Below are 144,179 nucleotides of genomic sequence, written 5' to 3'. Positions count from 1 at the left end.
GAGGTTCTAGTTTGCTCAGGGCACATCTCCCCTGTTTTTCGTCCGGGTCGTCTAGGGCAGCCGGGGGCAGGGGGCGGGCTGGTTATTTATCGCGAGAGCGCGGCCTGGTCGACCGAGTACTTCCGGGAGGACGGAGACGTGTTTGTTCCGGAACTGCAGCGGGCTGCCAAGCCTCTTCCGGGAGCCAGGTTTCTGAGGGATTCGTCCCTGGCTCCACGGTCTCTAAACCCTCCACCCGCTGGACACCGAGCCTGACCTAGGGGGACCTTAATGTGGTTTGGCTTCGGGTTTGGGTGATCCGGATGCTTTCAAGGACATTCTGGAATAGGAGGCGTTAAACGTGCTGCCTCCACTCTAAGCCCCAAAGCCAGATAAATAGCAGAGAAACCAGGGTGCCCTGCTGGGCGCTGACTCGGGGGGTGGATTTCTCATTTCTGAGCGCCCCCCTCCCACCCCCGCCCCCTTCCCGAAGCCATCTGTGCCAGAAGCAGCTGTAGGCCCCGCAGTTCAAGCGTTAACCGGAGCACCTTGGACTCTCAAGTGTGTTTTTCCCGATTGTGCGGGTGGGTCGGGTCAGCCCGGTGTCGACCACGGGGGCTGGACGTCTCCGCCCAGGGGCCCAACTCGCCGCCGGTCTTCATCTCTCTGGGCTCAACTTTCTTCCCGGGATTTAGGTTTCCTCCTTGGGGCAGCCGACCACTCAGATCTTCCTCCCCTGTTGGGTTCTAAAATAGAGATGGGCCGAGAACGTTCCAGAAGGACCTCTCGGAAGCTGAATCTCCGTACCGTAAAGAGATGAAGGAAGGTGGAGGAGAGCCAGGGGCAAATTCTCCTTCGATCATGGTTTAACTAATAGCGTGTCTTCTCGGAATATGTCTTCTCTCGGTTGTTGCTGGGAGAGCAGGATGCAGTTGTCAAGAAATGGCAAAAAAAAATATATATGTATACATAGATATACACGTACATATGTAGGTGTGTATACATATATGTGTGTGTGTGTATGAAAAAACGTTCTAACTGTGGTCACCAGCAACTCTCACCCACGGGGAGGAATGCTGTACTTGAATAATTTAAGCTATGCAGATATAGTCCCGGACGGCTGTGTTATTTCAGTTCTTGGGAGAAGATGTTTCTCCTCCAAATTCTTCAGTCATTTGCAATTAAAACAAAAGCAAACCTCAAAAAAAATTCTAATTTTCGGAGCACTGTAAGTAGACGAATGATGGTACAATGTGTCGTTCAGTAAGAGGGAATTAATGGATCCAATATTGTTGGTTACAGTTCTAAGTTATGGGTGTGACTGTATCTTAGGTTGTGGAAGATGTTTGATTTTTTGTAGAATTTTTTTTATCATTTCTTTTGCTATGACCTCTACCGTTTTGTTTTTGTTTCATTTCTCATCATCTGTCGACCCATTCTTGAGCAGAGGGAGATGAAGAATGGCATCCAGGCAGAATCTGAGAATTATACTAAAATTCCCCACTGAGGGCTCGGGGGATTTTTTTAATTTTACAGTGGTCTCTTTGGGCTTACAGATGGGCGACACAGTTTGGATGCACGATCTTGAATTTTAGGGAGGAGAAAAACCAAGTTGGGAGCCTTGTGGGTTTTGCTTTTGCCGGGTTAAAATCCTGAACTATTAAAAATGACTCTTTGATACAGTTTAATTTTTGATACATCTCAAAATCAACCATGTGGATTTTTCTGTTTCCCTCACCTCTTTGCCTGCCTCTCATTCCTAGGCTGGGTTTCAACTCCTCAGTTAACGTTTCTCGTCGGAAAATGTGTCTGCTCCTTTTTCTCTTCAGTCCATTAGAGATCCTAGGCGAGGGGAGGAAGGAAGATGGCTGTGTCCCTCAATTCACTGGCCAGTTTTTCCTCCCGACCTGATTTTTCAATCCGCAAAGTGGCTTTTCCCAGATTCGTTCCGATTCCTTCTTACCAGATCAACTTCTAAAGCATCATCCTGTCTCCAAAAGTATGTGCACTGCGCCACTTGGCTCTAGGACTGGAGCGTCCAATGATGATGATGAAGATGGTATTTGTTAAGCGCTTAGTATGTGCCAAGCATTTTTCTGAGTGCTGGAGTAGATGCAAGCTGATCAGGTTGGACACAATCCCTGACCCACAAGAGGCTTACAGTATTAATCCCCATTTGTGGGCAGGGAATGGGTCTCTCTGTTGTTCTTTTGTACTCTCCCAAGTGCTTAGTACAGTGCTCCGCACACAGTAAATGCTCAATAAATATGATTGAGTGAATACGGATGAGTTAACTGAAGCGCAGAGAAGTGAAGTGACTTGCCCGAGGTCACGGAGCAGACAAGAGGCGGAGCTGGGATTTGAACCCAGGTCCTTCTGACTCCCAGGTCCAAACTCTATCCACTAGGCCACGCTGCTTCCAAGGAGTGATTTTGGCAATTTCGGCGTTTCCTCTGAGGAACCCGGGTTCAAAGGCAGGCCTTGAGGCTTGGGGACTGAGAGTCCCGTCCTGCGGGAAGCTGTACGGTCATGGAAGAGGAAGTGCCGTCCTCTGAGCTTTGGTCTTGGTAGGAGAGTCTGGGTGAAGGAGTCATCCCTGGGCCCGTGTGCCCTGAAGAGGAATTAGCGGGGAAGAGGTGAAAGAAGACCACATCTTCTCCCGAAGCTGTGGCGGTTTGGGGGCCTGAGGTTATGGAAACGGAATAATCCCGAAGGTCTCCATTTCGGGATGCAAGCCAGTGGGAATTCTAGTTACCCCGCAGCTGTCGCGATCCCCTGCCACAACCTAGTGCCTTTCGCCATCTCTGGGGAGGTTTGCCGAGTCATTTTTTCTCCAGTGAATTTTTAGCTCGTGGTAGTGCTGTGGCCTCTGGAACCGGGCCGCTGATTTACAGCTGGGTTTTGACAGACCCTTGGAACGTGTGGCAGGTGGGGGAGATGGGGAGACAGAGCCCCCGCGACGTGGGTCAGTTGGGGGAGAAGGGGAATAGACGCCCCCGGCATGGAGTCGGACGGGAACTCACCCCCTAGACGGGCCTGGGCAGGACCAGCTGGCGGGAGAATGTGAGGGGTTGGGGGGGGCGACGCTAAAGCTGCGTGGACCAGGCAGTGTCGAGCCCGGCCGGGCATGGTGGAGCCTGGTCCGAGGAGGCCCGCGGGTCCAGTGGCCCTGAAAGTGTTTGGAATAGCAGGTCTACCCGGCCAGGCTCCCAGCATTAAAGATTATCCCAGCGGTACTCACCTGCCTCAGACCTCCTTTCCTCTCCCACCCAGGGCTGGTTGTGTGTAAGCGTGCGCGTATGTGTGTGTCGCGCTTGTATGGACTGCAGTGGCTGCCGTGTTTCGTAGTTCTTCCGGGGCCCACGCTTGTCCGCGTATTGAGTGAGAAATGTGAGCCCTTTGCTCTGCTTTGGGGCCTGTGCCGGATGCCATGGTGGCCAGACAGGACGGACTTGTGGATGCCCTGGCCCTCCCCTCCCCCCGGGTGGCTCAGATGGCCACTGGTCTTCCTGGCGCCGAGGGACATGAGGCCGGATGACCGGATTGTTCACGCCGGCTACTGCCTAACGCTGAGGAAGAGGGGGTGGTTTGGGAAGACAGAGGGGGCGGGAGACCTTTAAATACTCAATACAGCGGAGGTACGGAAACCTGGCCGATCCAGCAGGGCCTGTTGGGATCGGGGAAGGATCCGTGACGCCGGGGGAGATTTTGAGAAAAAGAGGGAGGGTGGGAGACACTGTTGTGTACACGTTGTTGCAAAACCAGTCAACGGTCTACCCATAACCCACAGCTTATTTGGAGCTTGGGCAAACCTGGGGGCCTGTGTGTGTGTGTGCCTGAGTGTGCACACACAACCTATCAACTGTCTTCCCATAAGTCACAGCTTATTTGGGACTTGAGCAAACCGGGGGTGTCTGTGTGTATGTGTGCGTGTACGCGTACACACACGTCTTAAGACCGGTCAACTGTCTTCCCATAACTCACAGGTTATTCGGGGCTTGGGCAGACCGATGTAGGCCTGCTTCCCTGCCAATAAATGTCACGTCCTTCCTCCCTCCCTCTCTCCTTCCCTCCCGTCCTCTCCCCCGGCCAAACTACTGTCAGATTCGGCCACAGAGGAGCCGCTCGCTCTAGAGAGGAGGGGCCGGGTTGAGCCTGCAGGTGCCTTTCCAGAACCCAGTTGGACCCGCAGCAGGGAATCGGACCCCGCGGCAGGTTTTCTCAGTCGGTGCGGCCGTGTTCTGCCTGGGATTACCGGGCCCGGGCTGGGAGACCTAGGGCGGAACTTGGAGACCCAGACCAGAGCGAACTTCTCCGGCCGGAGCTTTCCTGGCAAGGTTCAGCTGTGCTCCGCAGCTCTATCTCTCACCTGTTCTCCATTAGATAGAGCATTCCTTTCTCTGATTGAATTTGTTGTTGCTGTTGTTGCCTGCGCTGGAAGATGTTATCTTTCATTTTGCCCTGCAATTGGAAACAATACTGCCTCGTTAACTGAACATTTTTGTGTGCCTTTTCCCTGCATCCAGACCCGTGTGTTAGCTTTCGGCTCTCGGCATTTGGTTTCAAGTAGTCATTTCACTCACCACATGGTAAATGTTACCGGTGCCCATTTGGCTCGATGGAAGGAAACGCACGTGTAAACAGACTTTTGAGCTGCGTCGTCCCGATATCTGTTAAGGCGCGACTCGGTTCCGGGAGCGTCCGGGGAATTTCGTTTTTCCACGGAGGCGCGGGTCGATTGGGCTCCTGGCGACGTTTTAAATCAATGTTATCTACCCTATTAAACTCTCAGGTCAAATGGTCGATAACGTAGCCTGAATTTGGCAGGGTTTCATGCATTCATTCATCCAGTCGTATTTATTGAGCGCTTACTGTGTGCAAAGCACTGTACTAAGTGCTTGAAAGAGTCCAATATAACATCAGACACGTTCCCTGCTCACAACGAGCTGACGCTCTAAAGGGTGGTTTCCCCATCGCGCTGCTGGAATAGAAAAATGCAGAAGTTTCTTCACGGCGACTTTCACTTTGATCCGAAGTAAAGAAGAAAGGGCATCTTGTTTGAGTTAGTCATGGTGGTGTTTAACAAATTCTGTACAGTTCTTAATCTAAAATATTGACATCAAAGAAAAGGAGGGTCTCGGCTTGATTGGTAGAAACGCTCCAGAAGTTGGGTTGGGGGATGCAAACCATGAATAAGGGTTTTAAAAAAAAAAAAAAAAATGAAATGAAAATTGGAAAATGTAAATGGAGCACTGGCAACAGGCTACTCTTAAGTCCTCTATTCCTGAGGAAACCAAGTTCTGAAGCTGTAAAGAATAGAACTTTTCAAGTCCTTTGAAGAACTATGGGGAGGCTTGAAAAGGAGTGAGCGTTTTCTATTTTAAATCCTCTGAACGATATGAAAGTACAGAACTACGGTTGATTACGTTTTGAGCTTTGGTGAAATTCTGAGCTTGTACAGTACCTTGCCTTTAGTTGGGAGACATTTGAAAATAGTGTGTATATATATATATGATACTGTATATGCGAAGGTGATGCGTTTCACCTTTTAAAGGAGCAAAGGCTTATTTTCTTTACACTGAACTGCTGAAGAATGGTTTGGCAGGTAACTCGCACTGACTGAAAGGCATGTGTAACTGCAGTCACTGTTGCTTTTTTTTTTTTTTGTGAAATGGAAATAAAATATTTAAATACAGCAGTCGTGTGAGCTGCTGAGTGTGGCTGCTTCCTGCCTGGAAGGTCTGTCTTTCTGAAAGAGCCTTGGGGGCCATTTGAGGGGAAGCAGCTTGGCCCAGTGGAAAGAGCTCAGGACGAGGAGTCAGGAGACCTTGGTTCTAATCCTGGTTCTTCCACGTGCCTGCTTTGTGATCTTGGTAAAGTCACCTCTCTGTGCCTCTGTTTCCTCATCGGTAAAACGGGGATTCAGTATGTGTTCTCCTTCCTACTTGGGCTGTGAGTTCCATGTGGGACAGGGATTGGGTCCACCCTGGTTACTTTGTCCCTAGCCTAGTATTTAGTACAGTGCTGAACACATAGTAAGTGCTCAAATTCCACCCTTACTATAATTATTAATAATATTGTTGTTCATAATTTTGGCTACACCAGTGGCTTGGTGTGTGACCTTGAGCAAGTCAGTTTTTTTGTACCTCAGCTTCCTCATTTGTAAAATGGGGATTAAGTACCTGTTCTCGATCTCCCTTAGTCTGTGAACGTGTGGGACGGAGACTGTTTCCAATCTACTTCTATTTTTATGGTTATTAATAATAATATTAAGCTCTTACTATGTGCTAGGGTTGATTCCAGACAATCAGGTTGGACACATTTCATGCCCCACATGGGGCTCAAAGTTTTATTCCACATTTTGCTGATAAGATAGTGGAGGCCCAGAGAAGTGAAGTGATTTGTCCAAGGACAGGCAGCAGACAGGTAGCGGAGGTGGGATTAGAACCCAGATCCTCTGACTCCCGGGCCCTTTCCACTAGGCTGGTTGGTCGGTGTTCCCCCAGGGGAGGGTTGTGTGCCCAATGGAAGGTGTCCCAGCCTGAAAACGGGCCTGTGGCCTCTCGATTTTGCCCCCGTCCCCATCACCCACCTGGACCGAAATCCTTCTTGCCCGTGCGCCCCGCAAGCTGGGAGCAGCTCAGGTCGAGGAGATCGTTGGGTGTGTCGGATTCCAGGCGGGCCCCTCTCGCCCTCGATTTTGGAAGCGTCGAGGATGCCAGAAGAATTAGTTTCAATCCAGAGCGCAGGAGGAGCGGGCCACTGATTGACCCATGAAAATCCCTGGGCAGGGAAGTCAGGGCAGACTCCTCTTCCCTGGGAATCCAACAGCTCCAGAGCAACCCAGGCGGCCTCCGCTCCCGGCACCCTACACGGGAAGAATCCTGGCCAGTCGTGTTCCAGCAGTCGATCGATCGTATTTATCAATCAACCAAACGTATGTACATATCTAACACATAATTGTACGTATCTCCAAATCATGTACAACTTTAAATTCTATATCATAAATTATAGTAATGTCCGTCCCTCTTCGCTGTGAGCTCATGATGGACAGGGAGCATGTCTGCTAATTCTGTTGTAATAATAATAATTATGGTATTTAAGTGCTTACTTGGTGCCAGGCACCTACTTAGCGCTAGGGTGGATACAAGCAAATTTGGTTGGACTCAGTCCCAAGCGCTTAGTACAGTGCTTTAAACATAGTAAGCGCTCAATTAGTACGATTGATTCATCGAGCGCTTGTTACGTGCAGAGCTCTGTATTAAGTCAGTCCTCTGTCCTGTGCCGAGGGCTGTGGACTTCTGGGAAACTACATCATCATCATCCTCACAGGACGTGATGGAATCCAGCCAATGCCGTGGAGCTCCCAGGGCCTGATGTTGACCAGCCCGCCTCCCGCTCCCCACAGCCCCGCTCCCGCTCAAGGGGTTCACAGTCTAAGTAGGAGGGAGAACAGGTATTTAATCCCAGTTTTACAGTCGAGGAATCTGAGGCCCAGAGAAGTGAAGTGACTCCCCATGGTCACAGAGCAAGCTATTGGCAGAGTCAGGAATAGAACCCAGGACCTTCTGACTCCCAGGCCCGGGCTCTGTCCACTAATCATAATGTTGGCATTTGTTAAGCGCTTACGATGTGCAAAGCACTGTTCTAAGCGCCGGGGGGTTACAAGGTGATCAGGTTGTCCCACGTGGGGCTCACAGTCTTCATCCCCATTTTGCAAATGAGGTAACCGGCACAGAGAAGTTAAGTGACTTGCCCAAAGTCACACAGCTGACAAGCGGCAGAGCCGGGATTTGAACCCGTGATCTCTGACTCCCTAGCCCGTGCTCTTTCCACTGAACCAAGCTGCTCATCATTACAATATAACTCCGTTACATTGTCCTCTCCCGACAATCCTCTGCAAACAGTAAGTGCTCAGTAAATATGATTTATTGAGTAATTACTTCCAGGGGAGCCTGAGACCAAAGGTAAGTGCTGCTCTGGCCTCCGGGACATCGGGAAACCGACATTTCCAGCAAAAAGCTCCACTTTACCAAGACCGAGAGGGTGGCCTGGGGAATGAATGTTTCGTCTCTAGACTCTGAGCTCCTTGTGGGCAGAGGACGTATCTATCAAATCCGTTACGTTGCCCTCTCCCAAATGCTGAGTACGGTGCTCTGCCCACAGTAAGCGCTCACTAAATGCCGTTGATTGGCTGGTACCCGTGGAAATTTCCCCCTCCTTTGGCCCTGGATTGCTGGCCCCCGGAGGACCATTTCCCCCCACCCCAAACCATTGGCTTCAAGACAACTGTGGTTGCTGCCGCTACTGAAAATGCCCCTCTTCCGGAGACATAATAATAATAATAATAATGTTGGTATTTGTTAAGCGCTTACTATGTGCAGAGCACTGTTCTAAGCGCTGGGGCAGATACAGGGTAATCAGGTTGTCCCACGTGAGGCACACAGTCTTGATCCCCATTTTACAGATGAGGTAACTGAGACACAGAGAAGTTATGTGACTTGCCCACAGTCACACAGCTGATAAGTGGCAGAGCCAGGATTTGAACCCATGACCTCTGACTCCCAGGCCCGTGCTGTTTCCACTGAGTCACGCCGCATTTCCTCCAGGAGGCTTTTTTTTTTTTTAATTTGTTAAGTAGTTGCTATGTGTCAGGCATTTTACCAGTCGCTGAGGTAGATATAAGTGAATCAGGTTGGACACAGTCCCTGTCCCATGTGGGGCTCACGGTCTTAATCCCCGTTTGACAGATGAAGTAACTGAGGCCCAGAGAAGTTAAGTGACTCAGGCAAGGCCATACAGTAGACAAGAGATGGAGTCAGGATTAGAACCCGTGTCCTCCGACTCCCAGACCTGTGCTCTTTCCAGTCAGCCGATCTACTTTTCGACTTAATTCCTCCTTCCTTCCCCAATTAATTTCTCATCTCCCATTGCCTCTTAGCAATTGCCTCTAGACTGTAAGCTCATGTGGGCAGGGAATGTGTCTGCCAACTCTATTGTACTGTACTCCCCGAAGTGCTTAGTACAGTGCTCTGCACATACTAAGTGCTCAATAAATACCATTGGCGGCTAGGGGGCGGGTCCAGTGAGGAAAGAACAGCATGGCGTAGTGGCTAGAGCGTGGGCCTGGGAGTCAGTTCATGGGTTCTGGTCCCAGATCCTCCACTTGACTTCTCTGTGCCTCAGTTACCTCATCTGTAAAATGGGATTGAGACTGGGAGCCCCACATGGGACAGGGACAGTGTCCAACCCAATTAGCTTGTGTCCACCCCAGCGCTTAGTACAGTGCCTGGCGCATAGTAAGCGCATTACTAATGCCATTATCCTTATTACGACGGACCACCTAAGCAGTTGGTACTGACTTAACCCCGCGACAATTATGTACCCAGCTTTGTATTTTATTACTTCCTCCTCCTGTCGTTTACTTTAATGTCTTTCTCCCCAGGTTGATTGTAAATTCCCTGAGGGCAGGAATCCTGTCTGCTAATTGGACTCTCTCCAGCACTTCTTGGGGGAAGGGAATGTATCTTGTTTGTTGTTATATTGTATTCTCCCAAGTGCTTAGGACACTAGTTTTGCAGACACTAAGCATTCAATAAATACGATCAAATAAATGAATTAGTCCAGCACAACTACTGACCAGTCCAGCCTAATGGTGTCTCTCTACAGAATGGAAGGCCAACTGCCTTTGGCCAACTCTGTGGGGTGGTCACTGAATCGAGTCAGTCGTATTTATTGATCAAGTCAGTCAATAGTATTTATTGAGCACTTGCTGTGTGCAGAGCACTGTACTAAGCGCTTGGGAGAGGACAATATAACAGACACATTCCCTGTCCGCAAGGAACTTAAGGGCCTTGATTTCTCTATCTCTCCAAGTTTCCCTTCCTGTCTTCTCCCTGTCTATCTTTGGGTCTTCCCTGCTGACTTCCCTCTCCTTGGGGAGATCCATTCATTCAATTCAATAGTATTTACTGAGCGCTTACTATGTGCAGAGCACTGTACTAAACGCTTGGAACGTACAAATCGGTAACAGATAGAGACAGTCCCTGCCCTTTGACGGGTTTGCGGTCTAATCGGGGGAGACGGACAGACGAGAACAATAGCAATAAATAGGATCGAGGGGATGAGCATCTTATTAAAACAATAGCAAATAAATAGAATCAGGTTCCCCAGGGAGAGATGCCCCACCCACTCTGCCCTCTACCTCGGCCCATTTTGGACTCAGTAAAATCTGTCCGGAAATCAGGACAGCTAACTGCCCCATTAAATCTGCTTCCTAAGTCAAGCAACAACCCTGAGCCAAGACTACCTCAGCCTCATCGCACAGAAAGAAACTCTTTCTAGCAACTAGCTTTGAATCAAAACGACACTTTTCGGGAAACACAGAGAAACTGTCACTCGTGAGGGTTTCTCTCTGGTTTGGGGGCTCAATAAAAGGTTCCTGGTTAAAAAAAAAAATAAACAGCCGATGAAACTCAGAGCTCCCTAGAGGAAAACAATTCCTGAATAATGGTTTGAATAATTAGCACAGGTGCAAGTCAGCCCTCGGGACACATTATGGCTTGGAGAACATTCGGGGGCCTGATGATAAATCAGCAGAAGTTGGGTGAGCCGGGGCCCCCCACGGAAAGAAGTTCAGTATGACGTTTTATTTCGAGGGTTTAAGCTTTCTTCGATGAGTGGGTGGGTGGAGAAGCAGCGTGGCTTAGTGGAAAGAGCACGGGCTTGGGAGTCAGAGGTCGTGGGTTTTAATCCTGGCTCCGCCAATTGTCTGCTGTGTGACCTTGGGCGAGTCACTTAACTTCCCTGTGCCTCAGTTACCTCATCTGTAAAAATGGGGGTTAAAAAATGTGAGCCCCACGTGGGACAATCTGATTACCCTGTATCTACCCCAGCGTTTGGAACAGTGCTCAGCACATAGTAAGCGCTTAACAAATGCCATAATTATTATTGAATTATTACGAAGGAAACGGACCAAAAACCTTTGCGGGACTCTCAAACTTCGGAGCATCAAATTCAGCCCTGACCAATGGTGTCCGCTCAGCCCTCTGAGAACTTTGATAACTCTCTAAACTGTAAACTCCCTGGGGGCAAGGGAACAGGCCTTATCAACTCTGTGATGATAATAATAATAAATGTGCTATTTTTTAAGAATTTACTATGTGCTAAGTGCTGGGGTGGACACAGCCCCTATCTCACATGGGGCTCACAGTCTTACAGTGACTCACAACTCATAATGAGCTACAATGGCTCAGCTAGCCCGCAAAGAGTTGAAAAGGAGGCGGGAGCAAGATGAAGACGTGACGCTTCCACAGACGTTCTGCTTCCTGGGTTAATCTGGCTATGATGAGTTCAGAAGCCGTGGTGAGTTCAGACCGCTACTCTCCACTGCTTCGGTCATTTTTCTAAAAATTCATTCTGTGTGCATCTCCCCACTCCCTTTAGACTGTACGTTCATTGTGGGCGGGGAATGTGCCTAGTATTGTACTCTCCCAAGTGCTTAGTACAGTGCTCTGCACACTGTAGGTGCTCAATAAATACCATTGACTGGTTATATTGTAATTATGTTGTAATCCCACTCCCTCTAGACTCTAAGCTCACCGTGGGCAGGGAATGAGACCACCAACTCTGTTATACTCTCCAAAGTGCTTAGCTTGGTGTTCCGCACACAGTAAGTGCTCGATAAATATGATGGATTGATTGATTTAATAATTGTGGTTGTCAGTCATTTACCACTGGGTTAAGTAGTGGGGTAGATACAATGCACTGAGAGTAGACACAGTCCCTGACCTACATGTTGTTCACAGTCTAAGGGGGTGAGAGAACATGCGTCCAATTCCATTTTCAAGTGAGGAAACTGAGGTTCAGATAAATTAAGTGACCTGCCCAAGGTCACACCCCAGGTCAGTGATAGAGTTATAACTTCCTCCTGGAGAAACACCCTAGGAAAATCCTGAAGGGCTGAGACTGTAAGAAGGAAGCATTTCTGCTCCTCCTGTGTAACTCTGGACATCAGCCATTCAATCAGTGGTATTGATTGAGCACTTGCTGTGTACAGAGCACTGTACTAAATGCTTGGGAGAGGATAACGTAACAGAGTTGGGAGACATGTTCCCTAACCGCAACGAGGAGCAGCGTGGCCTCGTGGATAGAGCCTGGGCCTGGGAGTCAGAGGACCGGGGTTCTAATTCCAGCTCCATCACTTACCTGCTAGATGACCTTGGACAAGTCATTTCACATCTCTGTGCCTCAGGTATCTCATCGGTAAAATGGGGATTAAGACCGTGGGATATGGACTGTGTCCAACCTGGTTAGCTCGTATCAATATCGGCGCAGGTGCCTGGCACAAAGTAAGTGCTTAACCAGTACCATAAAAAACAAAAAATAAGAAAACAATGTGTTTACAGTCTAGAGCCATCAGAGCTTTTTCATTTCTAGTTGTCAGTGCTGGGCGTGGAGATTTTATGTTGGAAAAATCCAACAAATTCTATTTTAAAAGAGGTACAGGGAAGATGTCATTAAATTTAATAGCAACGTCAAGCATTAAAAGGGACAGAGGGGTTCTCTGATGCCCGACTAGGAAGGCAGCTTGGCCTAGTGGAAGGACTGTGGGCATGGAAGTCGAGATTTGAGTGCTAGTCCCAGCTTTAATAATAATAATGTTGGTATTTGTTAAGCGCTTACTATGTGCCGAGCACTGTTCTAAGCGCTGGGGTAGACATAGGGGAATCGGGTTGTCCCACGTGGGGCTCACAGTCTTAATCCCCATTTTACAGATGAGGGAACTGAGGCACAGAGAAGTTAAGTGACTTGCCCACAGTCACACAGCCGACAAGTGGCAGAGCTGGGATTCGAACTCATGAGCCCTGACTCCAAAGCCCGTGCTCTTTCCACTGCGCCACGCTGCTTTGACATTTGCCTGTTGCCTGACGTTGGGAAAGTCATTTAATCTCCACGGACCTCAGTTTAATCATCTGGAAAATGGCTATAACATAGATGGTGAGCCCAGTGTGGCACAGGCACCGTGCCCAATCTGATAGCTTTGTATTTACTGTAGCACTTAGAACATAATGAGGGCTTAATAGATAACACTGCTACTATTATAACTTGATTTACTTTGTTCAGTGAAGATGGCTGGCAATTATTTGTTCATCCAAAAGTATTTTGGGGCCTCTACCCTTTGCAGAACACCATAATAGATCATTGAGAGACTATGATGACAGAAAAAAAAAATCACTCTCCTTGCTCTTGGCAAGTTCAGAGTTTAATGACGGAGGCAGGCAGACATCGACTGCATACACAGAGTGCGAACAGAGGAAGAAGCTACATCTCGGAACAGCAAGTGTTTGGAAACGTGAAGAAATAAATGTCTTCTTAGGTAATTTGATACACTGTATTCCTCAGTGCTGGGGTTATTTGTGGGGATGATATGACTGGGATGGTGGAAATTATATGGAGAAAATGGGCTCCCCGCCCCCCTCACAGCCCCACAGCGTTCATGTAAATATCCCACCGTATGGACCTGGGAGGACCTGGGTTCTAATCCCTACTTCCTAACTCTTTTACCTTGGAGAAATCACTTGACTTCTCTGTGCCTCAGTTTCCTCATCTGTAAAATGGGGATTCGGTCCTATTCCCAGTAGTTAGACTGAGCCTCATGTGGGACAGGGATTGTGTCCAACCCGATTATTTTGTACCTGAGCCAGCACTTAATTACAGTGTTTGGAACGTAGTGCTTATCAAGCACCATCATCCTCAAAATAAAAATGTAGTTTATTTTCTGCCCTCCCTCTCTAGAATGTAAACTCCTTGTAGGCCGGGAACGTGTCTACCAATTCTACGGTATTGTCCTCTCCCGAGTGCTTAGTACAGTGCTTTATGCATAGTAAGCGCTCAATGATACCACCGACTGATTGATAAGCGAATGACGGCGAGGACTGTAAGTGGGTCCGGTACTCAGCCGACCTCCATCATTTAGACTAACTGCCTCCTGTTTTCTGTAATTGGTAAATTAGTGTGGCCTAGTGGAAAGACCACAGCCCTGGGAGTCAGGAGACCTGTGTCTAATCCCGGATGCGCCACTTACCTATTGTGTGACCTTGGGCAAGTCACTTCACTTCTCTGTGCCTCAGTTGCCTCATCGGTAAAATGGAGATTAAGACCGGGAGCCCCACATCCTCATGGGCTGTCCAGCCTCGGTGCCTCAAGTTTCCTCACCTGTGTGAAACGGGGATGAAATACCTGCCCTCCCTCCCCCATAGACTGTGACAGGTGAGACAGAGACCGTGTCTGATCTGATGGTCTTGTGTACCCCAGTGCTTAGCTGTGTGACTGTGGGCAAGTCACTTCACTTCTCTGTGCCTCAGTTACCTCATCTGTAAAATGGGGATTAACTGTGAGCCTCACGTGGGACAAACCGATTATCCTGTATCTACCCCAGCGCTTAGAACAGCGCTCTGCACATAGTAAGCGCTTAACAAATACCAACATTATTATAATTTTGGCACATTAGTAAGCGCTTAACAAAACCCTGGTTATAAATTGCCTGGGCATTTCCTATAATATCGTATCTCTGGAGACCCACATTAGGTGATCAATTCATTCATTCAATCAATCGTATTTATTGAGTGCTTACTGTGTGCAAAGCACCGTACTAAGCGCTAGATCACCTCCTTGGAGACCTCGGGCCCGAGGGGTGCTCCGGCTAACGGTCTGGGGCACGGAATATTCTGGGTCCCCGTTCAAAGCCTCCAACAGAGCCGCAAGGAAGGAATGGAGCGGAGGATTCACTGATGGCTTCTCTTTCGATCCATCGGTGTTATTTGTCGAGCGTCCGTCTACCGTGTGCAGAGCAGTGTACTGAGCTCTTGGAAAACCACAATCCCTCGATCCAAACCCCACCGTGGGTGGGTGAGTTCCCGGCCAAGCAGAGAAACAGACTCTCTGTGCAAATTCACTTGACTGAAACAGTTCGGAAAGCCTCCGCCGTTCATTCTTTGAAAGTTTTGGAAAGCGGTATCTTTCCCGCCGCAACTTGGGGCCCGAACTGCAGATGCCAAAAGGGAGACTGCGTTTTCCCAGTTCGAAAGATTTCTTGAAAAATTTGGCCACTGCTCTGCCACTGACTCGGTCTTGAAAATGTGAGCCGGGCGTTGAGGGAGACCAGACGTCTGTCTTTGGCGATGCTGTTTCGGCAGAAAATACTCTCCCCATGATCACCCACCGTGACAGTCGGGATAAGGAGGATCGATTTGCCCGCAGAACGAGAGGGAGGTCTTGGCAGATATCTGTGTTTGTGGGGGGTTGTGATGGCACGTCGATCTTCTCTGGGGTCCGCAAGGATGTCTCCTGGACAGTCACTGACCGGAAGGCTGGAAGAGGCAAACCCTCAAGGCCTGCCCGGTTTTGAAGACTGAAAGTTTCCTCTGGCCCTGGGCTTGCTGGGCATGCTCCCTCAGGCAGAGGTTGGCCAAACGTCTATTGACTCTCAAGATTTCCAGTCTTGGGGACCATGGAGAGGTGCCTAGGGTGTGATCTACCACACTCCCTCCCTTCTTCCTTCCGCCTTCCCCTCTCTTTTTCTTTACCTCCTTCCCTCCCTCCCTCTCTGTTTCTTTCCCTCCTTCCTTGTCTTTTTCCTTCCCTTCCTCTCTTCCCCTTCTTCCTCTCTCCCTTTCTCCCCCCCCTTCTCCCTCCCTTCTTCCCTCACTTTCTCCTTCCCTTCTTTCTTCTTCCCTCCTTTTCTTTCTCCTTACCTTCCTCTCCCCCTCCCTCTTTCCTTCACTCCGTCCTTCCCTATCTCTCTTCCTCCTGTGCCTCTTTTTCTTCCTCCCTTCCACCCTCCTCCCCTCCCTCTTTCTCTCCCTCCTTCCCTCTCTTTTTCTCCCTCCCTCCTCCCTTCTCTCATCCCCTCCTCTCTCTCTTTCTCCCCCTTCCTCCTCCTTTCCCGCCCTCTCTCTTTCTCTCCTTCCCTGTTTCTTTCCTTCTCCCTTCCTCCTTCCCTGTTTCTTTCCCTCCCTTCTTTTGTTTCCCTTTCCATCTGTCTCTCCCTCCCTCCCTCCTTTTTCTCCTCCAGTCTTTCTCTCTCCTTTCCTCCTTTCCCCTCTCTCTTCCTCCCTCCTCTTTCCCTCCCTCCTCTTCCTTCCTCTTTCCCTTCCTTCATCACTCTCTTTTCCATTGCCTCTTCCTGTGTCTCCCTCTGAGTGTTCTCCCCGAGTGTCTTCCCGTGTCTATGTGTACTTCTCTCTGTATCTTCTTCTCTCTCTCTCTGCTGGTTCGAGGCATTTTTTTCTTAAATTGGAGTAAATTAGGAGAGAGAACTAGAGAGAGAAAGAGAGAGGGCAAGCCCCATTTCCTGGGCTACTGGAGTAACATGTTACCCAGGCTCCCTGTCACAGGGCGGTTAAGATCTGGGACCCTGAGGAGTCCAGAGATTATGGATCTGAGGGACCCCTTGGTGGCAATGGGATGAAAAGGTTGAGACCCCTGGGCTAGGCCTTCCCCCCGAGAAAGCCACTCTTGGGAAAGGAAAAGTTGGTCTTCCCGAGCTGGTGGCCAGGGAGAAAAGTAGATCTCACTGGGGGAAGCTAGGAGGTCCTGCGTGTCCGGTGTCCGGTTGGGCCCTGCACTCTGGGTGGGTGAGCACTGACCCCTGCTCTGTGGGAGTCTGGGAAAGCTTCCGATTATGCCTAGAGAGCCTGGGTTAGTCACGTCATGCATTCAGTGCTGGGAAAGTTGGGGGGCCCTCCTCCCCAGAAACCCACGGCCAAGGAGGGGTGCCCTCCCCCCACGGTAGGTGGAGCAGGAGCGCTAGCCTCGTCCAGGGCCAACACTCCGTTAATAGTAAGCAGCAGGTTTGTTTATTGACAGATTGCAATGGGCAGGACTTGGGATACCCACCATCTACTCTCAGAGCAGCAGTGTGGCCTGGTGGAAAGATCACTGGCCTGGGAGTCAGAGGACCTAGATTCTAGCCCCGCCTCCTCCTCTTGTCTGTTTTGTGACCTTGGGTGAGTCGCAATTTCTCTGTACCTCAGTTTCCTCGCCTTCAATCCCTGTCCTCTCTTTTAGGTTGTGAGCCCCATGTGGGAATCGTGTCCAAACTGAGTATCTCGTATCTATCCCAGTACAGGGTTTGGCACATCGAAAATGCTTAACAAATGCCATTATTGTTATTATTTTGCTTGTCTATCTTATTTACATATGGATTAATCATGCTGCTTTTTACATGTGAGCTCTCTGTGGTCAGAGAATGGCACTGTTTATGGTCGTGTGGTACTTTCCCCAGTGCTTAGTACAGCACTCTGCACACAGTCAGCACTTAATAAATACAATCGAATGAATTAAGCTTAGAGAATGGGGGTGAAGAACAAATCACTGGCGAATGGAAGTAAGTATATTTTATTAAAAAAACAAAAACGACCTGAGTTCAACAACACTCCGGATTAGAATAAACCTTAGGCTCTTAGGTGGGTTTTTTGAGGTCTGAGAACTGTCTGTTGGTTTGACTAATAAGTAATGCCCCTTTGCCTACTGGTTCCAGAACTTCCTTTAATTTATGCCTTTTAATGAAAAAGCTACATTCAAGTGTGCAGAACAGCTCCCAATTTGCCAGATTTAGTACAAGGTGAAAGGTGACCAGCCAGACGGGAATCAGCCATCTAATGAAATCTGGGGGAGTGGGGGGCTGGGGGTGTGTGTGAGGGGGAGGGGATATGAGGGAAGGAGCTCTCAGCGATGGGCAGAGAATGAAAGGAGACTTTGTAGAGTCAGGAGGCGTGAGGGGGGGAGAAGGAGGGGTCTCTGTTTTCTGCTAACTTTCTTCATTAGAGTGAGCCATTTCTGAAAATGGCCAAATGCAATGCCCTGAAAAGGCAGTTAGATGTGGAAAAATTGGTTAGAATTGCTCTCCTTTCTGGAGACACTTTTGAGATGCTTTGGCAACAAACATGGATGACCTTTTTTTTTTTCAATCAACTCTTTGGCAGTATTTCCTTCCACTGTCGGGGAATTAGAAAATGTCCATATGGTGTGATAAAACACTCATCTCTCTCCTCTTTCTCCCCCACTCTCCCTCTTTCATTCCATCAATCGTATTTATTGAGTGCTTACTATGTGCAGAGCACTGCACGAAGCGCTTGGAAAGTACCATTCTGCAACAAATAGAGACGATCTCTACCCAACAACGGGCTCACGGTCTTTCAATCAATGTCAGTGGCATTGAGCACTCACTATGTGCAGAGCGCTTGGGAGAAGACAGTACAACAGAATGAGCAGATCCGTCCCCTGCCCATAACAAACTCTCCGTCTCCCTCAATCAACTAATGGTGTTACTGAGCGCTTTCCGAGTGCGGAGCACTGTACTAAGCACTTGGGAGAGATCACTACAGCAGATTGGGGAGACACGTTCAGAGACCAGTGTTCGCGATCTTTCCTTACCCTTTGATTTTGAGATATCAATATATAATTGCCATGAATGACTCCTCCAAAGACAAGTTGCCAGTAGGCATGCAGTTGACTTTCTTTTAGTATCTAAGTTGTGGAATGCCTTGAAGAGTCTGAATTAATACCCGCAGTTGAGATGCTAAAGAAAAGGAATTTCCTTTAAATAGACTGATGGCCAGAAAATACAGTGGGTTTCCCCATTAGCAAACTTGTGAATGAATCATCTCCTGAATAGAAAGTTGGTAACAGGAGTGTGGCTTAGTGGCAAGAGCACGAGCTTGGGAGAAAGAGGTCATGCTTCTAATCCTGGCTCCGCCACTTATAATAATAATAATGGTGGTATTTGTTAAGCGCTTACTATGTGCAAAGCACTGTTCTAAGCGCTGGCGGGATACAAGGTGATCAGGTTGTCCCACGTGGGACTTGCAGTTTTTTAATCCCCATTTGACAGATGAGGTGACTGAGGCACAGAGAAGTTAGCGACTCGCCCAAAGTCACACAGCTGGCAAGCAGCGGAGCCGGGATTCGAACCCACGACCTCTGACTCTCAAGCCCGGGCTCTTTCCCCTGAGCCACGCTGCTTCTCATACTTTTCAGCTGTGTGATTTTGGGCAAGTCGCTTAACTTCTCTGTTCCTCAATTACCTCATCTGTAAAATGGGGATTAAGACTGTGAGCCCCACGTGGGACAACCTGATTGCTTTATATCTACCCCAGCACTTAGAACAGTGCTTGGCACATAGTAAGCACTTAAGAAATACCATCATTATGATCTATTTCGCTGAGAAGCGGTGTGGCCTAGTGGATAAGGCACAGGCCTGGAAGTCAGAAGGATCTGGCTTCTAGTTCTGGGCCCATCACTTGTCTGCAGTGACTCTGGGCAAGACATTTCAATTCCCTGGGCCTCTCGTACCTCATCTGTAAATGGGAATAGAGACAGTGAGCCCCATGTGGGACAGGGACTCTGTCCAGCCCTAGGGGTTTGTATCCGCCCCAGCGCTTAATTCAGCGCCTGGCACATAGTAAGCGCTTGACGAAGACCACGATTATTCTAATTATTGTTTATTAGAGCCAGAGATGTTTATCCAAGTTCCCTATTCCTAGTAATGTCCTCATCCAGATTTCCCTAAACTCCCGCGGGGCCAGCAGGGATGATTTTTAAGGTCACGGGGCCTAATCCCGGCTCTGCTACTTGTCTGCTGTGTGACCTTGGGCAAGTCACTTCACTTCTCTGTACCTCAGTTACATCATCTGTAAAATGAGGCTCGAGTCTGTGAGCTCCACGTGGGAGAGGGATTGTGTTCAATCCAAGTTGCTTGTATCCACTCCCAGCGCTTAGTACAACTCCTGGCACATAGTATGCGCTTAACAAATACCATAATAATAATAACGATTATTATGATTTGCCTTATGGAGAAAAATTGCCTTCCGGACAGCGCTCACATCTCTTCCGGCTTAGTTGGTGTCGGAGGAGGGAGGGAAAGATAGCGGTCCATGCGGTCATCATCCCTGTCTCCGTAGCTCCATCTTTTCTCCCAGGGGCCCCCCGTGATGCCCGAGCCTGATTGTCCCCCTGGGCCTCGCCGAGCGCCTCCCAGAACCAGGAATCTCGTTGTGGGCAGGTAATGCGTCTGCTTATTGTTGTATTGTCATCTCCCAACCGCTTAGTACAGATCTCCGCACGCAGTAAGCGCTCAATAAACACGATCGAATGGATACGGTTGAATGACTGAATTTCGGGACCCGCTTAGCCGAGCAGGGCGCACGAGACTCGGTTTGCCGAGCTGGCGGGAGGAGCACGCGTGGGGCCCCGTTACGCAGCGGTCACCTATGCGGGGAGGCCACTCGAGCCTGTTTTTTCACACTGCCCCTTTCCTTCTTTTTCATGGATTCCTGGGGAATGTCAAGAGACCCGGGGCCGGACTGGGGGTTTGAACATCTGGACTGAGTTTCCCCGGAGTCTAGCCGGGTGGCTGGTCTGTAACCACATTTGCAGCCATGGTTTTGAATGGCTCGCCTTGGGTGGGGGGTGGCGGGCGGGGGCTGGGGGGTGAGGGATGTCGGAGCGGGAAGGAGAGTAGAGGGGAGGGGGACCTGAAACCCTGTGTATTTTATTAGCATCTTTGGCCCGGCATACCACACGATCTTCCTCCTCCTGCTCTATCTGCTGCCTCATGGGACTCACAAATCAGGTAACAATGAGTCGACAAGGAAGACCTTGTCTCCTTCCAAATGTTTCCAAATGTCTTTTTACAGGGAGATGCTCCCTGAGAGATGAATCTCTTCGATTCAAGAGCTGGTGTTTCTGATTAATAATGATGACAACTGGGGTATACGTTAAGCGCTTACTGTGTGCCAAGAGCCATGCTAACTGCCGAGGTAGTTACAGTATAGTTAGTTTAGACACATTCTCTGTCCGCATGGGGCTCTCAGTCTACGGGAAGGAAAAATAGGCCTTTAATCCCCATTGTACAGATGAGGAAACTGAGAGGTCAAGTGACTTAATAATGATGGCATTTGTTAAGCGCTTACTATGTGCAAAGCGCTGTTCTAAGCGTTGGAAGGTCTTGCCCGAGGACTTGCCCGAGGTCTCACAGCAATCAATCAATGGCATTTATTTAGCACTTACTCTGTGCACAGCACTGTTCTAAGAACTTGGGCGAGTACAATACAACAGAAGTAGCTGACACATTCCCCGTCCGTAAAGTGCATACGGTGTAGAGGGGAAGACGGACATTAATATAAATAAATAAAATAGTAGGCAGACGGTAGAGATGAGATTAGAATGCAGGCCTCTGATCTCATTGTTCTGTGAGAGAGATCACGGGTATTCGATCCCCAGTCGCTTAATGGTATTTGAGTGCCTACTGTGTGCAGAGCACTGTACTAGGCGTTCGGGTGAGTACAGTGCAATAGTTTAGGTAGACATTAAAATGAATTAAGATGGATTTGTGCATAAGTGTAGTGCGAATAGGGTGAAAATCAAGGTGCTTAAGGGGTACGGACTGGGCAGGAAATTTGTCTATTGTTACGTTGTACACTCCCGAGTGCTTAGTTCAGGGCACGTCCCCTGCCCAACACAGTCTCCTGTGGGAGACAGACATTAAAATAAGTCATGGCTAGATACATAAGTGGTGTGGGCCAGAGGAAGGATGTCGGCAAGGGAATAGCGGTGAGGAAGATGAAATGGAGGTACAACGAGTAGGGCGGCATTAGAGGAGCGGGGTCTGTGCGGGCTAGGTTGTAGTAGATCGGCCAGGTAAGGTGGGAGGGGAAGAGCTGTCTGACTGCCCTAAGGCTGACTGTGAGGAGTTTCTGTCTGATGTGGAGATGAACGGACAACCACTGGGAGTTCCGGAGAATGGGGTAGACGCGGACTGAATGGTATTCGGATGAGGAAACTGCCGCACAGAGAAGTGAAGTGACTTGCCTAAGGTTAAACAGCGGGCAGTTGGAGAAGCAGGGATTAGAATCCATGTCCTTCGATCATCAAGTCCATGCTCTTTCCACTAGGCCACACTACTTCTCTCTTACGCGCGCATTCTCTCTCTCTTCCCTCCCTGCCATTGGACTCTGGCCAAATCCCATCTCCTACACAAATGATGATTGCTCTCTCCGAATGGAAAATCACCATTTTCCTGAAAAAGAGAGGAAACACACACACACACACACACACGCACACAGATACACAGAGGATTTTGCCGCCAATCATCAAACAAGGTCTGCGTGCGGCGGCAGTATAATCTATGGAATCAGATATCAATCACTCCGAAGCTTCAAGCCAGTTTTTTTCCCTGGGCCTGTTTCGAATCTTTGACTTGAATTTTACTGTGGTTTTTAATGGCTGCATAAACCTGTCTTCATTTTCTGGGTTAACTCAATCAAGCCCTGCCCCTGGGCTCTGGGCCTGCCGATTCCTTGGGCTTTTCCTCTTCCTACGGGGAACAGCTCGGCGTATCTCGCATCCGGCGGCAGCCAACGAGTCCCCAGGTTTCTGCTTCGTGCGGGACCCGAGATCGGCCTAGAATCAGCCGGTAGAGCCTCAGAAGAAGCAGCGTGGCTTAGTGGATAGAGCATGAGCCTGGGAGTCAGAAGGACCTGGGTTCTAATCCCGGCTCCACCACTTGTCTGCTGTGTGACCTTGGGTAAGTCACTTTACTACTCTGGGCCTCAGTTACCTCATCTGTAAAATGAGGATTAAGAGTGGGAGCGGATTAAAAGTGGGAGCCCCGCGTGGGACAGGGACTGTGACCAACCTGATTACCTTCTATCTACCTTAGTGCTTGGAACGGTGTTCGGCACATAGTAAGCGCTTGACAAGTACCATAATTATTAAATCGGGGTCGTTCGGCACAAGTATTACATGCTCCTCTCCCCCAAGTCCTAATGGTCAAACAGGTGAAACAAAAGCAAATAAAATGTTCGGTACTGCAACTAGATGAGTATAAACCCCCCCAGATTTGGAGGGAAAGGTGCAGAAGTTTAGATGGAAGTTAAGCAACATGGTCTAAGTGGAGAGAGCATAGTCCGGGGGGGGGGGGGGGGGGGTCAGCGGACCTGGTGCTAATCCTGCCTCTGCCGAATTCTTGCTGTGTAACCTTGGGCAAGTCACTTCACTTCTCTCTACCTCAGTTCTCCTGTCTCTCCCTCCTACATAGACTGTGGAAGCCCCGGATGGGACAGGGAGTGTGTCCAATCTAATTAGCTGGCACCCACCCCAGCGTTTAGAATGGCATTTGACACATAGTAGGCGATTAAACAGATACCGTAAAAAAGTTTCAGAGAAGATTCTGAAAGGAGTCAGCACCGGTGAGAGATTTTGAATCTGAGATTACGCTATAAGAAGAATACGAATAGTTACGATGGTACTTATTTAAGAACTTACTATATATTAAGCACGGGGGTAGACAGAAGCCCGTTGTTGGGCAGGGATTGTCTCTATCTGTTGCCGAATTGCACATTCCAAGTGCTTAGTACAGTCTTCACGCAGTAAGCGCTCAATAAATACGCCTGAATGAATGAATAATCAGAATTCACACAAACCCTGTCCCATGTGGTGCTCCCCATGGGACAAGTGAGAACAGGTTTTGAGTCTCCAGTTTACAGATAAGGAAGCAACGTGGCTTAGGGGAAAGAGCACGAGCTTGAGAGTTAGAGGTCATGGGTTCTAATCCCGGCTCCACCACTTGTCAGCTGGGTGACTTTGGGCAAGTCACTTCACTTCTCTGTACCTCAGTTAGCTCATCTGTAAAATGGGGTTTAAGACTGTGAGCCCCATGGGGGGGGGGGGGGCAACCTGATTTACCTTGTATCTACCCCAGCGCTTAGAACAGTGTTGACACATAGTAAGTGCTTAACAAATACCATCATTATTGTTATTATTGTAAGGAAACTGAGGCACAGAGAATTAAGGGCTTTGCATAAGGTCACACAGCAGACAAGTGGCAGATTTGGAATTAGAACCCAGGTCCTCTGACTCCCAGGCCTGGGCTCTCTTCATTAGGCCACACTGCTTAAGCACTTTTGAAAAGAGCTGGAACAGGGAACAGGCCCAAAAAAAGCTTAAAGAAAAATGAGTAGGAGAGCTTGGGAGAGCTAACCCAGCCTCCTTCTTCTGGAAGGCCACCCATTTGGCTAGTCAAGCTGTGAAAGGAATGGCCAGTAACACACCTCACATTCATTCATTCAGCTGTATTTATTAAGCACTTCCTCTTTCATTTTTCCAGAACGCTTTCCCACTGATGATCTCTTACTCTCCCAACAGCTATATGAGAAAGAGAGAGACGGATGAGGAAACTCAAGTGTCTTGCTTACACATACATTAGGCCTGAGGCAGAGCTGGGCCTAGAACCCAGGTCCCTTGACTCCCAGACCCATGAAGCAGTGTGGTCTAGTGGAAAGCGTATAGGATGGTGAGCCGGGAAGCTTGGGTTCCAGTGCCGGCTCTGACACTTGCCTGCTAGATGACCTCCGGTGGGGGAAAAGTGGGGATTAAATAACTGTTCTCCCTCCCCTTTAGCCTGGGAGCCCCATGTAGAACAGGGACTGTGTTTGTCATAATCGTATTGCTTCTTCCCCAGCCCTTAGCCCAGTGTCTAGCACACAGTAAGCACTCGGTAAATACCCCGATTTATTATGCTCTCAGACACTGCAGCCTCTCTAGTGGTGCCTGAGGAGGACTTTGAGCAAAATGACTAACAAAGGAGGGATTCCACAGCAGGGTGACAGTCCCTGGCTGGGCTGAGATACAGATACCTTTCCAGAAATTTTCTTTTCCAACCATACTGTCTGGAGGAATATTTTTTAATTGCATCAGGGTGGAAGGGGGTGGGGAAGGAAAACCAAATTTTCTGGGTGGTTTCAACAAACACCTGCACAAAGAAACCTTCTCTCAAATACATGGATGCTTTTCCCAAAATGGCCTCCTTGCCCATTTCCAAGATGGAGTAACTAAGTTCTGGGTATAAGCAACCTAGGTGAAAGCACATCTACTTAAGTAGAGAAATATGGAGCTTCATTGCCGCGCTCCATACATCTGGTGCCGCCTCAGACCCAGGGCCCAGTGCCCCCCGGGTCCTAGGCTTCCCCGGCCGCCCTCCCTCCTGCCATGGCACTAGCCAGGGGTCACCCACCTGGGTGGGATCGAGGCCGCAAGTTAGCTCACAAGGAAAGGTCTTTTTCATGCAAGCCACTCAGGTAAGATTACCCATTTGAGGCCAGGTCTGCTGGAACTGGCGGACTCTGGCCCTCCTGAAACATCTCTCTGCTTGCCCTGGCTGTGGGATCGAGGCCTGTGGTGCCTTCCCTCAGGATTCTGGGCCTAAAGGATAGGAGGAAGCCTGCTTGTCGGGTCCTAGGTTGCTTTGGTGCAGAGAAATATGGACAGAACCACCCCTTGCCGCCTCTTTCAGGCCACTGAGCCACTAATGCGTGTCAGCATTTGTCAGGTCTCTTAACTTCTCTGTGCCTCAACTGTAAAATGGAGATTAAGACTGTGAGCCCCACATCGGACAGACCTGGTATCCTCTCCAGTGCTTAGAACAGTGCTTTGCAAATAGTAAACGCTTAACAAATGCCATTATTATCATTATTATTAATGCATCTAGCAATCTTGGTCTTGCGTGGCTCATTGTTTATGTGGGAAGCAGTGTGGCCTGGTGGCAGACCCCAGGCCAGAGAGTCAAGAGACTTTCTTTCTGACTCCAGTTCTGGCATTTCTATCTGTGTGGATTTGACCAAGTGAACTTAACCTCTCTGTGCTCTAGTTCCTCATCTGTAAAAGTTCCCTCTCACCCCATGACTGTGAGACTCGTATGGGACAGGGACTGTGTCTGATCTGATTATCTTATTTCTGATCCAGTGCTTGGCACATAGTAAGCCCTTAACAAATACCACTAATCAATCAATCAGTCATATTTACTAAGGGCTTATCACGTGCCAAGCACTGGATCAGAAATCGATAAGTGGTATTTATTAAGCTTTTATTTTGTGCAGAGCATTGTGTTATGTGCTTGGGAAAGCACAATATTATTATACAGAAAAGGAATGAAGCAAGACTTACTGAAGGAGATGAAATCTCCCCCTCACTCATCACGTGATCCTCTTGTCAAATAATATTAAAAAACATGCCAACAGTAGTTTATTGGTGGGGTCACGGATATAAAGGTATAGAAGGTGAAAAAATGTGAGAAGCAGGATGGCCTAGTGCATAGAACATGAGCCTGGGAGTCAGAAAGACCAGGGTTTCTAATTCTGGCTCTGCCACTTGTCTGCTGTATGATCTTGGGCAAGTCACTTCACTTCTCTGTACTCAGTCCCCTCATCTGTAAAATAGGGATTAAGAGTGTGAGCCCCATGTGGGACGTGGACTGTGTCCAACCTGATTAGCTTGTATCTACCCCAGTGCTTAGAATAGTGCCTAGCATTTAGTAAGTGTTTAACAATACCATTAAAAAACCCCACAAAGACAGAACAAAAAAAGTTGTCTGTGGCCAAAGTGAGGTCTCAAACCCAGGGCTCAATCTCCTCAAGTCCTCATCTTCCCTCCCTCCTGCCATAGCATAAGTCAGGGGTCATCTCACCCGACTGGGATCGGGACCCTCTCTTCCCTTGGATGCCCCTAGATAGCTCACAAGAGAGGATCTTTCTCAGATGAGCCGCTAAACTGAGAGCTGGCTGTGGGCAGGAAATGTGTCTACCAACTCCGTTATACTCTCCCAAGCGCTTAGTACAATGCCTGGCACATGGTAAAAAAAAAATACTATAAAAAAGTGGGTATAAGGAATAAACATGCTAAGCTTGTTCGCCTGACGTTTCCTCTATTTCAGCCCTGAACTACCCATCTCTCTTGGGAGTCCCTGGAAGTCATAAAGAATTTGAGCATCATTTACTTCGGAAATGGCCCATTGGAAAGTCCTGAATCTTTACTTAAGCTAATGCTTATTCCCTCCGGGAACACCCGGTCAAGCCCTACCGTGAAACCTGGAATGCCCAAAGGAGTCTACCGTGGGTTGTCTCTGCAGACGTCCCTGGTTGGCCAGGGTGAGTCAGGACCTCCCACGTTCATGACTCGTGGATCGATGTGCGGCCGGAAATCAAGGAATGCGGCAAACCTACTTGGAAACTGCTGGAAATGACCAGTTTTGGTTTCCTCCTCCAACTGCTTTCACAGACTGTTTCTTTTTCCCCTCCTGAGCACGAGCCACCTGGCTCTCAGAAATGGAGGAGTGGAAATTCCATGGTTCGCTCTCCCAGTCGGGAATATAGAGAGTCTGAGGGGGTTGAACAGATTCAGTGCTTATGCATAGAGGAAAAAGATTTGAATCCTCCAAGTCAGGTAGATCTTCTTTCAGGGTTCACTCTTGTTGAGCTAAACAGCACCGAATCAAACTTTTTTTTATTTTACAGTGAAATTGTGCCTGTCGGAATATGTTCCACAGCTAAGCGGAAGCAATTTCGGTACAACTGATTTTCAGACTAACAAACGCAAAGTCCCCTGAGTTTGGTTGAAATGGAATTTGATTTTGTCCAGGTTATTGGTTTGGATCTGCTGGAGGAATAGATCATCTTTTAAAGGCACCAGGATGTTATATTTAATGAAAATAAGGAAACCAGTAGCTCACAGGCTTTTCCCAGCTTTCATCCACCTCAGGACCTTACATCTGTATTCCTGCGAACCTAACAGAGAAAAGCCCTGATGTTTGCATCTGGGTTTGGGAGATCGGATGATAAAAAAGACATGTCTGACGTATAATGATCGCTCCAGTGACTAGACATGATCTGGAAACCTGTTAAGGGGAAACGAACGTATTCTCCATCTGGTTTCTCTCTAGCTCTGGCAACACAGCTGGGGAACTGGTGTGATGCAGTGCTGATCAGCCACCAGAATCTCCATTTCAAGTGGGATCTCTTGAAGCCTAGAAAAAAACTTCTCTAAAGCAAGACACGAGCGGGAGGTCTTTCGCTTTCTTTTTTAGCCTTTCTGTTCCTGGCAGGCTCAGTGTGATGGCTAATATGCTTCCTCTAATTCCCAAATGGTTTAGGGGCCCGGGCCTGACTGTGACTGATAGGGGTGGAAAAGTACTTGTTGGTAAATAGTTTTAGCCTCCACATCTTTCTAAAAAGGACAGACCCTTGATTTTTCTCACAGCCAAAGGGAGATTGAGGCTAGCGATTTTTTTCTAATTTAGCTGGAAGTGCAGAGTGGATTTGGATTGAGGTCAGTGAGTTAGAGATCGTGACCTCCTGCTGCCGCTTGATCGGCCGCAGTGCGGCCTAGTGGATAGAGCAGGGGCTTGGGAGTCAGAGGTCCTGGGTTCTAATCCCAGATCCACCACATGACTGCTGTGTGACCTTGGGCAAGTCACTTCATTTCTCTGGGCCTCAGTTCCCTCATCTTTAAAGTGGGAATTCAAGACTGTGAGCCCCAAGTGGAACAGGGACTGTGTCCAGTCTGATTAGGTTGTATGAACCCCAGTGCTTAGTAGAGTACCTAGGACATAGTAAGCCTTAATGAATGCCATAAAACACACACACACAAAATCCCCTAAAACAAAACAAAGCCAAAAAAGTGGTCAATAAGAGGTTGAGCTTTAGCATTTGAAACCCCATCACAGACTCAGAAGGGAGATGACCATGAAGGACACGACTCTTGAGGCTGTTTGGGGTGATATTAGGATAGCAACTCATCTTAGTGAAAGAGCTCTGGCCTGGGAATCGGAGGACCTGGGTTTTAATGCCACTGTACCACTTGCCTGCTGTGTGACCTTGGACAAGAGCCTCGGTTTCCCCCTTTGAGGATTAAACATCCATTCTCTCTCTCTCCCCTTTCGACTGTGAGCCCCATGTAGGACAAGGACTGTGTCTGACATGATTAACTTGTATCTAGCCCACTGCCAACCCCTTCCCCTGTAGACTGTATGCTCATTATGGTCAGGGTCCGTGTCTGCTAATTCTGTTGTATTGTACTCTCCCAAGTGCTTATTACAGTGCTCTGCAGATAGTAAGCACTACTTGTTTTGTTTTGTTTTGTTGTCTGTCTCTGCCTTCTAGACTTTGAGCCCGTGGTTGGATAGGGATTGTCTCTATCTGTTGCCGAATTGTACTTTCCAAGGGCTTAGTGGAGTGCTCTGTCCACAGTAAGCGCTCAATAAATATGATTGAATGAATGAACGAATACCATCGATTGCTCGATTGACCTACCCCAGCACTTAGTACTGTTCTGAGTTCATAGGAAGTGCTTAGCAAATATTGTTATTATTATTAGCATCCTGGCCTGGAAAGCCTGGAATCAGGAAGATGATAATAATTCTGGTATTTGTTAAGGACTTACTATGTGCCAGGCACTGTACTAAGCACTGGAGTGGATACAACAGATAGGGTTGGACACAGTCCCTGTCCCACGTGGGGCTCACAGTCTCAATCCTTATTTTAGAGACGAGTTAACTGAGGCCCAGAGAAGTGAAGTGTCTTGCCCAAGGTTACACAACAGTAGTAACAGTAAGAGCAGCTTAGTATGTACCGAGCACCTGTTGGGGGAAATGCGCTGTACTAAATGAAGTGTGACGGAAGCAAAGGACACATATCCCGGCCAAGGGTACAGGTAGAGGGGATAAATATTTAGGGCAGGCAAGAGGCCGCCTTCTCAAGGAGCAGCAGGGAAGCAGGAGAAAGATGAGGAAGGGGCAGTAGGAAAGAGAGGGGGTGATAGAATGATGTGTGGAATTTCTCTCTCGATGGTATCGATTTTGCCAACACAGTAACTAAGATCATTGAGGGTCATTGAATGGGGAGGGTGTGGCACTGAGGACATCATAGAGAGATAGAAAAGTTTGGAAAAGTTGGTGGGGGTGAATGACATAGGATTAAACTCGTTATGGACAGGGAAAGTTTCTGCTAATTCAGTTGCATTAGACTCTCCTAAATGCTTAGTGCAAGTGCTCGGCAAACAGCAAGCGGTCGATAAATATCATTGATTGATTGAGGACTAGAAGCACTGTGGAGCAGGAGAGACATATTATAGGAGGGCAGAGGGAGTGTGGAGTGGCACAGAAGACTTGCACGTGGCCGGATCTCTACCAGCTGTGCTCAGCTGCTCGATTCAGGAGAAGAAGCAGCAGACTTGGGTGGGGGGCAGGGGTGTTAAACGCTTATTATGCTCGAGGCACTGTTCTGAGCGCTGAGATTAATACAAGCTAATCAGGTTGGACACAGTCCATGCCCCATATGGGGCTCACAGTCTTCATCCCCATTTTCCAGATGGGGGAACCGAGGCACAGAGAAGTGATGTGACCTGTCCAAGGTCACCCAGCAGATAAGTGGCAGTGCCAGAATTAGAATGCGAGTCTTTCTGACTCCCTGGCTCATTCTCTACCCACTAGACCAGGCTGCTTCTCATGAAGTTGTGGAGTTTTTCATGAAGAGAGGCGAGGTGGGAGACCAATAAGGAGACCAAATAGGTCTGGGATGACTGGAGGGAGTCAAGAGATTGCAGGTTTTTGTGCAGGAAGAAGAGAGTTTTGCAGAAAGGGGATGTTTGGGAAAGAAGGCAGGCTCCTTGGCTCCCTCTTCTAACTGCATAATAATAATAATGGTATCTGTTAAGTACTTACTATGTGCCAATCGCTGGGATAGATACAAGGTAATCAGGTTGTCTCGTGTGGGGCTCATAGTCTTAATTCCCATTTTACAGATGAGCTGACTGAGGCACAGGGAAATGAAGTGCCTTGCCCAAGGTCACACAGCAGACAAGTAGCCGAGCCAGAATTAGAGCCCATGACCTCTGACTCCCAAGCCCGGGCTCTTTTCACGCTTCTCTAATCATCTATGCACTTAGATGTGTTATCTTTGGAGAGTTGATATTCACCCCACCTTGAGCCCCACAGAACTTATGTACCTATCTGTAAATTATATATTTTAAATTATTATGTATATCAGTATCTGTCTCTGTCTCCCCCTTTAGACTATAAGCTCCTTTTCAGTAGAGAATTTGTCTATCAACTCAATTGTATTGAGCACTTAGTACTTAATGAGAACTCCCAAGCACTTAGTACAGTGCTCTGCTCATAGTAAGCCTCAATAAATGCCATCAATGATGATGATAAGGACGCATATTCTGGTATGAGAGGGTGATTTCCAGATAGAGGACACTGCCCAGGCAGAGAAATGGGTATTATGTGGGGCAGGGCAGAGAGAGGGGCACTTGAGGTGAGTATAAAGTGGACCTTTCCAAAGCGCATTCTGAGTTCAGAAACTGGAGGTTTTGTTTGTTCCGTTAGGTGTTTTTCATTTTGTATCTTTCTGGGGTCTATGTCAAAACATTTAAAAGGGTCCTGGATTTAAGGAGGGTCTTTCCCTCCACCAGGACCTTTGCCCCTCCCTGCCAACAGATGCTTGAGAAGAAAGAACAGGCCTCGAGGATGTGGGAGGTAGCCGTGATGGAGCCCCCAGCCTGCCCTACTAAGGGACACCTAAGTTTCCACAGCTGTATTTCTAATAATAATAATTATGGTATTCGTTAAGTCCTTACTATGTGCCAAGCACTGTTCTAAGCACTGGGGTTCATTCATTCAGTCATATTAATTGAGCCCTTAATGTGTGCGGAGCACTGTACTAAGCACTTGGTAGAGTTCAATAGGGCAATAAACAGTCACATTCCCTGCCCACAACGGGCTTGAAGTCTAGAGTGGGGGAGAGAGACATCAATACAAAAAAATAAAATTGCAGGTGTGTACATAAGTGCTGAGGGGCTGGGAAGGGGGAAGAACAAAGGGAGCAAGTCAGGGCAACATAGAAGGAAATGGGAGATGAGGAAAAGTGAGGCTTAGTCTGGGAAGGCCTCTTGGAGGAGATGGGCCTTCAATAAGGCTTTGAAGCAGGAGGAGAGTAATTGTCTGTCGGATTTGAGGAGGGAGGGAGTTCCAGGCCAGAGTCGGGACGTGGGTTAGGGGTCGGCGACGAGGCAGGCGAGATCGAGGCACGGTGAGAAGGTTACCACGAGAGGAGCGGAGAGTGTGGACTGGTTGGAAGAGGAGAAAAGTGAAGTGAGGTAGGAGGGGGCAAGGTGGTGGAGGACTTTAAATCCAATGGTGAGGAGTTTTGTTTGCTGCGGAGTTGGATGGGCAACCACGGGAGTTTTTAGAGGAGTGGGGTGACAGGTCCTGAATGTTTTTGTAGAGATATGATCCGGGCAGCAGAGTGAAGTATGGACTGGAGTGGGAAGAGACAGGAAGCTGGGAGGTTGGCAAGGAGTCTGAAGCAATAATCCAGGCGGGATAGGATGACTGACTGTATTAATGTGGCAGCAATTTGAATGGAGAGGAAAGGGCAGATTTTAGTTATGCTTTGAAGGTGGGACTGAGATAATAATAATCATAATCATAATATTTGTTAAGTGCTTACTATGTGCCAAGAACTGTTCTAAGCGCCGGGGTAGATGCAAGGTAATCAGGCTGTCCCACGTGGGGCTCACAGTCTTAATCCCCATTTTACAGTTGAGGTAACTGAGGCACAGAGAAGTTAAGCGGCTTGCCCAAGTTCACACAGCAGACAAGTGCAGAGCAGGGATTATAACCCACATCCTTCGACTCCCACGCCTGTGCTCTTTTCACTAAGCCATGCTGCTTCTCTATGATTTAGTGATGGAAAGACTACGTGGGTTGAATGAGAGAGAGGATTCAAGGATAACGCCAAGGTTATGGGCTTGTGAGACAGGAAGGATGGTGGTGCCATCTACAGTGATGGGAAAGTCAGGGAGAGGACAGCTTTTGAGTGGGAAGATAAGGAATTCTCTTTTGGACATATTAAATTTGAGGTGTCGGGAGAACATCCAAGTAGAGATGTCTTGAAGGAGGGAGGAGATGGGTGACTGGAGAGAGGAAGAGAGATCAGGGCCGGAGATCAGAGATCAGGGCTGATACAAAGTTAATCAGGTTAGACACATGGGGCTCCCAGTCTTAATCCCCGTTTTACAGTTGAGGGAACTGCGGCCCAGAGAAGAGAAGTGACGTGTCCAAGGTCTCACAGGAGACAAGTTGGGGGAGACAGGATTTAGAACCCAACATCCTCTGACTCCCAAGCCCTTGCTCTTGCCACTAGGCCATGCTGCTTCTCATGTTGCTGGTACTAGATCAAAGAAAAATTTCCTGACAAAAAAGGGTGGGAGGTTGCCCGGAGTCCTGCCTGGGCAAAGGCTCTTAAGTGGCCTGATTCTCACTCAGCTTTTGTCTCTTCCTCCCTTGTGCCTAGAGAGGTGGGTGATTTGAAGCCCCAAGCTGTGGGTCAGGCAGGTAGGCTGGCCTGGAGGGAGGAAAGAAATGGTTTGGGACCTCAATGTGTGGGTGAGGTGACCAGCGGTTGGGCAGGGTTTGGTGGGCCAAGTAGTGTGAGTTTGCAGGGGAGTGTGGCTAGCAAGGGGCCAGAGGGGTGTGGGGTCAGGGTGGATGGGCTACGTGGTCAGCAAATGGGCAACAGTGCCGACACCGGGATGAATCGCTGAAGGTGAAGAAGCAGGACCAACTCAAGGAATTTTACTTTCTCCAACTTCCCTGACGGGCCTTTCCAAACTTGGGTCCTGTCTGTGGAGTGAGAAGCGGCATGGCTTAGTGGAAGGAGAACAGGCTTGGGAGTCAGAGGATGTGGGTTCTAATTCCAGCTCTGCCACTTGTCTGCCATGTGACCTTGGGCAAGCTGCTTAACTTCTCTATGCCTCATCTGTAAAATGGGGATTAAGACTGTCAGCCCCTTGTGGGAACTGATTACCTTGTATCAACCCCACTGTTTAGAATAGTGCTTGGCACATGATAAGCGCTTAAGCAATACCATAATAATAATAATAATTATCATTATGTCAGCCCCTCCACCGAAGGCAAGAGAAGAACTGCTTTTCTTGGCCCTGGGCTAAGTCTGGAGCAGCCAGGATGACCCAGGGATCTCGTAACTCTTGAATGTCTGCACTTAACGGTGCTGGGGAGAAAGCTCAGAGCCTGTGGGAGGACTGCCTTCCCTCCACTCTATTTTCCTGAAAAAAACCAGCAGCAGTGGACATGCCGAACAAAAGTTTTATGCTGCCTCCTTAGATTTTTAGAGGGAGGGAGGAAGGGCAGGTGTCTATCTCGCCCCAATTTTATAATATTGATGTATTCATTGTGCTCTTACTCTATGCCCAGCACTATGTTAAGGATTGGGGTAGATACAGATCGGACACCATTCCCGTCAGCCAATATAGAGCTCAGTCTAAGAGCCCATTTTCCAGATGAGGAAACTGATGATAAAAAGGATGTCTAGCTTACCCAAGTCACACAAGAGGCCAGGGTAGAATTGGGATTAGAACTCAGGTCTTCTGCCTCCTTGTCCCATTCTCTTTCCACTAGGCTGCTCTGCCCTGGGTTCCTGTAGCTGATCAGTGGCTAAAGGACCTGTCTTCCCTGCTCTTCCGTCTCAGGAAGCTGTCCCAGCTGGGTCACTCCGAAACACCTCAGTCTAAAGATGAGGGAGTCCTCCTGCATGTTCCTTGTAATTAATTAATTCATTAAATCGAATTCATTGAACACTTATTGTGTGCAGAGCACTGTACTAAACTCTTGGGAGAGTAGAATAGAACAATAAACAGGCACATTCCTTGCCCACAACCAGCTTACAATCTAGAGGGAATCAACCCTCCCCATCCCTGAACTGTTGAGGCTTCGTAAGAAGCAGCGTGACCTAGTAGGTCAGAGGACCTGGGTTCTAATCCCGGCTTCTCCAGTTGCCAGCTGTGCGGGACCTTGGGCGTCAGTTCACTACTCTGTGCCTCAGTTTTCCTGTTCTCCCTCCTACTTGGACTGTGACTGTCCAAGTGACTGTGACATGAGGGACGGGGACTGTGTCCAACCTAATTACCTTATATCTACCGCGACACTAGGAACAATGTTGAGAGATAGTGGGCACTTAACAAATACCAAAAAAAATGCAGCTTATAAGTGAGATTTTCTCACATCTGACTTATGTTTCTGCAGCCAATTAGAAAATAAAAGCCACCCCAAGACTTTGAACTGATCATTTCATCATGTCAGTCCTCTGAGGGTCATTGGAAAGGAGTCAGATGATGAAACGAATGGAATGCATCTGAACTGCGGGCTAGGAAAATGGCTTTTATCTACAATAATGTGCAAAAGGGGGGGGAGGGGGGGGAAATCCCGTGCTCATCCATTCTCTAAGTATTCCAAGATGGTGAGTTCTGGTAATCACCTTCAGCATTGCCAGCAAGATGATTTGAAGTAGACATACCTTACAGCCTCTAGACCGTAAGCTCCTTGTGGGCAGGGAATGTTTCTACCAACTCTATTGCATTATAGTCTCCCAAGTGTTCAGTGCTCTGCACACAGTAAGTGCTCAGTAAGTACCATTCATTGATCGATTAATAGTTTTTGTTGGATAATGGGTCAATTAGTCAAGACATTAAAATTTTCCAATACTTGTCATGAGCTTCCAGGGCGATGGTTTGTGCTAAACTTGATATTTTAATAATAATTATACTAATAATTATGGGGTTTGTTATGGGCCACGTACCGTTCTAAGCCCTGGGATAGATTGAGAAGCAGCGTGGCGTAGTGGATAGAGCATGGGCCTGGGAGTCAGAACACCATGGATTCCTATCCCAACTCTGCCACCTGTCTGCTATGTGACCTTGGGTAAGTCCCTTTAATTCTCTGTGCCTCAGTTACCTCATCTGTAAAACGGGGATGGAGACTGTGAGCCCCATCTGAAACAGGGACTGTGTCCAATCCGATTTGCTTGTATCCACCCCAGTGCTTGGTAGTGCCTGGCACATGGTATGAGCTTAACAAATACCATAATTAATTAATTAATTAATATGAAGTTATCAGTCAGGACACTGTCCTTGACCCGCATGGGGTTCACGGTCTAGGTAGGAGGAAGTAGTATTTAATCCTCATTTTACAGACGGGGAAACTGAGGTGCAGAGAAGTGAAGTGACTTGCCCAAGGTCACCCAGCAAACAAGTGGTGGAGCGGGGATTAGAATCCAGGTCTTCTGATTCCCAGACCCGTGCTCTTTCCACTAGGCCACGCTGCTTGTGAGCACTCACTAACCACTCTTGCTCTGGTGACCACGGCTCCACCGATGGGGTTGACTCCTTATTTCAGGGGCGGGTCCCCAGAAACATCAAATTGTACTTTCCAAGCACTTAGTACAGTGCTCTGCATACAGTAAGTGCTCAATACATAAGACTGAATGAATCAGTCAGTGTCCTGAGGGCAATGGCTCCAGCAGAACAGTCACAAACCTGACCCCGGGGTCGTGTTCCAGTCCCTGAGCCCTGGGCTGGAGAAACTGGAGGTCTCCCAGCCCTATGGGCCAGGATTTGACTCCATGGAAAAGAGTTCAGGATCTCACAGAGTTTAATTCCTGGCTTTGCCTTTTCTAAAGGGGCCAAGAGTAGCGATTTGGGAAAAAATTGCTTGCTGGCTGGCTGAACCACATTGCTATTGGCCTCAGGTTGTCAGTTGGAGCTATAAAGGACAGTGACACAGAAAAGAGGGGGGAGTTTCTCCTCCTCAAAAATCTGGGCCGTTTGGTTCATAGGGGGTGCCCGGTATCAAGGCCCTGAGCTTTCAGACAACTCAGCTCTGGCTTAAGGCCTCTGTGGATGATTTCTCTTCCGACTTCTCGGTTTTCTTCGGCACAGGGAGACGAAGTCTTCACTCTTTTTACACAGGTCCCCGGGCGATACCCGAGGTCTGAAAAATTGCCTACCGTGAGCACCTCCCGGAACTGGGGAACAGGGTACCGTGGGGGAAATTTGCCCCGATTTTCAAAATCACAGATATACTTTCAGGTGTTGACACACTGTATTTTACTAGGCCTTAAAAGATTCTGATTGGATGCCTGGTTCTTGCCTCGGATCTTGAGTGTTCATGTGGTAGCTGAGACACCTGAACCGACAGTTTGAAGAGATATAAAAGACATGCACCGTTAACGAGGTAGTTGGTATATTCGTGCAGTCTTCATTGTAAACTATAAACAGTTTGTTCTAGGGCAGCAAGATCTCTACAGCCTTCTTGGGAAAATCAGGCTGGGAAAATTCGAGTCCTATCTGCAGCAAGAGTGAACACAGATGGTGAATGCAGGACCAAAGGAGCCCTAAGGGAGACCTGGAGTCAGGTCAGCGCTACAGTCTTCCAACCTTTGGTCCGCTGACAGTGAGTCTAAGTTTCTGATTTCCTCCCAGTTTTTCCCCCTATGGTATTTAAGTGCTTACTATATACCAGGCACTGTTCTAAACGCTGAGGAAGATACAAAGTAATCAGGTTGGACACAGTCCCTGTCTCACATGGGGCTCGCCGCCTTAATCCCCATTTTACAGATGAGGTAACTGAGACCCAGAAAAATGAAGTGACTTGCCCTCCATCACACCGCAGAGAAGTGACAGAGCTGGGATTAGAACCCAGGTCCTTCTGCCTCCCGGGCCTGCACTCTGTCCACAAGGCCACGCTGCTTCTACTTGTCACCCCTCCTCTTGAACCTACTGGCCCCCTTCCTTTCCCCCAGGGTAGGACCCTCTCCTTGTCCCACATCAAGTCCCAGCCAGTCTCTCGCTGTAAAACTCCCCCAGTGACATTTCCCTTCCCGATCCGTCGGTTCAAAGGTCGGAAGCTCCTCAGGGTCCGGAGCACTGGGGGTCTAGACCCCGGCTAGCGGTAGCCCCTTCCCGTCAGGTCCCGTTGGTCCTCCCCGGCCGATGAGCTGGAGTGGTCGCTGTAGATCTGGGTCAGGGCCAGGCTCAGGATTTCTTTCTTTTCCTTGTAGAAGCGCAGCTCTTGGCCGGCCTTCCTGGCTTGCTCCAGCTCTCGGAGCGCCAGCTGCAGTTCCTGAGAGAGAATCCCCGGGCTGCTTTGCTCCTTCATGATCCAGTCAAGGGCCATGTGACTTCTCATCCGTCCATCCAGGGAAACCTGCGAATAGTAGGCGATCACTTCCTGTGGCCAAGAAACCAAAGGAGAGAGCAGAGGTCGTGAGGGATGGAGGGACTCTTTCCGCGGGGTCGCCCTCTCCCCCGTCCCCTGCACTCCAGGGGACCCCACAGAGCTGTTTCTCTTATGTTCTGGACCTTTGGCTATCCTCGTTCTATTTCTCAGTCAATCAACCAATCAGTCAGTCATATTTTTGATCACCTACTCTGTGCAGAGCACTGCAGCAAGCATCTGGGAGAGTTCAGGATAACTTTATTAACGAGTACATTCCCTGCGCACAATGAACTTCCCGTCTAAACAAGAAACGCAGATAACAGAAATGGCCTCCTAGTCCTTGAAGAGCTGCGGCTCCATCACTGATTGCAGGATCCAGGAGCAGGAATCCATGAAGAAAGCAGTGTGGCCTAGAGGACAGAACACAGGCTGGCAGGCAGAAGGACCTGGGTTCTAATCCTGGCGCTACCATGTCTGCTGTGTGACCTTGGGCCAGTCACCTAATTTCTCTGTGTTTGTTACCTCATCTGTAAAATGGGGATGGGGATAGTGAGCCCCATGTGGAATATGGAATGTGTCTAACCTGATTAGTTTGTATCTGATAATAATGACAATAATAATAATAATGATTGTGGTAGTCGTTAAGCACTTACTATGTGCCGGGCAACCTACTAAGTGCTGGGGTGGGTACAAGCAAACGGGGTTGGACACAGTCCCTGTCTCGTGTGGGGCTCACAATTTCAACCTCCATTTTGCAGATGAGGCAACTGAGGCACAGAGGAGTGAAGTGACTTGCCACACAGCAGACAACCGGTGGAACCGGGATTAGAACCCATGACCTTCTGATTCCCAGGCCCGTGCTCTATCCACTGCGCCATTTTGCTTCTCATATCCCAGCACCTAATACAATGCCTGGCACATAGTAAGCAATTAACAAATGCCATCAAATAGAAAAAGGTCACTAGCTCTCCTGAGGAAAGCACACTCCTCTTTGGGCGATTCAGGGCTCCTACCAATTGTCCCCCCACCATCCCTCCTATGCGCACCTACTAATCGGTTACTCCTGCTCTTCAGAGAGGTGACGTCGAAGGACAGAGGAAGCCTGCTGGAACTTCACGCTCCTGGCCCCCAAATGGCTATCCATAATCTTACTTGGAGAAGTAACGTGGCCTAGTGGAAAGAGCCTGGATCTGGGAATTAGAGGACCCAGATTCTAATTCCAGTTATACCACTTCCCTGCTGTGTGACCTTGGGTAAGTCACTTCGCTTCACCTAAGTAAAATGGGGATAAAATACCTGTTCTCCCTACCTATGAGCCTGGGATCGTGTCCATTATAGAACTTGGTACAGTGCTTGGCTCAAAGTAAGTGCTTAATGAATTTTACAAATATTATCATTACTTCCGCCTGAGCCTTTATGGTCACGACTCCCCCCCGGAACCGTTTCCTCCTCAGCCTCGGAACCCAACTCTTGAGGTCAGAGGTAGAAGGGGGGCACGTTAATTTAATAATCAAGCAACAGATCCTTTGAGCTTAATTTTAGGACATTTCTGTTCTAAGCCCCCGTGTAGGAGAATAAGACCCATGGCGTTTTCCTGCAGAGGACGGAAGGCAGGTTGAGGTAAAATCCAAGGAACATATGGTCTTTTTGATTTTAGCAAATTAAAAACAAAATTGGAAACATGACCGAAAACACTAGGGTTTCCAAGCCCTTGTATAAATCCAAGCCAAGGCTGATGGTTGACACTCATTTGGGGGTATGGGATAGCACGGGGGAGAGGGGGAGAAAGAGGGAATGTGTGTTTCCGTGCCAGTTTGAAAACAGCCTTTTGGAGCAAATAGCACAGCAATCTTTTGAGGTTATGGCTGGGGCAGGACAAGATCTTAAACCATCTGGTAGCTAGGACTGATAGAGACGGAAAGCAGCGTGGCCTAGTGGATAAAGCATCTGCCTGAGAGCCAGAAGACTTGGGTTCTAATTCCGGCTCTGCTGTGTGACGTTGGACAAGTCACTTGACTTCTCTGAGCCTCAGTTTCCTCGACTCCAAAACTACCCCATGTAGGACAGGGACTGTATGGGGTCCGATGAACTTGTAATAATAATAATCTTGGGGTATTTGTTAAGTGCTCACTATGTGCTAAGTACTGTTCTAAGCACTGGGGTAGATACAAGGAAATCAGGTTGCCCCACGTGGGGCTCACAGTCTTAATCCCCATTTTACAGATGAGGGAACTGAGGCACAGAGAAGTTAAGTGACTTGCCCAAGGTCACACAGCTGACAGGGAGCCGGAATTAGAATCCATTACCTCTGACTCTCAAGCCCGGGCTCTTACCATTAAGCCATTCTGCTTCTCTACCCCAGCTCTTAGAACAGTGCTTTGCTACATAGTAAGTGCTTAACAAATACCAGATATATAGTAATATCTGTGCCTGCTTGCCTTTTCATGGGTCTGAAAGTCAGAGGACCTGGGTTCTAATTCTGGCTCTGCTGTGTGACCTTGGGCTAGTCATTTGACTCCTCTGGACCGCAGTTTCCTCAACTGCAAAACTACTTAGATTGGGAGGCCCATGTGGGGCAGGGACTGTACTGGGCCTGATTAACTTGTATCTACCCCAGTGCTTAGAACAGTGTTTTGGCACATAGTAAGTGCTTTATAAATGCCAGATATATGGTAATTTCTTCTGTGCCTGCTTGCCTTTTCAATGGCAGCTTCGTGGTCAGCCTGTCTGGAGTGAGCCACAGGAGTCCAGGTGAGTGAGAGGAGGAGATTTGGCTTTTTTGGAGGACCAAGGGGCCCTCCCACCTCTGCCCATACACACTTGTACAATATGTGTTTTGGCTCGAAAGCTACTGGGGAGCTTGAGAGCTACTGGGGAGCTTGAGAAATGCTACCCACCATGTGAGGATTGGATTTGACCAGGTGCCATGTCTGGGTAAAGTAGTTTCATTCAATCATGTTAATGTGTGCAGAGCACTATACTAAGCACTTGGGAAGTACAATTCAGCAACAGATAGAGGCAATCCCTGCCCACCTGTAGGTGCAGTGAGGGGACTGGTGAATTTTACAGAGCAAGAGGCTGTTCCTTGGTAAGGGGACATGATCCCCATGCATAGACAGCAGGAAGTTGGGGAAACTGGGAGGAGAGGAAGGTTCTGACGTGGGGCCGCCGAAACTTCCATCTCCCTACTGAGTTCCCTGGACAAATGGTGTCTTCCAGGGGCACTGGCCTGCTCCAGCTCCAAGAGAAAGTCAGACTGCCTTGCCCCTGCCCCCGCCCCCATCCTGCCAGGACCCCTCACCTGCCGGGAGCACTTGGTTTCCCTCAGTGCTTTCAGGCTTCCGTTCCAGTGCAGCAGCTGGAAGACGATCATCAGCTCCTACAGAACAAAAACATCCATTACTGACGAGCTGGGGACAAGCCACACACCCTCTGATGCTTCATTCTGTGATTGGCTGGGCCCGAGGAGCCACTTCTTTCTCCCTGGGCTCTCAGACTGTACCACTGAGGTGATAAAGTGAACCTCTCTTGTCTTATGCTGTCGAGTCATCTCTGACCCATCGAGACGCCATGGACATATCTCTCCCAGAACGGCCACCTCCATCTGCAAATCGTTCCGGTAGTGGATCCATAGAGTTTTCTTGGGAAAAATCCAGAAGTGGCTTACCATTGCCTCCTTCTGCGCAGTAAACCTGAGTCTCCACCCTCGACTCTCTACTGTGCTGCTGCTGCCGCCCGGCCCAGGTGAGTTTTGACTTGTAGCAGATTGCCTTTTGCTCACTAGTCACTGCCGTAGTTAGAAATGGCATAGATATGTCTCTGCTTGACTCCTTCCTGTAGTCAAGATTGGTAGAGTACTGGAAACTCTCCAGGTGTGACCCTGAGAGGGGAGGCGAACCCCTCAGAATTTATCAAATAGCCACTCAATCGATCGGTGCTATTTACTGAGCACTTATTGTGAGCAGAGGGCTGAACGACGTGCTTGGGAGAGTTCAATAGAGTCAGTAGAACACCACTCCCCCCATCTTCAGAACCCTATTAAAATCCTATTTCCTCCAAGAGGCCTTCCCTGACTAAGCCCTCACTTCACTTCAAACTGTTCCACGGATTAGGGAAGGGCAGGTTTATAAGGGAGTTGGGTTTGAAGAGGCCAGAACTGAGAGTATGGATTTGTTGTATTTTGAGAGGGGCCATTGGGAAGGAAGAGAAAATAGCATGTGATAAATGGAGGTGAGGGGGTCAAGAGATTAGAGGTCACTGCAAGAGGACAGAGAGGTGGTGTTTGGGAAAGACAGCAGATGAGAAGGTTGTGGTTGGAGAATAGGATTTCAGACGTCGTGAGGTCGGAGATTGTACGGTGACCAGAGGTGGTGAAATCGAACTTGTGTCCAACTTGGACAGTGGGTGAGGTGGGGTGAAGGAAGGAAGTCGGCAGAGTTGAGGAGTGAGAGGGATGTGGTGGATGGTTGGTCGTCAGGAACATCCAAGTTCCCGAGGATCAATGTAAGGATGAGGAAGGTGAGCAGGTAATAGGAATTGCTCAGAATTGGAGGTGGAGCTTTGGAAGGGGAAGGGGGAAGATGACAGACAACGGTGACAAGTCGGTCAGCCGGTCAATTGTATTTTTTGAGTGTTTACTGTGTTCAGAGTACTCTACTAAGTGCTTAGGAGAGTACACTATAACAATATAACAGATATATTCCGTGCCGGCAACGTGCTTAGAGTCTTGAGGGAAGAGATGGATGTCATAGGTACAAAGGAAGAGAAAGAGAGGTATGGGATAAATCAGTGGTATTCGCTGAGTGCTTTCCGTTTTCAGAGTGCTGTACTAAGTGCTTGGCAGAGTACATTACAATACAGTGGGATGGTGAAAAAGTGGAACTGGAGGCAAGAAGCAGGCCAACTCCTCCCTCTTTTCCAGTGAATCTTGAAAAGTGGGAGAAGATGAGCACCCCCTTGGGAGAGAGTGGAGGGGCAGACCATGTCATCTGGGGTCAGCAGTGATTAGCTGAGGTACAAAATAATTCTTTGCCAGCTTCTAGCTCCGGCTTGCCAGTGGGAAATTTTGCGTTTTTGTGTTTGGCTTCCCTGATGAAGACCCATACACACTCCAGTTTTCATCAGATTTTTCATTCATCTTATTTACTGAGCACTTACTGGGTGCAGAGCATTGTACTAAGCGCTTGGGAAAGTACAATGTAACAAAAAACAGACACAATCCGATCAGCCTGTAGTACCTGCTAATTCACTGAAGAAGTTTAACAATCATATGTGTGTCTTGAATGAGGTTCTCTATCAGTCAGTGAGTGCCAGGGCTTTGCACAGAGCAACTGTCCACTGTGTCCAACCTGATTAACTTGTATCTCCCCCAGTGCTTAGAACAGTGCTTAGTACATAAAAAGCACTGAACAAGTACCATAACTATTATTTTTATTACTATACTCTTCCAAGCACTTCATACAGTGCTATGAACAAAGTAAGCGCTCAATAAATACCACCAAGTCGATTGAAGAGCCTGCCAGCCTGGCATTCCTTCAAACATCCCCAGTCTTCTTTCTCATCATTTCCCCTGCAAACGGGAATCTTCTTTACCCATCACCCTCCCCTGAACCTTTGCAGCGAGTGTCACGTTGCACTCCCAGGACTTCAAGGTGGATTTTCCTGGAATCCCCAAAGCAGCCAGGAAACACTGGCCTTGTCTGCATATGTACACGGTCCCTACTTAGCTACGATTAAACATCTCTGACCTGTTCTTCTGGGAATCGCATTGTTCTGACCCAGAGACAGAGCAGGCTTCTTCCCATCCCGGGTAAACCCAGCCTGACACGGCTCACCCGGGCTGCTCAAGAATGCGCTTTGTTCCCGGCCTGCTAACTGAAATCCGATGGAGAGGAAGAGGAGGTGCTCGATTGGATTTCCCTCTTTGTTCCAGGAGAAATCTCTGCTTTCCCCCTTCCTCCCCCTGCATCTGGTTCTGAGAACTTCTAAAGCATTTGTTCAATTTGACTCTTATTACGATGTAACACATAATGACAGAACATAGAAAAGATCCAGTCCCCGCTTGGGGGATGAAAGCATTTAGGAGAAAAGAGTCAGCCCTTTCTCCACAGCGCTGGAAGGCAACTGTGAAGGACCATTTAAATGCAGCCCGCTGCCTTTGGAGAACTATAGCGTAGTCAACCCAGGCAGATGGATGTTTGCTTTCAGAATGCTTCCTGATGGCTCTGTGGACAGTTCCCAACTCAACCAGCTCAGCTCTTCTGGGTGTGCATAGTTTTTAGTGGATGTGATGCTTTTTCCAGTGAGTCCTTGCCACTGATCGGAGCAGGACAACAGAGAGAAGACGCGTACCTACCCCCACATCCCTTTTCTCCTTTGGGGCAGACTAAGTCCTCGCTGGACCAATGTGGGGAGCGGAGACTTCTTTTTTCCCCCTTTAAGCTTCTGTGGGCAAGGAATGTGTCTACCAATTCTGTTGAATTGTACTCTCCCAAGCACTTATGAACACAAAAAGCGCTCAATAAATATGACTGACTGACTGGAAAGTTTTCCTCCAGCAGCCTCCCTTATGGGCCAGACTTAATAGCAAGGGGCCAGATAGGATAACAGTGGAAGCGGAGTTCTGGAAAGTAGTCAATCTCTGAGCATGAGAACTCTGCTGAATTTAACACAGCTATGCTGCTTATTGATGGAAATATAACAATACATTGTTACATTGTCCTCTCTTGAGTGCTTACTTTAGTGCTCCGTACACAGTAAGCACTTAATAAATGCCACTTACTAATTCCTTATCTCCACGTGAAGAGACTGCATGACAGCAGTCGCCCAAACGGCTGCCGAATGGAGAGCTGAAATTGGAAACCCTAAAGCAAGGAGGATAGAAGGAACGTACTAAGGAAATGGTAAAACAAATCTTGGGGCAATGCTGCTCTCCTGATGTTGTTGTACTCCTGATGCCCTGAGCAGAAGCTCTGTGAGGAAGATAGAAGAGAAAAGTAGCAGCAGCAGATGGATGGGACCATAGATTCTAAATGAGTCTTTTCAGCACATGCAGAGGTGGATTTCACCATGAGTTTGACTTCTTCAAACCCAAAGTAGTAGTAAGTCATCGTGTAAGTGCTGCCTATGTGCAGAGGACAACTGTGTATATCTACACCTATATTTGGAGTTTTCCTGCCACACTAAGCTCCAAATAACACAGCACGTCACTCGTGTGTATATGTGTAATTTGGCAGAGAATGTCTGTTGCTGTATTGTACTTTCCCAAGTGCTTAACACAGTGCTTTGCACACACTAGGCGTTCAATTAATACGATTGAATAAATGAATTTGTGTTATTGCCAGTCTCCCCGCTAGACGGTAAATTTGTCGTGGGCAGGGAATGTATCTACCAACACTGTTTTATTGTCCTCTCCCAAGTGCTTAGTTCAGTGCTCTGCACCCAGTTAGCACTCAATAAATATGACAGATTGACTGATAGAGACATCTTGGGGTACAACTGTGATGCCAAGAGGGAAGGGACTTTTCCAATCTCACTGCTAACTTTTCAGCCACGGTCTACCTGACTGCAAGCAGATTCATTTATTCAACTGTTTTTATTGAGCACTTTGTGTGCAAAGCCCTGTATGAGACTCCATAATCAATCTATGGTATTTGAGTGCTTACTATGTGCAAATCACTGGGCTAAGCACTTGGGAGAGAATGATACAATCGGTCTCAGCTGGGAAGCTCCGTTTGACCCAATTCAGCACGGAACAGCTGAAGCGATAGCATTAAATTCAAATGGGAGTGGATTCCTCAAATAGGAAAAAAACCTACGGAAGGCCGGTACCTGAAATTCCAGCATCGTTTTTCCCATGTTGGACTCCAGCATGTAGTGATAGGCGCCGATGCTGGTGCTGGGATCATCGGCGTCTTTCAAAGAACCCTTGACAAAAGAAGGCCCAAGAATAAAATGTCATTATTCACCTTTCTTCCCATTTTGCAGATACTTGCCAATAGTCTTAAATTGTCCATCCAGGAATTTTCCTCCTCAGGGCCCAGGCAACGAGTCCGCCCAAGAAATGCATCCCAGAGATGGACCCGCTACCATCTGTCCCCACTCTAGGTTGTCAGTTTTTTATGGGTAGGGAACGTGTCGCTAGCTATGTTGTATTGTACTCTCCCAAGTGCTTAGTACAGTAATAGACTCTATTTATCGCCATCGTTCTCGTCTGTCCGTCTCCCCCGATTAGACCGTAAGCCCGTCAAACGGCAGGGACTGTCTCTATCTGTTGCCGACTTGTTCATCCCAAGCGCTTAGTACAGTGCTCTGCACATAGTAAGCGCTCAATAAATACTATTGAATGAATGAATGAATAAACGTTCAGTAAATACCAATCTCTGTGTGACCCTGGGAAAGTTGCTTTAACTCTCTGGGTTTCAGAGGAGAGAGGTCTCCTGATTTAGTGGCATCTGGCTTTGAATCCAAATAGAAACAGGTTTCATCGTAGATGATGATTGAATTAAAAAGTAGAACTGGTTCTGAAAGGTGTAGAATTTTCTTCTCTAAGATTGCCATCTCATCTTTACAGACCAGCAACTGCCATCGCTTTTTTTTAAAACGGCAGTTCTGCCTGTTTATATGGTATTTATTGAGCACTTTGTGTGCCAGGCACTGTACTAAGCACTGGGGTAGTTACAAGCTAATCAGGCTGGACACCGTCCATGTCCTACATGGTTCTCACAGTCTTAATCCCCATGTGTCTACCAGTTCTGTTATATGGTACTCTTCCAAGCTCTGCGCACCATAAGCCCTCAATAAATATGATTTATTATTTGATTGACTTTACAAGGTCACCAGAAGGCAAGTGGTGGAGCCGGGATGAGAACCCGAGTCCTTCTGACTCCCAGACCCATGTTCTATCCACTAGGCAACACTGCTTCTTAGTCTTGAGTTCCGTCCTGTGATCCTGCAGCTGAGGATCCTGCATGCAGAGGCCCATGAGTTTTTCCTAATCCAGAGCAGAGGTCTGAAAAGAGAGTCCAACAGGCACGCTTTCCCTCCCACAGAATGATCTCCCCCTCCCTTTCAATCGGTCAATTAATGGTACTTATTCAGTGCTTACTGTGTGCAGAGCACTGTACTAACACTTGGAGAGTACAATATAACAACATATTGTTATATTTCCATCAACATATTTTCATCAGAGAGCTCCTGCCGAAGCTAGGAGGTGGGGAGGAAACTGAGTCTTGAGGAAAGAGTGTGGGACTAGGAGGTAGCAAAATTTAATCCCTATTCTGCTGTTCGCCTTCTAGGTGACCTGGATAAACCAATTAACTGTTTGGCGCCTCAGTTTCCTCATCTGAAAAATGGGAATAAATACCTACTCTCCTGAGCACAAGTCTTTGAAATCTGAGTGAGACAGGGATTGGGTCTGCTCTGATTATTTCAAATGCGTGGCTCAGTGGAAAGAGCACGGGCTTTGGAGTCAGAGGTCACGGGTTCGAATCCCAGCTCAGCCACTTGTCAGCTGTGTGACTCTGGGCAAGTCACTTCACTTCTCGGTGCCTCAGTTACCTCATCTGTAAAATGGGGATTAAGACTGTGAGCCCCACGTGGGACAACGTGATTCCCCTGTGTCTACCCCAGCGCTTAGAACAGTGCTCTGCACATAGTAAGCGCTTAACAAATACCAACATTATTAACGTTATTATTATTTTTTTTTAGATCGTATTTGTTAAGTGCTTGTCTGCTGTTTGACCTTTGGTAGGTCACTTCACTTGTCTGTGCCTCAGTTACCTCATCTGTAAAATGGGGATTGAGACGGTGAGCCCCATATGGGATAGGGACTGTGTCCAATCCGATTCACTTGTATGTACCCCACTGCTTAGTGCAGTACTTGGCACATAGTAAGCGCTTAAGAAATATCATTATTATTATTACTGTTATTACCATGTGCCAGGCACTGTACTAAGCACCGGAGTAGGTGAGTGTTAATCAGGTTGGACACCATCCATTTCCCAAGTGGTGCTCATGTTTTCATCCCCATTTTACAGATGAGGAACCTGAGGGAAAGAGAAATGAAGTGACTTGTCCAAGGTCACACAGCAGACAAGGGGTAGCATGGGGATTAGAACCCAGCTTCTCTGAATCCCAGTTCCATGCTCTTTTCACTAACCCCGCTGGTTCTCACAGTCGATCAGTGACTCCATCAATCAATGGTATTTATTAAACACTTTCTTGCTGCACTGAAGTAAGGACTTGGGAGAGTCCAGTGTGGTGAGTAGACACAATATAAGCACTTAATAAATAACATCATGATAAAGGATTTCCAAAACACCCTAATGTTTCCATCCACAAAGCATGGGGAATGCAGAGTGTAAATCTTTTTTACATCAGAACGATTAAAAAACTAGATGGGTGGGTCAAAGGAAAAATCTGCATCTTCTTGGAAACTCATTGAGAAAAATAAAACGTCAGCCCTGGAAAGGCACATGGTTTCACCAGCTCTAATTAAAACCAGCTTCTTTAAAGCCAAGCTGGAGCTGGTGATCACACTTCTTCCAAAAGGTGGGTAGACTAAACTCCTTATGGGCAGGGAACGTGTCCACCAACTCTCTTGTACTGTACTCTCCCAAGTACACAGGGCTCGGCATACGGTAAGTGCTCATTGAATACCACCGAACAAATGGCAGTTTTCTAGGACAGAACAGAATCACCAACTTCAGAGACCAGCAGTTTTATGGGTTTTGAAGGCCAAAACATTAGCACACTTCTGTTGAAGTGTTTATGCCGGCTTTTAACCATCCCCTAGGAAATCCATCCATAGGTCTGCAAAGCTTATCCCCCCGCGACTTGAAAATTTCCATAAAACAGGATCAATGGCCTTTACTGTGAACCCCCTGGCAAATCCCACACCTAAATAAATCAGGCTCCGGTTTTCTTAACTTCGGCCCCTCAAAGGTACAGGAGATTCTGGGCTCCGAAATAAAGCCCTCCTTTCATCCCCAGACCAGATATAGACCAGGTCTCCCTCTCCCTCCCCTTTCCCCTCATCCCAGCCTGTCAGAGACAGGAGAACTTGATGGAGAGGGTGAGATTCCGTTCCCTGGGAGTAAAGGGGTGACGGTTAGGGTCTCTTTCATACCATTACCTTGCCTGTTATCGGCAGCTTCTCCTACCATGACAAAATCATTTCAGCTGGAGGGTCTGAGGTCAGAGGCATGGGGCAGGCCGATATTTTAGAGTCAGGGATTTTCTGTGCTCACAGCCTGACTATGCTAGTGACTAGGAGAGATTTTTCAAGCTATGAGAAGCAGCATGGCTTAGTGGACAGAGCACCGGCCTGGGAGTCCGAAGAACCTGGGTTCTAAACGCAGCTCCTCTGCTGGTCTGCTATGCCACCTTGGGCAAGTCACCTACCTTCTCCCTACGCAGTTACCTCATCTGTAAAATGGGGATTAAGACTGGGAACCCCACTTGGGATATGGACTGCATCCAACCTGATTACCTTGTAGCTACCCCCGCCTTTAGTACAGTGTCTGCCGCAGAGTAAACGCTTAACAAATAGCATTAAAAAATTGTGGAAATATCGAGTCAGGTCTCTCCTGCTAAGGAATGAGTTAAATGGATACCATTTTTGCTTGGACACCAAGCACGAACATCAAGCTCATCATGACAGAAACCAAAGTCCTTTTTTTGAAGCCCAAGTCAGCCATTCATTCAATCATTTATTGAGCGCTTACTGCGTGCAGAGTTCTCATCTTTCCCCTCAAACCTACTGTCCCCCTGCCTCAGTCAACAATGTCCTCAGCCTTCCCGTGCAATCTTGCTGTCATCCTCTATTCTCTGCTGTCCTTCTACGCTCCACTAGGCGCCAAGCACTGCACTAAGCACTGGGGTCGATACGAGATCATCAGATCCCACATGGAGCTCACGGTCTAAGTTTGAGGGAGAACAGGTATTAAATCCCCATTTGCAGATGAGGGAGCCGAAGCCCAGAGGAGTTAGGTGACTTGCCCAAGTCAAGTGAGAAGCAGCATGGAGTAGTGAATAGAGCACGAGCTTGGGAGTCAGAAGGTCACGGGTTCTAATCCCGGTTCCGCCACGTGTCATCTGTGTGGCCTTGGGCAAGTCACTTCACTTCTCTGTGCCTCCCTTACCTCATCTGTAAAATGGGGATTGAGACCGTGAGCCCCACGGGGCATATGGACTGTGTCCAACCCGATTTGCTTGAATCCACCCCAGTGCTTAGTACAGTGCCCAGCACATAGTAAGCACTTAACAAATACCACAATTTTTATCATTAAGTGGCAGAGCTGGCATTAGAACGCAGGGGCTCTCTTACCAGTTTGTTCTGCACATTCCCCAGATCTGGGGCTCCCTCTCCACTCAGTTCATCTTCAGTACGTCTCCCTCATTTATTTATTTGTATTCACAAGTCACCGCCTCTAGACCGTGAGCTTGTTGTGGGCAAGGAACGTGCTCACCCACTTTGTTATATTATACTCTCCCAAGCGCTTAGTACAGCATTCCACACACGGTAAGCGCTCAATCAATACAGTTGAATGATTGATTGATCTTCAAGAATCAGTCGCCCCCCCCCTCACCCCGCCCATCTCTCCTCTTCTCAAACCCTCCGCTGATTCCCCGGGTCTCTTTATATCAAACCAAAACTCCTCCCGATCAGTGACAAGGCTCTGCACCTTGCCTATCTGCTCTCTTCTCCCTCTATTCCCCAACTCGCCGTCCTCCCAAACCAAACTTCCTGAGGGACCTAACTCTCCACTCTCCTTCTTTGCACGGTTCCCCTAGCTTGGAATTCTCTCCCTCTCTACATCAGGTAGATCACCAGCGCGGACCCCATTCCAATCCCCTCCGTCTTCCAACAAACTTTCCCTGTTCGGTCTCCCCGCACCCTGAGATCTTGTCATCCCTTCAGTCAATTCAAACACTTACGAACTTATGTAAATAATGATGGTATTTAAGTGCTTACCATATGCCAAGCACCATTCTAAGCACTGGGCTAGGTACAAATTAATCAAGTAGGACACGGTCCCTGTCTCCATGGGGTTCACTCTCTTAATCCCCATTTTACAGATGAGGAAACAGCCATAGAGAAGTGAAGCGACTTGCCCAAGGTCACACAGAGGCGACAGGTGGCGGAGCCGGGATGAAAGGCGTGACCTTCTGACTGCCAGCCCCGTGCTCTATCCACAACACCACGCTGCTTCTCCGGTACCATTAACCGACTGAGCGGCTGAACGTTCTCTACCGTTCTGGCAACGATCCCTCCGCCCAGGAGCCAGGCGGGACACTCACGCTGGTGGAGGCCACAGCTTCGTGTACGCTCTCCACGATGAACTCTTTTGTGATCCTGCGGGAGGGCAGCTCGTTGAAGAGAGAGTTGATCAGAGCCACTTTCGCTGCATCTCTCCTGGCCTCTGCTCTGCTCAGGCAGCACTGCGAGGGAAAGAGGGGAAAAGAAAAATGGGAAAGGAGGCGTCTCCGGAGAACTATTTCCCGCCGCTCCCGAGCGGGACAGTCCGGTCTAGGCCGAAGGTGAACCTCGATCAATGAATAAGTCAATCAGTGCATTTGTTGAGTGCTTACTATGTACAGAGTACTGTATTAAGGGCTTGGGAGAGCACAATATGACAGAATTAAAGATACGTTCCCTGCCCATAGAGAACTTACAGTTTAGAGGGAGAGACAGACAGCGATAAAAATAATTTATAATGTATAATTTCAAGATACATATGTAAGTGCTGTGGGGCTAGGGGTGGGGCGAATATCAAATGTCCAAAGGTCACAGATCCAAGTGCATAGATGACACGGGAGGGAAAGCGAGCCAGGGAAAAGAAGGCTTAAATCAGGGAAGTCTTCTTGGAGGAGGTGTGACCTTAACGATAGTAAAAATAATAATTGTGGAATCTGTTAAGGAGTTGCTATGTGCCAGGCATTGTACTAAGGTGGATACGAGCTAATCGGATTGGACACAGTCCTTGTTCTATATGGGGCTCACAAGTCTTAATCCCCTTTTTACAGATGAGGTAGCTCAGGCACAGAGAAGTGAAATGACTTGCCTGTGGTCCCGACTAACGGCAGAGGCAGGATCAGAACCCAGGTCCTTCTGACTCCCAGGCCCATGCTCTAGCCCCTAGGCCATGCTGCTGCTCAATGATGCTTTGAAGGTGGTCTAGTTCCTACTGGACAGGTTAACCCGTGGGCCCGCACTCTCGCTCTTTAAGATTGATCTTTTGAGTTGCTGCTTCCCAAGGACCACCTCTTTATTCCCCCAAACGCTTGGCACAGTGTTATGCACATGCGAAGCGCCAATAAGGAACATTGACAGACTGAGTGATTAAATACTTACTACGTTCTAAGAGAAGCAGCATGGTCTAGTGGAAAGACTATGGGCCTGGGAGTTAGGGGACCTGGATTCTAATTCCAGCTCTACCACTCCTCTGCTGTGTGACCTCGGGCAAGTCACTTCACTTCTCCGTGCCTCAATTACCTCATCTGTAATATGATGATTAAGGATGTGAGCCCTATGTGGGACAGGGACTGTGTCCAATATGATTATCTGATTTCTACCCTCGCACTAAATATAGTGCTTGGCACATAGTGAGCACTTAAATGCAACCAAAAAAATTTAAAGAAAGCACTGGGGAAGGTACAACGCAAATCAGATCATATTCCACTTGTCAGCTGTGTGACTTTGGACAAGTCACTTACCTTCCCTGTGCTTCAGTTCCCTCATCTGTAAAATGGGGATTAAGACTGTGAGCCTCACGTGGGACAATCTGATGACCCTGTATCTACCCCAGCGCTTAGAACAGTGCTCTAGTAAGCGCTTAACGAATACCAACATTGTTATTATATTCCCTGTCTCACCTGGGGCTCACAGCTTAAAATGTGGGGAGAGAGAAAACAGGTGTTTAATCTCCATTCATTCATGTAGTCGTATTTATTGAGGACTTACTACTTGCAAAGCACTGTACGAAGCGCTTGGGGGAGTACCGCGCACACAGGAAGCACTCAATAAATAAGATTGATTGAATGATTGTAACAATAAACAGACACATCCCCTGACCACAGCAGGGCTTACAGTCTAGAGAGATGAGGAAAGTGAGGCCCAGAGAAGTTAAGTGACTTGCCCAAGGTCACAGGGCAGGAAGGGAGCAGAGTCGGGATTAGAATCCAGGTCCCGCTGACTGCTGGTCCCGTGCTCTTGCCGCTAGGCCTGGCTGATTTTCCAGCCTGTTCATTTCCCATCCATCTGGACCCAGGGGCCCATGTTGGATTCCTTTGTCATCTTAGACCCTGTAATAAGCCATAGCAAGGCTCATCTGCAAGGAAGTGCCGCTCAGAAAAACAAAACGGGGGGAAACGAGGTTGGGGAAAAATGGCCAATCTTCCTGGGGTAACACAGAATGAGAGCCACATTTGCCTTATCTGCTCTGAGAAGGCTATTTAAAAAGCCTCCTTTCCTGCTTGAAAAAACAGTGGGCCTGGGAGTCAGAGGACCCGGGTTCTAATCCCGGCTAGCTGCGTGGGCTTGGGCAGCAGCACGGCATAGTGGATAGAGCATGGGACTGGGAGTCAGGTCATGGAATAATTCCAGCTCCGCCACTTGTCTGCTGTGTGATCTTGGGCAACCCACTTCACTTCTCTGTCTCAGTTACCTCATCTGTAAAATGGGGATTGAGACTGTGAGCCCCACATGGGACAGGACCATGTCCAATCCGATTTGCTTGTATCCAACCCACGCAGTGCTTAGAACAATGCCTGGCACATAGTAAGCGCTCAACAAATACCATAATAATGAGAAGGGTAATTCTCTGTGCCTCAGTTTTCTCAACTGTAAAATGGGGATTCAATACCCGTTCTTCCTCCCACTTAAGACCTTGAGCCCCATGTGGATCAGGGACTGTGTCCGACCTACTTGACTTGTACCTACCCCGGGGCTGAGAATGGTGTTTGACACATAGTAAGCGCTTAACAAGTACCAGCAAACCAGCAAATAAGCTACGATTGGAGTGCTGAGTTTGGGTTCTGACTCTGAAAACCTGCGCTGGATCTCGGTGCCACGTGGCCTGGGAGATCACAGGCAGCTCTGGCTGCGAGCGTCGGCTTAGCCATTTCTGCAGCCTGCAAATGCCAGAAGAGAACAATGTGAACAAAACCCACACCAGCAGCAAACACCCTGCAGATGGTAAGACTGAGTCATAAAGTAAACCCCCAAAGAGTTGAAATTTCAATTGGATTTTTACCCAGATCTAGGCATGGTAATAATAAAACATGATCATTCTCCCCCAGATTCCGTATTTTTGAATTTTATTTTTCTGGTATTCGTTAAGTGCCTTCGATGTGCCGGGCACTGTTCTAAGTGCTGGGGTAGATACAAGATAAACAGGATGGACACAGTCTGTATTCCACGTGTTCAGAGTCTTAACCTTCATTTTACAAGTGAGGAAAAGGAGGCGTGGAGAAGTAAAGTGACCTGCCCAAAGTCACACGGCTGACAAGTGGCAGAGTCGGTATTAGAACGTAGGTCCTTCTGACTCCCAGACCTGTGCTCTAACCGCTAAGCCACCTGCCTCCCTGTTCCCTGGGTATTCACAGTGCTTTGCACACGGTAAGCACTCAATAAATACTATTGGATGAATGAATGAGTGAACTCCCAGGCTCACGGAGACCCGGCCTAATTCCCTCATGATCCGACAGACACAACGGCCTTGCGGAGCTCCTCACACAGGCTGAAGGCGGGCTGATTTAGTACCAGAGCTCTCCACTTCTTAAGGAGAATCCACTGATCAACAGTCCTTACTGATACTCACTCCAGCTCCACAACACTTATGAAAATAATCTTATACTCTACCATTTCCCCTAACTGTAATCTCTTTTAATATCTACCTCCCGGCCTGACTGTTAAGCTCCTTGTGTGCAGGGATCATATTTATTCATTCAATTGTATTTAGTTAGCGCTTTCTACATGCAGAGAACTGTACTAAGCGCTTGGGAGATGACAATATAACAATAGACAGACACATTCCCTGCCCATAACGAGTTTAAATCTAGAGGGGGAGGTAGTCATTAATATAAATAAATTATGGATATTGAGTGCTGTGGGACTGGGAGCTGGATGAATAAAGGGAGCAAGTTTACTAACTGTGTTGTATGATAGTCTCCCAAGTGCTTAGTGCAGTGCTTTGCACTTAGTAAGTGCACAATAAATGCCACTAATTGGTTGATCGATTGAGGACTTTGTGCTTATCACTATCAGACAGTCACTCATGTTTATGGAGCACTTACTATGGGCAGAACACTGTACTAAGCGCTCAGGGGAGCACAATATAACAGATACATTCCCTGCCCACAACGAGCTTACAGTCTAGCGGGGAAGACAGACATTAATATAAATAAATAAACTTACAGATATGGACATAAATGCTGTGGGGCTGGGAGGGGGAATGAATAAAGGAAGCAAGTCAGGGGGAAGCAGAAGAGAATGGGAAAAGAGGAAAGGTGGGTTTAGTCAGGAAGACCTCTTGGAGGAGATGTGCCTTCAATAAGGCTTTGAAGGCGGGGAGAGTAATTGTCTGTCAGATATGAAGAGGGAGAGCGTTCCAGGCCAGAGGCAGGACGTGGGTGAGGGGTTGGTGGTGAGGGGTTGGTGGTGAGGGGTTGGTGGTGAGGGGTTGGTGGTGAGGTAGACAAGATCAAGATGATAGATGAGATTGTGGTGCTTGGGAAAGTTCAGTAAAGTTAGAAGACATGGAGATCTGAGCCTCCCCGCCCACGGAAGCTACTTTTCCTTTTTTAAATGAATCCTTCTTTCATTTCAACTCCCCACTCTGGGATGGTCAACACAAAAGCATTAGGAAAAAGGTAAATCCACGGTTGATGAAGAGGAAGACGTTTTTAGATGAATTGGAACGTGCCTTTTAATCCTTCAACCTGTAAGACAGGACACATCTGTCCTGTCTGTCTCCCCCTCTAGACTGTAATCTTGTTATGGTCACAAAATCTGTCTGTTTATTGTTGTATTGTCCCCTTCCAAGCGCTCAGTACAGTGCTCTGCACACAGCAAGAGCCCAATAAATATGATTGAATGACTATTCACCCCACCCTCAATCCCACAGCACCTAGATACACATCCATAATTTGTTTAATTGTCAGCCTTGTCCTCTAGATTGTAAACACATTGTGGGCAGGGGAACATGTCTACCAACTCTATTGCATTTTACTCTCCCAAACGGTGCAGTGGTCTGCACACAGTAAGTGCTCGATAATTACCACTGATTGATTCCTTCAGCTTGATGGCTGGTCAGTTATTATCTGTAAAACAAATCCAGATCGAAATAGGAGGCAGGACCCTCCAGTTTAATATCAGTTTCTCTTCCCTCATCATGGAGTATACGACATATAAGCCACATAGCCTCAATCTAAACAGGACCCACTTTGGAGTAGGAAATCTCGTAAACACGACTCGGTTAAAAAACAAAGCTATGTCTTTTAAATAAGACCTGCAAAGCACCAGATCAAAGAAGCTGCATCCCATTTACTACAGAATGGCATCGCTTTGGAGATCAAAGGCCCTCAGATCTGAAAGCAAGAAAACTTTAAAAGGAACGCTGAAGAATATCAAGATTATAAATTAAACACATGTCTCTACTTATTGCTCCATTTGCTGAATCCTCTGTTAAAACCAGGAGAAAGCACATCAGTTAATAGCACATAAAATCAAACATCCCGGCACATTTTCTCTGGGGTGAAAAAGAGCTCAACTCGAAAAGTAGAAGTGAGACTAACCAGCGCCTTCGATCAACGTTCGGAGGATAAAAGAATGAGACCACTGGGGCTGTGAGTTCCTCTTCGGAGATGTTCCTTGTGGCCCCTTCCACCTAACTCACCCGGGACTGAGGCCTGGACGAGAGAGAAGCTCGTCTTCAATCTAACGTCAGTAACTGTGGAACATTAGCTCCCAATTGGGGTGATGCTTTGAACCAACCCACATCAGTGGGAGAACATCCAAGAAATGAAGTGTGATCGAGGAGGGAGAGAACGTTGTGTTTGTAAGTGCCCGCTTTTCTACTCTAGAATTTGGAAATGATTGCCTTGAGGAAGTATCGTGGGAGTGAATAAAAGAAAACGCTTCTTCACGTCCAAGAATTCCTGCTGAGGGGAACATATCTTCGTAGGGTGGAGCATTTGCCGATAATTGCTAACCCGCCCAAGGCTGATACGGAGGCGTGGAAGGACTCATGGGGAAAAACCATCTCTGCTTCCACACTGCATGAAGCTAGACGGAAAACAGTGCTGCCTAGCCGAAAAGAGCCTTGGGCCTAGGAGTCGGAGGACCTGGGTTCTAATCCCAGCTCTGCCACTTGTCAGCTGTGAGACTTTGGGCAAGCACTTAACTTCTTTGTGTCACGGTTTTCTCATCTGTCAAATGAGGATTCAATCTCAGTTCTCCCTCCCCCTTAGACTGTGAGCTCCATGTGGGACAGGGACAAGGAAGTACCCAACCTGATTATCTTGTTAGCTACTCCAGGGCTGAGTACAGAGGGTTGGCACATATCAGAACCATAGTAATAATAAAAATGTGTAATAATAATTATGGTATATTAAGCACTTATTATATGTCAGGCACTGTTCTAAGCGCTGGGGTGGATACAAGCAAATCCGGTTGACACAGTCCCTTGTCCCACATGCGGCTCTCAGTCTCAATCTCCATTTTACAGATGAGTTAACTGAGGCACAGAGAAGTGAAGTAACTTGCCCAACGTCACACAGCAGACAAGTGGCAGAGTGGGGATTAGAACCCATTTGCCAGATAGAGTGGAAACATTCTCGTTATGGGCAGGGAAACGCTCAATTCTGTCATATTGTCCGTCTAAACTGTAAGCTCACTGGGGGCAAGGAATGTTCATTTGTTCACTCATTAATTCATCCATTCAATTGTATTTATTGAGAGCTTACTGTGTGCAAAGCACTGTACTAAGCACTTTATAACAATAAAGACACATTCTCTGCCCACAATGAGCTGTGTCTATCATAGTGTTATATTGGACTCTCCCAAATGCCCAGTACAGTGCTCTGCATATAGGAAGCGCTCAAAGAATATGATTCATTGATCGATTGAGCCCAACTGCTTAGTACAGTGCTCTACACATAGTAAGTGCTCAATAAATACCATCAATTGATTACTTATTATATTTGTTATACATTTATATTTGCAAAGCCCTTCTGATATTCCATGTTCTCCAGGAGGCCTTCCTTGACTAAGCTCGTTGTGGGCAGGAAATGTGTCGATTCAAATGTACTCTCCCAAGCGCTTAGTACAGCCCTCTGCACACGGTAAGTGCTCAATAAATATGATTGACTAATTTCTTAGTGCCGCACTTTGTATCCTCCCTAGTGTCGCCTAAGCCTCTTCATGCCCTTTAAACATGTGGGTATTCACCGACCCAGTCTCCGCCTCCACAGCACTTAGGAACATATCTTTACATTATGTTACTCCCTCTTATCTGTGATTTATTTTAGCGTTCATCTCCACTACAGGATTGCAAGCTCTTTGAGGGAAGGGATAATGTCTATCAATTCTGGCTTAATTTTTCCAACCGAATAGAACACAGACAGACCCATCAAAAGTCAATTGTATTTACTGAGCTCTTACTGTGTGCAGAGCACTGTCCTAAGAGCTTGGGAGAGTACAATATAACAGTGTACAGACACAGTCTGTGTCCGCAATGAACCAACATGATCTGTTCCTCTAGACTGTAAGCTCGCTGTGGGCAGGGAATGTTTTTACCAACTCTATTATATTGTACTCTATCAATGCTCTGCACACAGTAAGCCCTCACTAAATACCACTAATTGATTTTTTTTCTCCTCCTACCCGTTAGATTGTGCAAACTTTGTGGCCCATGTCTGATTCAGTAACCCTTTGCAGGTAATCAGCGACATTTTCTGAGGGTCTTCAGAGGGTAAAGCACTGTGAAAAGCACTTGGGGAGAGTTCAACAGAAGCCACACCCATGTTTCCTCACCTCCAGAAGTTCAACTCTAATGGAGGAGGTAGACCAAAAAAAATAAAAAAATTATATACGTCAAGGGAGGAGGAAGGCTGAGGATACAATACAATAAGATGAAATAGCTGAATAAATCATTGAGTATATAATAATAATAATAACAATGATGATGGCATTTGTTAAGCACTTACTATGTGCCAAGCACTGTTCTAAGCGCTGGGTTAAATACAAGGTAATCAGGTGTCCCACGTGGGGCTCACAGTCTTAATCCCCATTTTACAGATGAGGTAACTGAGGCACAGAGAAGTTAAAGTGGCTTCCCCAAAGTCTCACAGCTGACAAGTGGCGGCACCGGGATTAGAACCCTCGTCCTCTGACTCCAAAGCCCGTGCTCTTTCCATTAAGCCATGCTGGTTCTCAATACACATTTGCAGGTATATGCTGGGGGGAAAGGAAAATATACAAATGCCACTTTTTCCCCAGCTCCTTGAGGGCAGGGATCATGGCGAAGACCTCTATTGTACCGCTCTTTGCCCAGTAAGTATGCAGTACATACCGTTGAGTGATTAGAGTGCTCTACACAAATTAAGCTCTTGGCAAATGTCAGAAATCATAATAATAATAATAAGTGCTTTACTGATGCACACTTCCAAGCCATCCTCCTAATGGTCCAGAATGCCAGTGTGATCCAACCAAGGGTGGTCAGGGAAAAGTTGGTCTGATGCTAAAAGTATCGTGCTAAAAGTAGCATGATACTGTTATGTTACGAATAATAGCAGTGACCACAATAATAATGGAATGTAAAAGACTTACTATGTGTTAAGTCCTGGGATGGATACAAAGTTATCAGTAAAGACTCAGTGCCTGGCTCACTTAGGGTTCACAATCTATATTATCCCTAATTTTCAAATGAGGAAACTGAAGCTCGAAGAGGTCATGACTTGCTTCGAAATTCATTCCTTCAATAGTATTTATTGAGCGCTTACTATGTGCAGAGCACTGTACTAAGTGCTTGGAATGTACACTTCGGCAACAGATAGAGACAATACTCAGGAGAACAGGGCAGAGCTGGGACTCGAACCCAGGTCTCCAGACTCCCAGTCTCGTGCTCCGTTCAATCGCATTTATTGAGTGCTCACTGTGTGCAGAGCACTCTACTAAGTGCTTACCACTAGGTCTTGCCACCTCCTATTTCAAACTCAAAGAAGAAGTGAGATCTCAGACATTTACACAAAACTCCGCAAATTACCACAAGGAAAGAGGTACCTATTTCATCTGCTGTCTATTTCTTCAGTTCTGTAAGCTGTGCCTTTCTTGCTGCTCTCGTCTCATGACAAAAATATTACCACTACTGCTATTACTACTATAAATAATACTGTTATGTACTTATTATGTGGCAAGCACTTTGCTAAACACTAGGGCAGATGCAGGATAATCAGATCGGACTGATTACATTCCCTGTCCCATGTAAGGCACACAGACTAAGACTTGAATAACTGGTATCTGTTACATATGTACTCCGTGCCAAACACTGTACTAAGTGCTGGGGGAGAAACAATTTGCACACATTTCGCTTTGGCACATGGACCTAATTCACACATTTGACTGCTAAAATTTCATGGCAGCTGCCAGCTCTTCATTTCCTCCCGCCCTATCTCATCTGTGCAGTGATTGCACTGGGAATGACTGAGTCCTTGGGGGAGGTGTGCCCCAGCCAGGCATTTTCTAACCTCTTTTCTCCATTCTAAATAAACAACCAGACTTTCTAGGGAGAGTCAGGCATCTATTTGAAGTCCTTGACATAAAGCAGCCCCGCTACCCCACAGCAAACTCTATACTCGTCCTACGGACGGAACAACTCCCTTCTTACCTCACAAGGAGAGATTCGGAAGTGACTTATGGAAGGCCCATCTCTTCCAAGAGGCCTTCCCCGACTAAGCCCTCAATTCCTCATCTCCCGCTCCCTTCTACATCACCCATGAAGTTGGATTTGCTCCCTTTACTCACACCTCTCCCTCAGCCCCACAGTACTTTTGTACATATCCATAATTTATTTATATTAATGTCCGTCTTTTCCTCTAGACTGTAAGCTCGTTGTAGGCAGTAATGTGTCTGTCATCTCTGATCTATTGTACTCCAAACGTTTAGTACAGTGCTCCACACTCAGTAAGAGCTCAGTAAATATGATTGATTTATTGATTCTTAGAGGAGTCTGGGGTGGCAGTTAATCGGCAAAGTACTGGGACTTTAGAAGTGCATGGACAATAAAATCAGCAGAAAGATGATTTTCTAAACTTTAATTACACTGGCAGCCAGAAAACAATAATAATGATAGTAAGGCATTTGTTAAATGCTTACTTTTTGCCAAGCACTGGGGTAGATACAAGATAATCAGTTGCCAAGCGGGGCTCACAGTCTAAGCAGGAGACAGAACAGATGAGGAAACTGAGGCAGAAAAAAGTTAAGTGATTTCTCCAAAGTCACAAAGTAGACAAGTGACAGAGCTGGGATTAGAACTCAGGTCCTCTGACTCCCAAACCCATGCTCTATCCACTAGACCACACTCCTTCCCAACTATCCAACATGAGACTATTCTTAATCATCCAAAAAAAGTATGGAAACTGGGTGTGTGCCCATCCGAGGGAGCCAAATTCACTTTCCTTCCTAGTTAGGATAACTGGCTATATACAACAGTCATTCAACAAATGGGATCTATTCATTTCATTGAACTCTGATTAGAAACTACTGGATAGAGGACAGATTAGGGGTCAACTCCCTGGAGAGTGTGGGTATATGGGGAGAAGTTATGTTTTCTTATATCTACCTCAATTTTAGCACAGTGCTTTGGCATATAGTAAGTGGTCAATGAACATGACAATCATTAAGGGTACGTCCAGTTTGTTTAGTTCTCCATGACCGGAGAAGCAGCAAGTGCCTCAGAGTTAGAAGACCTGGGTTCTAATCCTGCTGCCACCTGTCTGCCTCCTGTGTGACCTTGGGAGAGTCACTTCATTTCTCTGCCCCTTAGTTCCCTCGATTGCAAAAGCATTCTGCACACAGTAAGCGCTCAGTAAATATGATCGAATGAATGAAAATGGGGAGTTAATACCTGTTGCTCTCCTACTTAGACTGTGAGCATCATGTGGGTCGGGGACCGTGTCTGCTCCATATAATATTTACCTCAGGGTTGAGCACGTAGTAAGCACTTAACAAAAGACACTATCTGTTATTATGTGAGTGCTCTATCCATAGTAAACACTCAATAAATCTGCTAATGGTACTTGTTAAGCACTTACTATGTGTCAAGCCCTGAACTATTCACTGGGGTAGACACAAGATAATTCAATCGTATTTACTGAGCACTTACTATATGCAGAGCACTGTACTAAGAGCTTGGAAAATACAATTCAGCATCAGGTCAGACACAGTCCCTGTCCTCACCGGTGATCCACAGAGTAAGTAGGAGGGAAGAGCAAGAATTGAATCTATTTTACAGTTGCAGAAACCGAGGACCTAAGAATTCAAGTGACTTACCCAAGGGCACAGTGCAAGGAGGGAGCAGAAGTGGGATTAGGGGAAGCAGCATGGCTTAGTGGAAAGAGCCCGGGCTTGGGAGTCAGAGGTCATGAGTTCTAATCCCTCTTCTGCCACCTGTCTGCTGTGTGACCTTGGGCAAGTCACTTCACTTCTCTGGGCTTCAGTTCCTTCATCTGTAAAATGGGGATTGAGACTGTGAGCCCCACGTGGGACAGGGACTGTGTCCAACTTAATATGCTATATCTACCCCAGTACTTAGTACAGTGCTTGGCACATAGTAAGCGCTTAACAAATACCTCAATTATCATTAGAACACAGGTCCTCTGACTCCCAGGCCCGTGCTTCTTCCTCTAGGCCATGTTGCTGTCGATGGATTGACTCTCAGGTCCCTGCTCAGCTCTCCCTCCCACCGTGACACAATTCCAAATGAGGATCAATGGGAGACAGGGACTGAGATGCTGTTTGTTCCACTGAAGCAATGCGAGTGATCACCTCCACAACGTTTAGACCCCGGTGCACAGGTCTGCTCACTCGAAGGCTCTGAGAAGACTCGAGAGCTTCCATTCAGGGCGGAAATGCCCCCAAATGGTGACTTTCTGGACTACTAACTCTCTGAAATCTATGCTCTCCCAATCCTCCTCCCGTTGGAAGTCCCTGCCCCTTTCTCATCCTTGCATGCCAATTGAAAAGCTGGCATCTCTGGGTGTGGATGCTCAAAGCTCAGACCACTAAGAGGTTTTTAGATCTTTCTCCAGGAAAAAGAGGAGAAGCAGTGTGGCCGAGTGGAAAGACACGGGCCTGGGAGTCAGAGGCCCTGGGTTCTAATCCTAGCTCTGCCATCTGCCTGCTTGGGTCACCTTGGACAAGTCACTTCTCTGTGCCAGTCTGTAAAATGGGGCTTAAAGCCTCCTCCCTCTGATTTAGACTTGCTAAATTGATGTGGGATAGGGACTGTTCACAACCTAATTACCTCATATCTATCAACTCAGGGGTTAGAACAATGCCTGACAGGTAGTAGTTGCTTAAAATATCCCATTAAAAAAAGCCACCACTCCGCTCTGGTCAACGATCTCCACATCTCATTTTCATCCCAAGAGCGAGGTTCATCTCAAAGCGCTCCGTGTCAAGCACTGTTCTAAGTGCTGGGGTAGATGCAACCTACCCCACAGGGTAGATGCATCTCCCTGTCCCACATAGGGCTCGCAGTCTTAATCCCCATTTTACAGATGAAATAACTGAGAAATGAAGCAACTTGCCCGAGGTCACACAGCAGACAAGTGGCAGGGCTGGGATTAATTAGAAGGCCGGTCCTTCTGACTCCCAGGCCAGTGTTCTAAACATATGACAAACCAGACATGACTGTTAATTACAGACTTAGAGAACCTTCAACCCCCCGACTTCTCGTGCCTGAACCAGGGTAACGGCTTATATTCCAAGACAGCTCATGGGCCCGACTTTCCCTTCCTGACAGCGAGAGGAGAGCACAGCCGTTGAAAGGAAGGCGGTTCCTTGACCGGATCACCACACATTTCTTCAGTCAGCCAGCAGTCAGTCCGGCTACAAACCATTCAGGGCCGTGGGACCAATGCGCCACACATCCCAGCTCGGCCACTTGTCAGCTGTGTGACTTTGGACAAGTCACTTAACTTCTCGGTGCCTCAGTTCCCTCATCTGTAAAATGGGGATGAAGACTGTGAGGCCCACGTGGGACCACCCGATTCCCTTGTGTCTACCCCAGCGCTTAGAACAGTGCTCGGCACATAGTAAGCGCTTAACAAATACCGACATTATTAATGTTAGGAAGCAGCCACAATGAAGCAGTATGGCCTAGCGGCAAGAGCCCGAGCTTCAGAGTTAGAATATGTGGGTTCTAATCCCAGCTCCGACACTAGTCTGCTGTGTGACCTTAGGCAAGTCACTTCACTTCTCTGTACCTCAGTTCCCTCATCTGTAAAATGGGGATTAAGACTGTGAGCCCCACGTGGGACAGTCTGATTACCTTGTATCTACCAGTGCTTAGAACAGTGCTTGGCACCTAGCAAGCACTTAACAAGTAACATCATAACAATTATCATTATTAGGGGTTGGAGATGAGCTGAGGAGACAGACTGGTGGGGAGAGAGAAGGGAGTGAGGGGGAGAAGGAAAGGTCAAACATGCTCACAAGGATGTTGTTTTGTCTGTGAGCAAAACCTCCAAAGTTTGTACCTTGAGGGTGTGGAATAACCCTCTGGAGTAATCTTGGGCTCCTCTTCAGTGACTTGCCTTTACTGTAGGCCTTCCTCTCCCTAACCCCCACAGTTTCATTCTGAAGGAAGACTGCTCCATTCACTTTGCTTAATAAGAAACAAACAAGCCAGAACTGAGGGTGGGGGAGGGGCGGGACAGCTACCCTTGCCTTTAGAAAACACCGTGGCACAACCCATTTCAGCGGGCCAGTCATTAAGAACTCCCAATTAGTCCGCACATGACTGACGTTAATGGAATACAACTGGCTTCTCTCCGTCTCCGGGTCTCATTAGCTAGAGAATCGAGCTCTCATTGTGGAGATTACAACCCCTACAGAATATCTCCTTCACTCCTCCTACTCTCTGAATTGCAGTTAGTCGGACTGAGTGGATTGCCCATGTAGGTCAGGGTATCTAGTTGCAGTCAGAGACCAGAAAAGGGTCAGAGGAGTTTTTGAATAGAGATGTTTGGCATTAAACCACCATCGTAGGGACAGAATGTTTAACTCAGAATTATTTCATAATTCATTGAAAATAAAGACTTGCAGTGACATTTAGTCAGGACTACAAATCCTCTTTCAAAAAATCAAGCTTTCTCTTAGTCATTCGTCCCCTGGGAAGAACTTAATTTTAGAAACTCAGTTTATTGTGATTTAAGGAAATCCTTAATTCATTGGACATTGAAAATAATCACCCAATGTATACAGGCATATGTTTTACATCTATAGCTTCATCATAGCCTTAGGTAACTTTTCCTCCAAACAGGGTTCTTGGCTATCGGCTGACTTGCCGTTGGTATTTAGTAAACTCTTACTGTGTGCTAAGTGCTGGGGTAGAAAGGTTATGAGATCAGACAGTCAGTCAATCAAATAACATACAAAATTATCCTTTGTATTTAAAGAAGACAGTAGGTTTTTGAGCACTTACCCTGGGTGGAGCACTGTGTTAAGCACCTGGGAGAGTACAATAGAGTTTTTAGACCTGATCTTGGCCTCAAAGGACTTACAATCTAGTGCGGGGAAACAGACACTAAAATCAACAATCTATTTTATTCCCATTTTATAGGCAAAGGAATTGAGGATCAGAGAGGTTCAGTGATTTGTCCAGGGTCACACAGTAGGCCAGTGACAGAGCTGGGGCTAAAACCTGGATCTTCTCTCAGTCATGAGCTATTTCTTTCTAGGCAGATATTCCTCTTGAATAGAACTGGACTTGGTAGGCACTTCAGGCCACTGAATGAAATCCCAGCATGCTCCCCACATCCCCTAACTGACAACTTTCTTGTCTCTACCTCCCTAAGTTGGCCCTCCAGCTATCTTTACTTCCCAAGAAGACAAGATTTTCCCCATGAGCAAAATTCCCTTCATTCTTCTGATGGAATTACTTGTCTCTGTTGCGGAGTGATGGTTGGAGAACCTAATGATTCCCACAGTCTAATCCATCTATACTGCTGGGTGACCTTGGGCAAGTCATTTAACAACTCTGTGCCTCAGTTTTCTCATCTGTAAAGATGGATTTTTCTCTCGCCACTCTCAGAATGCTAGGCCCTGGAGGACAAGAACGGTGTTCTCTCTGCTTATATTGCATCTACCCCAGTACTTAGTGCAGTGTTTGACCCAGAGAAATTGTTTAACAAAGCATTATTATCATTAGTATAATCATCATCATCCAATCCATCCACTCAGTTTTATCTACCAAAGTTCTACCAGGCAATGAACATTCCATTTAATGTTCTCGAGAGAGGTTTTGCTGTTTTCCCAAATGAGAGCATATTTAGTCCATCAAAACCAGGTTTTCAGGTTTACTGTGGAAGACAAGATTACCATTCCCGAAACTCAGGTTGGATCACCAACCTTTTCATCAAAAAAACAAAACAACCCCCCCAGCAAAAACCCCCAGAAGATAAAGTATTCAATAAAGTCCCCTCTTGGTATTAAAAACAAAAACAGCTGCTGAAACAATGAGTGACTTTTCTTCAGAGTTCAGCAAGAGGGGAGCCAGAAGGTGATCTGGCAGGTTTTACGATAGTCTTATTGCAATAAGTGGAAATTACCGAACGGTTTCATCGTCATGGTACGTGGGTCTTGAGGATTAACTGCCCCGACAAAAACGGCATGGAGAAAATACTTTCAAAAATGCACAAATTTATACTGAATTCATAAATAGAAGTTTTTTTTTAAAAAAAAAACTTTATACACTTCAACACGTTTTAAGAGAGAATTTGTATGAAGGGAAGCTGTGTGTGGAGTTTTTTTTCCATTCAACATTTGGAGGGAAATACTAGAAGACAATCAATGTAGTTATCCTTCCTGTATCAGTGGTAGGTTCTAAAAAGACAGGGTTTGAAGGCACAGCTATCCAGAGGATTTGAGACTTCTTTGTCTCTCTACTTTGTGAAGGTTTAGAGAATTCACTTAATTAGTCCTCACTCACTGCTCCCCTATACTCTACAGAGAGATACTCCAGGACAAGAATCTCATCAGTCCTTCTATTGACGACTTTACTCTGATTAGCCCAAAAGCCTGAATTCTATCTGCTCCGAGGAGATTTCGTGATACTGCTTGAAAAGAGGGAGGAATCAAGGTCATTTCCCAGGCCACGATTCTGTCCCTCAAGTCTCTCCCACCATTCTGAATGCAAATCCGGCCCCACGGCACAGATGACGTTCGTGGTTCGGTGAAATGGCTCCTGCCGGGATCGGTGCGTGATCTCAGTATTAAAACCTCATCGTGAAATTCTCAGGGGTGACATGCGATGATGTGAAAAGCACTCTAGGAATGAGAATATCTGCGCTCACAGACCAAGGTCCTGACAAAATATGACCGAACGTTATAGTTTGGGAAATAAGTTTATCTCAAGCGGTTTAGGGATTCACTGAGAAAACGGGAAAGATAGGAGATCCTTTTCTGAGCTGCTTTTCCTCCTATCACAGGAGTGAACTGATCAACCCAAACTGATGTACGGGTTTTCAAACATCTTCGATTTGGGAAATCTGAGGTCTTTTTCAGCACAGATGTTAACACTGCTCTTGAGAATTTCATAATGTGATGATTTCAACAGAAGGAAAATGAAACCCTAAAATGATCCTAAGAATCACAGGAAGAACTCTCCAGAGAAGAGGTTTTTTTTCTTTCGCTTTAGTTTTTACATCTTAAAAACACGACAAGGACAGTTAACACACTTCCCAAAGGAGAACTTATTATAGTTCTCTTTGTCAGTGAAAGACTGCACAGGATAATTTGAAATTCTAAAGTAATATCCACACAATCAACTCAGTGGAAAGAGTAGTAGTAGAAATGATATTTATTATTCACTTACTGTATGCAGAGCACTGGACTGAGTGCTGGGAGAGATTACTCAGCAATTAGTCAAAGTTTCTACAGATGCTTTTAAATGTAACACGTTTATAAACGATCCAACTTTCCAGATATCACATTCCAAAATAGAAGTCAATTCTACTGAAAACAACGGCGCTCATGCCAATTAATCACCCAAATTAATCACGTCTAAATCATCTGTAACTGTGGTAGAACAGATTCATAAATCAACGTAAATCCATTTTGGGAGTGCAAGCGTTAAGTGTCACGATTCTTTTTTTCATTATATTGTTTGAGATTCTTTGCTTTAACCCTGATTATTCAAGAAGTTAAAATTGGCGTGAAAATCCCTAAAATAGCCCCAGTCTATTGATATGCATGGAATGCCTTTCAAGGGAAAAATATTTAACAACATTAAGCCTTCATAGTTTTCTGTCTCCCACACCTCTTTGATGGATGGGAACGAAATTTGAATGCGGCTGCCAAATCTTTTGAAAGGACGAGGAATGCCTTCATCCCTAGATCCCATCACAATTCCTTCCCTTCACTGCCCACCAGGGGAGATGGAGATTTCGAAAATTTCACTCCAGAGGAAGACCAGGGGAATGGTGGCCAGATGGGCCATTGGATCAGAGAGCCCGAGGACCGCGTTTCTCATTTTCTCCCCTAGAAATAACCGCCCATACGCATCTCCCTTCCCCCACCGATCTGTGCTTCTTCTTACCTGAAAATTGCCAAAGCAGCTCCCTCCGGGGAGGGTGACGTAGCTCACAAAGGGAGGCCCCGGGGATGGAAGAGATTCATACACCACCGTCCCTTCACCCGGCAATACAGTCCTCCACTGCGGTTTGCTCTCCCAAAACTCCTGAAGCATTGACACCACGTTCACTGTTGTATACCGAAACAGAAAGCAAAGGTGAGGACACATGCGTCTTACCTAGGTCTCATTCCCCACCAGATTGTAAGCTCCTCGAGGGCAGGGATCACTTCTACTAACACTATTGCGCGCTGTCAAGCGCTTAGTGTAGTGCACGACAGTAATCGATTAACAGGATTTGCTGTTTCTGGGCTGGAATCTCGGGCCTCCGCATTTCAGAGCAGAAGCTCACCTCCTCCAAGAGGCCTTCCCAGACTGAGCTCCCCTTTTCCCTCTGCTCCCTCTACCCCCCCTTCACCTCTCCGCAGCTGAACCCTCTTCTCCCCCCTTTCCCTCTGCTCCTCCCCCCTCCCGTCCCATCCCCTCAGCACCGTACTCGTCCGCTCGACTGTATACATCTTCGTCACCCTATTTATTTTGTTTAATGAGATGTACATCACCCTGATTCTATTTATTTGCTATTGTTTTAATGAGATGTTCTTCCCCTCGACTCTATTTATTGCCATTGTTCTTGTCTGTCCGTCTCCCCCGATTAGACTGTGAGCCCGCCAAAGGGCAGGGACTGTATCTGTTGCCGATTTGTACATTCCAAGCGCTTAGTACAGTGTTCTGCACATAGTAAGCGCTCAATAAATACTATGGAATGAATTAATGAAGGGACAGAGGAGGAACTCGAGGTGATGGGGGAGATCCAGGATCTGAGGACAGACTGGCGTGGTGAGGGGTGCTCGGAATGGAAAGAGGCAGGCTGAGAGAGGATGTGACTGACAGGATGATTAACACCAAAATGTTGTCCACCAATCCCCCTACACCAGGAAGAGAGGTCACCCGCTGAAATTAAAAGGTGGTGGGTTCAGGGCAAACAAAATGAAACCCTTTTTCACACTCCGGGTGGTAAGTCTATAGTACGGTCCGGGTGGTAAGTCCATATAACTTACCTGGAATTTGGACAAGGTGAAATGATCATAATGATCATAAGAACAATTTGGTTAGCTTGTTGGTTAAGAAGTCCCCAGTGGGGAACTTGAGGGAAAGATAGAGATGTAAGGGGAAAAGGAAGGAATGTCTATCAATCAACTATATTCATTAATTTATTTATTTTTCAATGGTATTTGTTTAGCACTTAGTGCCAGGCCCTCTACTCAGTACTGGGGTTTATACAAGTCATTCAGATTGGACCCAATCCATGTCCCATATGAGGATCACAGTCCTAATCCCCATTTTACAGATGAGGTACCTGAGGTCCCGAGAAGTGAAGTGACTTTTCCAAGGTCACACAGCAGACAAGTGGCAGAACTGTGATTAAAACCCAGGTCCTTCTGACACTCAGGCCCGTGATTTATCCACTAGGCCATGCTGCTTCTCCACTAAACACTGACTGTGTGCAGAGCACTCTACAAAGTGCTTGAGAGAGAATGATATAATAGAGTTGTTAGACACGATCCCTCTCCTCCAGGAGTTTACAATCTAATGAGGTAGACATGATCCCCGCTAGACACTTGAGAGATTATAATCGATCGATGATTTACTATCTAGTGGGGAGAGTTAGCTGGCCACTAGGATTGATATCAGGAAGGGTAACCGTCACATATTTATTTCTATTACAACTACGTACTATACACTGAGGTAAGGTGAAATACAATCAAGTCAGACACAGTCCCTGTCCCACATGGGGCTCACAGACTAAGGGGGAGGAAGAACATTTTGTTAATTTGTTAATTTTGTTATTTTGTTAGTTATTTTGTTAATGAGATGTTACATCACCTCGATTCTATTTATTTGCTATATTTTAATGAGATGTTCATCCCCTTGATTCTATTTATTGCTATTGTTCTTGTCTGTCCGTCTCCCCCGATTAGACCGTGAGCCCGTCAAAGGGCAGGGACTGTCTCTATCTGTTACCGATTTGTACATTCCAAGTGCTTAGTCCAGTGCTCTGCACATAGTAAGCGCTCAATCAATACTATTGAATGAATGAAAGAACAGGTATTCAGTCTTAGTTTTAGAGAAAACCAAGGCTGAGAGTGAAGTAAATTACTCAAGGTTACCCAGCAGGCAGGTGGCGAAGCCGGGATTAGAACCCAGGTGTCCTCGCTGCCAGCCGTGTGCTCTTTCCACCAGGCCATACTACTTCCTTCAGGGATCCCACAGGTCCCATACCACAATGTTGGAGAAAATACACTGGGCTAGATTCAGTGACAGCGTGACTTATGGTCTTAAAACTAGAGGTGGGATAAGGTTAATAGACAACCACAGAGTTCAGCCTCCTGGTATGATAATAATAATAATGTTGGTATTTGTTAAGTGCTTACTAGGTGCAGAGCACTGTTCTCAGTGCTGGGGGAGATACAGGGTAATCAGGTTGACCCACGTGAGGCTCACAGTTAATGCCCATTTTACAGATGAGGTAACTGTGGCACAGAGAAGTTAAGTGACTCGCCCACAGTCACACAGCTGACAAGTGGCAGAGCCGGGAGTCGAACTCATGACCTCTGACTCCGAAGCCCAGGCTCTTTCCACTGAGCCACGCCATCCCGGGCACCGAAATAATATTTAGATATGAAAATTATATATAATGATATATAAATGAATATTATTTGATATTATAATAATTATAATGATGATGGCGGTAGCATTTGTTAAGTGCTCACTATGTGTCAAGTACTGCTCTTTGCACTGGGGTAGATACAACCTAATCAGATTGGACACAGTCCCTGTCCCACGTGGGGCTCACAGCTTTAATCTCCATTTTACAGATGAGGTAACTGAGGTACAGAGGAAGTGAAATGACTCACCCAAGGTCATCCAGCAGACAAATGGCAGAGCCGGCATTAGAACCCAGGTCCTTCTGACTCCCAGGCCCAAGCTCTGTCCAGTAGGCCATTATACTGAATTGAAGCGCCTACCATGTGCCAGGAACTGTAGCGAGTAGCAGCGTGGCTTAGTGGAAAGAGCCCGGGTTTGGGAGTCAGAGGTTGTGGGTTCTAATCCTGACTCTGCCACTTGTCTGCCATGTGCCCTTGGGCAAGTCACTTAACTTCTCTGTCCCTCAGTTACCTCATCAGTAAAATGGGGATTAATACTGTGAGCCCCACGGGTGACAACCTGATTACCTTGTATCTGCCCCGGTGCTTAGAACAGTGCTTGGCACATAGTAAGCGCTTAACAAATACTTTTATTATTATTATTATAAGTGGGTGAGGGCTAGACAAGCATCCTACTGCTCAGGTGGGATGTCTGTATGTGCCTCTAGCAGGATATGCCAAGGGGCATATAGTCATTCATTCATTCATTCAGTCAGTCAGTCAGTCAGTCATATTGAGCACTTTCTGTGTGCAAAGCACTATACTAAGCACTTGGGAGAGGACAATAAAGCAATAAACAGACACAGAAATAGCTAGGCTGTACGTTCTAGACTGTAAGCTTATTGTGGGCGGGGAATGTGTCTGTTATACTGTTCTATGGTCCTCTGCCAAACACTTAGTACTGTGATCTGCACAAGGTATGTGCTCAATATATATGATTGACCGACATCCCCATTCCCAGCCCCACAGCACTTATGTCCATATCTGTAACTTATTTATTTATATTCATTCATTCAATAGTATTTATTGAGCGCTTACTATGTGCAGAACACTGTATTAAGCGCTTGGAATGTACAGATCGGTAACAGATAGAGACAGTCCCTGCCCTTTGACGGGCGCACGGTCTAATTGGGGGAGACGGACGGACAAGAACAATGGCAATAAATAAAATCGAGGGGATGAACATCTCATTAAAACAATAGCAAATAAATAGAATCGAGGCGATGTACATTTCATTAACAAAATAAATAGGGTAATGAAGATATATACAGTTGAGCAGACGAGCACGGTGCTGAGGGGATGGGAAGGGAGAGGCGGAGGAGCAGAGGGAGGGGGGGAAAAGAGGGTTTAGCTGTGGAGAGGTGAAGGGGGACGGTAGAGGGAGTAGAGGGAGAAGGGGAGCTCAGTCTGGGAAGGCCTCTGGGAGGAGGTGAGCCGTAAGTAGGGTTTTGAAGAGGGGAAGAGAATGAGTTTGGAAATGTCTATCTCCCCTCCTAGACTGCAAACTCATTGTGGGCGGGGAATGGGTCTGTTTACTGTTATATTGTCCTCTCCCAAGTGCTTAGTACAGTGCTCTGCACACAGTATGTGCTCAATAAATACGACTGACTGACTTGCCTAAGCTCCTGTCGTTCATCTGCTCGAGGTCCTGGGTGCCAGGGGAGCTCTGCTGGCCAAAGGACAGGTGATTTCTAAACCGCTGCCAACAGGGGGAAAAGAAGAGAAAGACGGTCCAGATTCCCACATCTCTAAGCCATATTGACAGTGACGGTTTTTGAGATGGGCACAAGTCGCCGTGCAGTACAACAGTCTCCCAAGACCATCTGGGAGTGACCGTTCACAAAGAGAAGCACCGTCGCCTAGTGGGTAGGGCACGGGCCTGGATGTCAGAAGGACCTGGGTTCTAATTCTGGCTCGGCCACTCATCTGCTGTATGACCTTGTGTGAGTCACTTCACTTCTTTAGGCCTCAGTTAATCTGGAAAATGGGGATTGAGACTGGGAGCCCCATGTGGGACAGGGACGTGTCCAACCTGATTTGCTTGAATCTACCTCAGTGCTTAGTACGGAGCCTGGCACATATTAAGTGCTTAACAAATGCCATTAAAAAAAAAGTTTGTGTAAAAGGAGCAACGTAATGGCAATGCAGATTTTCACCAGGGGAAAAAACTGCAGCAAATATCATAGATTAGTGGGTCTAAAGTGTTTTTTGAACACACACACACACACACACACGATCTGTCTTCTGTATTCAAAGAAAAATCACAGATGGTGAAAATCCCCGTTGTGGGTGTGGATGGCGGAAAATTCAGTGCCGGACTCCAAGTTCCAACCACGCTGTGAATCAACCCAGATGGTTCTCTGTTGCGCCGTCATGTTTGTTGTTTGTAACACCTCGTCCTGTTTGCCCTTTTGCCTCTGAATCCCGAGCCTCTTGATGCCTCCGCTCCAAAAAGACCTGCCGCCTCCCCACTGCGAGCAGCGATGCGGCGTTGTCTAAGGCTTTGCTCATCTCGCCTTCTTAAGCCGTTTCCTCTGTCCCTGTTCATTTCTGGTTGTCCAATTTCAGCTCACCAAAGAAGCCATAGTCTGGGTACCCTCCTGCCACCATCGACTTCGTACGTTCCACCCAGCAAAGCTGGGCTGACGTGAGCCAAGCTTTAATGCTGAGGAGACTTGCCGTTTGCCGTTGGGTATGGCCCCGAAGAGACAGATCGTACTAGGAATCGAGTGTGACATCTCAAATCTCACAGCCCTAGAAGAGGTTGAACAGCCTCATAGCTCTGGGGAACGCAAGCTTTGTCTGAAACCTTCTGCCACCACAACCTGACTCCTAGAAGTCGTGCCGGCTTTGTGTATTCAACGTCTTGGCTATTGGAAGGAGCACGGCCTAGGCGATAGAGGATGGGCCTGGGACTCTGAAGGACCTGGGTTCTAATCCTGACTCCGCCACTTGACTTCCGTGTGGGCAAGTCACGTCACTTTTCTCCGTCCCATTTTCCTCAAGTGTAAATCGAGCCCTATGTGGGACATGGACTGTGTCCAACCCGATTATCTTGATCTCTTCCAGTGTCTGGTAGAGTACCTGGCATTTAACAAATGCCATCATAATTATATTTGGTGCATCCAGAGCAAGTGTGCTGCCAAGGTAACCAAATTATACGATGACGTTAGTTCCATGTTGTCAATGATGATCTTTGGTTTTGTGTGGAAGCAGCATGGCTTAGTGGATAGGGCACGGGCCTGGGAGTCAGAAGGATCTGGGTTCTAATCCCGGCTCTGTCCTTGTCTGCTATGTGACCGTACTGCAGTCACCTCATCTGTAAAACGGGGATTAAGACTGTGAGCTCCATGTGGGACGTGGACTGTGTCCAACCTGGTTAGCTTGTATCTTCCCCAGCGCTCACTACAGTGCCTGGCAAATAATAAGCATTTAACAGATACTATGAAGAAGAGTAGAGATGCCCTCGTGTAGGACTGTACACCACTTTGGGTACTTCGGGTTTATCATCGGTCTGTAGGGCCTGGTGGGGTTGGAAGAAATTGGTTACTGTCCTTTGCCTATCTTCTAGGGTGGTACCACTAGGATGCGATCATCCACAGATAACACCTGTGAAATAACCGTCTCCAGGCCTTGGATGATGCTCAGAAGAGTTTTTGCTTGAGGTGGAAGGAAATGGAGAGAATAGTTGGAGATTTAGAAGATGGTCCAGGGAAGAATATGCCACCGAGTAACCAAATCATGTCGTTTTGAACTGACACCCTGACCCGACTCAGGTTGCTAGGAAACAATATCTTTTGGGGGTATTTGTTAAGCGTTTACTAAGTACCAGGCACAGTACTAAGCACTGAGGTAGATACAATGATAATAATAATGGCATTTGTTAAGCGCTTACTGCGGGCAAAGCACTGTTCTAAGCGCTGGGGAGGATACAAGGTCATCAGGTTTGTCCCACATGGGGCTCACAGTCTTCATCCCCATTTTACAGTTGAGGGAACTGAGGCCCAGAGAGGTTAAATGACTTGCCCAAAGTCACACAGCTGACAGGCGGCGGAGCTGGGATTTGAACCCATGACCTCTGAGTCCCCAACCCGTGCTCTTTCCCCTGAGCCACGCTGCTTCTCTACGAGAGCTTAGAACACAGCCTGGCACATAGTAAGCACCTAACAAATGCCATTAAAATAAAGAAACAGACAAACAAACCAAAAAAGCTCCCACTCTCCACCCTTGGAGCTTGAAGACCCAAATAGCCAGTGACAGGGCAGATCTTAAATTCTTAAAACTCCCGAACTCTTTACAAATATGGTGTCTGCGGGGCCCGTGAGGATCTTCCCCTCTTCACCCCTCAGTGTGCTTTGAAAAATCATCTGATCTCAAGAGCTCCAAACTCTGGGCAGAGATTCGGGGCTGCTGTTGCCCTGGAGTCAATCAATGAATCAGCGGTACTTACTGAGCGCTCACTAGGTGCAGGACACTGTACTAAAAGTTTGGGAGAGTAGAGTACAATTTCCACGCCCACAACAAGCTTACAGTTTATTCCCATAAATCCTGCATTCACTTCTTTTCGAGGTCTCCTCGTCCGCTACTCTTCGACGGCTGTGCCTGCTACGGGGCCACTGCGGTAAAGCTGATATATGGGGAGCAACTTCACTCAAGTTAAATGTCAAATTTCAACAGCGCGGGGCTCGTCGGCGACACCGAAAGAACAACTCCTGCGAAAGGAATGAACTGTATTGCCGATGTTCAATCTTTATAAAAAAAGTTCACGCTCAGGTTAACGGCAACGAGCCTATAAGAGAGTCTCGGATCCCACAGCGGGCCGAGGAAAATACCAAGCCTAAGGAAATACCTAAGGATCATTCTTGGCCTTAGCCCTACTCAGGGCAATTGACATTTAACGGAGGGAATTATTTTTAAGAAATATCAAGTTTCTAAGCCTCGGGGTCTCAACCGAAATAGCTAGAAACCCACAGCTTTCTTGTGGCCTCAAATGGTTTGCAGAAAAAAAACCCATTCATCTCAACCAAATATCCCAGTTCACCCCGCTGTCTCCTCAGTCCCGAGCCTGGTCCAGGATAAGAACTTTCACAGTCTGATCGGGTAGCAAAATGCCGTAGAAATCAATCAGTCGATCGGTTGTGCTTATTGAGCACTTACTGGAATAGAGCAGCGTACTGAGCACCTTTTTATGGTGATTGTTAAGCGTTTACTATGTGCCAGGCACTGTTTAAAGTGCTGAGGTAGCTACAAGGTAATCAGGTCCATCCCACACGAGGCTCACAGTCTTAATCCCCGTTTTCCAGACGAGGGATCTGCGGCACCGAGAAGTGAAGTGATTTGCCCGAGGTCACGCAGCAGACAAGTGGCAGAGCTGGAATTAGAACCCAGGTCCTTCTGACTCCCGGGCCCGTGCTCTATCCACGAGGCCACGCTGCTTGGGAGAGTGCAATATAACGGACGCATTCCCTACCCACAGCGAGATTATAGTCTAGAGCTGAAGACAGACATTACTAGAAATGAGTGAATTACAGGTATGGATTTAAGTGCTGTGGGAGGGGGAGGCGAATGCAGACTTAGGCTCCATACACTACCCAGTTCACTTTGGTCTTTACCTGGGAAATGGGGGATTTTCAAGCTATATAATAATAATAATGGCGCTGGGGGGGATACAAGTTGATCAGGTTGTCCCACGTGGGGCTATATGATTCCAAGCAAGTCCTCTTCCTAACAAGGGTGGTCCTTTCTAGTTCGTTTCCCGATGGATTACAATTTCCGTAGAAGACTAAACACTGCCAAGCACCCCTGCATCACGTGGGAAGTCTTCACTTGGGTGGGTGAACAGGGATTGCTGAGGGTAGTGAATGCACACAACGCAAAGGCACAGTGGCTCATTCTAGATCGGGAAGGGTTCATTTCACTGCCACTGGGCCGGGACCTGGGTTCATATCCCGCTTCGCCACTTACCTGCGGTGTGATCTTGGGCAAGTCACTTAACTTCTCTGTGCCTCAGTTTCGGCGGATGTGAAATGGGGTTTGAATACTTAAGACTTGGAGCCCTATTTGGGACAGGGGCTGTGTCCAGCCTGATTAGGTTGCATCTACCACAGCGCTTAGAACAGTGCTCAACATACTGTAAGCACTTAACATAACCCATAAAAAGGTACATATTCAGCCCCTAAATGGAGAGCCTTCCCTAAATCCTAAATCCTGCCAGTCCCTCCTTCACAACACAACTAAAATCCACCCATGCGAACTTCTACCGTGTTAATACAGTCGCTCATCCTATCTCTTCTGAATTACCGCTTCAGCCTCTTTGCTGACCTCCAAGCCTCCCATCTCTCCCCTCTCCAGTCCATACTTCACTCTGCTGCCCGGATCATTTTTCTTCAAAAACCTTCAGGACACGTCTCCCCACTCCTCAAAAGACTCCAGTGCTTGGTATTTATTGAATGTTTACTGTATGCAGACAAGTTCCCTGCCCTCAAGGAGCTTACGGTCAAGAGCGGGGGGAAGCACTCAACGTGTCGGACGCCACGCACGTACGGACCATTTCTTCCGAAACGGTGGCCGCTTTCTTCCAAAGAGGCACGTGTCTCAGACCAAAGTTCCCTAATTCCATCACAACATACCAGAAAGTGAGAACATACAGTGAGGCGAGACTAAGTGTACCATCTAACTGTACACGACTAACCGGAATTCATTCAATAGTATTTATTTTTTTCATTCAATAGTATTTATTGAGCGCTTACTATGTGCGGAGCACTGTACTAAGCGCCTGGAATGTACAAATCGGTGACAGATAGAGACAGTCCCTGCCCTTCGAGGGGCTTACAGTCTAATCGGGGGAGACGGACAGACAAGGACAATAGCAGTAAATAGAATCGAGGGGATGAACATCTCATTAAAACAATAGCAAATAATAGAATTAATAGAATCAATAGAATTTTCAGGACTCTCCCAGTATCTCACCCTCTAGATGGTGAGCTCGTTATGTGCGGGGAACATGATTACATCATACTCTGCACATCATAAGCGTTCAATAAATACCACTGATTGACTGATTATTAAGAAACCGTATCGATGATAATCCTCTTCCATCCCCCAGAAAGCTCTGCTAGGCTGAGGATTTTCAAATGAAGCCAACAATACATTTTTCCAATTATTTTCTAACATTCTAGGAGCTGAGGAAGAAAACTGGCAGCGATTCCAACATTTAGCATTCTCTGATGGGCTTAGACCCAAACCACATAAACAGCTTAGAGAGCCACAGACAGATAGCCAGACCCTCTTCAGTTTCAAACTGGAGCACTGTCAGTGCTTGCCCAGCTGCAGTAGCAGCCTCTCAGTGTGGGCTCAATTAAACAAACGAAGCAATTCCCTCTGAAATACAAGAAGGACATCTTCGTGGGAAAATTTAAGCAGCCCAATACAAGCTGCTTCTAGCTTCCTGAGCTCGCTCATCTTCCTTCTTGGAAGTAGGTCGGGTGAAGCTCTTCAACGACAATCTCAAACTTCCATATTTTCAGGGACTTCTTCTACTTTCCAAAAGCCCATCGATTGCAATAACATTTCCAACTGTCCTCTCCCAAGCGCTTAGTGCTCTGAACACAATAAGTGCTAAATAAATAGGATTGATTGATTGATTCCAATTATCTATCGAGTAGAACTCTAGACAGGGCTTTAGTACGATAAGAAGTTGGAGCAGGGACCACAGGACTGAGAGTTAGAACTTTCATTCCAATCCCAGCCCCGCCCCACGTTGCCGTGTGACTTTGGGTGAGTCAGTTAACTTCTCAGATTTCTCATCTGTAAAATGGGGATTCAACCTGCTCTCCCCCGCCTCCCTGCATCTGATCTCATCATCCTGTGTCTACCTCAGCGCCTGGTAGATATTAACTGTTTACCAAATACCACGGTAAAAATCACCACAGTAATTTTTCACGAGTCCTTCTCCTCTGTCAGTGAAATGGAGCTTTCATTACCCTCTAGTTCTGTCCGGGTGAGTTTATTTTTCAAGCACTTTGAATCTTCTGTTTTAAACAACTTGGTTAGGATCCACTTGTTCTTACAAATGTGCTTTCCAAGGTTGGCTACAAAGTTAAGAGTTTTCTTGTAAAATTAGACGCCCAAGGCAGTTCCTGATGAGAGAGCCCAAGGCAATGGCTCTGGGTAATTTAACCTCAAACAAACAGGCCAATAGAGTCTGGGCCTGGTGAATAACTCTGGCCTGTTTCTCCCTTCTTACTCTGTGTCCACCATCTCGGATTCGAATTAGATGACCTCTCAGCAGGATTTAGTCAGCTCAGATACTTGTGGGTATGTTCAGTTAAGAACTTTCCTCTGTTACTGCTTATAAAAATAATAATAACGATAGTGAGGGTATTTGTTAAATGCTTACTATGTGCCAAACACTGGTCTAAGTGCTAAGGTAATAATAATAATAACGTTGGTATTTGTTAAGCGCTTACTATGTGCCGAGCACCGTTCTAAGCGCTGGGGAAGACACAGGGGAATCAGGTTGTCCCACGTGGGGCTCACAGTCTTAATCCCCATTTTACAGATGAGGGAACTGAGGCACCGAGAAGTGAAGTGACTTGCCCAAAGTCACACAGCTGACAAGTGGCCGAGCCGGGATTCGAACCCATGACCTCTGACTCCAAAGCCCGTGCTCTTACCACTGAGCCACGCTGCTTCAGGCAATCAGGTTGTCCCACGTGGGGCTCACAGTCTTAATCCTCGTTTTACAGATAGGTAACTGAGGCACAGAGAAGTGAAGTGCCTGCCCAAGGTCACACAGCAGACAAGTGGTGGAGCCGTTCCTGCGCTCCTCTAATGTGTGCTTACTCGCTCCCTCGATCACACCTGTCCTGTTGCCAACACCAATAATCAATCGATCGATCAATCGTATTTGTTGAGTGCTTACTATGTGCAAAACATTGTTCTGAGTATTTGGGAAAGTACCACAGAACAGAGTGGGCAGACATGTTCCCGGCCCACAACAATAATAATAATAATAATAATTATGGTACTTGTAAAGTGTTTACTATGTGCTAAGCACTGTTCTATGTGCTGGGGTAGATGCAAGTTAATCAGGTTGAACACTATCCCTGTCTCACATAGGGCTCACAGTCTTAATCTCCATTTTACTGATGAGATAACTGAAGCCCAGAGAAGTTAAGTGACTTGCCCATAGTCACCCAGCAGACACGTGGAGGAGCCGGGATTAGAACCCAGGTCCTTCTGACTCCCAGGCCCAAGCTCTATCCTTTCGGCCACACTGCTCCCGAGGATCTTATAGTGCAGAAGGGGAGACAGACCTTAATATAAATAAATCAATTACAGCTATGGACTTCAGTACTGCGGGGCTGAGGGTCAGGTGAATGAAGGGTTCCAGCCAAGTGACTCCGTGCCTATTTCCTCCTTTTGGCTTGGAACCCCGTCCTCCTTCATTACCAATGGTCCACTACGCTCCCCACCTTCAAAACCCTCCTAAAATCACCTTTCCTCCAAGAGGCTTTCCCTTTTTTCTTATTTCCATCATCCATCCTCCTCCTATATCTACTATACGCTTGGATGTGCACCCTTTAAGCACTTTGATGCTTACCTCAGCCCCACAGCACTTAGGTCCGTACCTTTATATTTCTACCATTTCCCCTATCGATGTCATTTTCTTAAGGTATTTGTTAAGCACTTACTATGTGTCAGGCACTGTACTAAGCTCTGGAGTAGATACAAGATATTCAGGTTGCACACATGCCACATGGGGTACACCGTCTTAACCCCCATTTTACGGATGAGCTGAGTGAGGGACAGAGAAGCCAAGTTACTCGCCCGAGTTCCCGCAGCAGTCAAGTGGTGGAGCTGGGATTAGAACCCAGATCCTTCTGACTCCCAGGCCCATTCACTAGGCCATCCTGCTTCTCTATTTGAAGGTCTGTCTTCCCCTGTAGGCTGTAAACTCATGGTACAATGTCTACCAACTCTACTATATTGTCCTGTCCCAAGCACTATCAATGATTGTTTGATTGATCGATGAAGGAGTTTCTCCACAGGATTGACAGATGAGCCTTTGTCATGAGATTTCTGCTTTTCATTCCTCATTCAGTAGTATTTATTGAGCGCTTACTACGTGCAGAGCACTGTACTAAGCGCTTGGAATGTACAAATCGGTAACAGACGGAGACAGTCCCTGCCCTCTGATGGGCTTACGGTCTTATCGGGGGGAGACGGACAGACAAAAACAATAGCAATAAATAGAATCAAGGGGATGAACATCTCATTAAAACAATAGCAAATAAATAGAATCCAGGTGATGTACATCTCATTAACAAAATAATAGAATCAAGGCGATGTACATCTCATTAACAAAATAAATAAGGTAATGAAAATATATACAGTTGAGCGGACGAGTACATTGCTGGCCAAAACCCCCGGGCCTGGGAATCGGAAGGACCTGGGTTTTAATTCCATCTCTGCCTTTTATCAGCTGTGTGACCTTAGGCAAGTCACTTCACTTCTGTATGCCTCAGTGACCTCATCTGTAAAAGAGGGATGAAAACTGAGAGCCCCAAGTGGGACATAGACTGTGTCCAAACTGATTGCCTTCTATCTAGCGCAGTGATTTGAACAGTAAGCGCTTAGTACAGTGCTCTGCACACAGCAAGCACTCAGAAAACGTGATTGAGTGAATGAATACGGTGCCTGGCACATAGTAAGTGCCTAACCAATACCATTTTTTTTTAAAAAAGCAGGAAAATAGGAAACTTTTTCGAGGACACTCCCAAAGACTTAGCTCCATTCTCCTGCCTTTCCCTTGCCCATTCATTCGATCGTATTTAGTGAGCGCTTACTGTGTGCAGAGCACTGTACTAAGTGCTGGGGAGAGTTCAATCCAACAATAAACAGGCACATTCCCGGCCCGCGACACCCAGCACGTCGTGTGCGGAATTCTCTTTCAGACTAAACAGAAGCTGTTCCAGCTACACCTTCACACGCGTAACTTTACACATGTCCAAGGACTAGCGCCTGTAAACAGCGGAGGGGACCGCAGTTAGCGGACAGATGTGCTGCCAAACCATCGAGTAGCCGAATAAGAGAACTCAGATCCACCGGCTAAAGCTGAATCGTCTCCAACTTCCCCCCCCGACGGTGCATTTCACTGACAAACAGAATTAGTCTATTAAAAACCCCATCTAGAACTTTAGTCAGTGTCTGCTCCGTAGCTGTGCGGCCTTCGGAGGTTTCTTTCTGGAAGAGGGTTGTTTTCATTAACTCTTTCTAGCTGAGCATTGGAACGGAGAAGAAAAAGGAAAAAGTTCCCTTTGAGTTGAAGCTTCAATATGAAATGAATTAAAGAAGATTCTTCTGTGAAAGCCTTTTAAAGTTGTCTTGCATTTCTTAAATCAATCTGCGGCACATAATCAGTAAGACCATATCGTTTAAACAGAAAAATCTTAACTCATATATGCACCCTCAGCCAGCTGTCTGCCATTATCGGCTGTAACTTAACACATGCGTTTCAGAAGTTGTTAAAACTGAGTTCGGGCTAACAGAGCTGTATTATTAAAATCCGTGGGGAGAAGGGACCTCGGTCCCCGCAGAAAGGTACTTGATTTTGCACGAAATAGCGTGCGAAATCAGATGTTTTGGAATCTGCTCAGTTTGATTTTGGAAAGGAATGCATGTTGTACCTAATATTAGTATGGAAGTTTCAAACTGAACTTCTTTTAGCAACCTCTTTAACAAAGTGTATTATATATATATGTATATGCATATTAATAGATATATATGCACACACACACACAATCATTCATTCATATTTATTGATCCTTACCGTGTGCAGAGCACTGTACTATATGCCCCGAGAGTACATTATACAAATAAACAGTCACATTCCCCACAGTGACCTTACAGTCTAGAGATATAAATAAAGATAAATAAATAGAGATATAAATGTGTGTGTATATACAATAATAATGTTGGTATTTGTTAAGCGCTTACTATGTGCCGAGCACTGTTCTGAGCGCTGGGGTAGACACAGGGGAATCAGGTTGTCCCACATGGGGCTCAGAGTCTCAATCCCCATTTTACAGATGAGGGAACTGAGGCACCGAGAAGTGAAGTGACTCGCCCAAAGTCACACAGCTGACAAGTGGCCGAGCCGGGATTCGAACCCATGACCTCTGACTCCAAAGCCCGTGCTCTTTCCACTGAGCCACGCTATATATGTATATATATATATATATATATATATATGTGTGTGTGTATGCTTATTTAGTGGTACTTGGTAAGCACTCATATGTTCCAGGCACTTTTCTAGGAGCTAGAGTTGATACGAGAAGCAGCATGGCTTAGCGGAAAGAGCACGAGCTTGGGAGTCAGAGGACGTGGGTTCTAATCCTGAGTCGGCCACTTGTATGCTGTGTGATCTTGGGTAAGCCACTTAACTTCTCTGTGCCTCAGTTACCTCATCTGTAAAATGAGAATTTAGACTGTGAGCCTCATGTGGGACAACCTGATTACTGTGTATCTACCCCAGAGTTTAGAACAGTGCTGGGCACATAGTAAGCACTTAACAAATACCTTAATTAATTAAGATAATCAGGTTCACTCATTCAATCGTATTTACTGAGCGCTTACTGTACTAAGTGCTTGGAAAGTACTGACTCAGTGGAAAGAGCCCGGGTTTGGGAGGCAAAGGTCATGTGTTCTAAGCCCGGCTCTGCCACTTCTCTGCTGTGTGACTTTGGGCAAGTCACTTCACTTCTCTATGCTTAATGGGGATTAAGACTGTGAGCTCCATGTGGGACAACCTGATCATCTTGTATCCCCCCCCGCAGCACTTTGAACAGTGCTTTGCACATAGTAAGCACTTTACAAATACCAGCATTATTATTATTATTATTACAATTTGGCAACAAATAGAGACAATCCCTACCAAACAACGGGCTCACAGTCTGGGCACACTTCATATCCCGCATGAGGCTCACAGTCTTAATCTTCATTTTAAAGATGAGGTGACTGAGACACGGACAAGTTAAGTGACTTGCCCAAGGTCACACAGCACACCGGCAGAGATGGGATTAGAACCCAGGCTCTCTGACTCCTGGGCCCGTGCTCTCTCCACTAGACCATGCTGCTTCTCACTAGGCCATGCTGCTTAAAGGATATACATATTCTTTAAGGCCGAGGATTTCATTGTTTCATCTCTGCACTTTCTCATGTACAATTCCTGGAGAAAACGGGGTGGGGGAGGAAGGGGAAATCCAATTTTAATATGCATTTCATTTTTGAATCGGGAAACTTAAAAAATGTGTGTTTTTCTAAAGGAGTAAAAATTCAAATTCAGTCCAAAAAGAAAACAGTTTCCTGTAAAAGGAAAAATTAGGAGATGAATAGAATTCAGCAAGAATACAATCCTACCATTTTCCAGTTAACTTTAGTGGAGTTCAAATTGCTTTACCTAAAATTTAACTGAGTTGATGAGCACGCATTGACGTTTCTACCCGAACCTTCCTGGAATTCCTTCACGTGCCTTGGGTCCTTGTGCTTGGTTTAATTTGATCTTTCAAATTCTACTCCAAAACACGTATTTCTTTAAATCCCAAATCTGTTAATTTTGAGATTTTGAAGAAACTCACTAAAAAGCATGGGGTGGAAATATACTTTTTACTTCTACTATTCACTCTCCATTTAGATTTCAAGAGATGCCAGTACTTGTCTCAGTTTTCGCTCTGAGCAACTGTGCAACGAATGTACCCCTCGAGGGAGAAAAGGGCTCCTCTATTAGAGGCGAATGAAGCCAAATGGCTTCTTAAATAGAAGCCGGTGTTTGCCTCAAAACCCGTCGCGTGTGCTTTCAAGAGGGGGGTGATGTTAAGAAAAGAGTCACACACGGCTTCCCATCTTCAAGAGTAATGTTCCCTTTTATCCAATCTGGTGGAATTCTGGGTACCACTTAGTGCATCAAATTTATGGAGGGTGTGGACACACTTCTTTTTAGTTCAACCGGTCCTTGATTATCTGTGGAAGTGAGGCGCAGGAAGAGCACGGCTCACTGAAATCCACAGATGATTCAAATCACTTAAACTCTTCATTCGACTGCCCTTCTCAACACATTTTTTTTTTTTAGAGGCTGCCAAGCAGAAGAAAAATCACCTGGCTTTGAGTTTCATCTTCTTTTCCTTCACCTCTGATGAAGGTGCCAGAGAAGTAGAGAAATCATCCAAAATTAATAAGAACGATAAGAACAATAATAAAATGTGATATCTGTTTAGCTTTTACTACCTGCCAAGCTCTGTGATCAGTTCAGATATATGCCTTGCCCACATAGGTTTCAGCCTAATGGGAAGGGAGAACAGTTTAATTCCCATTTCACAGATGTGGAAAATGAGATTCAAAGACGCTAGTGACTTGCCCAAGGTCATATAGCAGGCAAGAGGCAGGTTCTGGATTAGAATCCGTATCTCTCGGGTCATTGCCATGCGTCCGTGGGGTCATGGGTTCTAATCCTGGCTCCGCTACTCATCTGCTGGGTGACCTTGGGCAAGTCACTTTACTTCTCTGGGCCTCAGTTCCCATATCTGTCAAATGGGGATTGAGACTATGACCCCCACGTGGAGCCGGGACTGTGTCCAATCTGATTTGCCTGTATCCACGCCAGCGCGTAGTAAAGCACCTGGCACATAGTAAGCACTCAACAATACCATAATTATTATTATTATCATTGTTATCTCCTGACTCCCATTAGGCCATGCAGCTTCTCTGAGAGTAGAAGGGAAAGGAAAAAGAATCCCAGGAACGGGGCAATTCACAAACTAGATAAATGAGGGTTGTTTGCCCTGTGTAATTTGTAATTTCCAAACTTCATCCAGAAGACTTCTCTCTTTTAGCACTTTTATTTTAGCTCTTCAATGCTGCAGAAAGCCCAGACTAAGGATCACCAAGATACATTCTCCATCCCCATTTCAATAATTGACTGGCTGGAGGGAAAGGGGACGAAGGTCACATATTAATATTATTAGTAATAATAAGAAGAATAGTTTTTGCTAGGGGCTTAATGTGTGCCAAGCACTGTACTAAGCACTGGGGTAAATAGAAGATAATTGGATCCCACATGGGGCTCACGGTCTAAGTGATAATATCGTCGGTATTTGTTAAGCGCTTACTATGTGCCGAGCACTGTTCTAAGCGCTGGGGTAGATACAGGATCATCGGATTGTCCCACGTGAGGCTCCCAGTTAATGTCCATTTTACAGATGAGGTAACTGAGGCACAGAGAAGTGAAGTGACTTGCCCACAGTCACGCAGCTGACAAGTGGCAGAGCCGGGATTCGGACCTCTGACTCCCAAGCCCGGGCTCTTTCCACTGAACAGCTATTGAATCCCCATTTTGCAGATGAAGGAACTGAGACACAGAGAAGTTAAATGACTTCCCCAAGGTCACAAAGCAGGTATGTGACGGATCTGGGATTAGGTCCTCTGACTCCCGGGCCCGTGCTCTATCCACTAGGCCACACAGCCTCTCTAATTCTCGTATTGAGTCTGAACGTCTTCGGTTCCTGAAGCTCTCTATATTACCAGTAGGAAAAAAATGGCAACCCAAAACTTCCATCTTCCAAAAATAAAACCAACATTTGGCTTGGACTCCTGAAGTCCTCACTCCTCACTCTAGGCTTCAAGGCTCTCCATCACCTTGCCCCTTCCTACCTCTCCTCCCTTCTCTCTTTCCACCGCCCACCCCGCACGCTCCGCTCCTCCGCCGCCCACCTCCTCGCCGTCCCTCGGTCTCGCCCGTCCCGCCGTCGACCCCCGGGCCGCGTCCTCCCGCGGTCCCGGAACGCCCTCCCTCCTCGCCTCCGCCAAACTCATTCTCTTCCCCTCTTCGAAACCCTACTTAAAACTCACCTCCTCCGAGAGGCCTTCCCAGACTGAGCTCCTCTTCTCCCTCTACTCCCTCTACCACCCCCCCTTCACCTCTCCGCAGCTAAACCCTCTTCTTCCCCCTTTCCCTCTGCTCCTCCCCCTCTCCCTTCCCATCCCCTCGGCACCGTACTCGTCCGCTCGACTGTCTATATTTCCATTACCCTATTTATTTCGTTAATGAAATGTACATCGCCTCGATTCTATTTAGTCGCCATCGGTTTTTACGAGACGTTCTTCCCCTCGACTCTATCTATCGCCATCGTTCTCGTCCGTCCGTCTCGGACCGTGAGCCCGTCCAACGGCAGGGACCGTCTCTATCTGTTGCCGAATTGTTCGTTCCAAGCGCTTAGTCCAGTGCTCTGCACATAGTAAGCGCTCAATAAATACTATTGAATGAATGAATGAAAGTTCTAGAGTCCTGATGGGATAATAGGATTGAACCATGGGTTCTCCAAGAAAGAGGACTCCCACATCCTTGCCAATATCCTTCACACAAACTCACCCACAGTTTGACCACAAACTCTTCAGTAGACCACCAAAACAGGAATTACTCCACAGCTGTCACACGACCGTGCTCTTAGGTTGGGAGCCCCATGTGGGGCAGGGACTGCTCTGACCTGACTGTATAGCCTAGTGGCAAGAGCCCGGGCTTGGGAGTCAGAGGTCGTGGGTTCTAATCCCGCCTCCCCCACTTATCTGCTGTGTGAGCTGGGGCAAGTCATTTCACTTCTCTGTGCCTCAGTTACCTCATCTGTAAAATGGGAATTGAGACTGTGATCCCCACATGGGACAACCTGATCCCCTTGTATCTTCCCCAGTGCTTAGAACGGTGCTTGGAACGTAGTGAGCGCTTAATAAATACCATCATTATTATTAATATTATTACCCCTGCCCCCGGCCAGTAATTAGCACGGAGTAAACAATAAATACCACAATTATTGCTGCTACTAATATGGCTGCCTACCTTGTAGAGTCAATCTGAATAATGAAGAACGAACATTCCGCTTTTGAATACTGGAAAATCTCTTACTCTCACAGGAAAGGTATATCACAAACTACGTTACCAAAGTGTCCCTTAAGGACAGATAGGAGTCACGGAGCATCGCTTGACAAGGAAAAGGACGTTGTCGGAACTTAAATGAACGTAACTTTTTGTATGTGTGTGTATGTGTCTTAATTTTACAGATGAGGTAACTGAGGCACACAGAAGTGAAGTGACCTGTCCAGGGTCACACAGCAGACAAGAGATGGAGCTGGGCTTAGAACCCAAGTCCTCTGACTCCCCGGCCTGCGCTCTATCCACGAAGCCATGCTGTTTCTGCATTTTAAGAATTCACCGTGATTCCCCATACTGATCCCATTATCTGGTCATTTCTCAAAAGAGATGAAAGCACAATAAAGAGCATATGTAACTTTAAATCTTACCTGTTGACCTCCAGATGGCCAGCTACATGACAGGTAGACTTCCCTCAGCTAGTTTAAATCCCACCATTAGGAAAATATTTATGGAATGGAACACCGCTGTAATTTTACAGAGAACATGGGGACGAAAAGAACTAATCTGATTAATGCTGGTTCCCCATTTAAAGACAAACAATATATGGCTGAGCTTCCTGAATTCATAACAGACTTAGGGTAGGCAACATGAAATGGAGGTTTTTTTCCCCCCACCTTTGCTGCCAAGACCATCCCTGGCCTCAAAATCCACAGTTGTGCAAAGATTCTCTCTCCCTCTTTCTCTCTCTCTCCCCCTCCCTCTCTCTCTCCTCTCTCTCTGCCATACAAGAAGTCTTTGTCTACACTTGTGTGGCCTCAGATTTTTTTTTTTTAGATTGTAAGTGCCTTCGAGGGCTGGGATGATGTCGATTAACACTATTATATTCTCCTAGGAACTTATTATGTGCTCCGCACAGAGTAAATGCTCCAAAAATTCGTATTTTCCCTCTAGAATATTCTGTCCCAGATAGGACAAAGATTATCTTTCAGTCCCTCCTCATTCGAAAGTCACTTGCCGCAGCATTTGATCCCTTTCGAGGTTAGCGTGAGGGGAGATGGCTATTCCTTAGCTTTAAGGGAGCTGTTGACAAATGCAGGAAACCAGGAGGAAATCAATGCCTGTCCCATTGTGCCTGAGGGTGAAGAGTAGCTTGCAACTTAACTTGAGAAGGAGAAAAGAGTCCAGAGTAAAACATTCCACTGAGCTTCATCTTCGTTCATCGCACATATAGGTTATTAAACTGAACTACACCTGGCATGCATAATACTTTTGCAATCAGAAACCAAATGGCCAAGATGAAGATGTTTTGAGGAAGACAGAAGTTGGGCAACTCTATTTGCCAAGGAGAAAGCAGTTCCACGTTAGGATCTACAATAATTCCATTCACATTTTACCTCTTGGACATTTCTGACCAGAAAGCCCGATTTCATCAGATTTTTGTAATATGAAACCTACTGTAGATAAGATGCAATATAACAATTGTCCATTTTACAGCGGAAAAATCAAATTGGTTCCAGAAACCAAGTTTACATGACAAATGATTTAGTGGCATTTCTAAATCCGAGAGGATTGATTTAATTATTTTCCATTATGCATGATAAGAAAACTAAACGGGCATCTGGAATGTGCCACGGACATTTTGCTATCATTTAATTCTTTGGGGGAGGGGGGGGAGTTGAAATCTCATTCTATTTGTTTGCCCTGTAACCGGTGCACAATCTGGTAAAGAGATGTAGAAATGCAAGAGGTCAGAGAGATTTTGTTTTGGGAAATATTAAAAAATCATTCATGCGAGACTAAGCATTTTCACAGACCAAAAAGAAACAAATTTAACAAGCTGCTTACCAAATGGGAAAAAGCATATTTTCCCCTAAAAATTCAGTCATTCATTGAGATTGATTTCTACCATTTGTTATATCCAGGAAATCTGCAACTTAAAACTAGGACAAACCACCTCACCCGACTTAAATAATACCTTAGAAAATTCACTCTGTCTTTGACAGAGCAAGGATAAGCATTATTTTCAAGGAGGCTTTTGAAGTATTAATGGAACATAACAAGGAGAAAAATTCCAACAATCCGTGGAACTACACTGACCGAAACCAACCTTCAGGAATCAGAAACAAGTTAAATATCGATCACCCCCGCCGACCAAAATCTCAACAGTCACCCCGCTGAAATACAAAGTGAGAGAATATTTTGCAGCCATCACCCGAAAAGCGTTGAGAAACTTTGCTTTTTTTTTTCTTTTCTTTTTTACTTACAGTCTTTAAATACAAGAGCTGGGTCTCTATGAGGCAGGACTTGAGCAATTATGTGTTTCAGGGACTCCAAGGTTCTGTCCATAGTGGGGCCGCCTGTATGCGAAGTCTGTCTGCACAGAACCTCTTCATGCCTGAATTATTCGAGTCCTGAGCTGAATTTGGGCAGCTCATTGATGCACCGGATTACCAAGGAATCCCTTTTAACATCTGCCAATCAGGCATTACCCAGAACCAAAAGCTCCCAAAGGGATCCTCCTCCTCCTCCTCCTCCTCCTTTTCCTTCTCCTCCTCCTCTGCTAACTTATCTTTGTTGTAGCCTGAGCGAATAAAACAGGCTGACAGGCAGACTCCTGCGGCTACCTTCTGGGAAACACACCCATCTACAGGCTGACTGGAGAAATAATTTAGGAGAAACCCTCCGGTTTTGCATCCTAGGCATGGACCAGGTTCCACTGCTTTGTAGTCCTGCAGAGTGGAGCGGATATTTTTAAAAAAAGAGTTCTATTTCCCTCCCTCTCTGCCCCAGGAGATAGAGGGCGGAAAGGGAATCTTCTTAAGAAATTCCAAATATCTCCCGGCGTGAGCTTGTGCCACGCAAAAATCTCTGGACGAAAGAGAGGCCGGCACTGTGGTTCCTAACTCTATTAGAATAATAATAATTTTGTTATTTGTTAAGCACTTGCTATGTGCCAGGCTGTTTTTGAGGCTGCGGACGAGCCCCTTCTCCTTGAAATGGGATCTAACCTTGGCTTCGCTGACACTGTTCTCTTCTGGTTCGCCACTCCATCCCTCTGGCCGCTCCTGCACGGTCTCTTAATAATAACAATGTTGGTATTCGTTAAGCGCTTACTACGTGCAGAGCACCGTTCTAAGCTCTGGGGTAGATACAGCGTCGTCAGGTTGTCCCACGTGAGGCTCACAGGTAATCCCCATTTTACAGATGAGGGAACTGAGGCCCAGAGAAGGGAAGTGACTCGCCCACAGTCACACAGCTGCCAAGTGGCAGAGCCGGGTGTCGAACCCACGACCTCTGATTCCCAAGCCCGGGCTCTTTCCACTGAGCCCCGCTGCTTCTCTAATAATTATGGCATTTGTTAAGCGCTTCCTCTAGTACAGAGCACTGTTCTAAGCGCTGCGGGAGATACAGGGTAATCAGACTGTCCCACGTGGGGTTCACGGTGTTTTATCCCCATTTTTACAGATGAGGTAACTGAGGCACAGAGAAGTTAAGCGACTTGCCCAAGGTCACACAGAAGACGAGTGGCAGAGTCGGGACTAGAACCCACGACCTCTGACTCCCAAGCCCGGGCTCTTTCCACTGAGCCACGCTGCTGCTTTTTTAATGACAGACCACAGCTCTACCCACTTTCCAAGCCCTATTCAAATCACGTCTCCTCCGAGAGGCCTTCCCTGACGAAGTCCTCTTTTCCCTAATTCCCTCTCCCTTCTGTGTTGCCTAAAGACTTGGATCTGTATCCCTGAAACGTTTGATTTCCACTCCCCTCTCAGCCCCAAGGCACTTACGTAAATGCCTGCAACTTATTTTAATAGCCATCTCCCCTTCTAGACGGTGAGCTCCTTGTGGGCGGGGGACGTATCCACCGACTCTGCTGCGCTGTCCTCTCCCAAGGCCTTCGTACAGTGCTCTGCACACAGCGAGCACTCAATCGATATCACTGATTCATCGATCGAATGTTCCGATAAATAAGGCGTGGGAGGGAACCAAACGATAGGAAAATGGAAGACGGGACTAATAGAAATAAAGAGGCAGCATTTATCTGCTATTCCAAAGGATATTTTAAATATAGGTTATGGGGAAGGGCTGGGAATACGACTCTCCTTTTTATTTCCTGAACCATTGAACTGATTCAAAACGCAACCCATATCCCCCCTCTCCGATCCAACGCAACCATCCGGGGATTACGAGGTGCCTTCAGTCACTCACCTCTGATGTGAAATTTGTGAGACTGCTAAAATTCTTGAGAACGGCTTCTTTGTTTCTGGGATTCTCTGGGGAAAAAAGTCAATCTTGGGAAGGCCCCAAGGAGAAACAAACACCTGCTTACAAACTCGCGGAAACAGAGTGACATTAAAGTGATCCGAAACATCCTAGGAATCCTACCGCCGCAAATATCACAATCATTATCATTACCACTGGAAGAGGAGGGCTGAATCGATGAAATCCAACTTCTGAGTTCCACTCCCTCTTTCCCAGAACCTCAGGCCCTCAGCAGAAGTCTAAAACAATCACAAACAAGCAGCGTGGCTCAGTGGAAAGAGCGCGGGCTTTGGAGTCCGAGGTCGGGGGTGCGAATCCCGGCCCTGCCACCTGTCAGCTGTGTGACTGTGGGCAAGTCGCTTCACTTCTCGGTGCCTCAGTTCCCTCATCTGGAAAATGGGGATTAAGACTGTGAGCCCCACGTGGGACAACCCGATTCCTCTGTGTCTACCCCAGCGCTTAGAACAGTGCTCGGCACAAAGTAAGCGCTTAACAAATACCAACATTATTACCTCGCAGCAGGATGCCTAGAAAGTCTTAATTCTCTCTTTAACTTAAAAGTGTAGTTTCTCCCCCTCTTTTGTCAGACAGAAACAGGACAGGGAACCTAGGAAAGCACGGTACTTCCTTCAGGTCGACTCTCAAGTTAACGATGAATCTCACTTCAAAGTTCACCCACCGTGGGGAGACTGTCGACAGGAAAACGAAGTTAGCGAAGCAGTGGAAAAACCCTGGGCCTGGGAGCCAGAGGACCTGGGTTCGAATCCCAGCTCTGCCACTTGTCTGCTGTCGTGACGTGGGCAAGTCACTTCACTTCTCTGAGCCTCAGTTCCCTCATCTGTAAAATGGGGATTAAGACGCTGAGCTCCATGTGGGACCGGGACGGTGTCCAACCTGATTAGAGAAGCGGCGTGGCTCAGTGGAAAGAGCACGGGCTTTGGAGTCAGAAGCCATGGGTTCGAATCCCGGCTCGGCCACTTGTCAGCCGTGTGACTTCGGGCGAGTCACTTGACTTCTCGGTACCTCAGTTACCTCATCTGTAAAATGGGGATTAAGACTGCGAGCCCCACGTGACACAACCCCTGTGTCTACCCCAGCGCTTAGAACAGTGCTCGGCACATAGAAAGCGCTTAACAAATACCAACATATATTAGCCTTTATCTACCCCACTGCTTAGTAAAGTGCCAGGCACATAGTAAGCGCTGAACAAATGCCATATCAAAATTATCATTATCATATGGTAAGTCTTCAGGCTCTTCTCTAGAGCATCAAAAACTGGTCATAGGCCTTTACCTAAATGCTTTAGTTTTCGTTATAGTAATAATAATAATAATATTGGTATCTGTTAGGCGCTTACTCTGTGCAGAGCACTGTTCTAAGCGCTGGGGTAGATACCGGTAATCGGGTTGTCCCTCGTGAGGCTCGCAGTCTTCATCCCCATTTTACAGATGAGGTAACTGAGTCACAGAGAAGTTCAGTGACTTGCCCACAGTCACACAGCTGACAAGTGGCAGATTCCGTAAACAAAAAAATTGAACACTAAGCCAAGAAGAGCTTCTTCTGTATGTGAATAATGCCTGAAATGATTGATTTACATTGATGTCTCTCTTCCCCTCTAGACTGTGAACTCATAGCGGGCAGGGAATGTGAACGTTCCTTCCAACTCTGTTGCACTGTACTCTCCCAAACACTTAATACGGCACTCCGCCCACAGTAGGCCTTCAACAAATACCACTGATCGACGGAGGCGTTTATGGATGTTTTCAGCGCTGACCGAGTGACCACAGAATCTAAATTCCAGCGTTTCAGGTCGATCCCGTGAACGCGCTGTTGAGGAGCCCCTAGTCGTCCGCTTCGCTTGCCGTGCAGTTGCCACCAAAGCACGGCTGGCGTGGGGCCCCCTGTCAACATGGCGGGCCCTCGGCCTTCTTCTAAAATGGAATTTTCCAAATAACTCCCACAAGATCCGCTTCCAAGGAGCCTTGCCTCTGACTAGTCCCACCTGACTCCAGTCATCCCGATCCTTTCAGGAACTCCCTCCCCAGCCTTCACTCTTTCCCCACCCTCAATATTTCCCTTTTGCCTATTATCGATATAATAATTAACAATCATGGTGTTAGTTAAACACTTACCACGCGCCAGGCACTGTTCTAAGCGCTGGGGTAGATTCAAGTTAATCAGGTCGGACACGGTCCCTGTCCCACACGGAGCTTGGCCTCTTAATCCCCATTTTACAGATGAGGTAACTGAGGCATAGAGAAGTGAAGTGACCTGGTCGCCCAACAAACAAGTGGCAGAGCTGGGATCAGAACCCATGACCTTCTGACTCCCAGGATTGTGCTCTATCCACTGCGCCACGCTGCTTCTGCATTTAGGTAGCCCTGCTTAAAGCTCTGAACTTTGGAAACTTTCATCCTCAAAATGTTTTCTGGACAGAGATGTGACTTGCATAGATCAAGGAATGAAGCTCTATTTGTGTTCATCATGTTTCTTTCCATTTCATGCAATTCCTCTCGCGAAATATTATTATTCTAGTATTCGTTAAGCACTTACTTTGTGTCGCCGAATTGTATGTTCCAAGCCCTTAGTACAGCGCTCTGCACATAGTAAGCGCTCAATAAATACCCTTGAATGAAGGAATGTCAAACACTTTCCTAAGTGCTGAGGGAAGAACAAGTTAATTTGGTTGGACACGGTCCCCGTCCCACATGAGGCTCACAGTCGAAGTAGGAGAGAGAACAGACGTCGAATCCCCATTTTACTGATGAGGAAACTGAGGTACGGAGAAAGTGATTTGCCCGAGGTCACCCAGCAGGCAACTGGAAGCTGGGATTAAAACCGAGGTTTTCAGCCTCCCAGCCCCTTGCTCTGAAAGATGCCCACTTTCTAAGCTACCTGTTACAGCGAGTTACATTACTTATACTTCAATTAAAATCAAGGGTGAATAAAAAAAGAAATCTGGAAATCTTAAGCAACTCCAGAGCGACAGGTCTCGTGGACTAGAAGTTGAAGGTTACAAATCTGTCTTGTTGACGTTGCCTTGATACATTTCAATAGTTTCTAGAAAGCATTCATTCATTCAAACATACTTATTGAGCACTTACTGTGTGCAGAGCACTGTACTGAAGTAGCCGGGGCCGGTTCACCACCCGGCAACAAGTCGAATTCTGCCTGACTCAGTGGTCCCCAGCGATTTCACCTGCACATCTCCGAGAAGCCTTCCGGGCTCAGCCCTCCTCTCTTTCATTCAATAGTATTTATTGAGCGCTTACTACGTGCAGAGCACTGTACTAAGCGCTTGGAATGGACAAATCGGTAACAGATAGAGACGGTCCCTGCCCTTTGACGGGCTTCTCCCCCCGTTCCCTTCTGCGCTGCTCTGACTTGCTCCGTCATTCTCCTTCCCAGCACGTATGTAGGGATCTGTATATAACTGTAATTTCTTGATCAATTTATTTACACATATTAATGTCTGCCTCCCCCTCTAGACTGTGAGTTCATCGTGGGCAGGACTGTGTTTTTATACTGAGAAGCAGCACGGCCTAGGGGCAAGAGCACGGACTCGGGAGTCGGAGGACATGGGTTCTAATCCCGGCTCGGCCGCTTGTCTGCCGTGTGACCTCGGGCAAGTCACTTCATTTCTCGGGGGCCTCCGTGACCTCATCTGTAAAATGGGGATGAAGACCGTGAGCCCCACGTGGGACAACCTGATTACCTTCTATCGGAAGCAGCGTGGCTCAGTTGGAAAGAGGCCGGGCTTGGGAGTCAGAGGTCATGGGTTCGATTCTGGGCTCTGCCACTTGTCAGCTGTGTGACTGTGGGCAAGTCACTTCACTTCTCTGTTCCTCAGTTCCCTCATCTGTAAAATGGGGATTAAGACTGTGAGCCTCATGGGGGACAACCTGATTACCCTGTATCATCCCCAGCGCTTAGAACAGTGCTCTGCACATAGTAAGCGCTTAAATTCCAACATTATTATTACCTCAGCTTTTAGAACAGTGCTTGGCACATAGTAAGTGCTTAACAAATACCATAAGTAACTTAGTACAGTGCTCTGCACATAGTAAGCACTCAATAAATACTATTGAATGAATGAATGAACCATACCATGCCATTATTATTGTACTCTCCCTCAGCTTTTAGAACAGTGCTTGGCACATAATAATAACAGTGTTGGTATTTGTTATGTGCTATGTGCTATGCTATGTGCAGAGCACTGTTCTAAGCGCTGGGGGAGATACAGGGTCATCAGGTAGGCCCACGTGAGGCTCACAGTCTTCATCTCCATTTTACAGACAAGGTCACTGAAGCCCAGAGAAGTGAAGGGACTTGCCCACAGTCACCCAGCTGACAAGTGGCGGAGCCGGGATTGGAACCCATGACCTCCGACTCCCAAGCCCGGGCTCTCTCCACTGAGCCACGCTGCTTCTCATAGTAAGTATAGTAAGTGTCTCTTGCATAGTAAGTGCTTAACAAATGCCAGAACCAGCCCATCCCATTATTATTGTACTTTCCCAAGCACTTAGTACAGTGCTTTGCACAGAGTAAGCGCTCAATAAGTATGAATGAATGAATGAATGAATGATGCTGGGGGATTTTCAGCCACAAACTTTGCCCCGGATCCAGGGAGGTGCGGTGCCGGCGCCCTCTGCTGGTCACTGGGTAGCACTGCTGGTCTTCTCCTTGCCCAGGGGGAACTCCTTAATATTATTAATAATAATAATAATAAATTAATATTGGTATTTGTTAAGCACTATGTGCCAAGCACTCTTCTAAGCGCTGGGGTAGATAGAAGGTAATCAGGTTGTCCCCCGTGGGGCTCCCAGTCTTCATCGTGGCTCGGTGGAAAGAGCCTGGGCTTTGGAGTCAGAGGTCATGGGTTCGAATCCCAGCTCTGCTACTTGCCAGCTGTGACAATGGCCAAGTCACTTCACTTCTCTGTGCCTCAGTTATCTCATCTGTAAAATGGGGATTAACTGTGAGCCTCATATGGGACGACCTGATTAGCCTGTATGTCCCCCAGCGCTTAGAACAGTGCTCTGCACATATGAAGCGCTTAACAGATACGGATATTATTTTACAGATAAGGTCACAGAGGCCCAGAGAAGTAACTGGCCCAAAGTCACAGAGCTGATGTAGCGGAGCCGGGATTAACGGTAATAATGTTGGTATTTAAGCGCTTACTATGTGCAGAGCACCGTTCTAAGCGCTGGGGGAGATAAAGGGTCATCAGGTTGTCCCCACGGGAGGCTCACAGTCGTAATCCCCATTTTCTAGATGAGGTGACTGAGGCACAGAGAAGTGAAGTGACTCGCCCAGTCACACAGCTGCCAAGTGGCAGAGCCGGGATTAGAACTCACAACCCCGGGCTCTTTCCACTAAGCCAAGCCGCTTCTCTGATCCAGACATCCGCTTCACTGATGCTCAACGGAGTGAGGGAGCAGATCAAGCGCCTGGACTGCACCAACCGTCAATGAAAACTGAGAAAACTTGGATCCCGACACCGTCTGCCTCCAGCGCAGGAAAACCCACACTCTCCCTCGCACAAAATTGGGGAGCAAGGCCAAAATGGGCTAGTGGAAAAAGCGCCAGGGTCCGGAAATCAGAGGACCTGGGTTCTAATCCCTGCCAGGCGACCCTAGGCGAGTCGCTCCGTTTACCTGAGAGAAGCAGCGTGGCTCAGTGGAAAGAGCCTGGGCTTGGGAGTCCGAGGTCATGGGTTCGAATCCCAGCTCCGCCCCTTGTCAGCTGTGTGACTGTAGGCGAGTCGCTTCTCTGTGCCCCAGTTCCCTCATCTGTAAAATGAGGATTAACTGTGAGCCTCACGTGGGACAACCTGATGAGCCTGTATCTCCCCCACCGCTTAGAATGGTGCTCTGCACATAGTAAGCGCTTAAATACCAACGTTATTATTATTTAAAATGGGAATACCATTTCTCTCTCCTTCGTAGAACACCCTCCCTCCTCAAATCCAACAGACATTCCCTTCAAAGCCTTATTGAAGGCACATCTCCTCCAAGAAGCCTCTGACTAGGCCCCCTTTCCTCTCTCCCTCTCCTCTATCACCCTGACTCGCTCCCGTTATTCATCCCCCGTCCCAGCCCCGTAGCCCTTACATACACACGACTGCTTATTGAACTCTCCCACTTAGTACAGTGCTCTGCACACAGTAAGCGCACAATAAATATGATCGAATGAATAAATGTGAGCTCCGCGTGGGACAGGGACGGTCCGATCTGCATAGCGAATACTACAATTATCATAATTAGGGCCCCTCCAGAGTGAATCACGTCATCCTCGGGTCTATTACACAGGCAAAACATTCTTTGGTTGTGTAGCCAGCTTGCCACAAAATGCTCCAAATAATAATAACGTTGGTATTTGTTAAGCGCTTACTACGTGCAGAGCACCGTTCTAAGCGCTGGGGTAGATACAGGGTAATCAGGTTGTCCTACGTGAGGCTCAAGTCTTCATCCCCATTTTAGAGATGAGGTAACTGAGGCCCAGAGAAGTGAAGTGACTCGCCCACAGTCACACAGCTGACAAGGGGCAGAGCCGGGAGTCGAACCCATGACCTCTGACTCCCAAGCCCGGGCTCTTTCCACTGAGCCACGCTGCCTCATTTCTGTCACCTAGATGGGTTGAAAAAAATTCAATTTGACAGCAAAGGATGGCACTTTCTCAAGTGCTTAGTAGAGTGCTCTGCACACAGCAAGCGCTCAATAAATGCCACCGATTGGATTTGTGACAAGCACTGTACCAAGTGCTGGCTTGGACACAGGTGGGACACAGTTCTTTTCCCACATGGGGCCGACGGTCCAATTAGGAGGGAGAGCAGGTATTTAATTCCCATTTTACAGACCGGGGAACCGAGGCCCAGAGATGCGACGTCACACGCCAGAGTCCCACAGCAGACAGGTGGCAGATGGGGGACTAGAACCCAGATCCTCTGACTCCCAGGCCTGCGCTCTTTCCACTTAGGCTATGCTGCTTCGCTTCTCCTGTCACTGGAGCAAAGGGCAGGTGTACTTTGGCATTTTTAGAACAAAACCAACACAAAACACCGCTCGCCCGAGAAGTCGCTCGGCGAAAACGACGTCATCCTCTTAAAATACAGTCACCGAAGAAATGTGAGCTGGGCTTCATTTGTGGATCAAGTCAATGAGACACGCTTTCCAAGAAAGGTTATTTATTGATTGACCTGATAAACACATTCCAGATTTAATGGGGAAAATGGTTTGCACCGATGCATTTTTTTTTTCCTAATGAAAGCATGTCAACCCCAGAAACTAGCTGCTTCCAAACTGGATTTAATATTATGCAGATTTTCTCGACGTTGCTTAGTGAAAATGTTCGCCTCTCCTTTCTGGAGCCTCCGCCGGGTAGTAGCCTTCTGCTGTTTTGTCAGCTGACGTTTCACCTTCTGTTTCACCAGTTCCTAAAAAAGAAAAGAAAGAGTCTTCGATGGGTGATATTTTCCTACAAAGCAGATATGACAAGAGGGCACCACAGGTAAACCAAACAGTTACAGTGCCAATGACCACTTTTTACAGTCGTAACACACAGTGTTGCCTCTGGTGAAACATCAGCTTTAAATTTCCCCACGCGCTGATGGTGTATTATCTAAGTATAGGCTTCCACATTTAAAAATAGACCATCAAAACAAACCCAGCTTGACCTGCTAAATTCAGAATTAAAATTTCTTCCCAAGCACCGCCGGCGTTGTCGGACTGCCACCCAGTGTCCACAGTCGAGAAAAAAAATGACATTCAAATTTCTGGCAATAGCGGCAATTTTGCTAAAATTGTCGATAAATGAGATTTGTTAGGTTATGATGTGCCAAATGCTGTTCTAAGGATCGGGGTAGGTGCAAGTTAATTACGCTGGACACTGTCCCTGCCCCGCATGGGGCTCACAATCTTAAGTAGGAGGGAGAGCAGGAGAACTGAGGCACAGAGGAGCGACTCGCCCGAGGTCACACTGCAAGCAGTTGGCGGAGTTGGGATTAGAACCCGGGTCCTCTCGACTCCCAGGCCCGTGCTCTTTCCACTAACCTCTCCTTTCTCCGCCGCCCCCAAACTCCCAGTCAATCCTGTGACTCCCCAGTCAAGCAGAGATGGATTTTTTTTACCAATATTAAAATGGTGTTTGTTAAGCGCTATGTGCAGAGCACTGTTCTAAGCGTCGGGGTAGATACAGGGTCACCAGGTTGTCCCACGTGAGGCTCACAGGCTTCATCCCCATTTTACAGATGAGGTCACTGAGGCACAGAGAAGTGACTTGCCCACAGTCACCCAGCTGACAAGTGGCAGAGTCAGGATTCGAACCCATGACCTCTGACTCCCAAGCCTGGGCTCTTTCCACTGAGCCACGCTGCTTCTCCGAGAAAACTCTCCGGCTACGCTACCAGAAGGACTGCAGTTGGAAGTGGGACGTTCTGGGAGAGACGCGTCCGTGCCGCCGCTCTGGGTCGGACACGACTCGACGGCACGAGACCACAACTGAGGCACAGAGACGTGAAGCGACTTGCCCGCTCTGCACATGGTAGGCGCTCAATAAATACGACTGACTGACAAGCGGAGGAGTCGGGGGTATCAGGTCCTTCTTACTTCCAGGCCTGCGGCTCTATCCCTCTACACTGTTAGCTCGTTGTGGGCAGGGAACGGGTTTGTGATCTTGTTCTGTTGTATTCTCCCAAGCGCTTAGGGCGGTGCTCTGCGCACAGCAGGCGCTCAATAAATACGACTAAGAACCATCCTTCTCGCCACCCTTTCGTACATCCGGCAACCTGGTGGGTATTTATCTATTTTGATGCTATCGGTGCCCGTCTACTTGTTTTGTTGCCTGTCTCCCCTTCCAGGATCGTGAGCCCGCTGCTCGGTAGGGATCGTCTCGATCTGCTGCTGAATTGTACTTTCCAAGCGCCTAGTACAGTGCTCTGCACACAGTGAGCGCTCAATAGATACGACCGAATGAACCAAGTGGGGATATCGAGAACTGAGGTCACTTTCTCGCCCACCACCACCCGCCATCGGCCTCTCACGGGGCTCATCTGCCACGCTGCTTCTCTAAGGGAAGAATCCAGAGTGCGGAGTGGTTGGCGCAGACTCTGGCTACCACGACTAATGGCTTCTTCCCACACCACCAGCCACTTGGCCATTAGGAAAAATAGAGAGAGCCCACCTAACCCCTCTCTCGTCCTCTGCATCGATAATCGGTGCTTGAAGACCCGCTTGCCGTTAAGCGTGCCGAGACTCATCGGGAAGTCATTCGTATATCTTTATTACCCTATTTATTTTGTTAACGAGATGTACATCCCCTCGGTTCTATTTATTGCTATTGCTTTTGTTCGTCTCCCCCGACTAGACCGTGAGCCCGTCAATGGGCAGGGATTGTCTCTGTTGCCGAATTGTACATTCCAAGCGCTTAGTACAGTGCTCTGCACATAGTAAGCGCTCAATAAATACTATTGAATGAAGTATTTATAGCAAGAATCAACAAATTCACTGATTGTCTTGAGGGATGCAGGTCCCCAGTGGAGGCTGATGGCTTTCAAGTGGCTCTAACCACCTTTCCCGTTTATGAACGTGTGTTTTAGAGAGGGAAGGCCGTTCCCAAGGCTGTAGCTTGCGTTTCCTTCACGCGCTCTGCCACCTCCTCCCGATCCCCCGAAAGAACCGAGATTGCCCCTCGCGAGACTTCCTTCTTACGCGAAAAAGATCAAGCTACGGATGGACAAAATCCGTTGTCGCCAAGCGGCAGCCATGTCCCTAAGATTGTTCCACGATGAGGAATTACACGTTCTATGTTCTTGCAGTACTTTAAAGGAATAAATAAATAGATTCCGTCGGGGAAAAAAAAAAAATCACCCCCACTAGGAGGAAGTCTGACCTAAATTTTGGTAGAAATTTGTAGGACATCTTAATTCCACTCTAACAAAGTTGACCCGGTGAGTACTTCGGCTTGGTGCTTCTTTTAAGACCCGCTGTTAAGGACCTGAGCTAAACTTCTCCGAAGCAGGTTCACGGCCGGGCGGCCCTCCAAGCCGGGGAAACATTTTTAAGGCGGCTGGCGAACGGCGCAGGAGTACAGGTCTCCTGGGACTATAAACCTCCCAAGATGAGGACTGTCTCAGACAAACTGTGTTATACGGTCAATCTAGCCGCTGACAGAACAAGGATCCTTACGAGGAACACTCCGCTCTGGCAATCTGGAACTTCTTTGCGAGTCCCAGAAATTCTCAGGAGAGTTCCGGATGACCCCGGACTATAAATCTCCCCAGACGAGGACTGTCCCGGTCACTCTGCCCACTGACAGAAAAAGGATCCCGATCGGGAACAATCTGCCCTTGCGATCTGGAACTTCGTGATGCAGCTGTTGTTTTTATGAGGAAACTACTGGAGTGTAAAGTTACCGCATCACTCTCAGGCATACATTGTCATGAAGAACGTGACTAGCTGAACCACGGGGAAACTGAATCTGACTTTCTCACAGGAATTAGTGGCTTTGTGGGTTCTGTTTAGAGCAGCTTCTGATTGTCTTTAGGGGCTCGACACACAGTGTTAGGTGCAACTTTTGGAATTTATTTTTTCCAAAAGAAATCTCTTTCAAAGTAGAAGCAAATGCATTGAGTTTGAAGAATTGATTACTTCACGACTAACATACGGCAGAAAGGAGCGAGACAATATTACTGGATGAAAAAGGAAACGAAGTTAGGTTTATTTTTCCTTTTCCTCTATCATATTTCTGTGTGACTTCCATTTTCTCCTCTAACTTAATTTCCCTTCATATCTCATTTTTCCTAAACCAATCTCCCTTTACCTCAAAGTTCATTATACCCGGGGCTGAAGGAGGAGGGACATATACAAGAGCTTTATAAATCTAATCAGCTTTGCCAGAAATCATAGCTGAATTCCACACAGCGGAGTGTTCCTGGGACTTAACCTGCGGGCTGCTGGTGGTTTTCCTGGGCGGACGGCAAACTGTTAGGATGCGAGCAGACCCAAAATGGGTCAATGGTGGAGCTCTCTTTAACTCAAGGACGACTGTCCAAAGCTTTATAAACTCCCCATTCCTTTTTTTGGCCATCTCTGTTTTACGGTGGGACCCCTTTCGGAGATGGGGCACAGGGATGGGAAATCCTAAGCATTTACTCAAGAGGGGAGATGGCAATATCAATTAACCGCTGGGATTTGTAGAGCGCTTACTGTGTGTCGAGCACTGAACCAGATGATTGGGAAAGCACAATACAATAGAATCGGTACGCGTCTGTTCTCTACAATCCCCTCTCTCTAGTCTGTAAGCGCCCTCTTTTTTAATGGTATTTTTTAGGCACCTGCTATGTGACAAACTGTTCTAAGAGCCGTACGTACATTTGATTTGTACATACATATCAATTAGGTGGGATGCAGGTCCTGTTCCACGTGGGCTCGAAGTCTAAGTAGGAGGGAGAACAGAAGGGCTGAGGCAAGGAGAAGTAAATGCTCTCTTCACTAGGCAGGGGATGTGTCTAGCAACTCTGCTGAATTGTTTATACAATGCTCTGGACACAGTATGCACTCAATAAGTACCACTGACTGATAGCAAATACCCATACTATCTCTGAAAAACTTCTGATGAATACAAAGCCTGGATTTTACCCCCCCACAGAAAAAAACCCCAAAACCCCAACCATTAAAAAAAACTACCTCCAAACAAGAGTGAAATGAACTTGGCAAAGCAGAGAGCTTATTGAGGGGAATATATACACCTCTAAACGTACTTCTTTTTATGAGGATGTGCACTATATCTAAAACAGAAAATGGCTACGTATAAGCACATTACCGGGGGAATTGTTGAACAGCCTCCAACACTACCCATGGAAGTGACGCTCTGCGCTCTTGTTCTGTGTCGATTGACATGCATCAAACTGTCTTCATCCCTGAAACAAAGAGATTCTCATTTCATCTGCTTAAACGATTGTCAGAGTATCACTGTGCTGATAAAAATCGGAAAACCCGGAATCACGGTTCAGGATCTGCCAACACAAAATATCCGAAAATGAAGCTTTTTAATGAAAGCACAACAGCCAGGCTAAATAGGCCATGAACGAGATGTGGAAAGTTGAGTCTCTACTTCTGACATTTGAGATTTCAATAAGCCAGAGGCTTTCAGACTGAAGGTTGGAAGACCTGAGACAGGGTGAAACACTGCTTAGGCTACCCTGCCTCTTGTACAAATTAAAAAGCTTGGCTGGCTTGCTGAACGATATCCATAACAGGAAAAGGTAGCTAGGGAAGTAAAAATATAATAATAATAGCATTTGTTAGGCACTTACTCTGTCGAGCACTAAGCACTGGGGTAGATACAAGATAATGAGGTTGGACAGTGCCTGTCGCACATGGGGCTTCCAGTCTAGGAGGGAGAGAGAACAGGCACTTAATCCTAGTAAGTGACTTGCCCAAGGTCACACAACCGGCAAGTAAGTGGCAGAGGACTGACTGGAACCCAGGTTCTCTGACTCCCAGGACTGTGCCCTTTCTCATTAGGCCACGCTGTTTCCCCTACAGAAGCGTAAGCTGGCATTACATAACTCACTGTATTCGCCAAGCGCGAGTTTGATAAGGACCGAGCCTGCTTATCCTGTGGAGTTTGTACTTAGAAAAATTCACTTCCAGCAATGTGTTGTATCTTTCGTGTTTTTTAAGGGCCGGCATTACATGAAAATCTAGACATTTATAGTAAAACAGGGGAGGGTAGAATGACTCGGAGCAAAGGGATGTTTACTACACCTCCAACTGTCCTGGGAAAATTGAAAAAGAAGATCTAAACCAAAGCTTAGCACCCACATGCATCCCCCCACCCTCTCCCTTCACTCTACTGGAATGAAACTTGATTATAAAAAGAAACAAAACACCACTTGTATGTTTCAGCTTGAACTCAATCCAAATTAGTGAGTTTTTAGGCTACCCATACCTATCATTAAATGGTTTTCGCTCCTTGCCAAAGTCTATTTAAAACAGTCCCTACAAACTCTACTGAAACAACAAGCTGAGGAAACATCAATTTACTCAAGGTAGAACTGATCGGGCTTGCAATTTGGAATTGTACGAAAAATTCTATGTATTACAGAGCAAGGCACGGAGACAGACCCTCTATCCCCTCTATCGGGGGAGAGAGAGAGAGAGAGAAGGGCGGTGCCTTCAAGAACCCGGTACGCGGATCATGCGGACACACTGCCCTGTAAGTCAGAACTGTGAGTTCCCAAGTCGTTTATTCGCTGTCAGTGCAATCACATGAGTGGGCTGAGCGGAGAGCAAGAGCTTGGACACGCAAGTCTGAAGGAAAGTGGGTTGGTTCCCGGTGTTGGTTCCATAATCGGCAGGACACTTGGCAGGGCGGAGCAGATTCACGGTCTCCGCCATTAAAATTTTCCAGGCTTGATATAATAATTATTACAGTATTTGTTAGGTGATTACATGTGCCAAGCATTGTTCTAAGCACTGTTATCCTGTTCTCACACTCCAGGCCTGACATCTGTATGTGACATTCTTTCATTCAATAGTATTTATTGAGCGCTTACTGTGTGCAGAACACTGTACTAAGCGCTTGGAATGTACAATTCAGCAATAGATAATAACTTTGGTATTTAAGCGCTTACTACGTGCAGAGCACTGTTCTAAGCGCTGGGGTAGATACAGGGTAATCAGGCTGTCCCACGTGAGGCTCACAGTTAATCCCCACTTTACAGATGAGGGAACCGAGGCACAGAGAAGTGAAGTGACTTGCCCACAGTCACACAGCTGACAATCCCTGCCCATTGACGGGTTCACAGTCTAATCGGGGGAGACGGACAGACAAAAACAAGAGCAATATACAGAATCAAGGGGATGTACATCTCATTAACAAAATAAATAGGGCAATAAAAATATCTCTTGGCATAGTGGAGTCTGGGCCTGGGAGTCAGAAGGACTTGGGTTCTAATCCTGGCTCTGCCCCACGTCTGCAGTGGAACCTTGGGCAAGTCACTCAAATTCTCTGGGCCTCAGTTATCTCATCTGTAAAATGTGGATTAAGACTGTGAGCCCCATGTGGGAAATGGACTGTGTCCAACCCGATTTGCTTGTATCCACCCGAGTGCTTAGTATAATGGCTTGAACATTGTAAACATTTAACAAATTCCACAATTATTACTGTTACTGTCTCCAACAGGGAGCAGGGATTTGAAACAGGCGTCGCAGACGGTGACTGTGGAGACGCCGAGATATTTAAAATGGATTAACATATTTGCGAACTAAACACATGGGGTTAGTCTGGCAAGTTCCAAAGTGTAGACACGAAACCTAGGATCTCCTCAAAACCTCCAACCCAGACCCACTAAGGCAGAAATCACTGAGAGGCTACAAGTTAAATCTCTATTGCCTTGAGAAACCGAAGCAACGTTCTCTACAAAGAACTCGCCTGGAGATGATCAGTAGGTTGCCCACAGTCAGGTAAAGAGAAAAGGAAACTGAGTCAAAATAGTGTCAAAAAATTATGTGCTTTCCTTTTAAGCCAGGTGGCAGAATGGAAGTGTATCAAGCCCCCGCTTAGGGAGTATAAACTGAAAAACAACGGCTTGGAGATTAAAGCCAAAGAAACAAGAGAAGTCTCTACCTGAAAGGACTGAATTCTTTGTTAAATGCCGACAGGTCAACCAGATCAGGGCATTCATCTTCCGGTTCCTCAGAGACAGCAAGGGCTTCTCGACCCGTCTGATCGTCTCTCTCAGCGGCATCTTCAGGTTCATTTTCACCCTCCGGAAAACCCGTCCCGTGACACCTCAGACGACGGCTCTCTTCCCCTCCGCCGGTCTGCCCCTGCCTCGTTCCGGAGGCCGCCCCGACATCTCGGGCCCCGTCGCCGTCGACCCCTTCGTCCGTTTGCCCGGAGTCTGTTGTGGACTCGGCGTCAGAGTCGTCTCCCGATTCATCCGAGCAGTCTGTTCCGCTTCCTGCTTGGGAGCGACAGAGTTCAGCTTTCCGGGCAGGCGTAGCGCCCGAGGGAGGCCTTTCAATGTCTTCCTGGAGGTCGAGGGTCTCGTCGGCGGGGCCCGCGGGATGGAGCAGCTCGTCATCGGCCTGCATTTCCTTCGTGAATCCGCTGGCGGCGATTTCCACGTCAAGAGAATTCTCCCTTCTGGGAAGGAAAAAACTCCAGTCGTCAGAACGACTCTCTCCACCCCCGACAAAACCCACGTCGACCAACTGACCCCTGGCTTCGATAAAATACTACTAATAATGATGTTGCTTTTCGTTAAGCGCTTACTATGTGCAGAGCCACTTTCTAAGCGCTGGGGCAGACAGAGGGTAATCAGCTTGTCCCATGTTGAGGCTCACAGTCTTAATCCCCATTTTACAGATGAGGTAACTGAGGCACAGTGAAGTGACTTGCCCAGTCACACACAACTGACAAGTGGCGGAGCCGGGATTCGAACCCATGACCTCTGACTCCCAAGCCCGGGCTCTTTCCACTGAGCTGTGACTTTAACTGGGAGGAAGGTAACGTTTTAAGAATGGCGAATGCCTCCCTCTGAGCTTGGGCCCCTGACTGCTCCTCCCCCTCTCCCTTCCCCTCCCCTCAGCACTGTACCCGTCCGCTCAACTGTATATATTTTCATTACCCTACTTATTTTGTTAATGAGATGCACATCGCCTTGATTCTATGTATTTGCTATTGTTTTAATGAGATGTTCATCCCCTTGACTCTATTCATTGCTATCGTCCTTGTCTGTCTCCCCCGATTAGACTGTAAACCCATCAAAGGGCAGGGACTGTCTCTATCGGTTGCCGATTTGTCCATTCCAAGCGCTTAGTATAGTGCTCTGCACATAGTAAGCGCTCAATAAATACTAGTGAATGAATGAACATTTTAGACATCCCACTTTTGGTTTCTCTCTCTTTTTTTTTTTTTAGTGGCATTTTGTCAAGTGCTTTTACTATATGCCAGGCACTGAACTAAGCACTGGGGCAGAAACAAGCTAATCAGGTCAGACTCACTCCACATCCCACTTGGGGCAAAGTGTCTCAATCCCCATTTTACAGATGGAGTAACTGAGGCACAGAGAATAATAATAATAGTGGCATTTGGTATGAACTTGGGTCCCTGACTTTTTAGACATCCCACTTTTGGGTTCTCTCTTTTTTTTAATGGCATTTTGTCAAGTGCTTACTATATGCCAGGCACTGTTCTAAGCACCGGGGTGGACGGAAGCAAATTAAGTTGGACACAGTCTCTGTCTCACATGGGGCTCAGAGTCTTAATCCTCATTTTACAGAGGGTTTAACAAGTGAAGTGACTTGGCCAAAGGTCACATAGCAGACACGTGGCAGAGCCGGGATTAGAACCCAATTCCGTCGGACTCCCAGGCTCTGTCCACCAGGCCACACTGCTTCTCTCTGTGACCTTCTAGACTATAAACTCCTTGTGGGCAGGAAACATGCCTAACAACTCTGCTGCTCTCCCAGGTGCTTAGTTTGGCGTTCTGGACACAGTAAGTGTTCAATAAATACCACTTATCCACATTCTGCATGGATTCTGGTGTCTGGGGATGAATTTTCTTGTTGGTTTCTCTTGTGTGCATTCCCAGGTGATTCCCTGTTTCCATGTATCAATGTGTGCATAAGTTGGGTGGTCCGGCGGTCAGGCAGTGATAGGTCTGGGTGTTAGCTTTGAGGGGACACTTTTCTGGATGGCGGAAGGGGAGGGAGGGGAATGGTAAGATTTAAAAAATTTAAAAACCCATTAAAAAAATCCATCAGCCACTATGCTGAAAGTATCGATCGTGGAGGGTCTTGTTCAGAAAACTGGGGCACCTGACTTTCAAATTCTTTCCCTTAGTGCAGGTGCATATTCTTCATGCGCAAATGTTTCTGGATTCTAACGGGCAACTATTATGAAGGTCACAGAGCTCACTTTAGGAATTCCCCCATCAGATGAAAGATGCCCCGGCCAAGTTACTTAAGTCTGGCTCCAACGATTTTGCAGGTCCGAATATTCCAGAGAACTAACCTGATATCCCCAAAGGTTGGATAGAGTTCACTTTCATAGTTGAAGCGTTTGATGAAGAAATCTCTAATGCATTTCACATCTCTGTCAAAATACCTGGGGAAATGACAACACATTATTCAAGCTACCCAAAATCGCAGAAACACAATTAGCGCTCAGATGCACTTTCATAAACTAAACCCAGCTGCTCCAGAACACTTTATAGGTAGGCTGAGTACGATATCCCCAGAGGTGGAGGAGTAATGATAACAATAACTGTAATATTTGTTAAGCACTTAATTTGTGGCCAAGCACTGTATTAAGCACTGAGGGAGGTTCAAGATAATCAGGTCCCACACAGGGTTCACAATGTAAACAAGAGGAAGTAGGATTAAAGGATTTTACAGATTTGGGAAAAAAAAATCTCCAAATACTCTGGAATTGTCCATCTGGACATATCAGAAGCCACATGGACAATCTACTTTGCACGCAAACTAGTAATAATAATTCTGGCATTTGTGAAGCGCTTTCTCTGTGCCAGACACTGTACTAAGTGCTCAGGTAAATACAAACAAATCAGGTTGGACACAATCCCTATCTCACGTGGGGCTCACGGTCCCTATTTCCCTCCAACGCTTAACAGCACAGTTTTTGCTCTCTGCAACTGCTGTCTCTGTCCTTGCTTTTTAAAAAAAGTATATACGATCATCTGTTTATAAATCATGAAAAACACAAAACCCCAGGACAAAGGGGGTTAGAAAAGACCCCCTTCCCCCACGATTAGTCAGTGAACATTCACCGATCGTGTCTACCAACTCTGCTGTGCTTACTGAGGCGCTTAGTACAGTGCTCTGCACACAGTAAGTACGCAAATACCACCGCTTGATAGCAGGAGCATTTATTAAGCTTTCATTTGGTGCGGAGCCCCGGACTAAGGTAGTTGGAGAGTACTGAATAACAAGGTGATGGATTCCTTGCCCACAAGGGAGAGGCCATCAAAGAGACATACGATTGGTGAGGAAAGTTATAAGCACATCAGCACCATTCGGCATGAATGAATTTAAAATGGACAGGCACTGGATGCTCCGCCCACCTCCCCCAGAAGCTGGCTTGAGCTAAAGCAAGGGAGGACTGGAGCATTAGCTAGAATTCTTGGCTCGATCATCCCGAGGCCCATTCAGTCGTATTTATTGAGTGTTTTCTATGTGCAGAGCACTGTACTAAGCACTTGAGAGAGGACAATACGACACATACCCTGCCCATAACGAGCCAGGGTTCCCTGATCAGGTCTGCTACGATCCCGTTACTTGAATCGGCTCTAGACCCAAACTCCCACACGCCTGCTGAAGCAGCTGCCTTCCAGGCTTTCTCCGCACCAGGCTACCATTCCCATCGACCCATCGGTGGTATTTACTGAGCGCTTACCGTGGGCAGATTGGGAAAGGACGCGAGTTGGTAGATGTGATCGCTGCCCTCAGGAGCTTAGAGTCTCCAGGGCTGAAATTACCCAGGCCATTCATCACCCAGACCACTGCTGGCCAGGGAAGAAGCCTATTGGGAACAACGAGTAGGTGGAATAGGATTTATTAAGGGCTTACTGGGTGTAGAGCACTGGGAGAAAATCCACAAGTGGGAAGGAAACACGGTTCCCGTCCCTGGACGTTGGGGGGTGAAGTGGGGAGAGCTGCAAACGCTGGTGTTACCTGGGAGACCGCGGGGCTTTTGGAACATGAAGGGTCGTTGTGGGCAGAAACAGTTTCTGCTAATCGTTGTACTGTGCTCTCCCAAGCACTTAGTACGGTGCTCTGCACATAGTAAACGCTCAATAAATACCAGCGATTGATGAACGCCTCACCTGTGATTGAGACATGGATTACTATTAGTGAGGAGAAGCGGATGGGAGATTGGGGAGTCTAGCCTCAACTCAATTAGACTGAAGCAGACAGGTACACCTAACTGGAGTCAGATATGCAATTAAGAAATGGTCATCACTCGTAACACTGGCTTTGTGTGTGTGAAATACAGAATATCGCTATTGTGGTGTTGTGTATAACAGCAATATATGTATAGTTCCAATCCAGCCCAGGAGGTGAAGCTTTGTAAGAGTAAAACACTGATTGCATTTGTAGGACCACAACACTGGAAGCCACACAAAAAGTCAAGAGAACTTAGAAAATTAAGACTAAACTCAATAAACTCTGCTATAAGATTTTTGGTATAGGAAATGATAAACTTTAGAGTAGACAATTAATGAAAAGAAAGACAGTCCCCTCCTACTTAACCTTTAACTTATAAAAAATCTGAACAATGTTAACATGTACCATTCAGCATTTGGATGAGATGTTGACACCATTTGTGGGAAGTCAATCATGGTGATATGGTCTTCGTTATCCAGAATGAGATTGAACTCATTAAAATCACCGTGAATCAACCCGTGATTAGCGAGCTTAACGATCAATTCCATCGATTCGTTGTACACAGCAGCAGGATCTTCAATTTGATGCACCTGACACCTAATAATAATTTACAAAAACATTATGAGAAAAAGTTATCTGTCTGCATAATTATAAATGCTGGCCTTGCTAAGTGCTTACTATGTTATAATTCTGTGAACCATGAGTTTTTGATTCATTAAAAATAGAATATGTTCCAAAAACTGGCTGATTTTCACCTAGTATCTTTATGTATAAAGGGTTGAGAAATTTTGAATCAAAGAAGACTATATGCACCATTGGGTTTTTCTTTTTATGAATTATGCTTTTTTATTTTGAATAAAATAACCAAAAACCCACCCAATCCAAAAATACCCTAAACAAAAAAATCACTAATTTTTTTTTTTTGAAGGGGAGGGACGTGGTCTGCTTAGAATAGCAGAGGCTGAACGAGGACAGACTAAATCTGTCATTTGAAAACTTCTGATTCACTATGTAATAAAGTAAAAATAATAACAGTAGTATTTGTTAAGCGCTTACTATGCACCAGGGATGTATCAACAACTGGGATGGATACAAGCAAATCGGGTTGGACACAGTCCCTGACCTACACTGCTTTAATCCCCATTTTACAGATGAGGTAACTGAGGCATAGAGAAGTGAAGCGACTTGCCCAAGGTCAAGTGTCTTGCCCGAGCAATAATAATAATAATAATATTGGTATTTGTTAAGTGCTTACTATGTGCAGAGCACTGTTCTAAGCGCTGGGGTATACAAGGTAATCAGGTTATCCCACATGAGGCTCACAATCTTCATCCCCATTTTACAGATGAGGTAAATGAGGCACAGAGAAGTTAAGGCCTCTGCCCACAGCCCCACAGCTGACAAGTGGCAGATCCGGGATTCGAACCCATGACCTCTGACTCCCAAGCCCGGGCTCTTCCCACTGAGCCACGCTGCTTCTCAAGCAGTAGAATCAAGTAGAATCCTGAAGGCTCTCGAGCAACTTTTAAGAACAGAAAAGATAAAGGAATGTCTCCCCAAAACGTTAGTATAATTATCCTCAAAGTTTTTTCCGGATTCACAAAATGAAAATAAAAAGGCACTGCAGATTTCATGTGCCACTTGGTTACAATAATCCAAGCACGTTCTCTCCTTTTAGTATGAAATTTCCTGCTGGGCATAACGATCCGCATCAAATGCTAGTAAATAAAGCTGTTTAGAAAGAAAAGGGTTTGTTCATTCAGAAGAAGCTGACGCTTATCAACATCAGCGACTGAGGAGACCCCGGCACGTGCAGCCTGGCGCCACGGGCCTTCCAAAAAGAGACCTTCGGAAGCCACGACCTGACTGGTGCCGAGGTTCCTGGGGTCACGACTCTACTTGTCCAGAGGCCCCGGTGTCAGTCAGAAAAATGAGCCTTTCTTCGGTTCCACCCTTAACGATTGTTTTTTTTATCAGTTTCTACGTGATCAGCACTCCTCTTCCGAACAAATTCCACCCAAAAGCCGGCTAGAACCCGGAGCCAAATGATATCACAGGATTCCCGCCTTGACTGTCCCACCCCGACTGTCTCGTATCTATTCCAGCACTGTGTATTGTGCCTGGCACATAGTAAGTGCTTAACAAGCAGCGTGGCTCAGTGGAAGGAGCCCGGGCTTGGGAGTCAGAGGTCACAGGTTCGAATCCCAGTTCTGCCACTTGTCAGCTGTGTGACTGTGGGCAAGTCACTTCACTTCTCTGTGCCTCAGTTACCTCATCTGTAAAATGGGGATGAAGACTGTGAGCCTCACGTGGGACAACCTGATTGCCCTGCAACTACCCCAGCGCTTAGAACAGTGCTCTGCACCTAGTAAGCGCTTAACAAATACCAACATTATTACGTTCCAGTGTTTGACCCTGACCTTGACAGGGGACAATGCAGCTCTGGGGTCAGATGTCGGGGCAGACGGACAGCTGAGGCAGAATCCTGATCTGGGCCGGAGCCATTAGCCAAGTGTGGCCCAGAGACTCCAGCAGGGCAGCCTTGGGCTGGAAGAAGCTGTGCCAACACCACCGGCCTCCAGCCTGCCCGGGAGAGAACGTGGGTGCGAGGAGTGGGGGTGGATAGGCTGGCCTCCTTTCTCTGGCCCTTCCAAAAATCAGATTTAAATCGTCCTCCAACTGAAATTCCACTCTGGAAAAGGAATTATACTTACAAAGGATAGCCACTGATGAGCTCCATAACTACAGCGTGCCGGTTGTAGTCGATTGGCTTTGGAACTGGGAATTTCCTCTCATACAGGGCCTGAAACCCAACGAAATGACGATTATGGTATTTGTTAAGCGCTTACTAAGTGTCAAGCACCGCTATCCTGTCTGCCCTGGACTAGTCTTCCAGGACTTGAGTTTGCTAGAAATTAAGCCTGCTGAAGAAAGCTTCTTGCTCTATTTTGGTCTCTTCTATAAGACTGTTCAAACAGTCCCTCTCCCTCAGTGACAAAATTACCCTATTAATTTTGTTAATGAGATGTACATCACCTTGATTCTATTTATCTGCTATTGTTTTAATGAGATGTTCTTCCCCTTGATTCTATTTATTGCCACTGTTCTTGTCTGTCCGTCTCACCTGATTAAACTGTAAGCCTGTCCAAGGGCAGGGACTGTCTCTGTTACCGATCTGTACATTCCAAGCGCTTTGTACAGTGCTCTGCACATAGTAAGCGCTCAATAAATACTATTGAATGAATGAAAATTATCATCATCAAAAAACCGTGACTTCATTATTTATTTACTTGGCCCATTTTCAATTCATACAAGAACTTATTTCAGTCCCCGCATGAATAAAATAATGAAATGTCAGGGCAACTAAGTTTCAGTATATTGTAATGCACAATTCAATTTGATTCAGGTAGGAATCATAGTTTCATAGGAATCATAGTTGGAGAAGCAGCGTGGGTCAGTGGAAAGAGCATGGGCTTTGGAGTCAGGGCTCATGAGTTCGAATCCCAGCTCTGCCACTTGTCGGCTGTGTGACTGTGGGCAAGTCACTTAACTTCTCTGTGCCTCAGTTCCCTCATCTGTAAAATGGGGATTAAGACTGTGAGCTCCACGTGGGACAACCTGGTTCCCCTGTATCTACCCCAGCGCTTAGAACAGTGCTCGGCACATAGTAAGCGCTTAACAAATACCAACATTATTATTATTATTATAGTTTAGTCATTAAGAAGGGCACAAAGTTAATCTCTACTATATTTAAATATTTATATTTATATAACTCAAACAGGATTTTAGAAGAAGAGGAATAGTACTGGCTTCATTTCTCACATTGGAAGCCGAAAAGCTTTAATTGATTGACGTGACGCATAACTAAGATCTAACAAAAATCTCAAAGTTTTCCCAAACCCAGCAGTGATTTATAAAAAGGCTATCGTGTGTGTCTGGAGTTCACGAATGGCCAATTTTAGAAGCAACTGTCTGTTTGCTGCAGTGTTTCTAATTGGAAATTGTTTCTATTCATCATGGTTGGAATCCTGAGTTCCTGAATTAGATTTGCAAAGTTCAGATCAACTTGAATACTTATTTTAACCAGGACGAATTATGCATGTGACCTATCTTTGCCTGCCTGGAGCACAGTCTAAGAGGAAAAAAAGCCAAAACAAAAAACAAAAATAACCTTGTTAGAAAGTAAGAAAGAACAGGCTGGAATGATAAGGACTGAACCCCATTTATTAGCCATATTGAATACACCCAGAAAATGGGTTTCAGTCACTAATACTCCCAACTGTTTTTGTTTTCTTAATTCCTACTGCAAAGGCTTTTATTTTTTCTTTCTGGGCTGTGATCTTCCCAAGCATAGGCACGCCATGTGCCTATTACAGTCTGACCGGTTGAAATAAGGCATGGCATTTCATGCCCGTTTAAACCACAAGATAGTTCCAATTTTAACTACTAGGGATTCGCAGTTTAGAGGTTTGGGAGAGCACCTGCCCCCGTTTCCGGCCGACCCCGTTCGACATACAGGACTAGATATCTACCGTCCAGAACGATGAAAAATACCTTCATGTAGGCGAATTCCTTCATGGCAGACAGCCGGGATAAGTAAAGCCAAGACATCTTATGCCTGTGTCTGTGGTAGTCGCGCTTGTTTTTGAGATTACGAAAAGATGTCCTTCCTAGCCGGTGAAGCTTTAACGCAAACTGCTTCTCCTCTTCATTTGCAACAATATAAATGTCTGCAGTCCAAAGAGAAAGAAAATTGTTTCTCACATTTGAAGAACAAAAGATAACAATGCCATTTGAGGGGAAGGAAGAGGAGGAGGAGGAGAAGATTGGTATTTGTTTGAAGCATACTATGGGCCAAGCACCTTACTAATCTACCGGGGATGATACGTTATAGCCTCACGTGCGACAACCTCATTCCCCTGGATCTACCCCAGCGCTTAGAACAGTGCTCTGCACGTAGTAAGCGCTTAACAAATAACATTATTATTATTATACTCAAATCAGACCCGGTCCCTGTCCCACATGGCTTCTCAGATTAAGAGGGAGGGAGGGTATTTCATCCTCATTTCACAGACGAGGAGTTAAGAGGTCAAAGATCAGACAGGCGGAGGAGCCAGGGTGAGAACCCGAGTATTGAGACTTCCAGTTTCTGCTCCTTCCACTAAGCTATTCTGCTCGCCAAGAAACTTGTCTCACGGCTCTGCTGAAAGACCTACGAAGAACAGCCCGAGTCTGCCCAGCAGCCGCGACGGATCCGTTCTGCCCTGTGATTCTGAGATTGACGTAGTCCCCAGTAGCATGGCCTAGGGGACAGAGAACGGGCCTGGAGTCAGAGGGACCTGAATTCGAATCCTGGCTCCTCCATCTGTCTGCTGTTTGACCTCTTAATTGGGCAAGTCACTCCACTTCTCTGTGCCTCAGTTACCACATCCTGTAAAATGGGGACAGACTGTTAGCTCCTCGTGGGACAGGGACCGTGTCCAACCCGATCTGCTTATATCCTCCCTAGCGCTTAGTAAGGTGCCTGGCACATAGCAGGCGCTTAAAAAACCCCACATCATTATTATTATTCCCTAGAGGCAGGACTTGGGGGATTATCTGGGATTTTACAAGCATCTGTGCAGTATCTCCCCTTCCTTAACACAAATAAATGCAGCCAGGCAATTCTTAGGTCTTAATAGTTCAAAACAGTTTCAATCTCCCACTTTGTGGCGTTTCAACTGTTTCAGCACATCAAAATATTTTCATATGAGGAAACCAAGAAACAAAAATCAAGTGACTGCCAAAGTTTTTCACAGCATCAGAAATGAATAAAAAAATTCAGAATGACAAAGGCCAACACTTTAGTTACCTCATCTGTAAAATGGGGATTAACTGTGAGCCTCACGAGGGACAACCTGATGACCCTGTATCTCCCCCAGCGCTTAGAACAGTGCTCTGCACATAGTAAGCGCTTAACAAATACCAACATTATTACTCACCCTATTACTCTGTCTGTAGCAAACCCTCATTACCTATGACTCTATCAATGGTATTTATTGAATGTTTACTGTGTGCAGAGCACTGTGCACACACCTGAAAGAGTGTGTACGCTTGAAAGAGTACAACGGAGTTGGTAGATATGCTCCCTGCCCATAAGAAGCCGACACTCATTCAATCGTATTTATTTTTTGAGCATTTACTATGGAGCAGAGCACTGTACTAAGAACTTGGGACTCTAGAATCTATAATCTGTTCGCTCCCTTTTCCGACCTACAGAATCACTCATGGTCTGTACATATCATGTATTATATATCATAAATCATTCAATGTCTGATTTCTCTAGCTCCTTGTGGGCAGTGAACCCGTCTATCTATTCTGTTGTACTGAATTCTCATAAGTGCTTAGAACAATGCTCTGCACTCAGTAAGTGCTCAATACACACCACTGATTGACTCATGGCCTAGTCCCAGCAAAGAGTATATATTTTTTTCTTACAAGAGGTTACTGTATCCAAAATAACTGACTGTCCATTAAACAGCATTTTAGTTTTTCAATTATACGCATGTGAGCAACTATAACCCAGCTCGGACACTGCTGCCAGTCATCGTTCCAGTAGTCAAGGCTGTTAGATTTGAGAGAAGAAAAAAAAAAAGAAATTCAGAAGAACTATTTTAGGAAGTTACCTGATTCTTTGCCTACACCCATCTGATTTCCAACAGAGTTAACCACCTGCCGAGAAGAAAGTGTTTTCAATGCCAGGTAATCATAACCTCCGTTTGTCAGCCGGTAGCCCTGGACAGCTAAAGGAAATAAAAGGAGCAAATCTTCATCAGCTGTGCACACCCAGCACACACACATCTTCAGTCTCTCCTAGCTGAAATATTCCTCATCTAATAGGAGTCTGCTTGCAATTAATAGTATTTATTGAGTATTTTCTGTAGAGCCTTGTACTAAGTACTTGGAAGAATGCAACAGCTAATAAACATAATATCTGCTCTCAAGGAGTTGACAATCGAGCAAAGGAAATGGACACAAACAAATGACGAACAAAACAGGAGGAAATAAAGATGAGTGCTTTTACAAAGAGGTGCTTTAGTATCGAGGTGCTAAGGTGATATAGAAGTGCTGAAGTGGCAAAAGGTGGGAAAAAAGGGAGGGAAGATAATAATAATAGTAAATTGTGGTATTTGTAAAGCGTTTACTATGTGCCAAGCATGGTACTAAGCGCTGGGGTAGAGACAAGATAATTAAGTCAGACACAATCTCTGTCCTACACGGGGCTCACAGTCTATATACGAGGGAGAACTGGTAATAAATCCAGGTTTTACAGATGAGGAAACTGAGGCATAGAGAATTAAAGTGACTGGACCAAGGTCCCACAGCAGGCAACTGGCAGAGCAAGGATTAAAACCCTGGTCCTCTGATACCCAGGCCTTTCCACTAAGTCATCTTGCTTCTCTCATGACAGATTAATCACGGAGGTTCAATGCTCCTCTCACCACTGCCTTTTTGGGATTCCTGCCAAAATTTCAATTCTAAGTTTGCTGAGTTATAATCAAATAAGTTGCAAGGGCCAAGGCTTTACCCTATTACTTCCTCTTACCTTTAGCTTGTTTGAGTGTAGGTCAACACTGCTCGAGCGTAAACTCCTTGAGGGCAGGAATCGTTTGTCCTAATTCTATCAGACTCTCCCAAACACTAAATTACAGCCCTCTGCACAGAGCAGGCAAGCGATAAACATGACTGATTGACATTCTGAATGAACGACGAATACTTAGGGGAAGTTAAGGGGATAAAAGTCAGACTGCCCTTCCAAAAAAAGGACCATTCTCCATGTTCCAACTGCTCGGTACTTTCTTTTACCTCGGTCCCCAGAAGCCCCTAAATTACCTTCCCAAAGAGCTCAAGATTAACCAGGTGGTCCCTTCACTTTTCAATAAGACCAGCTTGATATCCCCTTTCCTAAAACTCTAATAAACATTGAACTCATACATAAAGTCTGTTAATCTAAGATCCTCTATTTACTAAAGTGTTCACTATCCTCATGACAAAATTTTAAATAGCTACAGCTAGGCTATGGACGCTAAGCGACAACATTTACATTTGGATATTCGGCAGAGTGATGTCAACTATTTGCCACGCTGCAGCGGGTACAGTTTTACTATTCATTTACTGAAGTCACTAAAACAAGAAGAGGCAAAACTCTACGTCCCACACACACATTTGTGAAGATCCACCTCAAACAGAGCGTCTCATAGAAGTTTCCATCTCTCTTGTTGTTACCGATAATGTAGTCGTATAGTTTGGTGCTACGGCACCAGCTGCAATTATTTATAAGCAATCGCCCGACACGAAACACTTACTTTTGGTCCGCTCGTAAGCTATGAGTCTGTGTTTCACCAGCTCTCTCAAAATTTTATTACATCCACCATGCTTCAGACTGGCTATGGAGGCGATTAGACTGCAAGGGACTATCTCATGGTTCTTCATACCCATTTCAACCTGAAAGCAAATGAAAACCAGCATTATCCTTTAAAGCAACACTTAACGTTATAAAATGGTTTCTCGAGTATCATGCCACCTAATATAAGCCATTCCAAGCCTGACATGAATATTCCAAGCAACCTTGCACCTTTCCCCCCCGACTAATAAAGCGCGACTGTCAAATCCATCTTATTAAAGAATGTCCTACAGTGAGGTCAATCTCTGGATTGGAAAGCAAAGAGGGCTTTGCGTAATAAGTGAAAGGAAAATGGCTTTAACAAGGTCAGCAGTTCATTTTAAGATGGAGAAAAGCTCATCCCAGAATCCAAGAACGAATAGCATCTGAGGATTATACTCTGTGCCGTTCTGAACAAATTACCGATAATAACGGTGGTACTTGTTAAACTCTTATTATTCATTCATTCAACAGTATTTATTGAGCGCTTACTATGTGCAGAGCACTGTACTAAGCGCTTGGAATGTACAAATCGGCAACCAATAGAGACAGTCCCTGCCCTCAGACGGGCTTACAGTCTAATCGGGGAGACGGACAGACAAGAATAGCAATAAATAGAATTATAATAACTATGATAATATATGATAATATATAACATATTATATTATATAAAGATAAAAATATATAATATGACAATAATCATATAATTATGTTCTATTGTGAGCACGACGAGGGAAAGGACCGTGTCTATTCCCACCAGTTAATTGTCTCAGCACTTTGTAGAATGCTCTGCACACAGCAACTACTTAATAAATACTTCAACTACTACTAAATGGTGGGGTAGATACAAGGTGTTCAGGTCAGTCTCCGTCCCACACGAAGCTCACAGTTGCAATGCTTGGAAAAGTGCAACAGGGTAAGAAGGCATGATGACTACCCTCAAGGAGCTTACAACCTAGCACGGGAGACAGAGAGAAATAATAACTTTGGTATTTGTTAAGCGTTTACTACGTGCAGAGCCCTGTTCTAAGCGCTGGGGGAGATACAGGGTCATCGGGTTGTCCCCCGTGAGGCTCCCAGTCTTCATCCCCATTTGACAGATGAGGGAACTGAGGCCCAGAGAAGTGAAGTGACTGGCCCACAGTCACACAGCTGACAGGTGGCAGAGCCGGGATTCAAACCCATGACCTCTGGCTCCACAGCCCGGGCTCTGGCCACTGAGGCACGCTGCTTCTCCAGTACAATAAATTACAGGTAGAGGAAGAGACTGATATATACATCAGGGCTGGGGATGAGGGAAGGTCAGGCCGTGGTGGAAACAGCCCGGGCCTGGGAGTCGGAGGTCATGGGTTCTAATCCCCCCTTGGCCCCCTGCCTGCTGGGTGACCTTGGGCCAGTCGCTTCACTTCTCTGGGCCTCAGTTCCCTCATCTGTAAAATGGGGATGAAGACGGGGACCCCCATGGGGGGCAGGAGGCTGCGTCCAGCCCCAGTTGCTTCTACCCCAGTGCTACTAGTACAGCGCAGAGCACATACTTCAGCGCTATAGAAATGCCCCCGTTATGATAATAATCATAATGTTGGTATCTGTTAAGCGCTTACTATGTGCAGAACACTGTCCTAAGCGCTGGGGTAGACAGAGGGTCATCAGGGTGTGGGTCAGCAGGGTGTCCCACATTCATTCAATAATATTTACTGAGCGCTTACTACATGCAGGGCACTGTTCTAAGCGCTGGGGTAGGCACAGGCTCATCGGGATGTCCCACATTCATTCATTCAATAGTATTTATTGAGCGCTTACTATGTGCAGAGCACTGTACTAAGCCCTGGGGTAGATGCAGGGTCATAGGGTTGTCCCATTTATTCCTTTCAACAGTATTTATTGAGCGGTATGTGCAGAGCACTGTCCTAAGCGCTGGGGTAGGTACAGGATCATCAGGTTGCCCCCATTCATTCAATAGTATTTATTGAGTGCTTACTCTGTGCAGAGCACTGTCCTAAGCGCTGGGGGAGATACAGGGTCATCGGGTTGTGCCCCATTCATTCACTCAGTAGTATTTATTGAGCGCTTACTAGGTGCAGAGCACTGTCCTAAGCGCTGGGGGAGATACAGGGTCATCAGGATGTCCCACATTCATTCAATAGTATTTACTGAGCGCTTACTCTGTGCAGAGCGCTGTCCTAAGCGCTGGGGGAGATACAGGGTCATCAGGTTGTCCCACATTCATTCAATAGTATTTACTGAGCGCTTACTTTGTGCAGAGCACTGTCCTAAGCGCTGGGGGAGATACAGGGTCATCGGGTTGTGCCCCATTCATTCACTCAATAGTATTTATTGAGCGCTTACTAGGTGCAGAACACTGTCCTAAGCGCTGCGGGGGTCATCGGGTTGTCCCCCATTCATTCACTCAATAGCATTTACTGAGCCCTTACTCTGTGCAGAGCACTGTCCTAAGCGCTGGGGGAGATACAGGGTCATCAGGCGGTCCCCCATTCATTCAGCAGTATTTATTGGGCGCTTACTAGGCGCAGAGCACTGTACTAAGCGTTTGGAATGGACAAAATCGGCAACGGACGGAGACAGTCCCTGCCCTTTGACGGGCTCACAGTCTAATCGGGGGAGGCGGACAGACAAGAACAATGGCAATAAACAGAGTCGAGGGGAAGAACATCTCATTAAAACAACAGCAAATAAATAGAATGAAGGTGATGTACAGCTCATTAACAAAATAAATAGGGTGATGAAGATATATACAGTTGAGCGGACGAGTACAGTGCTGAGGGGAAGGGAGAGGGGGAGGAGCGGAGGGAAAGGGGGGGAAAAGAGGGTTTAGCTGAGGTGAAGGGGGGCAGAGGTGGGTCAGTCCTGGAGGCCTCTGGGAGGAGGTGCGCTCCCCTGAGGCCCCCAGAGCCCCCCCGACCCCGCGCCCTCCCCGCCAGCTGTTTGGCGACGAGCCCTCACCGCCGTCAGGACCCTGAAGTCCTCGCGGCTCAGGTAGCGCAGCTTGGCGACGTTGACTTTGCCCATGATGGCGGCGCCGGCTGAGGCGACGCGAGGCCAGGCCGGCCACGCTCCTTCTCCCTCCCCGGCGCCCGAGGCCCGCGCGCATGCGCACTGCCGGCCCGGCCGAGGCCGCTGCCGCGTCTGCGCATGCGCCCCACCCCGCCCACGGACGCGCCCCTGCCCGGCCTAGGGACGCGCATGCGCGATGCGTGCCAAGCCGACCCAGCTTTCGCGTCTGCGCATGCGCTCCACCCCGCCCACGGACGCGCCTCTGCCTTCCCGATGGACGCGCCTCTGCCCTCCCGATGGACGCGCATGCGCCCTGCCCAGGCACGCGCCTGTGCCTTCCCGATGGACGTGCCTGCGCTCTGCCCAGGGACGGGTCTGTGCCTACTCCGCGGACGCGCATGCGCCCTGACCGGGCACGGGTCAGTGCCTACTCCGCGGACGCGCATGCGCCTTGCCCAGGACACGCTTGTGCCTGCCCGATGGACGCGCATGCGCTCTGCCCAGGGACGCGCCAGCCCCCGTCCCGATGGACGCGCATGCGCCCTGCCCAGGGTCGCCCCTACCCTCCCGCCCGGTGTTCGCGCATGCGCCCTGCCCAGGCTCCGGTCCCCTGGGTCCTATTAGGTGATAATAATAATGTTGGTATTTGTTAAGCGCCTACTATGCGCCGAAGCACTGTTCTAAGCGCTGGGGTAGACACAGGGGAATCAGGTTGTCCCACGTGAGGCTCCCAGTCTTCATCCCCATTTGACAGATGAGGGAACTGAGTCCCAGAGAAGTGAAGTGACTCGCCCACAGTCACACAAATGACAAGTGGCAAAGCTGGGATTCGAACCCATGACCTTTGACTCCCAAGCCCGGGCTCTTGCCACTGAGCTACACTGCTTCTCTGTACTAAGTACTTGGACGAGTACAATTCAACAGAATTTTTAGACACTTTCCCTGCCCACACAAAAGACCTGCAGTCTAGAGTGTAAGCTCCTTGGGGACGGAGATGGAGTCTACCTACTTTATAGTATTGTACTCTCCCAAGTGCTTAATACAGTGCTCTGCACAGAGTACTCAGTAAATCCCACTGACTCACATCTTCGTTTGGGGTGTACATGCTGTTCTCAGTGTATCCCCCAAAGAAATGTCCAGGGAAATCGCCCCCAAGGTGGACTCCTCACCATCGGCCTTAAAGCTTTAATCACCTTGGCCCCTCTTACCTCACCTCACTGCTCTGCAGTCCTTCTGACTCCCAGGCCGGTGCTCTCTCCACTAGGCCATGCTGCTTCCCACGCTGTTTTGCGGGACTGTACTGATTTAGCTCAATTCTTCTCAATTTATCCAAGGGGATCCCAGAACCCAACACTCGCTCCCCCTCCTAGGTCATTTTGAACTCCAATGCTGCATCTGAACTGCAGAACTCAGTGATGGGAGGAACAGAAGAGGGAGGCTCAGCACTGAAAATCAAAAAATCAGTTGGAACATCTGCTTTCACCTATGTAGAGGCCAGGAATCGGATAGAGCATAGAATCTGGGAGTCAGAGGACCTGGGTTCTAATCCTGGCTCCACCGCTTGTCTGCTGGGTGACCTTGGGCAAGTCGCTTTCCCTCTGCTCCTCTCCTCTCCCTTCCCATCCCCTCAGCATGTACTCATTTGTATATATTTTTATTACCCTATTTATTTTGTTAATGAGGTGTACATCCCCTTGATTCTATTTATCGTGATTATGTTGTCTTGTTTTTGTCCGCCTGTCTCCCCTGATTAGACTGTAAGCCCACCACTGGGCAGGGATCGTCTCTATCTGCTGCCGAATTGTATATTCCAAGCGCTTAGTACAGTGCTCTGCACATAGTAAGCGCTCGATAAATACTACTGAATGAAAGAATGAACTTCTCTGTGCCTCATTTACCTCATCTGAAAAGTGGGGATTAAGACTGAGAGTCCCATTTGGGACAGGGACTGTGTCCAATTTGATTAGCTTGTATTTACCCCAGTACAGCGCCTGGTACATCACATAGTAAGCACTTAATAAATATCATTAAGCAACTTACCCCCCCCACACAAAAAAAACAAAACTCAAAATACTGAAATGTCGCCAACTCCTCCATTTCAGGCCTTCTCCCCACTGCATTACCTCTCTTTTGTCTCCCTTTCTCCTCTCAGATCTACCCTGGGACTAGAGAAGCTATCACCATTGTTTTGGCAAAGGCTGATGTCCATCACAGAGGAGAGTTTATGCAAGAAGACAACCAAAGTTGTGCTCACAATCACCCCCTCCCACCCCCTCCTCATCCCGGAGGCTCCCTTGTGTAAAACTTCAGTCTTCCATTCAGGATATTCAGGCCTAAAATGTTATATATTCAGCCACTTTGGGAGTCGGGCGTGGGTATACAAAATTCGATGTCTGTAGGAATGTAAGACTTCATTTTTACCTAATCAAACTAAAAATATATACAACACTTCAATGAGTCAATCAGTGGCATTTATTCACGCTTACTCTGTGTAGAGCACTGTAATAACCCCTTGGAAGATTACAGTCGCTCAGTAAATACTGTAGATGAGTCTTTGTTACCAAAAACATTTTGCGTTTGTGAAAATTAAGACACTCAGAATAGTGTTCCCTGTTATTCTTTGAGGCATTAAGATGTACTATTACAAGTCTTTCCATACGCTAAATTCTTCATAGCTTTATAATTTTGGTTTCAAATAAGGAATGTTTGCTTTTTCAAATATCCTCCAGCCCAGAGAACTTTTAACAGGCTCTCTATTAATAACACTTTTTTTCTAGTATAAGCTACTGCTTGACTTCCAAGCCAGAAAAGCCCTCAATATACCATCAGACCTTCTAGAACATGAAAATATGATTCGCTCACAAGGCCTTCTTCATGAAAGTGGACTTTCTGTAAAATTCAGTATTAAACCTTTGGTCGGAAATGGTCAAAGTAAATAAAGGCCATTAAAAATGAGGCGTTCCAAAGTGATAGGCTGCTTTAATTGGTGAAAGAGAGCAGTCTAGAGAATGTCGGTCGCCATAAAACCAACGTATCCGTGAAAATGTAGCTGTTTGGGGTGGTGTTTATCAGGAGTAATTTCCTGATAAAGAGTGACCTCTCGGCCCTAACTTTGCATTTGGTCCCCGAATGTGATAGTTTCAAAATATCCGGGCAATAAGAAGATCGAGCCTGCGAAAGCAGGTACTCCAAAGCGTGATGAATAGCGGTAACCCTGCCAAACCTACAAATACTGTACATTCCTTTCTGAAGGTAGATTTATAAACACTCCAAATGCCTGTTGGAAGTATAGCTGGGACATGACCATCCATATACTGGGCTCTTTCATACTAGTGGTAGAAAGCCAGTGTTTTCAGGATCTGTGAATAGTTGATCTTTTTATGACCACAGGTGCCTCTTTGCAAAGGCAACTCTTCAACAAATCTCCCTAGCCTGAGATTTCTGTTCTTCTATTACCCTTCAAAATTCAAGCACAAGGCCAGCTATAATCCGTCAGTATTGGGAAATATCTTTATTACTTTTTTCGGTGAGACGTGATTGTGATTATCCACTTATTCATAATGAATTTACAAAGGTAATCTGGAGTGAACTCAAAGCATCGCCTCGACTTGCTCCCTTTTTTCATCCCTCCTTGCAGCCCCAAAGCACTAATGTACATATCTGTAATTTTATTTATTTATATTAATGTCTGTCTCCCCCCAGACTGTAAACGTGTCTTTTATATTGTTATACTGTACTCCCAAGTGCTTAATCTAGTGTTCTGAACACAGTAAGCACTCAATAAATACAAGTGACTGAGCTGTTGGGATAATTCACTGATGTGAAGTTGCCCCCGGATCTTTGTGGCGTCACTTTGGTTTTTCAAACTGTGGGTTGGATACTCCAGAATTATATGAGGTCTACTTGGGATTAATTGCTTTTTTACGGTATTTGTTAGGCACTAACTATTTGCCAGGCATTGGACTTAAATACTTGGGAAGATACAAGCCGATCAGGTTGGACACAGTCCATGTCCCACATGAGGCTCACGGTCTTACTCCCCATTTTACGGAGGAGAGAACCGAGGCCCAGAGAAGTTAAGTGACTTACCCAAAGTCAGACAGCAGACAAGAAATTAAGCTGAGCTTAAGACCCAAATCCTTCTGACTCCCAGGCCTGTACTCTAGTCACCAATTTACACTGCTTCTTTTTTGCATAACAAATCATTTATTCTTGTTGCAAACTGTGCTAAAGAGGATGCACGTCTTTCAGCTACGTCATGCTTATTTTCGTTGAAAACCGGCACCTGAAATCGTATTTTTCTTGAAAATTGGGACCCCGTCTGTATCCTTCCCTAGTTTGTGCACCTCCCTCTTCTCCCTCAGCAAATTTGAGAGTGGCAGACTGAGGGAAGTGGAGTGTTTTGGGATGTCCATTCTTCAAGTCCGAGGATGCAGTGGGTGCTCATCTAAGTCTGGAACCAGCAAGTTCTGGCCTGGACATGGAAACACAAACAATGATGGTGAGACAGAGAAGTTGATTGTTGATGGAAAGTAGGCTAAGCAGTTTAATCAGAGACATTCACAATTCTGTGACATTTATCTCCATTTAAAAAATTTCCCAGGTTAGTCCTCAAAAATCCAGGGTTGTTCTGGTTAGATAGGAGCGTTTTGTCAGTTCATTCTAGATTTATCCTTGAATATTAGAAGAGACTAATTTCTCTGTAGCATTTCTACCCACTCACCGAATCATTATAGATTATCCAGACTTTGGGTTCTTCCTCTGTCAATAGCTTGTGGCCGTATCGCAGAAAGAAAACACCACTAATTTGACTTTATCTGGAATAATTGTTCCTAGAATTAAGTAATAGCATATAGCGTTGAATCCCTTTAATCGATTTTACCTATAGACCAGTTTGGAAGGAATAATAAATCATAATTATGCAACCAATCAGTACCACATTTTTCAAGTAATTTGAAAAGCATGAGGAAAGTTATATTAGCTCATGCTGAGAGGTAACAATAGTTGTGGAATTTCTTATGCGCTTAACATGCGCCAAGCATTGAACTAAGCGCTGGGGGTAATACAAGACGATCGGGTCTGAAATGGGGCTCACAGTCTAAACAGGAGGGAGAACAGGAATTGAATCCCCACTGTGCAGATGAGGGAACTGAGGCACAGAGAAGTTGAGTGACTTGTCCAAAGTCTCACAGCTGGTAAATGGTGGAGCCGGGATTCAGACTCAGGTCCTCTGACGCCCACCCTGTGCTCTTTTTTTTTTAATGATATTGAAGTGTTTACTATGTTCCGGGCACGCTACTGAATGGTAATCACAAATTAATCACATTGGATACGGTCCACATACGACATGGAGAAGCAGCGTGGCTCAGTGGAAAGAGCCCGGGCTTGGGAGTCAGAGGTCATGAGTTCGAATCCCAGCTCTGCCACTTGTCAGCTGTGTGACTGTGGGCAAGTCACTTCACTTCTCTAGGCCTCAGTTACCTCATCTGTAAAATGGGGATTAACTGTGAGTCTCACGTGGGACAACCTGATTACCCTGTATCTCCCCCAGAGCTTAGAACAGTGCTTGGCACCAAGTAAGCGCTTAGCAAATACCAACATTATTATTATTATTATTATTATGGGGCTTACAGTCTCAATCCCCATTTTACAGATGAAATAACTGAAGCAAAGGCAAGTTAAGGGGCTTTCCCAAGGTCACACAGTAGGTAGATGGCATAGTCGGGATTAGAACCCAGGTTCTCTGACTTTCATTCATTCATTCAATAGTATTTATTGAGCGCTTACTATGTGCAGAGCACTATACTAAGCGCTTGGAATGTACAAATCGGTAACAGATAACGACAGTCCCTGCCCTTTGACGGGCTTACGGTCTTATCGGGGGAGACGGACGGACAAGAACAATGACAATAAATAGAATCGAGGGGAAGGACATCTCATTAAAACAATAGCAAATAAACAGAATCAAGGTGATGTACATCTCATTTACAAAATAAATAGGGTGATGAAGATATATACAGTCGAGCGGACGAGTACGGTGCTGAGGGGATGGGACGGGAGAAGGGGAGGAGCAGAGGGAAAGGGGGGAGAAGAGCGTTTAGCTGCGGAGAGGTGAAGTGGGGGGTAGAGGGAACAGAGGGAAAAGGGGAGCTCAGTCTGGGTCTTCCAGGCCTTTGCTCTATCCCTTAGGCCACGTTGCTTATCTTTCCACTAGGCCTAGCTGCTTTTCTAATGGTTTTTATTACTAACTTAAAAAATTCAACTAAGTTCTGCCCATTTGAATTTGTGTGTGGTTATGAGCAGGATTATAACCCTCTTACGATCCTGTTTATTAAATCCATCAAGTAGTTGCAGGTATATGATCAACATCATCCTTAAGCAGAAGTGTTTATCCACAGGATGCATAGATCTCTTCTGAGCTCTCCACTCTTAATGTGGTTAGGATTTGAAAGTAAATTACACTCTTATAAACTCTTCACATTTACTAAAGGTCACGATCTAATCAGAGCACTCGGAATACCTTAGTGATCCACTTAATCCTCTTCCTCTTTGACTACTTCACCTTCCTCCTCCCTGACCTCCCAGCCTCCTGTATCTCACTGCTCCAGGCCATACTTTACTCCGCTGTCCGGATCATTTTTCTACAAAATCATTCAGTCCATGTCTCTCCACTCTTCAAAAACTTCCAGTGGTCGCCCATCCACCTCATAAAATAGACATTCTTTATCATTGGCTTTAAAGCACTTTAAATCACCTGGCCTCCTCCTACTTCATCTCACTGATTTCCTACTGTAGCTCAGCGTGCACACTTCTCTCCTCTAGCTCCAGCTTGTTCACCGCACCTCCATCTCGCCTATCTCACCGCCGACCCTTTTCCCGCATCCTTCCTCTGGCCTGGAACTCCCTCCTCTTCATATATGCCAGACTGCCACTTTCCCCACCTTCAACTCTTATGAAGATTAAATCTCCTCCAAGAGGCCGCTCTTGCTCAGTCTCCTTCGTGGGCTCCTCCTCTGTGACTGTGGGGGGGTCCCTCGAGGTTCAGTTCTGGGTCCCCTTCTATTCTCCATCTAGACCCTCTCCCTTGGAGAACTCATTTGCTCACAAAGCTTCAACTATCACTCTTTATATCTGACAATTACCCCACCTTTGACACCTTATAAAAGGCACATCTCCTCCAAGAGGCCTTCCCTGACTGAACCCTCTTTTCCTTTTCTTCCACTCCCTTCCGCGTCACCCTGACTCACTCCCTTTATTCCATCCCTGTCCCAGCCCAATGGCACTTATGTACATACCCATAATTTATTGATTTCTATTAATGTCTGTCTCTTCCTCTAGACTAGACAGGGAATGTTTCTGCTATATTGTTGTAGTATAGTCTCCCAAGCACTTAGCAGAGTGCTCTGCATGCAGTAAGCACAATAAATATTAATTGATTGATTTAATGCATGATAATGAAGCCATCCCCGATTATTCCATTTTTTCCACCCAGTTCCTCTGCTCTCTGTATTGCCTATGCATTTGGTTCTCTATCCTTTGGGCACTTGGTATTCATCCCACCGTCAGCCTCACAGTACCTGTGTACATATCCAGAATTTATTTATATTAATGTCCGACTCCCCCTCTGGACAGTAAGCTCTTTTTGGGGCAGGGATCATGTCTGCCAATCCTGTTGTATCGTACTCCCCTGAGCGCGCAATAAGCACTCTGAGTAAGCACTCGGAAAATACCATGGACTGATTGATTTAGGAAGCATATTTTTCTGTGTCCTCTCTAAACTATAAGCTTACTGGGGGCAGGGAACGTGTCTACCTACTCTATTATATTATACTATTATTATATGTATTATTGTACGTATCATATATGTACAAATGCTTAGTACAGTGCTCTGCACACAGTAAATGCCCAATAAATACTATTAACTTATGTTAACTCACTGAAAATATCTCTCCACTATAAGATGACATTACAAACAGAAATGGAGGGGTTTTTTTTAGATGCCATGTGGGGCTTTGGTTTCATTTAGAGTTGAAAAGGCTGCCTTATAAAGGTAAAAGAAATTAGCAGTCAATCGAACGATTACTCTAGAGATCAAAAGAGAGACAAATCAATCACATGAAACAGTGAAAAATATATAGGATTCAATGCTATCTTCTTTGGCGTCAAGCAACAGTGACTTTGCACCCTAATGTATTTGTTTTAAAACTTAATATGGAACAATGGAAAAACTTGATAATGAACAGTGAGTATTGAACAAAGGAACAATGGAAAAGTGGAGAGATCATTTCTCTACTGCTTTTTTTTTTTTAGTGGTATTTGTTAAGCACTTTCTACGCGCCAGGCACTTTGTACTGAGCCCCAAGGTAGATACGAGACAATCAGGTTGAACACAGTCCCTATCCCACATGGGGCTCGCAGTCTTAATCCCCATTTTACAGATAGGTGACCAGAGGCCTAGAGTAGTTAAATGACTTGCCCAAGATCAGACAGCAGACAAGGAACTGTTGGAGTTCCTCAAGGGTCAGTTCTTGGCCCTCTTCTGTTCTCCATTTACACTCACTCCCTCGGTGAACTCATCCGCTCTCACGGCTCTGACTACCATCTCTACGCAGATGACACGCAGATCTACATCTCCGCCCCTGTCCTCTCCCCCTCCCTTCAGGCTCGCATCTCCTCCCGCCTCCGGGACGTCTCCACCTGGATGTCGGCCCGCCACCTAAAACTCAACATGAGCAAGACCGAGCTCCTCATCTTCCCTCCCAAGCCCGGTCCGCTCCCAGACTTCTCCGTCACCGTGGATGGCACGACCATCCTTCCCGTCCCGCAGGCCCGCGATCTCGGTGTCATCCTTGACTCGTCCCTCTCATTCACCCCACACATCCTATCCGTTACCGAGACCTGCCGGTTTCACCTCTACGATATCGCCAAGATCCGCCCTTTCCTCTCCACCCGAACGGCTACCTTACTATTACGGGCTCTCGTTATATCCCGGCTAGACTACCGTGTCAGCCTTCTCTCCGACCTCCCTTCCTCCTCTCTCGCCCCGCTCCGGTCTATTCTTCACTCCGCCGCCCGGCTCATCTTCCCGCAGAAACGATCCGGGCATGTCACTCCCCTTCTTAAACAACTCCAGTGGTTGCCTATCGACCTCCGCTCCAAACAGAAACTCCTCACTCAAGGCTTCGAGGCTCTCCATCACCTTGCCCCTTCCTACCTCTCCTCCCTTCTCTCTTTCTACCGCCCACCCCGCACGCTCCGCTCCTCTGCCGCCCACCTCCTCGCCGTCCCTCGGTCTCGCCTATCCCGCCGTCGACCCCCGGGTCACGTCCTCCCGCGGTCCCGGAACGCCCTCCCTCCTCACCTCCGCCAAACTGATTCTCTTTCCCTCTTCAACACCTTACTTAAAAATCACCTCCTCCAAGAGGCCTTCCCAGACTGAGCTCCTCTTCCCCCTCTACTCCCTCTGCCATCCCCCCTTTACCTCTCCGCAGCTAAAGCCTCATTTTCCCCTTTTCCCTCTGCTCCTCCACCTCTCCCTTCCCATCCCCACGGCACCGTACCCGTCCGCTCAACTGTATATATTTTCGTTACCCTATTTATTTTGTTAATGAATTGTACATCGCCTTGATTCTATTTAGTTGCCATCGGTTTTTACGAGATGTTCTTCCCCTTGACGCTGTTTAGTGCCATTGTTCTTGTCTGTCCGTCTCCCCCGATTAGACCGTAAGCCCGTCAAACGGCAGGGACTGTCTCTATCTGTTGCCGACTTGTTCATCCCAAGCGCTTAGTACAGTGCTCTGCACATAGTAAGCGCTCAATAAATACTATTGAATGAATGAATGAATGAATGAATGACCTCCACTCCAAACAAAAACTCCTCACTCTAGGCTTCAAGGCTCTCCATCACCTTGCCCCTTCCTACCTCTCCTCCCTTCTCTCTTTCTACCGCCCACCCCGCCCGCTCCGCTCCTCTGCCGCCCACCTCCTTGCCGTCCCTCGGTCTCGCCTATCCCGCCGTCGACCCCTGGGTCACGTCCTCCCTCCTCACCTCCGCCAAACCGATTCTCTTTCCCTCTTCAAAACCTTACTTAAAAATCACCTCCTCCAAGAGGCGTTCCCAGACCGAGCTCCTCTTCCCCCTCTACTCCCTCTGCCATCCCCCCTTTACCTCTCCGCAGCTAAAGCCTCATTTTCCCCTTTTCCCTCTGCTCCTCCGCCTCTCCCTTCCCATCCCCACGGCACCGTACTCGTCCGCTCGACTGTATATATTTTCGTTACCCTATTTATTTTGTTAATGAATTGTACATCGCCTCGATTCTATTTAGTTGCCATCGGTTTTTACGAGATGTTCTTCCCCTCGACGCTGTTTAGTGCCATTGTTCTCGTCTGTCCGTCTCCCCCGATTAGACCGTAAGCCCGTCAGACGGCAGGGACTGTCTCTATCTGTTGCCGACTTGTTCATCCCAAGCGCTTAGTACAGTGCTCTGCACATAGTAAGCGCTCAATAAATACTATTGAAATACTATTGAAAGGGGCGGTGGAATTAAAACTCAGGTCCTCTGACCTCCAGGCCCGCGTTCTTTCCACTCGGCCTAACTGCTTCTCCTATTTGAAAAATGTTAAAGGGCTGTTAAAACCACCCTAGAAAACCACCTAGATGGAGGTTTTCCAAACTACCAGAGGACCAGAGGTATTTTCCCGTTCATATGAAAAACAGGGCCTAATATGTCAGCATTTCCCTATCCTGCCCTCAGCATTTCATAGAAAGCTTCAAGTGAGAATCGAGTCCCAATCAATAACCATAATTCTGTCTATTTTGAGATTGTTGGCCAACGGTAAAATTTTGTCCTAAAAATGAATTCCACTTTTATGTTACATTAAATGCCTTGCTAATTCTGCAAGGCAGCCTTCCCGCTCTATATAAATATTATATAGACCACATCCTCATTAGACGAGGAGCCAGAGATTAACGGTTTCCTTCCCTCCATGTGTTTAATGACACCAGGCATTGAAAACCTCAGTTCCTTCCACCTCCATTTCTCACTCACCTCTCCCTTTAAGTGAGGAATCCATAGTATGGTTTTGTGAATGCTATTAAAAAATACCTCCAATGAGCTTTAGTTCTTTTCTTTAATGATCTTCATTAAATGCTTGCCCTGTGCTAAGCACTGGGAGAGGTAGAAGGGAGTCAGAAAGGTACCTTCCCCGTCCCACAAAAAGCTTTGTCAGTCAGTTGTATTTATTGAGCACTTACTCTGTGCAGGGCACTGTACTAAGCACTTGGGAAAATACAATTCAGCAACATAATAGACGCATTCCCTGCCCACAACGAGCTTACAGTCTAGAGCGGGAGACAGACATTAATATAAATAAATAAATGACAGATTTGTACATATATTACAGATATGCACATAAGCTTAGAAGCCCCATTTTACAGGTGACAAAACTCGGGCCCTGAAAGGTTAAATGACTTGTCCAAGTTCACATAGTAATTAATGGCAGAGGGAAATATTATCTTCTGTAGAGAATTTATTGGAAATTCTTTCAATTTTGGGCTATTATTTTTCTTATAATGTTTGTTAAGCACTTCCTATGTGTCGAACCCTGTTCTAAACACTGAGGTAGGTACATGTTAATTAGGTCGGACACGGTCCCTGTCCTGCATGGGGCTCACAGTCTAAGTAAGAGGGACAACAGAAATCCCCATTTTACAGTTGAGGAAACTGAGGCACAGAGAAGTTAAGTGACTTGTCTGAGGTCATACACCAAGCAATTGGCTGAGAAGCAACGTGACCTAATGGATAGAGCATGGGCCTTGGAGTCAGAAGGATCTGGGTTCTAATCCCGGCTCCACCACTCTGCTGGGTGACCTTGGTCCTCACTTCACTTCTCTGTGGCTCAGTTACCTTCTCTGCAAAATGGATATTGAGACTGTGAGCCCGAGGTGGGACGGGGGCTGTGTCCAATCTGATGACCTTCTATCTAACCCAACACCTAGTACAGACACATAGTAAACGCTTAACAAATGCCATAAACTAAAAATGGCAGAGCCACGATTAGAACCCAGGTCCCTCTGACTCCTAGACCTGTGCTCTCTCCACTACGCTACACCTGTTTTCAAATTCATCCTTCTAGGTGCAACCTTTTCTCCATATTTCAGCATGACAGATACCAAACCCATCTCTATAGTAGGATTTGTCAATAGCACTTATTAACCCCTAATATCAAACAATCAGTCCATGGTATCTCTTGAGCATTTACTGGGTGCAGAGCACTGTATTAAGTGCTTGGGTGAGTACAATACAGTAGAGTAGGTAGATGTGATACCGGCCCTCAAGGAGGTTACAGCATAGTGGGAGAGGCAGACATTACGTACGTAGGATATGTACGTAAGTGTTGTGAGGCTAGGGGCAGGATGAGTATCACAATGCTTAAGGGAAGAAAATGACACAAACTTTGACTGTAATCAGTTCTAAAATCTCAAATGAGACCATCATAAATTCAAATGTTACATGAACACTTAATACAGTGTCCGGCACATGGTAAGCCCTTAACAAATGCCATTATATTATTGCCAATAATGCCAATAATATTATTATTATTTTTGTAAGCCAATCAATTCTATTTATTGAGGGTTTACTGCTTGCAGAGTACTGTATTAAGCGCTTGGAAGAGTACAACGCGACAGAGTTGACAGCTCTGTTCCCCGCCCACAGGGAGCTTACAGTCTAGAGGGCGAAGCAGTAAAGTAAATTCCGGATGTGTGCGTGAGTTCTGCACAGGATGGAGGGCGATGAGAATATCAAGTGCTTCTAGGGTACAGAATCAAGTGCGTAGGTGAAGCAGAAGAGACAGGGAGTGAGGGAAATGTGAGTTTGGTCGGGGAAGGCATCTTGGAGAAGCTTTGATTTGAATAAGGCTTTGGGGGTGAGGAAAGCGATCTGGGTCAGATATGGAAGGGAAGGAAATTTAAGCCAAACACTTTTGGTTTACAGTCCATTTCACTAGCAGTTGTTTTCTAAGCACTAAAACATCCGCCCCCCACCCCCAAATTCTTGTCCTTAGGAACAAACGTCTTTCAAATTGAATCTTGAATGATTTTTCGTACTTCCAAATCCAAAGGGGGAATATTACCCACTTGTAACCGCAGCACCGACCAAAAATACTCCTCCTGTATCCCGCAGACGCTTTACAATCGTCTGAAGATGTTTCTTGAGTTTTACACTGTGAATGTGTTATCTCGACGGGAAGCAGCATGGCCTAGTGGAAAGAGCCTGGGAGCCAGAGGACCTGGGTTCGAATCCTGGCTCTGTACCTTGCCTGCTGTGGGACCTTGGGCAAGTTACTTCAGGTCTCTGTTCCTCAGGTTTCTCGTCTGTAAAATGGAGATTCCGTACCTGTTTCCCTTCCTAGTTGGACTGTGACCACCAGTCAATCAGGGGGCATTCGTTGAGCGTTTACCATGTAGAGAGCACTGTATTAAGCAACCTGAAGAGTATAATACATCAAAGTTGGTAGACATGTTCCATGTATCTCAGACTCTCTTCAACATCCCCGTGGGGTCGGGAGAGGCAGATGTTGTTTTCCCCCTTTTACAGGTGAGGAAACTGAGACCCAGAAATGTTAAGTGCCTTCTTAAGGTCACGCAGCAGGCTGAGGCCAGAGGCAGGACTAGAAACCAGGACTCCTGATGGCCAGCCTCTTGCTCTTTCATTCGATCGTATTTATTGAGCGCTTACTCTGTGCAGAGCACTGTACTAAGCCCTTGGGAGAGTACAGCAGAATTAGCAGACATGTTCCCTGTCCATTATGACTTCATAGTCTAGAGGAGGAGACGGGCATTAATATTAATAAATAATTGGTAATATATAATTTAAAGAGACGTACATAATAATGTTGGTGTTCGTTAAGTGCTTACTACGTGCAGAGCACTGTTCTAAGCAGTGGGGTAGACACAGGGTAGTCAGGTTGTCCCCCGTGAGGCTTAATCCCCATTTTACAGATGAGGTCACCGAGGCCCAGAGAAGTTAAGTGACTTGCCCACAGTCACACAACTGCTGAGTGGCAGAGCTGGGATTCGAACCCATGACCTCTGAGTCCCAAGCCCTTGAGTGCTTTCCCTCGATGTATGTGTACATTCATGCCTACATATTCATTCGTCCATGATAATCGTGTTTATTGGGCACTCATTGTGTGCAGAGCACTGTACTAAGCATTTGGGAGAGTACAAAATAACAATAAACAGACACATTCCCTGCCAACAATGAGTTTACAGTATAGAGGATGCAAACAAACCCACAAAGGAAGACCAACATATAACCGAAACCCAAACAGGTATCTAGAGGCCTAGATGTGCATACAGATGTATTACTTATTGCTTGTCATTTACGTTATTCTTAAATATTTGTCAAAAATATTTCTCAACATACAATTTGCTTTTGAGTTACGGAAAATCTAAAAACTCGAAAACCTAACGCTCTAAACCCCATTGATTCAATGACTCAAAAAAACACAGTATGACATTACAAAGTGGTTTCCAAGAGGATGATTCCAGTGTTTGCTGTTTTGACTCAATTTTACCCTCAAACCTACCATCACTAAGGTGGGGGGGGGGGGAAACAAAATACTACCAATATGCAAAATACGCATCAAATATTTTCTCTTCTTCCAAATCCTATGTTCAGGATCATAGCAGTAATAGAGGATCATAGCATAGCATAGTAGGATAATAAACGGTGGCATTTGTTTAACGTTTACTATGTGCCGAGCACTAAGGAGCAACATGGCGTAGTGGATGGAGCGCGGATCTGGGAGCCGGAGGGCCTGGGTCCTACCCCAACTCCACTACTTGTCTGCTGATTGATCCTGGGCAAGTCACTTCACTTCTCTGGGCCTCAGTTACCTCATCTATAAAATGGGGATTGAGACTGTGAGCCACAGGTGGGACAGAGACTGTGTCCGACCTGATGACCTTCTACCTAATCCAGCACTTACTACAGTGCCTGTCACATAGTAAGCACTTAACAAATACCATAATAATAATTATTATTATTAAGGGCCGTGGTAGATAGAAGATCATCAAGTTGAACACAGCCCCGCATAGTCTCATCATGGTTTTCCCAGCTCCCTCTTTCTTTGCCACTTCTCTTCCTCCCACTCTTCTTGAAGACTTTCTCTCCTCGGAATTGCAAGACAGGAAAGATGACAGACGGGAAGTTTTAATGACCTGCTCTTCCTGGAAAACAAAAACCAACAAATCTCACTCTACATCTGTCCACATCTTTTCACTGGTTCCTTTCAATATGGGCCTCCTTAATATCTCGGTTTTGGAAGAGGAGTTCCTAGAGGCCAAGGACTAATTTTGGTTTCATGCCTGAATGTTTCTCTTCACGGAGCTCTGCACTCAGTTGGAGGCCAATAAAGCGATTGGCAACGGTAGGGATTTAATGGATCATTTCACTCTCCAAAATGAACCCAGTGGCTCCTTCTGAATACAAACCATCAATCAATCGAAGTTATCGAGTGCTTTCTCGATCGCTGTAATCATAATTATTGTATTTGTTAAGCGCTGATTGTGTGTCAAGCGCCTTTCCAAGGGCTGGAGTAGAGACGGGTTAATTAGGTCGGACACAGTTCCTGTCCCACATGGAGCTCGCGGCCATATAGGAGGGAGAACGGGGATCGAATCCCCATTTTAAAGTTGAGGAAATTGGGGAACGGAGAAGTTAAGTGACTTGCCCGAGGTCCCACAGCAGGCAAGTGATGGAGTTTGGATTAGAACCCAGGCCCTCTGACTCCCAGGCCCTTTCCGTCAGTCGATGCCGTGCAGATCACTGTACCGAGCACTTGGGAGAGTACGGTACGTAGAGGTGGTAGACAAAATCCCTCCTGTCAAAGCCGTATTTACTGAGCACCTACTGTGTGCAGAGCGCTGTACTAAAGTCTTAGGAGAGTCCACAACAATAGAGAGGGTTTACACGATTCCTGACCTCAAGAAGCTGATAATCTAAACTGCGGAATGACTTCCCTTGGCCGGGAGATAAATTTTCTCCCGGAGAACAGCAACTCAACAAACAGGGTGACCAGAGAGGTCAGGGTAGGGCTCCATCTTTCTGGGGTTAGGGTGGGTGGAGGAGGGAGGTCAGTAAGCGCTCAGTAAATATCACTGATTGACTCCGACTGACTGAGTGAAGCCTGGTGGCTTAACTTCTCTGTGCCTCAGTTACCGCATCTGTAAAATGGGAATTAAGAGCTCTTCGCGGCACAGCTCGCGGGGAGGGCGCTGGGTCCGGGGGCTCTGGGGGCCTCAGGTCACCTCAGGGGAGCTCACCTCCTCCGAGGGGCCTCCAGGACTGACCACCCTCGGCCCTCCCTTCACCTCCCCTCAGCTAAGCCCCCTTTTCCTCCCTTTCCCTCCGCTCCTCCCCCTCTCCCTTCCCCTCCCCTCAGCACCGTGCTCGTCCGCTCGACTGTATATATCTTCATTACCCTATTTATTTTGTTAATGAGATCTACATCACCTTGATTCTATTTATTGCCATTGTTCTTGTCCGTCCGTCTCCCCCGATTAGACCGTGAGCCCGTCAACAGAGGGACTGTCTCTGTTACCGATTTGTCCATTCCAAACGCTCAGTACAGTGCTCTGCACATAGTAAGCACTCTATAAATACTATTGAATGAATGAATGAACTGTGAGCCTCACGTGGGACAACCTGATGACCCTGTATCTACCCCCAGCGCTTAGAACAGTGCTCTGCACCTAGTAAGCGCTTAACAAATACCACTATTATTATTATTTTCCCCGAGCTGCCATCTGCCCCCCGCCTCCCCTGCCCGGCATCTTGATTTTGCTCCCTCGTCTCCTCCCGGCCTCCGCCCCACCATCGTCCGCTGTCGAGGGCTAACGTTCCGCAGATCTCCACAGCCGGGGAGATGATCGCGGCAGCGTGGCCTAGCGGAAAGACTCTGGGCCTGCGAGTCAGGGGACCTGGGTTCTAATTCCAGCTCTGCCACTTGCCTGCTGTGTGACCTTGGGCAAGTCAGTTTACTTCTCTGCAACTCAGTTCCCTTCTCTTCAAAATGGGGATTCAATCCCAGGGCTCCCCCCACTTAGATTATGGGCCCCATGTGCGATCTGATGATCTTGGATCTACCTCAGTGCTTAGTACAGAATTTGCCACGTAAAAAGCACTTAATAAAAACCACGGTAGTATTTTCTACTACTCCATTGTAGTTTCTCAAGGGACTTGTATAATGCTCAACACAGAGTAAGTGCTTAAATACCACAATTATTATTATTGTTAATATTGTTAATAGTAACAATTGTGGTGTTTTTTCAGCACTCACTCTATGCCAGGCACTGTAATAATAATAATAATAATGGTGGTATTTGTTAAGCGCTTACTATGTGCCAAGCACTGTTCTAAGCACTGGGGAAGGTAAGCAGCTTATCCCAGAAGCAGCGTAGCTCACTGGAAAAGAGCCTGGGCTTCGGAGTCAGAGGTCATGAGTTCGACTCCCGGCTCTGCCACTGGTCAGCTGTGTGACTGTGGGCGAGTCACTTCACTTCTCTGTGCCTCAGTTACCTCATCTGGAAAATGGGGATTAACCGTGAGCCTCACGTGGGGCAACCGGATTACCCTGTATCTACCCCAGCGCTAAGAACAGTGCTCTGCACATAGTAAGCGCTTAACAAATACCAACATTATTATTAATCCCGGCTCTGCCGCTTGTCAGCTGTGTGACTCTGGGCAAGTCACTTCACTTCTCTGTGTCTCAGTTCCCTCATCTGTAAAATGGGGATTAAGACTGTGAGCCCCATGTGGGACAACCTGATCACTTTGTATCCCCCCCAGCACTTAGAACAGTGCTTCGCACATAGTAAGCGCTTAACAAATACCATCATCATCATCACATGGGGGCTCAGTCTTCATCCCCATTTTACAGATGAGGTAACTGAGGCACAGAGAAGTTAAGTGGTTTGCCCAAGGTCACGCAGCAGACCAGTGGCGGAGTCAGGATTAGAACCCATGACCTCTGACTCCCAAGCCTGTGCTCTTTCCACTGAGCCACGCTGCTTCTCTGTGCTGGGATGGATACCAGCAAATCAGATAGGACAGAATCCCTGTCCTGCATGGGGCTCAGTCTTAATCGCCATTTTACAGACGAGGTGACTAAGGGGAAGTGAAGTGACTTGCCCAAGTTCACACCCCAGACAAGTGGCCGAGTAGGGATTAGAACCCATAACCTTCTTACTCTCAGGCCTGTGCCCTATCCACTATGCCACGCTGCTTCTCGGCATGTACGTGTTTCCTATCTAATGGTAGGGAATTCGATTTCAAGATTTTGGGGAACTTCATCTTAGCCTGTGCTTCTCACTGTCCGTATCATCCTCTTTGGCCCGTTTTACATAAGTGGAAGTGCCTTTTCAAGAAGCCCAATTAAGACAGAGTTAGGAGATTGAGTTCGAATGCCATGGGCTATTATTAATTTGGAGGGTTTTTTTTGCTTTTTCAACTGAAATACATTCTAAAAGCCTAACCAGACTAATTAGGGTAATTAAAAAAAATACTGCAACAGAAAGTTTTTGTTGCTGTGATCTGATAGTTAAGCTCAACACCCGCCCCCGTGCTGCTCCTATGGAGCAACGTTCTTAATTCAGGAAGTTACCAAATACGTTTTCTAGGTGCGGTATTGTAATTAGTCTCTCTTTAACTCAATGAATGCTTTTAACTTAATGTTCTGCACACAGTAAGTGCTCAATAAATACGATCGAATGAACGAATGTCCAAAAAAGCTAGGAAACACTATTGTCATCCAAAAACTGGGTAAACGTGGGATGTTTCGGACTTTGACAAATGTTGGTATTTGTTAAGCGCTTACTATGTGCCAAGCACTGTTCTAAGCGCTGGGGTAGACGCAGGGTAATCAGGTTGTCCCACGTGAGGCTCACAGTTAATCCCCATTTTACAGATGAGGGAACTGAGGAAATGTAGTTCAGTTGCCTCTCGAAGATCTGCTTAAAAGTCTGGAAAAAACATCCCTGTCTGAAATGTTGACTTTGCTACATATTCCTCTCTCCTCTCATCTCCCCACCTTAATAATAATAATAATGTTGGTATTTGTTAAGCGCTTACTATGTGCCGAGCACTGTTCTAAGCGCTGGGGTAGACGCAGGGGAATCAGGTTGTCCCACGTGGGGCTCACAGTCTTAATCTTCATTTTACAGATGAGGTCACTGAGGCACCGAGAAGTTAAGTGACTTGCCCAAAGTCACGCAGCTGACAAGTGGCAGAGCTGGGATTCGAACCCATGATCTCTGACTCCAAAGCCCGTGCTCTTTCCACTGAGCCACGCACCTTATTCTTCCTCCCTTTTATGTTGCCTTTGTCCTCTTCTCTGTCCCACCCAAGCACCCCCACCGTCACGGCGCTCAGGTCCGTATCTTTATGCTCTCGTGCTTCCACTACCTGGAATTTAGTTTAATGTCCATCTCCCGCACTGGACTGCAAACTCTCGAGAGCAAAAACTCATGTCTATCAACTCTATTATTCTCCCACGTGTTTAGTGTAGTGCTCTGCACACAGTAAGTGCTCAATAAATACAAGTGATTGATAGCCACAGACTCTTAAGAGGTTCAGCTAGGGAATACTGAAGCAGGAAGATTAATATTATATCATTTTATTATGATGATATATTATTCACATCCAGCAGACTATTACTTTCCCAGTCTTCAGAGCGCTTCTAAAATCACATCTCCTCCAAGAGGTCTTCCCTGATTAACTTTCATTTCCCCACCCCCTTCTGCCACTTTATCACCTCTTCATCAAGTCTACACCCCCTAATCAGTTAGGTGTTCCCCCGGAAGCACTTATCATCTTTAAACTCTGTTGCTTCCCCCTCTGTAATTTATTTTAATGTCCGTCAACTAGACTGTCAGCTTTTTGAGGACAGGGATCATATCTGCTTAATCTTTGGTCATACTGTACTCTCTCATTTGCTTAGAACAGTGCTCTGCACATAGTAATCGTTGCAAGCTCATCCCCTAGACTGTAGAGCTTTTTCTGGGGCAGGGAACGTGTCTGTTTATAAATAGGATTGAATGCACGAATAAATGAATGAATTCTATGGATTGGTATTATAATAATGTTGGTATTTGTTAAGCGCTTACTATGTGCAGAGCACTGTTCTAAGCACTAGGGTAGATACAGGGTCATCAGGTGGTCCCACATGAGGCTCACAGTCTTAATCCCCATTTTACGGATGAGGTCACTGAGGCACAGAGAAGTCAAGTGGCTTGCCCAAAGTCACGCAGCTGACAAGCGGCAGAGCCGGGATTTGAACTCATGACCTCTGATTCCCAAGCCCGTGCTCTTTCCACTGAGCCACGCTGTATTATACTCTCCAAGCACTCAGTGCCATGCTCGGCACGGAGTAAGCACTCAATGAATACTATCGATCAGTGGATGGATTGACTCATTCATTCAGTAGTATTTATTGAGCGCTTACTATGTGCAGAGCACTGTACTAAGCGCTTGGAATGGACAAATCGGTAACAGATAGAGACGGTCCCTGCCCTTTGACGGGCTAAGGGTCTAGTCGGGGGAGAGGGACAGACAAGAACAATGGCAATAAATAGAATCGAGGGGAAGAACATCTCATGATATTACCTGCACACTGAAAAAAGGAAGCTCTAGTGACGGACAGTGGATCGCAGACACGAACACAAATTAAGTGCTTAGTACAGTGTTTTGCACACAGTAAATGCTCAATAAATACAACTGAATGAATCAGCAAGCAGACGAACACACATACAGGGCAGAAGGCAGATCATTTTAAAAAGTTCAAGAGGAGAGTTGTTGAGCCTCAGAAAGCAAAAGCTAGTGGCAGAGCTGGGATTTAAAGGAGAAGAAAGCAAAATTCATAGCCTATCTAACCCAGATAAGAACAGATAATCTAGTGTTTCCTGATGATCATTCAGCAGAGGATGCAACTGAGTAAAATATTTTGAATTCGTCACCCATATAGCTAATGGTCCCGAAAGCGAGAGTTTGGTCACTGCGATTTTGAGATATTTTTTCACACTGTTTGTAAGAATGTTTGTGAATGACAGTACCAAGATAAGAATTTCTTACTTGGTGGATATTTAACTAGGGCACTTTTTTTTTTCCAAAATAATAAAAAAAAATACTCCA

The 144,179-nt window shown here is 46.7% G+C and overlaps 3 protein-coding genes and 1 long non-coding RNA gene across 4 annotated transcripts in view; 2 read left to right on the top strand and 2 right to left on the bottom strand.

Annotated features, from left to right (window-relative positions):
• Positions 1 to 1,664, top strand: part of LOC100081694 (leucyl and cystinyl aminopeptidase) — a 99,670-nt gene extending 98,006 nt beyond the window's left edge. The window contains exon 18 of the mRNA XM_029066908.2: positions 1 to 1,664. This exon is cut by the window's left edge and continues 251 nt beyond it. The gene's annotated coding sequence lies outside the window, so the exon portion shown is untranslated.
• A 35,714-nt stretch (positions 1,665 to 37,378) lies between these two features.
• Positions 37,379 to 90,881, bottom strand: LIX1 (limb and CNS expressed 1). The gene is made up of 6 exons (XM_001512498.3): positions 90,633 to 90,881; positions 68,710 to 68,873; positions 51,188 to 51,328; positions 45,716 to 45,811; positions 41,187 to 41,264; positions 37,379 to 37,897 (listed from the first exon to the last, which is right to left on the bottom strand). The coding sequence occupies exons 1-6, from the start codon at positions 90,712 to 90,714 to the stop codon at positions 37,613 to 37,615; spliced, it is 846 nt and encodes a 281-aa protein (XP_001512548.1). The 5' UTR covers positions 90,715 to 90,881; the 3' UTR covers positions 37,379 to 37,612.
• An 8,922-nt stretch (positions 90,882 to 99,803) lies between these two features.
• On the bottom strand, positions 99,804 to 123,075 carry RIOK2 (RIO kinase 2). Its single transcript, XM_029071717.2, has 10 exons — positions 122,935 to 123,075; positions 119,897 to 120,035; positions 118,217 to 118,333; positions 116,106 to 116,281; positions 114,266 to 114,354; positions 111,957 to 112,148; positions 109,660 to 109,752; positions 107,266 to 107,787; positions 104,455 to 104,551; positions 99,804 to 100,069 (listed from the first exon to the last, which is right to left on the bottom strand). The coding sequence occupies exons 1-10, from the start codon at positions 122,998 to 123,000 to the stop codon at positions 99,908 to 99,910; spliced, it is 1,653 nt and encodes a 550-aa protein (XP_028927550.1). The 5' UTR covers positions 123,001 to 123,075; the 3' UTR covers positions 99,804 to 99,907.
• Positions 123,076 to 123,203: 128 nt separating this feature from the next.
• Positions 123,204 to 125,439, top strand: LOC114814215. Its single transcript, XR_003761963.2, has 2 exons — positions 123,204 to 123,404; positions 125,138 to 125,439. It is a non-coding gene; the product is annotated as an uncharacterized LOC114814215 (long non-coding RNA).
• Positions 125,440 to 144,179: the final 18,740 nt, after the last annotated feature.

Source organism: Ornithorhynchus anatinus, chromosome 1, assembly GCF_004115215.2.
Source record: "Ornithorhynchus anatinus isolate Pmale09 chromosome 1, mOrnAna1.pri.v4, whole genome shotgun sequence".
Classification (NCBI taxonomy): domain Eukaryota; kingdom Metazoa; phylum Chordata; class Mammalia; order Monotremata; family Ornithorhynchidae; genus Ornithorhynchus; species Ornithorhynchus anatinus.
Note: the sequence above shows the minus strand (reverse complement) of the source record. Positions and strands in the feature narration are given on the sequence as shown.

Excerpts from the sequence above, each read along its gene's own strand:
- LIX1 (XM_001512498.3), bottom strand. The coding sequence starts at position 90,714 with ATGGACAGAACCTTGGAGTCCCTGAAACACATAATTGCTCAAGTCCTG. Across the intron at positions 68,874-90,632 it reads AGCTCTTGTATTTAAAGACT|TGAACGTGGTGTCAATGCTT; the intron begins GTAAGTAAAAAA and ends GGTATACAACAG. Across the intron at positions 41,265-45,715 it reads AAACGATGCTGGAATTTCAG|GAGCTGATGATCGTCTTCCA; the intron begins GTACCGGCCTTC and ends TTTGTTCTGTAG.
- RIOK2 (XM_029071717.2), bottom strand. The coding sequence starts at position 123,000 with ATGGGCAAAGTCAACGTCGCCAAGCTGCGCTACCTGAGCCGCGAGGAC. Across the intron at positions 120,036-122,934 it reads ACTTCAGGGTCCTGACGGCG|GTTGAAATGGGTATGAAGAA; the intron begins GTGAGGGCTCGT and ends ATTTGCTTTCAG. Across the intron at positions 118,334-119,896 it reads AGCTTACGAGCGGACCAAAA|CTGTCCAGGGCTACCGGCTG; the intron begins GTAAGTGTTTCG and ends TATTTCCTTTAG.